Source organism: Pleuronectes platessa, chromosome 15 (assembly GCF_947347685.1).
Source record: "Pleuronectes platessa chromosome 15, fPlePla1.1, whole genome shotgun sequence".
Classification (NCBI taxonomy): domain Eukaryota; kingdom Metazoa; phylum Chordata; class Actinopteri; order Pleuronectiformes; family Pleuronectidae; genus Pleuronectes; species Pleuronectes platessa.
This window is the reverse complement of record NC_070640.1, coordinates 522,277-666,455: the sequence shown is the minus strand read 5'-3', so window position 1 is coordinate 666,455 and position 144,179 is coordinate 522,277. Positions and strand designations below refer to the sequence as shown.

At 43.9% G+C, this 144,179-nt stretch overlaps 9 protein-coding genes and 1 long non-coding RNA gene across 12 annotated transcripts; 8 read left to right on the top strand and 2 right to left on the bottom strand.

The window, feature by feature from the left end:
- Positions 1-39,245: 39,245 nt before the first annotated feature.
- On the top strand, positions 39,246-54,160 carry LOC128457659 (uncharacterized). Of its 2 annotated transcripts, XR_008341955.1 has the most exons (4): positions 39,246-39,561; positions 40,445-40,498; positions 52,973-53,108; positions 53,669-54,160. It is a non-coding gene; the product is annotated as an uncharacterized LOC128457659 (long non-coding RNA). The 2 variants fall into 2 exon arrangements; XR_008341956.1 differs by lacking the exons at positions 39,246-39,561; positions 40,445-40,498 and adding an exon at positions 51,977-52,721.
- Positions 54,161-71,977: 17,817 nt separating this feature from the next.
- LOC128457255 (odorant receptor 131-2-like) lies at positions 71,978-72,925 on the top strand. The gene has a single exon (XM_053441883.1). It carries the CDS (start codon positions 71,978-71,980, stop codon positions 72,923-72,925), a length of 948 nt encoding a protein of 315 aa, XP_053297858.1.
- Positions 72,926-86,491: 13,566 nt separating this feature from the next.
- Positions 86,492-90,347, top strand: LOC128457286 (odorant receptor 131-2-like). The gene is made up of 3 exons (XM_053441920.1): positions 86,492-87,170; positions 88,649-88,934; positions 90,218-90,347. Exons 1-3 carry the CDS (start codon positions 86,492-86,494, stop codon positions 90,345-90,347), a joined length of 1,095 nt encoding a protein of 364 aa, XP_053297895.1.
- Positions 90,348-92,656: 2,309 nt separating this feature from the next.
- LOC128457257 (odorant receptor 131-2-like) lies at positions 92,657-93,604 on the top strand. The gene has a single exon (XM_053441885.1). The coding sequence runs from the start codon at positions 92,657-92,659 to the stop codon at positions 93,602-93,604; it is 948 nt and encodes a 315-aa protein (XP_053297860.1).
- A 13,498-nt stretch (positions 93,605-107,102) lies between these two features.
- LOC128457285 (odorant receptor 131-2-like) lies at positions 107,103-108,071 on the top strand. Its single transcript, XM_053441919.1, has one exon. It carries the CDS (start codon positions 107,103-107,105, stop codon positions 108,069-108,071), a length of 969 nt encoding a protein of 322 aa, XP_053297894.1.
- A 1,236-nt stretch (positions 108,072-109,307) lies between these two features.
- LOC128457260 (odorant receptor 131-2-like) lies at positions 109,308-110,255 on the top strand. The gene has a single exon (XM_053441888.1). It carries the CDS (start codon positions 109,308-109,310, stop codon positions 110,253-110,255), a length of 948 nt encoding a protein of 315 aa, XP_053297863.1.
- Positions 110,256-111,676: 1,421 nt separating this feature from the next.
- Positions 111,677-128,251, top strand: nup98 (nucleoporin 98 and 96 precursor). Its single transcript, XM_053441278.1, has 35 exons — positions 111,677-111,821; positions 113,370-113,484; positions 113,895-113,990; positions 114,259-114,444; positions 114,940-115,085; positions 115,439-115,546; positions 116,044-116,224; positions 116,385-116,548; positions 116,728-116,865; positions 117,107-117,239; positions 117,351-117,443; positions 117,882-118,025; positions 118,130-118,263; positions 118,357-118,544; positions 118,664-118,780; positions 119,105-119,285; positions 119,474-119,573; positions 120,047-120,160; positions 120,334-120,472; positions 120,570-120,747; positions 120,835-120,996; positions 122,590-122,823; positions 122,898-123,030; positions 123,121-123,362; positions 123,579-123,763; positions 123,842-124,101; positions 124,231-124,506; positions 124,605-124,762; positions 124,937-125,077; positions 125,186-125,340; positions 125,463-125,684; positions 125,905-126,146; positions 126,225-126,379; positions 126,598-126,709; positions 127,764-128,251. Exons 2-35 carry the CDS (start codon positions 113,406-113,408, stop codon positions 127,961-127,963), a joined length of 5,496 nt encoding a protein of 1,831 aa, XP_053297253.1. The 5' UTR covers positions 111,677-111,821; positions 113,370-113,405; the 3' UTR covers positions 127,964-128,251.
- Positions 128,252-128,964: 713 nt separating this feature from the next.
- On the bottom strand, positions 128,965-131,827 carry rnasekb (ribonuclease, RNase K b). The gene is made up of 3 exons (XM_053441277.1): positions 131,595-131,827; positions 129,564-129,646; positions 128,965-129,476 (listed from the first exon to the last, which is right to left on the bottom strand). Exons 1-3 carry the CDS (start codon positions 131,670-131,672, stop codon positions 129,332-129,334), a joined length of 306 nt encoding a protein of 101 aa, XP_053297252.1. The 5' UTR covers positions 131,673-131,827; the 3' UTR covers positions 128,965-129,331.
- A 12-nt stretch (positions 131,828-131,839) lies between these two features.
- c15h17orf49 (chromosome 15 C17orf49 homolog) lies at positions 131,840-134,543 on the top strand. Its single transcript, XM_053441276.1, is given in 7 exon segments — positions 131,840-132,156; positions 132,430-132,524; positions 132,604-132,705; positions 133,516-133,624; positions 133,626-133,746; positions 133,820-133,924; positions 134,062-134,543. Coding segments are annotated over 7 exon segments (618 nt in total). The 5' UTR covers positions 131,840-132,135; the 3' UTR covers positions 134,127-134,543.
- A 76-nt stretch (positions 134,544-134,619) lies between these two features.
- Positions 134,620-141,992, bottom strand: LOC128456873 (P2R1A-PPP2R2A-interacting phosphatase regulator 1). Of its 2 annotated transcripts, none has more exons than XM_053441274.1 (9): positions 141,883-141,992; positions 141,278-141,362; positions 140,861-140,917; positions 140,734-140,780; positions 140,536-140,593; positions 140,250-140,335; positions 140,111-140,166; positions 139,527-139,611; positions 134,620-138,729 (listed from the first exon to the last, which is right to left on the bottom strand). In XM_053441274.1, exons 1-9 carry the CDS (start codon positions 141,969-141,971, stop codon positions 138,606-138,608), a joined length of 687 nt encoding a protein of 228 aa, XP_053297249.1. In that variant the 5' UTR covers positions 141,972-141,992; the 3' UTR covers positions 134,620-138,605. The 2 variants fall into 2 exon arrangements, with proteins under 2 accessions (XP_053297249.1, XP_053297250.1); XM_053441275.1 differs by having other exon boundaries at positions 140,250-140,314.
- Positions 141,993-144,179: the final 2,187 nt, after the last annotated feature.

Here is a 144,179-nt window from a genome sequence, read left to right as displayed (position 1 = left end):
AAAATTCTTGCAAACAGACTGAATAAATGCATTGCAGATATAATCCATGAAGATCAGACTGGATTTATTCCAGGCAGATTTTCTTTTTTTAATGTAAGGCGTCTGTTGAATATTATGTACACTAGTTTTGGTAAAGATTCTAAAATAGCTGTCCTCGCTCTCGATGCCCAAAAGGCGTTTGATCAAGTTGAGTGGTCGTATACAGTGCCTTGCATAAGTATTCACCCCCTTTGGACTTTTCTACATTTTGTCATGGTATAACCACAGATTAAAATTTATTTCAGCGTGAGTTTATGTAATGGACCAACACAAAATAGTGCATCATTTGGAAGTGGGGGGAAATATTACATGGATTTCACAATTATTTACAAATAAAAATCTGAAAAGTGTTGAGTGCATATGTATTCACCCCCTTTACTGTGAAACCCCTAACAAAGATCTGGTGCGACCAATTGCATTCACAAGTCACATTTGCAAGTCACATAATTAGTAAATAGGGTCCACCTGTCTGCAATTTAATCTCAGTATAAATACACCTGTTCTGTGACGGACTCAGAGTTTGTTGGAGATCATTACTGAACAAACAGCATCATGAAGACCAAGGAGCTCACCAAACAGGTCAGGGATAAAGTTGTGGAGAAATATGAAGCAGGGTTAGGTTATAAAAAAATATCCAGAGCTTTGAACATCTCTCTGAGCACCATAAAATCCATCATAAGAAAATGGAAAGAATATGGCACAACCGCAAACCTACCAAGAGGAGGCCGTCCACCCAAACCGAAGAGTCGGACAAGGAGAAAATTAATCAGAGAAGCAACCAGGAGGCCCATGGTTACTCTGGAGGAGTTGCAGAGATCCACAGCTGAGGTGGGAGAATCTGTCCACAGGACAACTATTAGTCGTCTACTCCACAAATCTGGCCTTTATGGAAGAGTGGCAAGAAGAAAGCCATTGTTGAAAGGGATCCATAAAAAATCCCGTTTGGAGTTTGCCAGAAGCCATGTGGGAGACACAGCAAACATGTGGAAGAAGGTGCTCTGGTCAGATGAGACCAAAATTGAACTTTTTGGCCTCAATGCAAAACGCTATTTGTGGCGAAAACCCAACACTGCCCATCACCCTGAGCCCACCATCCCAACAGTGAAACATGGTGGTGGTAGCATCATGCTGTGGGGATGCTTCTCTTCATCAGGTACAGGGAAACTGGTCAGAATAGAGGGAAAGATGGATGGAGCCAAATACAGGGAAATCCTTGAAGAAAATCTGATGCAGTCTGCAAAAGACTTGAGACTGGGGCGGAGGTTCATCTTCCAGCAGGACAATGACCCTAAACATACAGCCAGAGATACAAAGGAATGGTTTGGATTAAAGAATGTTAATGTCTTAAAATGGCCCAGTCAAAGCCCAGACCTCAATCCAATAGAGAATCTATGGCAAGACTTGAAGATTGCGGTTCACAGACGTTCTCCATCCAATCTGACTGAGCTTCATCTTTTTTGCCAAGAAGAATGGACAAACCTTTCCATCTCTAGATGTGCAAAGCTGGTAGAGACATACCCCAAAAGACTTGCAGCTGTAATTGCAGCGAAAGGGGGTTCTACCAAGTATTGACACAGGGGGTTGAATACTTATGCACCCAACAGATGTCAACTTTTTTGTTCTCATTATTGTTTGTGTCACAATAAAATTTATTTTGCACCTCCAAAGTACTATGCATGTTTTGTTGATCAAACGGGAAAAAGTTTATTTAAGTCTATTTGAATTCCAGCTAGTAACAGTACATAATGGGAAAAAGTCCAAGGGGGGTGAATACTTATGCAAGGCACTGTATATTGGCTGCAATAAGGGAGTTCGGTCTGGGGGAGAGCTTTGCCTCCTGGGTCAAAATGCTATACGCTCGTCCTACCGCTTCAGTTATCACTAACAACAACAGATCTCTTACCTTCAAATTACAACGATCTTGCCGGCAGGGCTGCCCCCTCAGCCCATTATTATTCGCTATTGCAATGGAGCCCCTCGCTGTCAGTATCAGGAACCACCCTTCTATTGCCCCAGTAATCCTTGGGGGAGTCGACCACCGTATCTCGCTGTACGCGGATGATGTAGTTTTGTTTTTATCCCGCCCAGAAGACTCCCTCCCCCCTTTATTAAGACTCATTGAAAAATTTGGTGAAATATCTGGCTACACTGTAAATCTGGATAAAAGTGAATTCATGCCCCTTACAGGTGATCTGGACCCAATTTTCCTTAAAAACCTGCCATTTAAAATTGTAACAGACAAAATCAAATACTTAGGAACCACAATCCCTAAAGACCCCAAGTTAATTTATAAACTGAATTTCCTGGACATGATTGATAAATTAAAATCGAATATCGAATCCTGGAGACTGCTACCATTATCTCTGATAGGTCGTGTCAATGCAATCAAAATGGTAACTCTTCCCAGATTCCTCTATCTCTTCCAGAATCTACCTGTTTTCTTGCCCAAATCCTTTTTTAAATTATTAGACTCACTCATTCTACCTTTCGTGTGGGGTTTCAAAACGCATCGTATTGCTAAAAAACATTTAACCAAACCCAGATCAGCTGGTGGCCTCAGTTTACCAGACTTCTGCCACTACTACTGGGCAGCGAATTGCAGAGCGTTAATGTATTGGCAAAACGCACATCAGGGTAATGTTACTGCCCACACCCCATCTTGGCTCGCAATTGAACAAAGTCTCCCCGTCAGTTCTATGCCAGCCCTCCTCTTCTCCTCAGCTCAACCCTTAAAATCCATTGCTGGAAATAATTTCATAGTTACAAGCTCTTTAAAAATTTGGTATCAAATAAGGAAATCATTTAACCTGCCTGAGATCTCCTCTTACACCCCTCTCTACCGAAACCACGCTTTCCCACCTTCATTGTCTGATAACACTTTCCTTTTCTGGAGGGATAAAGGTATTGCCACCATTGGGGACCTTTATCTTAACAAGACTTTTGCCACCTTTGCTCAGCTGAAGGGGAAATATACACTGTCAGACACGCACTTCTTCCGCTACCTGCAGATTAGAGATTTCACCCGCAAAAATATTCCTTACTTTCAATCGTTGCCAGCTCCCATTGAATTATACACTCTTTTGACTCGACCTCCTGATTCTAAGAAACTCACTTCGCGATTTGTTGATCTTTTCACCTCACTTAACCCGACCTCATCCCAGCACTTAAAGGAGGCTTGGGAGAAAGACTTAGCCTTGTCGATAAGCGACAATGACTGGGAATCCTACCTCGGTGATATTCATAAATGTTCAATAAATTCAAGGCACCAACTTATTCAATTTAAGGTTGTCCACAGATTACATTATTCCTGTACCAAACTCCATTCTTTTTACCCCTCTGTATCCCCAATCTGCTCAAAATGCCAGTCAGCTGAGGGAACCTTAGGCCATCTCTTTTGGTTTTGTCCCAAATTGAACCAGTTTTGGTCTGATATTTTCAAATGCTTTTCTGAGGTATATGAGTGTAATATTTCTCCAGATCCATTCACTGCAATTTTAGGTGGCTCCCAGCACCTTTCTATGCTCACCAACGAACACCGTAGGACTATACAATACGGCATGGTCATAGCAAAAAGGAACATACTAACTTTATGGAAAAGTGGTGAGGCGCCTTCCTTTAAGGCCTGGCTTTCAGAAACTACCAGTCTGCTGCATATGGAAAGGATCCGACACAATGTCTCTCTCAGCTCTGCAGCCTTTGATAAGATTTGGCAACCTTTCTTTTTATATTTGTCAAGAATGACCCAACAGTGATAGTCATGCTCCACTCACATTCCTTTCTACCAACGTAACTTCATGTTTTTGACTTCTATATAATGACAGGTATGTTCTGTAGATAATTGTATGTACTGTTTCAGAGCAGGTCCCCTTTATTTATTTTTTTTTAATTTATTTATTTATTTATTTTTCTCTGTCTCTCTCTCTCTTTGTACTCTCTGTTGTTTTTTGTTTTTTTTGTTTTTTTTGCTGTCTGTACAATATGTGTTTGTCCATGAACACTTGTTCAATGTGTCTTTTTTCTGTCACAATATGCTTATTGCCTGTTTTATATATTGAAAATTTATAAATAAAATATTGAAAAAAAAAGAGCCTGAATAAGCACGAAACTCTTGAGACAATGAATAAATTTGATCCGGCTACTCCCGGGGCGGTTTCCTTCTTTTACAAAATTCTTCATAAGGGAGCTGTGCTGGGTACCGAGGAGCGTAGGCAGGCATGGGCAGATGAGTTAAATTTGGAACTGAGTGATGATATTTGGAATGAATGTTTGCGGAATGTGCACAGATGTTCAGTTAATGTTAGACACAATCTTATACAGTTTAAAACACTCCACAGACTTTATTATTCCCTGGAGAAGCTAAACAAATTTTACCCTAATGTCTCACCTGTCTGTAATCAATGTAAGTCCATGATAGGTAATTTAGCACACTCATTTTGGTTATGTAGCAAACTCCATTCATATTGGAAAAGTATTTTTCAATGCTTCTCTGAGGCTTTTGGGAAACGTTTGGAACCTGACCCACTTGTGGCAATTCTGGGAGCTACAAGTCCCTTGTCTTTTATTAATAAATACGAGAAGAAGGCTATTGAATTTGGGATGGTGCTTGCCAAGAAATTGATATTACGTGTGTGGAAGTTGGACTCTGTGCCTACATACGACCTGTGGTTAGGAGAAATGTCTGACACACTGCATTTGGAGCGACTGAGATACTATAACGATGATAGAGGAGATGTGTTTGATAAGATTTGGGACCCTGTACTAGGATTCTTTAATGGGTAGGCCGCTCTATAGTGCTTTACTATGCATATGTATGTGTATTTTTCTTTTTTATTGTACTCTGACATTCACTTGACAAAACTTCTGATCCTTTTACTTAATATTTATGTTTTGACCATGGACCGCGGCTACTAATTTTGATGTGCTTTGTTCTGTATGTTATATGTGTTTGTATGCACTGTCTGTTCTAAAAACTGAAAACTTCAATAAACATATTTAAGATAAAATTGGGCGACGCACGCAAGGGGCTCTTGCTTGTCCCTGAAAACGCAGAAGCATGCACCGGCCTTAAGAGCTAATCGACCTTTATTAAATGAACCAGAGAATCGTTTGCTTCCTTTATGAACTCTTTTGTCATTAGTGATATTTACGTGGTTTGTCCTTGTTGGTATCTCCATCTAAATTCTTTGGCCCTGATCCCGATTCAACTATCTACCAATCCCTTAACTCTATTTACCTAAATGTTGATGAAGGATAACTCCGGGTTCACACCGGGCTCGGTAGCGACGCCGAAGCGCCGCTGTTATCAGCCTGCAGTAAAAACGACATTTAATATTTTTTTTCAAGCATATACTTACTTGTTGCTCCAAAAGTAACTGCAACAATATCCCAACATGTGTCTTTCTTGGTGTTGTCTTTATACAACATGTTCCGAGGATCATACAACTCACTGTACTTCTCCACTTCAATTATTAATTTAATGTCATCCATGTTGAAGAACTTCGCTGTTTGCTCCGTTAAATGTCGGGTGTCGAGGGTAAATTACGTATTCTCCACTCAAACCTATGTGGAGAATACGTAGCCCCCCCAACCCTCTCTTTTTATCTTTATCACTGCTTGTGTGGGTGTAGTGGATGTGCAGAGGGGGACATTTAATAATGTGGTCGGTAAAAGTGGTAAAATTAAAACTCCTGGACAACAGAAGGTGAATACAAAGTATGGGATGCATATTTGATATTTAATCTCACATAAAATATGTCGTCAATATCGTTTAAAATCATTTTTCAGTGTGTTTCCTGTCGCGATACGCTCGCGTCAAGCGGAAAAAATAGACTCGACGCCGAAACGATCGCTGCACGGCGCTAGGCAGCCGCGGCACAACGCTACGCTTCAGCCTCCGGTGTGTTCAGCGCTGCGGTTTAACATAGGAGTGGATGGGAGCCAGAGGATTGGCGCTGCGCTTACGCCTCGCTTCGGCGTCGCTTCCGCGTCCGGTGTGAACCCGGCGTAAACTTTCTACGTTCAGTACAAATTATTTTTTAGTTCGTTCCAAGTAGTGGAACCACTTTAATGCTAATAATCTTAAATTGTTAATCTGATTTATGTTGTTGTCTGGGATCGAGCAGGTCGTCCATGAATCAGAACGTTTTATCATAATTATTATAATAATAATACATTTTATTTGTAGAGTGCTTCAAGAAAGTCAAATACACTTTACACAGAGTTCAGTAGAGAATCTAAAGTGTCTGCTCATTAAGGGACAAGTTTCCTCAGCTCACAGGTTGTAATGTTGTTTGTCAGCTGTAAACACTCAGGGGTGTCACACAGAGAAATCCCTTATAGACCTTTCCCCAGATATCTCATTTAGACACATTAAATATTCAAAACCTCATTCTTTCAGTAACTATTGACATGATTAATGATTCCTCTGGGTGATCATCAGAGGGGATCGAAGTTGAACAACCACAAACAAAGTCTTCAGCAAACAAAAACTTAACTTCAGTCTTCAAGGTCTGAATCCAAAACTTGTAAATTTGAGACGTTAAAAGTTTCATTAACTTATAAAGAATGAAAGTGTTTTTCTAAGTTTAAAGTTTGGCTGCAACAGAGAGGATCACCTGAGCGTTTCCTCCCTGGTGCATGAGGTGAAAAATACTTCACACAGCCGTGGTTCACTGAGGGGGGGCTCATGTAGAAAGTACACTACAGGAGTCAAACAGGAAAAGACTGATTTCATTTAGGAACTATTTCATCGATGGAACTATCAGGTTTAATGATGTCATCAACGTGTTTTAAAATTCTGTTTGGATCGAATGTGACACTGTTGTTTTCATACTGGATGCCGGGCGACTGAAAAGTATTATTAGGGCCCGAGCACCGAAAGGTGAGAGGCCCTATTGAAATTGTAAGGATTTTTATTATTAGGGCCCGAGCACCGAATGGTGAGAGGCCCTATTGAATCTGTAAGGATTTTTATTAGGGCCCGAGCACCGAATGGTGAGAGGCCCTATTGAATCTGTAAGGATTTTTATTAGGGCCCGAGCACCGAAATCGGTGAGAGGACCTATTGAAATTGAAATGATTATTATTATTCCTATTATTATTATTTTGCTGTGTCGTTAATGAATTGGCTTTTTGAGGGTTTTACCATGCTCAAAAAGTTGTAAAAGTTTGCAGTAAGTTAGAAAGTCGTGAAAATTTACGTATTCTGGGGTATTTGGAAATGGGCGTGGCAAAATGGCTCAACAGCGCCACCAACGGAGAGCCCCTCATTTACGGAGATGCACCTCATTTAGCATTCACTGATCCTCACGAAATTGAAGACAGTTGTGTATCATCACCAGATGTACAAAAAAGCCTCTTGGAGCATTATGAAAAACGCAACAGGAAGCCCGCCATTTTTGATTTAGTGACTATTTTGGTCATATTCCATAATTTTTTACTTTAATGCACTTCTCGTAGAGCTTTCATCAGATCAACTTAAAATTTAGACGACTGTCATCACAACAAAATGAAGATCTAAAGTTATCAAAGAAAAAACTTTTCACCACACCGTCTGACTGTGGCGGGGCGTCAAAGTGTGACGAAACGCCATCAAAACACGAGCTTCTATATCTCAGACATATTTGGTCCCATGGACTCCAAACTACACATGTAAGACAAGAGTCGCGACCTGAAGACAACAACATAAAAATCTTTACTTAAAATGACAGCGCCCCCTGGTGGCAGCAGGAAATGTCTTGTTTTTGGTACATGTTCTATTTTTATGTACTTCTCGGAGAGCTTTCATCAGATCAACAAAAAATTTAGATGAGTGTCATCACAACAATATGGAGATAAAAAGTTATCAAAGAAACAACTTTCTGACACACCGTCTGACCGTGGCGTGGCGGCAAAGTGTGATGAACGCCATGAAAACACAAGCTTCTATATCTTAGACATATTTGGTCCCATCGACTCCAAACTAGACATGTAAGACAAGAGTCGCGACCTGATGACATCTACAAAGACACCATGACTTAAAATCATAGCGCCACCTGCTGGCTACAGGAAGTGAAGCGTTTATTCTTGCTGCAGAGCTTAAAACGCACGCAAGGCAGAGACGTGCGCTTGGTCATCGATCGCTCTCTCTTCCCCGACCGCAACAGACTTGAAATTGCCTGTGCTCGGGCCCGTTAGTGCTACAACGTAGCCCTAGTTAGGGCCCGAGCACCGAAAGGTGAGAGGCCCTATTGAAATTGTAAGGATTTTTATTATTAGGGCCCGAGCACCGAAATCGGTGGGAGGCCCTATTGAAATTGAAATGATTATTATTATTATTATTATTATTATTTTTCTTAGCTTAAATGAATTGGCTTTTTGAGGGCTTTAATGTGCTCAAAAGTTGTAGGAGTTTGCAGTAAATTCGAAGGCGGCGAAAATTTACGTATTCTGGAGTATTTTGAAAAGGGCGTGGCAAAATGGCTCAAGAGCGCCACCTACGGAAAAGCCCCTCATTTAGCATTCACCGATCCTCAAAAAAAACAAAGACTATTGTGTATCATGACTAGATGCACAAAAAAGTCCATCAGTGCATTATGAATAACGCAACAGGAAGCCCGCCAGTTTGACTTTAGTGGTCATTTTGGTCATATTCGATATTTTTTGTTTTAAATACTCCTCCTACAGCTTTCATCAAATCAACTTACAATTTAGACGATCGTCATCACAACAAAATGGAGATCTAAAGTTATTGAAGGATTAAGTTTTAGCAAAACCGTCTGACCGTGGTGTGGCCTCAAAGTTTGATTAAACGCCATCAAAACACGGGCTCCTGTATCTTGGACATATTTTGTCCAATCGAGTCCAAACTATACACATAAGACAAGAGTCGCAACCTGAAGACATCGGTACAGAAATCGTGACTTAAAATCACAGCGTCCCCTGGTGGCAACAGCAAATGTCTTGTTTTTCTATGTGTTACAGTTTGATTCACTACTCGTAGGGCCTTCATTAAATCAACGTAAAAATTTGATGCATGTGTTCAAAACAAGATGAAGATCTAAAGTTAAAGAAATTGCAACTTTTCATAAAACTGTGTGACCGTGGTGTGGCTTCCAGTTTGAGGAATGAAAACATCTATATCTGGCAGATGTGCTGCAATATTTAGTCACTAGATGGCAGTGTCAGACCATGGATTGTGTTATCTATGCATTAACAGACTGTGTTTACAGGGTGGCCAACTTTAGAGGAGAATTAAACCTTTTACAGCATTGCTCAAACTTTGGTTTTAGTCTCAATCGCTAAGTTCTTCCTTCATGACAACTCTGAGGGGGGTGTATTTTATTTTAACTCCCTCGTTTAAGCGATATAGATGTTTGAAATTCACGTGACGTCACAGTGTAAGCTGTGCTGTGTGTTGTGAGTTCGGCTTTAACCAGCTACAAGTGAACGCCTCATGAAATGGCTTACACCCACATACCCGGTAAATTACACACTTTGATGTTCTGCTCCTTCTCCTGACGGTCACGGTAACGATGTCTGCGCCTCCGTTTCTGTGGTAAGTCACGTTAAGTATTTTATTTCGATGTGATTCGCAGGGTGCCTTTGAATCAGCCGTGATAGCTAAGGGACGCTAATCCGGGAGCTACATACCAGCTCAGTGTATATCAACGGGTTCGATGCGAATGCCAGCTGTTACCGAAACAACCGCCATGAACCCAGGTCCACCGAGCAGAGATAAGCGTTCGTTTATAAGGATGAATCTGAGACAGGAGACTGTGTGTCGGCTTGTTTTTCGCTAGCGCCGGAGGCTAACTAGCTCGCTAACAAGCAAGCTAACAATATCTTCGCATGGGTGCAGTAACTGTCCTTCGATTCGATTGGGGTTATTACCGACAAACACCGACATGAAACGACATGAGCGGGTCCACCCAGCAGATATAAGCGTTACTTTATGCGGATGACTCTGAGACGGGAGACTGTGTGTCGGCTTGTAAGTTAGCTTCGCTAGCGGGCTAGCGATGCTAACTGAAACCTGAGAAACCTGAGTGTTTAAAGTCACATCTGCATTGCAAGAGCAGCTGTTCAAAGGAGCATTACGTGTCCTAAAGCTCTTTCTTCAGAGTAGTGTTGTAACGTGTTACAGTGAAAAGTAACCGTGTCTCCCACCTTCAGTATTTAAATCGTTAATCTCAGACAGACTTCACTGAATTCTTTTGTTAAATATGAGTAAATCATAGCCTTGTAACTTTACTAGAACAGACAGTGTCATACAGAATTGTAGGCTAATATGCACTACCTATTTCCTAAGCTGAAATGATTATGATCTGATTAACTTTGAATTAATATTTTATTATTACCATGTGAAATCTGTTAAGCAGTTAACATGGCACATGTATGACTTAACATATCTGTGTATTTGTGTTCAATGTTCCTCTAGGATGTCCAGCGTGAGACACAACTTGAATCCAACCAGACTGAACACTGACTCCAGGTACGGACCTGTTTTCATTACTTACAAAGTATTGCACATAATACATAATGTGTTAAATTATAATGCAATACTTTTAATGTGAAATAGCTCCATACTAAACATTCATTGTCATGATAGTGCACGTTTTAATCCAAAAGCATATTCAAATACATAGTTGAATATCCACCGAAAATAAGAATACACACTTTGTTCATATGTAACTCTTTCTCTATAATTATGACATACTTTCATGTTTCCTATCATTTTATTAGGGATGGACGAGCCTGAAGGACACAGCTGTGATGACCATGTTCTGTCTCTTATGACAAAGCAGAAATATAAAACACTGGGTTCTTATCTAAAGTGTATCAAATCAGATCTCCACCATGTTGCTGCTGAGGACATCAGGTGCTGCAGTTATTCATCTATGAAGATGAAAAAACTCACTGTTAAAGAATGTTTTGTGTTGTGTATGAAGCACAACAGATTTCAGATAGAACCGTTGTACTGTGGTCTTGCTTTGTATCCTCATGGTTAAATGTACATATTTTAAGTCCCTTCTGATAAAAGTACTGAAAGAAATACAACATTGTACAAATAGATAAAATGTCTTTCTATCTCATCAGTAATATTCAAGGTGATAATCTCCCACAGAGCTATTGATAACAGTCCACATCAAGTCTCTCGACTTCTCTCAGTGTGAAAACATAATTATATCATTAATTTGAGAACTGTTTACAACACTGATGTTTGGAGATTAAAATCATATCTAAACTGTCTAATTCACTGTAAAACTCCATGACATTCACAGGCCATCTGTAGTTAAAAGACGAAGCTGGATTGATCTGTCCAAAAATTCAAAAGTCTCCCTACCCTCTCTAGTGCCCCTGAGCAAGGCACCTCACTCCCCAAACATCTGCTCCCCGTACATGGTCGCTCACTGCTCTGTGTGTCCTGCACCAGATGGGTAAAAAGCAGAGATTAAATTTCCCTACCTGCATGAGTGTGCCTTTGCATGTCTGTGCATTTGTTTGGGACGAATAAATGGATCTTAATCTTAATCTTTTAATCTTGATCAGTTGTCTTCCAGTTGACGAGCATGACGCTGCAGATCTCCACCATGTTGCTGCTGAGGACATCAGGAGCTGCATTAATGAGGAGCAGAAGCGCACTGTTATGAATGTTTTGTGTTGTGTATGAAGCACCACATATTTCAGATAGAACCAATGTACTGGGGTCTGGGTTTGTATCCTAATGGATAAATGCACATACTTTAAATCGCTTTTGATAAAACGTGAGAAAGAAATACAACATTGTACACATAGATAAAATGTCTTTCTACCTCATCTGTAATATTCAAGGTGATGATCTCCCACAGAGCTGTTGATAACAGTCCACATCAAGTCTCTCCACTTCCATCAGTGTGAAAACATAATTATATAATTAATGTGAGAACTGTTTACAACACTGATGTGTGGACATTATAATCTTATCTATACTGTCTAATTGACTCTACAACTCCATGACAGACTAAATAAACGATGTGAAAATAGTAATGGTGGATATACCAGCCTGTATCAGAATATTGGTGAAACATAGTTACTATCACATGCAACGTACACGTGTAGCGTATTGATAGTAACTTATTAAAAAAAAAAATAAAGTCACAACCAAAACAAGACTGTGGAGTTAACTTGCTTCAATCTGTTCATTAGACGTGATAAATAAACGGTAACTTTTATAACAATTACATATTACACAAAACTTGAGGCATGTAAGTTTCTTAGCTTAAATGAATTGGCTTTTTGAGGGCTTTAATGTGCTCAAAAAGTTGTAGGAGTTTGCAGTAAATTCGAAGGCGGCGAAAATTTACGTATTCTGGAGTATTTTGAAAAGGGCGTGGCAAAATGGCTCAAGAGCGCCACCTACGGAAAAGCCCCTCATTTAGCATTCACCGATCTTCAAAAAAAACAAAGACTATTGTGTATCATGACTAGATGCACAAAAAAGTCCATCAGTGCATTATGAATAACGCAACAGGAAGCCCGCCAGTTTGACTTTAGTGGCCATTTTGGTCATATTCGATATTTTTTGTTTTAAGTACTCCTCCTACAGCTTTCATCAAATCAACTTACAATTTAGACGATCGTCATCACAACAAAATGGAGATCTAAAGTTATTGAAGGATTACGTTTTAGCAAAACCGTCTGACCGTGGTGTGGCCTCAAAGTTTGATTAAACGCCATCAAAACACAGGCTCCTGTATCTTGGACATATTTTGTCCAATCGAGTCCAAACTATACACATAAGACAAGAGTCGCGACCTGAAGACATCGGTACAGAAATCGTGACTTAAAATCACAGCGTCCCCTGGTGGCAACAGCAAATGTCTTGTTTTTCTATGTGTTACAGTTTGATTCACTACTCGTAGGGCCTTCATTAAATCAACGTAAAAATTTGATGCATGTGTTCAAAACAAGATGAAGATCTAAAGTTAACGAAATTGCAACTTTTCATAATACTGTGTGACCGTGGTGTGGCTTCCAGTTTGAGGTATGAAAACATCTATATCTGGCAGATGTGCTGCAATATTTAGTCACTAGATGGCAGTGTCAGACCATAGTTTGTGTTATCTATGCATTAACAGACTATGTTTACAGGGTGGCCAACTTTAGAGGAGAATTAAACCTTTTACAGCATTGCTCAAACTTTGGTTTTAGTCTCAATCGCTAAGTTCTTCCTTCATGACAACTCTGAGGGGGGTAAATTTGTTTTTAACTTCCTTGTTTAAGCGATATAGATGTTTGAAATTCACGTGACGCCACAGTGTAAGCTGTGCTGTGTGTTGTGAGTTCGGCTTTAACCAGGTACAAGTGAACGCCTCATGAAATGGCTTACACCCACATACCCAGTAAATTACACACTTTGATGTTCTGCTCCTTCTCCTGACGGTCACGGTAACGATGTCTGCGCCTCCGTTTCTGTGGTAAGTCACGTTAAGTATTTTATTTCGATGTGATTCGCAGGGTGCCTTTGAATCAGCCATGATAGCTAAGGGACGCTAATCCGAGAGCTACATACCAGCTCAGTGTATATCAACGGGTTCGATGCGAATGCCAGCTGTTACCGAAACAACCGCCATGAACCCAGGTCCACCAAGCAGAGATAAGCGTTCGTTTATAAGGATGAATCTGAGACAGGAGACTGTGTGTCGGCTTCTTTTTCGCTAGCGCCGGAGGCTAACTAGCTCGCTAACAAGCAAGCTAACAATATCTTCGCATGGGTGCAGTAACTGTTCTTCGACTCGATTGGGGTTTTTACCGACAAACACCGACATGAAACGACATGAGCGGGTCCACCCAGCAGATATAAGCGTTACTTTATGCGGATGACTCTGAGACAGGAGACTGTGTGTCGGCTTGTAAGTTAGTTTCGCTAGCGGGCTAGCGATGCTAACTGAAACCTGAGAAACCTGAGTGTTTAAAGTCACATCTGCATTGCAAGAGCAGCTGTTCAAAGGAGCAGTACGTGTCCTAAAGCTCTTTCTTCAGAGTAGTGTTGTAACGTGTTACAGTGAAAAGTAACCGTGTCTCCCACCTTCAGTATTTAAATCGTTAATCTCAGACAGACTTCACTGAATTCTTTTGTTAAATATGAGTAAATCATAGCCTTGTAACTTTACTAGAACAGACAGTGTCATACAGAATTGTAGGCTAATATGCACTACCTATTTCCTAAGCTGAAATGATTATGATCTGATTAACTTTGAATTAATATTTTATTATTACCATGTAAAAGTCTGTTAAGCAGATAACATGGCACATGTATGACTTAACATATCTGTGTATTTGTGTTCAATGTTCCTCTAGGATGTCCAGCATGAGACACAACTTGAATCCAACCAGACTGAACACTGACTCCAGGTACAGACCTGTTTTCATTACTTACAAAGTATTGCACATAATACATAATGTGTTAAATTATAATGCAATACTTTTAATGTGAAATAGCTCCATACTAAACATTCATTGTCATGGTAGTGCACGTTTTAATCCAAAAGCATATTCAAATACATAGTTGAATATCCACCGAAAATAAGAATACAAACTTTGTTCATATGTAACTCTAATAAATACTGTATAAGTTATATTTTGCTCCGGAATTGAACTGTGTTAAAGCGGTTCACATGGAAAATATATGTTCAATTATGTGAAGGGTGATTTTCATTACTATTATACTAATGGAGATTTAGCACTTGCTACACATTGTAAGAGCAGCTGTGCAAAGGAGCACTACGTATCCTAAGGCTCTTTATTCAGAGTCACGGTGTTGATGTCCTGTCACGTGTTACAGTGAAAAATAATCGTGTCTACTAGTGTTTACATCGTTAATCTCAGGCAGACTTCCCTGAATTATTTTGTTAAATATAAATACATTATAGCCTTGTAACTTTACTAGAACAGACAGTGTTCATAGAGAATTTGAAAATGATGTACACTACCTATTTCCTAAGATGAAATGATTATGATCTGATTATTTTTATGTTTCCTCTCATTTTATTAGGGACGGACGAGCCTGAAGGACACAGCTGTGATGACCAATTGACCATGTTTTGTCTCTTATGGCAAAGCAGACATATTAAACACTGGGTTCTTATCTAAAGTGTATCAAATCAGAAAGCAAAAGATACACATTGTTGTTATAAGTTTTTATTATTTTAACCAACCATAATGAAGATAGAAATGAATTCTTATCCATGCCACTTAGCAATGACTGCCACCACCAAACAGTTGCAGGCCATCTTTATTTAAGGGAGGAATTTAGAAGTGTTGTGTAGCTTCTGATGATGATGCAGTCGTCCACGTGTTGACCACCATGTTGCTGCTGACGACGTCAGGTGCTGCAGTTCCTCATCTATGAAGAGAAGAAACGCACTGTTAAAGAATGTTTTGAGTTGTGTATGAAGCACAACAGATTTCAGATAGAACCGTTGTACTGTGGTCTGGGTTTGTATCCTAATGGTTAAATGCACATATTTTAAGTCGCTTTTGATAAAAGTACTGAAAGAAATACAACATTGTAAAAAAAGATAAAATGTCTTTCTACCTCATCTGTAATATTCAAGGTGATAATCTCCCACAGAGCTATTGATAACAGTCCACATCAAGTCTCTCCACTTCTCTCAGTGTGAAAACATAATTATATAATTAATTTGAGAACTGTTTACAACACTGATGTGTGGAGATTAAAATCATATCTAAACTGTCTAATTCACTGTAAAACTCCATGACATTCGCAGGCCATCTGTAGTTAAGGGAGCAACGTATGGAGTGATGTGTAGAGGGCAGAAACTTGGACTATGGGCAGAGAAGGTCTCTGGTTCGTCTCCGGTTCGACTCCACGGAGAGACAACAAAAGACAAACCTGGATTGATCTGTCCAAAAATCCAAGAGTCTCCCTACCCTCTCTAGTGCCCCTGAGCAAGGCACCTCACTCCCCCAACATCTGCTCCGTGAGCGCCGTACATGGTCGCTCACTGCTCTGTGTGTCCTGCACCAGATGGGTAAAAAGCAGAGATTAAATTTCCCTACCTGCATGAGTGTGCCTTTGCATGTCTGTGCATGTGTTTGGGACGAATAAATGGATCTTAATCTTAATCTTTTAATCTTAATCAGTTGTCTTCCAGTTGACCAGCATGAAGCTGCAAATCTCCACCATGTTGCTGCTGAGGACATCAGGAGCTGCATTAATGAGGAGCAGAAGCGCACTGTTATGAATGTTTTGTGTTGTGTATGAAGCACCACATATTTCAGATAGAACCGATGTACTGGGGTCTGGGTTTGTATACTAATGGTTAAATGCACATACTTTAAATCGCTTTTGATAAAACGTGAGAAAGAAATACAACATTGTACACAGATAAAATGTATTTCTACCTCATCTGTAATATTCAAGGTGATGATCTCCCACAGAGCTGTTGATAACAGTCCACATCAAGTCTCTCCACTTCCCTCAGTGTGAAAACATAATTATATAATTAACTGGAGAAGTGTTTACAACACTGATGTGTGGACATTATAATCTTATCTATACTGTCTAATTGACTCTACAACTCCATGACAGACTAAATTAACGATGTGAAAATAGTAATGGTGGATATATCAGCCTGTATCAGAATAATGGTGAAACAGTTATTATCACATGCAACTTACACATGTAGCGTATTGATATTAACTTATTAAAATAAAACAAAGTCACAGCCAAACATACGACTCTGCAGTTAACTTGCTTCAATGTGTTCATTAGACGTGTTAAATAAACTAACTTTTATAACAATTTTATATTAAAAAAGCCTTGAGGCATGTAAGTATATGGTGATAGTTAAAGCAATAGGTTTGGTTGTATGGTTTCAAGGTTACTTACCTCTAGTTAATAGAGCCTCCTGCTGGCTACAGGAAGTGAAGCAATAATCCTTGCCGCAGTGCACAAACGCATGCAACGCAGAGACGAGCGCTTGGTCATTGAACGTTCTCTCTTCACCGACCGCAACAGAATAGAAATTGCCTGTGCTCGGGCCCGTTAGTGCTACAACGTAGCCCTAGTTAGGGCCCGAGCACCGAATGGTGAGAGGCCCTATTGAATCTGTAAGGATTTTTATTATTATTATTATTATTATTATTATTATTATTATTATTAGGGCCCGAGCACCGAATGGTGAGAGGCCCTATTGAATCTGTAAGGATTTTTATTAGGGCCCGAGCACCGAATGGTGAGAGGCCCTATTGAATCTGTAAGGATTTTTATTATTAGGGCCCGAGCACCGAATGGTGAGAGGCCCTATTGAATCTGTAAGGATTTTTATTATTAGGGCCCGAGCACCGAATGGTGAGAGGCCCTATTGAATCTGTAAGGATTTTTATTATTATTAGGGCCCTAGCACCGAAAGGTGAGAGGCCCTATTGAAATTGTAAGGATTTTTATTATTAGGGCCCGAGCACCGAAATCGGTGAGAGGACCTATTGAAATTGAAAAGATTATTATTATTATTATTTTTCTTCGCTCAGTGAATTGGCTTTTTGAGGGCTTTAACGTGCTCAAAAAGTTTCTAAAGTGTACAGTAAATTAGAAATGTGCGCAAGTTTACGTATTCTGAAGTATTTGGGAACGGGTGTGTCAAAACCGCTCAATAGCGCCACCTACGGAAAAGCCCCTCATTTAGCATTCACCGATCATCAAAAAAAACAAAGACTATTGTGTATCATGACTAGATGCACAAAAAAGTCCATCAGTGCATTATGAATAACGCAACAGGAAGCCCGCCAGTTTGACTTTAGTGGCCATTTTGGTCATATTCGATATTTTTTCTTTTAAGTACTCCTCCTACAGCTTTCATCAAATCAACTTACAATTTAGACGATCGTCATCACAACAAAATGGAGATCTAAAGTTATTGAAGGATTAAGTTTTAGCAAAACCGTCTGACCGTGGTGTGGCCTCAAAGTTTGATTAAACGCCATCAAAACACAGGCTCCTGTATCTTGGACATATTTTGTCCAATCGAGTCCAAACTATACACATAAGACAAGAGTCGCGACCTGAAGACATCGGTACAGAAATCGTGACTTAAAATCACAGCGTCCCCTGGTGGCAACAGCAAATGTCTTGTTTTTCTATGTCTTACAGTTTGACTCACTTCTCGTAGGGCCTTCATCAAATCAACGTAAAAATTTGATGCATGTGTACAAAACAAGATGAAGATCTAAAGTTATCAAAATTTAAACTTTTCATCAATCTGTGTGACCGTGGTGAGGCTTATAAATTTGATAAACAAAATGAAAACACCATGTCTGTAGTTAATGGTCCAACACTGCTCTCTAGTGACTTAATATTGAATTACACCTGTAGTGCCAATATTAAGGCACCAGAGGTCAGTGTAACACCATGGTTTGATCAAGACACAAAATGTAACTATTGAAAAAGCCATTTCGTCCCCTCTTCCCCCAATTTAAATCTGTCTGGAGCCGCACAACATATTTGATAACACAGGTTATAAAGTTATATATATACATATATATATATATAGTTATACAATATATATAAAAACTATAGTTTGTTGCATTTATTAAATAACAGAACGACAATAAAGACAACTGTTGACATTTAACTGGTATTTTTACCTGCTACAAAATAGGAAAACACCATACTCTGACCATGGCGTGGAGTCAAAGTCTGATCACATGCCATCAAAACACGAGCGTCTGTATCTTGGACATATTTGGTCCAATCAACTCCAAACTAGACATGTAAGACAAGAGTCGCGATCTGATGACATCTACAAGGACACCATGACTTAAAATCCTAGCGCCACCTGCTGGCTACAGGAAGTGAAGCGTTTATTCTTGCTGCAGAGCTTAAAACGCACGCAAGGCAGAGACGTGCGCTTGGTCATCGATCGCTCTCTCTTCCCCGACCGCAACAGACTTGAAATTGCCTGTGCTCGGGCCCGTTAGTGCTACAACGTAGCCCTAGTTAGGGCCCGAGCACCGAATGGTGAGAGGCCCTATTGAATCTGTAAGGATTTTTATTATTATTATTATTAGGGCCCGAGCACCGAATGGTGAGAGGCCCTATTGAAATTGTAGGCATTATTCTTATTATTATTCTTATTATTCTCCGAACAATGAATTGGCTTTTTGAGGGCTTCAACGTGCTCAAAAAGTTTTTAAACTTTCCAGTAAATTAGAGAGTGGTGAAAATTTACGTATTCTGGAGTATTTGGAAATGGGCGTGGCAAAATGGCTCAACAGCGCCCCCTGGAACCAGCCCCTAGGTTTCCACATAAGCGATTTTCCCCAAAATCTAGACACTGGTGTAACGTGACTAATCATAGAAAAAAGTCTATTGGAGCATTATGAAAAATGCAACAGGAAGCCCGCCATTTTGGATTTAGTGGCCATTTTGGCCAAATTCCACATTTTTACTTTAATGTACTTGTCGTAGAGCTTTCATCAGATCAACTTAAAAATTAGACGGGTGTCATCACAACAAGATTGAGAAAAAAAATGATCAACGGAATTTTTTTCCGTCACTTCGTGTGACCGTGGCGTGTCGTCAAAGTTTGGTTCCACGCCATCAAAACACGGGCATCTGTATCTCGAACATACATGGTCCAATCAAGTCCAAACTAGACATGTAAGACAAGAGTCCCGGCCTGAGGACATCTACACAGAAATAATGACTTAAAATCACAGCGCCCCCTGGTGGCACCAGGAAATGTCTTGTTTTTTGCTTGTCTTACACTTGGATGTATTCCTCCTCATCCACTGATCTCAACCATGTCAAACTGTACCAAATGGGTCTCAAGACATTGATAATGAAGGCATAAGATAACTGTGACTTTTCGTCAAACGCCATATTAATGGCGTTGCATCAAAGTTCATCACCTCGCCGTGAAGCACGAAATTGCTTTAACTTCAGTGTTCATGGTTCTATCTCACTCAAACTACATGTGTGCAACAACATCCCCCCCCTGAAGATTTTCATATGGTTTTAAGGAATGGGCGTGGCAAAATAACTGACTAGCGCCCCCTAACGGGCAGCCCCGGCACTACGATTGGCCGACATGTACAAAATTCGATTTGGGCATGTGTCTTTTCATAACAAACAAATAAGTCTCTTGGATAGATATGCTAGACTAAACAGGAAGCCCGCCATTTTGGATTTAGTGGCCATTTTAGCCCTATTCCACATTTTTACTTTGATTTACTTGTCGTAGAGCTTTCATCAGATCAACTTCAAATTCAGATGAGTGTCATCACAACAAGATTGAGATAAAAACTGATTTAGGGATTTTTTTCCCTTCACACCGTGTGACCGTGGCGTGGCGTTAAAGTTTGGTTACACGCCATCAAAACACGAGCATCTGTATCTCGGACATACATGTTCCAATCAAGTCCAAACTAGACATGTAAGACAATAGTCCCCGCCTGATGACATCTACACAGAAATTATGACTTGAAATCACAGCGCCCTCTGGTGGCTACAGGAAGTGACATGTTTTATACTTTGATGAACTGCTGCTGGCTGATTTACAATATACAGCTCAAATCAGATCAGTCAAGTCATTAGATCATGGTCAGAATTGTGACGTTTCCTCAAACCGTGTAAACATTGATGTGCGGCGAAGGATTTTCCTTCGCCAAAGGACACGATGTTATCATAACTCCACTGTGCATTGTCCTATCACTACAAAACTTCTGTCACATGGTGAGAGTCCAAGCCTGAACAGCTCTATGTGTCAATATTTCCTCAGTGTCATAGCGCCACCTACTGATTCGCCAGGAAACAGGAAGTACTTTGTTAATCCACTCTGCATTATCCAACCGGCTCCAAACTACTGACCTATGATCACAATACTGATCTGATCAGCCCCACATATAAATATTAGTTCAGGGTCATAGCACCACCTACTGATCAGTGTGAATATTAAGTTGTGTTAACATTGTCCGATTGCCACAAAATTGCTCACGCTACATCAGAGCGCCTACATGAACAGATATATATGTCTGTGCGTAATAATAGTGATGGCGCCACCGACTGGCAAACCTACTGCCGCAGAGCGCAAAACGCATGCAACGTGGAGAAGTGCATGCTCGATCGATGATGTGCGCTTGGTCATCGATCGCTCTCTCCACCGACCGCAACAGGCTTCAACGTGCGGGTGCTCGGGCCCGCAAGTGCTACAACGTAGCCCTAGTTATTATTATTATTATTATTATTAGGGCCCGAGCACCGAATGGTGAGAGGCCCTATTGAAATTGTAGGCATTATTCTTATTATTATTATTAGGGCCCGAGCACCGAAATCGGTGAGAGGACCTATTGAAATTGAAATGATTATTATTATTATTATTATTATTATTTTTCTTAGCTTAAATGAATTGGCTTTTTGAGGGCTTTAATGTGCTCAAAAAGTTGTAGGAGTTTGCAGTAAATTCGAAGGCGGCGAAAATTTACGTATTCTGGAGTATTTTGAAAAGGGCGTGGCAAAATGGCTCAAGAGCGCCACCTACGGAAAAGCCCCTCATTTAGCATTCACCGATCCTCAAAAAAAACAAAGACTATTGTGTATCATGACTAGATGCACAAAAAAGTCCATCAGTGCATTATGAATAACGCAACAGGAAGCCCGCCAGTTTGACTTTAGTGGCCATTTTGGTCATATTCGATATTTTTTCTTTTAAGTACTCCTCCTACAGCTTTCATCAAATCAACTTACAATTTAGACGATCGTCATCACAACAAAATGGAGATCTAAAGTTATTGAAGGATTAAGTTTTAGCAAAACCGTCTGACCGTGGTGTGGCCTCAAAGTTTGATTAAACGCCATCAAAACACGGGCTCCTGTATCTTGGACATATTTTGTCCAATCGAGTCCAAACTATACACATAAGACAAGAGTCGCGACCTGAAGACATCGGTACAGAAATCGTGACTTAAAATCACAGCGTCCCCTGGTGGCAACAGCAAATGTCTTGTTTTTCTATGTGTTACAGTTTGATTCACTACTCGTAGGGCCTTCATTAAATCAACGTAAAAATTTGATGCATGTGTTCAAAACAAGATGAAGATCTAAAGTTAACGAAATTGCAACTTTTCATAATACTGTGTGACCGTGGTGTGGCTTCCAGTTTGAGGTATGAAAACATCTATATCTGGCAGATGTGCTGCAATATTTAGTCACTAGATGGCAGTGTCAGACCATAGTTTGTGTTATCTATGCATTAACAGACTGTGTTTACAGGGTGGCCAACTTTAGAGGAGAATTAAACCTTTTACAGCATTGCTCAAACTTTGGTTTTAGTCTCAATCGCTAAGTTCTTCCTTCATGACAACTCTGAGGGGGGTGTATTTTATTTTAACTCCCTCGTTTAAGCGATATAGATGTTTGAAATTCACGTGACGTCACAGTGTAAGCTGTGCTGTGTGTTGTGAGTTCGGCTTTAACCAGCTACAAGTGAACGCCTCATGAAATGGCTTACACCCACATACCCGGTAAATTACACACTTTGATGTTCTGCTCCTTCTCCTGACGGTCACGGTAACGATGTCTGCGCCTCCGTTTCTGTGGTAAGTCACGTTAAGTATTTTATTTCGATGTGATTCGCAGGGTGCCTTTGAATCAGCCGTGATAGCTAAGGGACGCTAATCCGGGAGCTACATACCAGCTCAGTGTATATCAACGGGTTCGATGCGAATGCCAGCTGTTACCGAAACAACCGCCATGAACCCAGGTCCACCGAGCAGAGATAAGCGTTCGTTTATAAGGATGAATCTGAGACAGGAGACTGTGTGTCGGCTTGTTTTTCGCTAGCGCCGGAGGCTAACTAGCTCGCTAACAAGCAAGCTAACAATATCTTCGCATGGGTGCAGTAACTGTCCTTCGATTCGATTGGGGTTATTACCGACAAACACCGACATGAAACGACATGAGCGGGTCCACCCAGCAGATATAAGCGTTACTTTATGCGGATGACTCTGAGACGGGAGACTGTGTGTCGGCTTGTAAGTTAGCTTCGCTAGCGGGCTAGCGATGCTAACTGAAACCTGAGAAACCTGAGTGTTTAAAGTCACATCTGCATTGCAAGAGCAGCTGTTCAAAGGAGCATTACGTGTCCTAAAGCTCTTTCTTCAGAGTAGTGTTGTAACGTGTTACAGTGAAAAGTAACCGTGTCTCCCACCTTCAGTATTTAAATCGTTAATCTCAGACAGACTTCACTGAATTCTTTTGTTAAATATGAGTAAATCATAGCCTTGTAACTTTACTAGAACAGACAGTGTCATACAGAATTGTAGGCTAATATGCACTACCTATTTCCTAAGCTGAAATGATTATGATCTGATTAACTTTGAATTAATATTTTATTATTACCATGTGAAATCTGTTAAGCAGTTAACATGGCACATGTATGACTTAACATATCTGTGTATTTGTGTTCAATGTTCCTCTAGGATGTCCAGCGTGAGACACAACTTGAATCCAACCAGACTGAACACTGACTCCAGGTACGGACCTGTTTTCATTACTTACAAAGTATTGCACATAATACATAATGTGTTAAATTATAATGCAATACTTTTAATGTGAAATAGCTCCATACTAAACATTCATTGTCATGATAGTGCACGTTTTAATCCAAAAGCATATTCAAATACATAGTTGAATATCCACCGAAAATAAGAATACACACTTTGTTCATATGTAACTCTTTCTCTATAATTATGACATACTTTCATGTTTCCTATCATTTTATTAGGGATGGACGAGCCTGAAGGACACAGCTGTGATGACCATGTTCTGTCTCTTATGACAAAGCAGAAATATAAAACACTGGGTTCTTATCTAAAGTGTATCAAATCAGATCTCCACCATGTTGCTGCTGAGGACATCAGGTGCTGCAGTTATTCATCTATGAAGATGAAAAAACTCACTGTTAAAGAATGTTTTGTGTTGTGTATGAAGCACAACAGATTTCAGATAGAACCGTTGTACTGTGGTCTTGCTTTGTATCCTCATGGTTAAATGTACATATTTTAAGTCCCTTCTGATAAAAGTACTGAAAGAAATACAACATTGTACAAATAGATAAAATGTCTTTCTATCTCATCAGTAATATTCAAGGTGATAATCTCCCACAGAGCTATTGATAACAGTCCACATCAAGTCTCTCGACTTCTCTCAGTGTGAAAACATAATTATATCATTAATTTGAGAACTGTTTACAACACTGATGTTTGGAGATTAAAATCATATCTAAACTGTCTAATTCACTGTAAAACTCCATGACATTCACAGGCCATCTGTAGTTAAAAGACGAAGCTGGATTGATCTGTCCAAAAATTCAAAAGTCTCCCTACCCTCTCTAGTGCCCCTGAGCAAGGCACCTCACTCCCCAAACATCTGCTCCCCGTACATGGTCGCTCACTGCTCTGTGTGTCCTGCACCAGATGGGTAAAAAGCAGAGATTAAATTTCCCTACCTGCATGAGTGTGCCTTTGCATGTCTGTGCATTTGTTTGGGACGAATAAATGGATCTTAATCTTAATCTTTTAATCTTGATCAGTTGTCTTCCAGTTGACGAGCATGACGCTGCAGATCTCCACCATGTTGCTGCTGAGGACATCAGGAGCTGCATTAATGAGGAGCAGAAGCGCACTGTTATGAATGTTTTGTGTTGTGTATGAAGCACCACATATTTCAGATAGAACCAATGTACTGGGGTCTGGGTTTGTATCCTAATGGATAAATGCACATACTTTAAATCGCTTTTGATAAAACGTGAGAAAGAAATACAACATTGTACACATAGATAAAATGTCTTTCTACCTCATCTGTAATATTCAAGGTGATGATCTCCCACAGAGCTGTTGATAACAGTCCACATCAAGTCTCTCCACTTCCATCAGTGTGAAAACATAATTATATAATTAATGTGAGAACTGTTTACAACACTGATGTGTGGACATTATAATCTTATCTATACTGTCTAATTGACTCTACAACTCCATGACAGACTAAATAAACGATGTGAAAATAGTAATGGTGGATATACCAGCCTGTATCAGAATATTGGTGAAACATAGTTACTATCACATGCAACGTACACGTGTAGCGTATTGATAGTAACTTATTAAAAAAAAAAATAAAGTCACAACCAAAACAAGACTGTGGAGTTAACTTGCTTCAATCTGTTCATTAGACGTGATAAATAAACGGTAACTTTTATAACAATTACATATTACACAAAACTTGAGGCATGTAAGTTTCTTAGCTTAAATGAATTGGCTTTTTGAGGGCTTTAATGTGCTCAAAAAGTTGTAGGAGTTTGCAGTAAATTCGAAGGCGGCGAAAATTTACGTATTCTGGAATATTTTGAAAAGGGCGTGGCAAAATGGCTCAAGAGCGCCACCTACGGAAAAGCCCCTCATTTAGCATTCACCGATCTTCAAAAAAAACAAAGACTATTGTGTATCATGACTAGATGCACAAAAAAGTCCATCAGTGCATTATGAATAACGCAACAGGAAGCCCGCCAGTTTGACTTTAGTGGCCATTTTGGTCATATTCGATATTTTTTGTTTTAAGTACTCCTCCTACAGCTTTCATCAAATCAACTTACAATTTAGACGATCGTCATCACAACAAAATGGAGATCTAAAGTTATTGAAGGATTACGTTTTAGCAAAACCGTCTGACCGTGGTGTGGCCTCAAAGTTTGATTAAACGCCATCAAAACACAGGCTCCTGTATCTTGGACATATTTTGTCCAATCGAGTCCAAACTATACACATAAGACAAGAGTCGCGACCTGAAGACATCGGTACAGAAATCGTGACTTAAAATCACAGCGTCCCCTGGTGGCAACAGCAAATGTCTTGTTTTTCTATGTGTTACAGTTTGATTCACTACTCGTAGGGCCTTCATTAAATCAACGTAAAAATTTGATGCATGTGTTCAAAACAAGATGAAGATCTAAAGTTAACGAAATTGCAACTTTTCATAATACTGTGTGACCGTGGTGTGGCTTCCAGTTTGAGGTATGAAAACATCTATATCTGGCAGATGTGCTGCAATATTTAGTCACTAGATGGCAGTGTCAGACCATAGTTTGTGTTATCTATGCATTAACAGACTATGTTTACAGGGTGGCCAACTTTAGAGGAGAATTAAACCTTTTACAGCATTGCTCAAACTTTGGTTTTAGTCTCAATCGCTAAGTTCTTCCTTCATGACAACTCTGAGGGGGGTAAATTTGTTTTTAACTTCCTTGTTTAAGCGATATAGATGTTTGAAATTCACGTGACGCCACAGTGTAAGCTGTGCTGTGTGTTGTGAGTTCGGCTTTAACCAGGTACAAGTGAACGCCTCATGAAATGGCTTACACCCACATACCCAGTAAATTACACACTTTGATGTTCTGCTCCTTCTCCTGACGGTCACGGTAACGATGTCTGCGCCTCCGTTTCTGTGGTAAGTCACGTTAAGTATTTTATTTCGATGTGATTCGCAGGGTGCCTTTGAATCAGCCATGATAGCTAAGGGACGCTAATCCGAGAGCTACATACCAGCTCAGTGTATATCAACGGGTTCGATGCGAATGCCAGCTGTTACCGAAACAACCGCCATGAACCCAGGTCCACCAAGCAGAGATAAGCGTTCGTTTATAAGGATGAATCTGAGACAGGAGACTGTGTGTCGGCTTCTTTTTCGCTAGCGCCGGAGGCTAACTAGCTCGCTAACAAGCAAGCTAACAATATCTTCGCATGGGTGCAGTAACTGTTCTTCGACTCGATTGGGGTTTTTACCGACAAACACCGACATGAAACGACATGAGCGGGTCCACCCAGCAGATATAAGCGTTACTTTATGCGGATGACTCTGAGACAGGAGACTGTGTGTCGGCTTGTAAGTTAGTTTCGCTAGCGGGCTAGCGATGCTAACTGAAACCTGAGAAACCTGAGTGTTTAAAGTCACATCTGCATTGCAAGAGCAGCTGTTCAAAGGAGCAGTACGTGTCCTAAAGCTCTTTCTTCAGAGTAGTGTTGTAACGTGTTACAGTGAAAAGTAACCGTGTCTCCCACCTTCAGTATTTAAATCGTTAATCTCAGACAGACTTCACTGAATTCTTTTGTTAAATATGAGTAAATCATAGCCTTGTAACTTTACTAGAACAGACAGTGTCATACAGAATTGTAGGCTAATATGCACTACCTATTTCCTAAGCTGAAATGATTATGATCTGATTAACTTTGAATTAATATTTTATTATTACCATGTAAAAGTCTGTTAAGCAGATAACATGGCACATGTATGACTTAACATATCTGTGTATTTGTGTTCAATGTTCCTCTAGGATGTCCAGCATGAGACACAACTTGAATCCAACCAGACTGAACACTGACTCCAGGTACAGACCTGTTTTCATTACTTACAAAGTATTGCACATAATACATAATGTGTTAAATTATAATGCAATACTTTTAATGTGAAATAGCTCCATACTAAACATTCATTGTCATGGTAGTGCACGTTTTAATCCAAAAGCATATTCAAATACATAGTTGAATATCCACCGAAAATAAGAATACACACTTTGTTCATATGTAACTCTAATAAATACTGTATAAGTTATATTTTGCTCCGGAATTGAACTGTGTTAAAGCGGTTCACATGGAAAATATATGTTCAATTATGTGAAGGGTGATTTTCATTACTATTATACTAATGGAGATTTAGCACTTGCTACACATTGTAAGAGCAGCTGTGCAAAGGAGCACTACGTATCCTAAGGCTCTTTATTCAGAGTCACGGTGTTGATGTCCTGTCACGTGTTACAGTGAAAAATAATCGTGTCTACTAGTGTTTACATCGTTAATCTCAGGCAGACTTCCCTGAATTATTTTGTTAAATATAAATACATTATAGCCTTGTAACTTTACTAGAACAGACAGTGTTCATAGAGAATTTGAAAATGATGTACACTACCTATTTCCTAAGATGAAATGATTATGATCTGATTATTTTTATGTTTCCTCTCATTTTATTAGGGACGGACGAGCCTGAAGGACACAGCTGTGATGACCAATTGACCATGTTTTGTCTCTTATGGCAAAGCAGACATATTAAACACTGGGTTCTTATCTAAAGTGTATCAAATCAGAAAGCAAAAGATACACATTGTTGTTATAAGTTTTTATTATTTTAACCAACCATAATGAAGATAGAAATGAATTCTTATCCATGCCACTTAGCAATGACTGCCACCACCAAACAGTTGCAGGCCATCTTTATTTAAGGGAGGAATTTAGAAGTGTTGTGTAGCTTCTGATGATGATGCAGTCGTCCACGTGTTGACCACCATGTTGCTGCTGACGACGTCAGGTGCTGCAGTTCCTCATCTATGAAGAGAAGAAACGCACTGTTAAAGAATGTTTTGAGTTGTGTATGAAGCACAACAGATTTCAGATAGAACCGTTGTACTGTGGTCTGGGTTTGTATCCTAATGGTTAAATGCACATATTTTAAGTCGCTTTTGATAAAAGTACTGAAAGAAATACAACATTGTAAAAAAAGATAAAATGTCTTTCTACCTCATCTGTAATATTCAAGGTGATAATCTCCCACAGAGCTATTGATAACAGTCCACATCAAGTCTCTCCACTTCTCTCAGTGTGAAAACATAATTATATAATTAATTTGAGAACTGTTTACAACACTGATGTGTGGAGATTAAAATCATATCTAAACTGTCTAATTCACTGTAAAACTCCATGACATTCGCAGGCCATCTGTAGTTAAGGGAGCAACGTATGGAGTGATGTGTAGAGGGCAGAAACTTGGACTATGGGCAGAGAAGGTCTCTGGTTCGTCTCCGGTTCGACTCCACGGAGAGACAACAAAAGACAAACCTGGATTGATCTGTCCAAAAATCCAAGAGTCTCCCTACCCTCTCTAGTGCCCCTGAGCAAGGCACCTCACTCCCCCAACATCTGCTCCGTGAGCGCCGTACATGGTCGCTCACTGCTCTGTGTGTCCTGCACCAGATGGGTAAAAAGCAGAGATTAAATTTCCCTACCTGCATGAGTGTGCCTTTGCATGTCTGTGCATGTGTTTGGGACGAATAAATGGATCTTAATCTTAATCTTTTAATCTTAATCAGTTGTCTTCCAGTTGACCAGCATGAAGCTGCAAATCTCCACCATGTTGCTGCTGAGGACATCAGGAGCTGCATTAATGAGGAGCAGAAGCGCACTGTTATGAATGTTTTGTGTTGTGTATGAAGCACCACATATTTCAGATAGAACCGATGTACTGGGGTCTGGGTTTGTATACTAATGGTTAAATGCACATACTTTAAATCGCTTTTGATAAAACGTGAGAAAGAAATACAACATTGTACACAGATAAAATGTATTTCTACCTCATCTGTAATATTCAAGGTGATGATCTCCCACAGAGCTGTTGATAACAGTCCACATCAAGTCTCTCCACTTCCCTCAGTGTGAAAACATAATTATATAATTAACTGGAGAAGTGTTTACAACACTGATGTGTGGACATTATAATCTTATCTATACTGTCTAATTGACTCTACAACTCCATGACAGACTAAATTAACGATGTGAAAATAGTAATGGTGGATATATCAGCCTGTATCAGAATAATGGTGAAACAGTTATTATCACATGCAACTTACACATGTAGCGTATTGATATTAACTTATTAAAATAAAACAAAGTCACAGCCAAACATACGACTCTGCAGTTAACTTGCTTCAATGTGTTCATTAGACGTGTTAAATAAACTAACTTTTATAACAATTTTATATTAAAAAAGCCTTGAGGCATGTAAGTATATGGTGATAGTTAAAGCAATAGGTTTGGTTGTATGGTTTCAAGGTTACTTACCTCTAGTTAATAGAGCCTCCTGCTGGCTACAGGAAGTGAAGCAATAATCCTTGCCGCAGTGCACAAACGCATGCAACGCAGAGACGAGCGCTTGGTCATTGAACGTTCTCTCTTCACCGACCGCAACAGAATAGAAATTGCCTGTGCTCGGGCCCGTTAGTGCTACAACGTAGCCCTAGTTAGGGCCCGAGCACCGAATGGTGAGAGGCCCTATTGAATCTGTAAGGATTTTTATTATTATTATTATTATTATTATTATTATTATTATTATTAGGGCCCGAGCACCGAATGGTGAGAGGCCCTATTGAATCTGTAAGGATTTTTATTAGGGCCCGAGCACCGAATGGTGAGAGGCCCTATTGAATCTGTAAGGATTTTTATTATTAGGGCCCGAGCACCGAATGGTGAGAGGCCCTATTGAATCTGTAAGGATTTTTATTATTAGGGCCCGAGCACCGAATGGTGAGAGGCCCTATTGAATCTGTAAGGATTTTTATTATTATTAGGGCCCTAGCACCGAAAGGTGAGAGGCCCTATTGAAATTGTAAGGATTTTTATTATTAGGGCCCGAGCACCGAAATCGGTGAGAGGACCTATTGAAATTGAAAAGATTATTATTATTATTATTTTTCTTCGCTCAGTGAATTGGCTTTTTGAGGGCTTTAACGTGCTCAAAAAGTTTCTAAAGTGTACAGTAAATTAGAAATGTGCGCAAGTTTACGTATTCTGAAGTATTTGGGAACGGGTGTGTCAAAACCGCTCAATAGCGCCACCTACGGAAAAGCCCCTCATTTAGCATTCACCGATCATCAAAAAAAACAAAGACTATTGTGTATCATGACTAGATGCACAAAAAAGTCCATCAGTGCATTATGAATAACGCAACAGGAAGCCCGCCAGTTTGACTTTAGTGGCCATTTTGGTCATATTCGATATTTTTTCTTTTAAGTACTCCTCCTACAGCTTTCATCAAATCAACTTACAATTTAGACGATCGTCATCACAACAAAATGGAGATCTAAAGTTATTGAAGGATTAAGTTTTAGCAAAACCGTCTGACCGTGGTGTGGCCTCAAAGTTTGATTAAACGCCATCAAAACACAGGCTCCTGTATCTTGGACATATTTTGTCCAATCGAGTCCAAACTATACACATAAGACAAGAGTCGCGACCTGAAGACATCGGTACAGAAATCGTGACTTAAAATCACAGCGTCCCCTGGTGGCAACAGCAAATGTCTTGTTTTTCTATGTCTTACAGTTTGACTCACTTCTCGTAGGGCCTTCATCAAATCAACGTAAAAATTTGATGCATGTGTACAAAACAAGATGAAGATCTAAAGTTATCAAAATTTAAACTTTTCATCAATCTGTGTGACCGTGGTGAGGCTTATAAATTTGATAAACAAAATGAAAACACCATGTCTGTAGTTAATGGTCCAACACTGCTCTCTAGTGACTTAATATTGAATTACACCTGTAGTGCCAATATTAAGGCACCAGAGGTCAGTGTAACACCATGGTTTGATCAAGACACAAAATGTAACTATTGAAAAAGCCATTTCGTCCCCTCTTCCCCCAATTTAAATCTGTCTGGAGCCGCACAACATATTTGATAACACAGGTTATAAAGTTATATATATACATATATATATATATAGTTATACAATATATATAAAAACTATAGTTTGTTGCATTTATTAAATAACAGAACGACAATAAAGACAACTGTTGACATTTAACTGGTATTTTTACCTGCTACAAAATAGGAAAACACCATACTCTGACCATGGCGTGGAGTCAAAGTCTGATCACATGCCATCAAAACACGAGCGTCTGTATCTTGGACATATTTGGTCCAATCAACTCCAAACTAGACATGTAAGACAAGAGTCGCGATCTGATGACATCTACAAGGACACCATGACTTAAAATCCTAGCGCCACCTGCTGGCTACAGGAAGTGAAGCGTTTATTCTTGCTGCAGAGCTTAAAACGCACGCAAGGCAGAGACGTGCGCTTGGTCATCGATCGCTCTCTCTTCCCCGACCGCAACAGACTTGAAATTGCCTGTGCTCGGGCCCGTTAGTGCTACAACGTAGCCCTAGTTAGGGCCCGAGCACCGAATGGTGAGAGGCCCTATTGAATCTGTAAGGATTTTTATTATTATTATTATTAGGGCCCGAGCACCGAATGGTGAGAGGCCCTATTGAAATTGTAGGCATTATTCTTATTATTATTCTTATTATTCTCCGAACAATGAATTGGCTTTTTGAGGGCTTCAACGTGCTCAAAAAGTTTTTAAACTTTCCAGTAAATTAGAGAGTGGTGAAAATTTACGTATTCTGGAGTATTTGGAAATGGGCGTGGCAAAATGGCTCAACAGCGCCCCCTGGAACCAGCCCCTAGGTTTCCACATAAGCGATTTTCCCCAAAATCTAGACACTGGTGTAACGTGACTAATCATAGAAAAAAGTCTATTGGAGCATTATGAAAAATGCAACAGGAAGCCCGCCATTTTGGATTTAGTGGCCATTTTGGCCAAATTCCACATTTTTACTTTAATGTACTTGTCGTAGAGCTTTCATCAGATCAACTTAAAAATTAGACGGGTGTCATCACAACAAGATTGAGAAAAAAAATGATCAACGGAATTTTTTTCCGTCACTTCGTGTGACCGTGGCGTGTCGTCAAAGTTTGGTTCCACGCCATCAAAACACGGGCATCTGTATCTCGAACATACATGGTCCAATCAAGTCCAAACTAGACATGTAAGACAAGAGTCCCGGCCTGAGGACATCTACACAGAAATAATGACTTAAAATCACAGCGCCCCCTGGTGGCACCAGGAAATGTCTTGTTTTTTGCTTGTCTTACACTTGGATGTATTCCTCCTCATCCACTGATCTCAACCATGTCAAACTGTACCAAATGGGTCTCAAGACATTGATAATGAAGGCATAAGATAACTGTGACTTTTCGTCAAACGCCATATTAATGGCGTTGCATCAAAGTTCATCACCTCGCCGTGAAGCACGAAATTGCTTTAACTTCAGTGTTCATGGCTCTATCTCACTCAAACTACATGTGTGCAACAACATCCCCCCCCTGAAGATTTTCATATGGTTTTAAGGAATGGGCGTGGCAAAATAACTGACTAGCGCCCCCTAACGGGCAGCCCCGGCACTACGATTGGCCGACATGTACAAAATTCGATTTGGGCATGTGTCTTTTCATAACAAACAAATAAGTCTCTTGGATAGATATGCTAGACTAAACAGGAAGCCCGCCATTTTGGATTTAGTGGCCATTTTAGCCCTATTCCACATTTTTACTTTGATTTACTTGTCGTAGAGCTTTCATCAGATCAACTTCAAATTCAGATGAGTGTCATCACAACAAGATTGAGATAAAAACTGATTTAGGGATTTTTTTCCCTTCACACCGTGTGACCGTGGCGTGGCGTTAAAGTTTGGTTACACGCCATCAAAACACGAGCATCTGTATCTCGGACATACATGTTCCAATCAAGTCCAAACTAGACATGTAAGACAATAGTCCCCGCCTGATGACATCTACACAGAAATTATGACTTGAAATCACAGCGCCCTCTGGTGGCTACAGGAAGTGACATGTTTTATACTTTGATGAACTGCTGCTGGCTGATTTACAATATACAGCTCAAATCAGATCAGTCAAGTCATTAGATCATGGTCAGAATTGTGACGTTTCCTCAAACCGTGTAAACATTGATGTGCGGCGAAGGATTTTCCTTCGCCAAAGGACACGATGTTATCATAACTCCACTGTGCATTGTCCTATCACTACAAAACTTCTGTCACATGGTGAGAGTCCAAGCCTGAACAGCTCTATGTGTCAATATTTCCTCAGTGTCATAGCGCCACCTACTGATTCGCCAGGAAACAGGAAGTACTTTGTTAATCCACTCTGCATTATCCAACCGGCTCCAAACTACTGACCTATGATCACAATACTATTCTGAACAGCTCCACATATAAATATTAGTTCAGGGTCATAGCACCACCTACTGATCAGTGTGAATATTAAGTTGTGTTAACATTGTCCGATTGCCACAAAATTGCTCACGCTACATCAGAGCGCCTACATGAACAGATATATATGTCTGTGCGTAATAATAGTGATGGCGCCACCGACTGGCAAACCTACTGCCGCAGAGCGCAAAACGCATGCAACGTGGAGAAGTGCATGCTCGATCGATGATGTGCGCTTGGTCATCGATCGCTCTCTCCACCGACCGCAACAGGCTTCAACGTGCGGGTGCTCGGGCCCGCAAGTGCTACAACGTAGCCCTAGTTATTATTATTATTATTATTATTAGGGCCCGAGCACCGAATGGTGAGAAGCCCTATTGAAATTGTAGGCATTATTCTTATTATTATTATTAGGGCCCGAGCACCGAAATCGGTGAGAGGACCTATTGAAATTGAAATGATTATTATTATTATTATTATTATTATTTTTCTTAGCTTAAATGAATTGGCTTTTTGAGGGCTTTAATGTGCTCAAAAAGTTGTAGGAGTTTGCAGTAAATTCGAAGGCGGCGAAAATTTACGTATTCTGGAGTATTTTGAAAAGGGCGTGGCAAAATGGCTCAAGAGCGCCACCTACGGAAAAGCCCCTCATTTAGCATTCACCGATCCTCAAAAAAAACAAAGACTATTGTGTATCATGACTAGATGCACAAAAAAGTCCATCAGTGCATTATGAATAACGCAACAGGAAGCCCGCCAGTTTGACTTTAGTGGCCATTTTGGTCATATTCGATATTTTTTCTTTTAAGTACTCCTCCTACAGCTTTCATCAAATCAACTTACAATTTAGACGATCGTCATCACAACAAAATGGAGATCTAAAGTTATTGAAGGATTAAGTTTTAGCAAAACCGTCTGACCGTGGTGTGGCCTCAAAGTTTGATTAAACGCCATCAAAACACGGGCTCCTGTATCTTGGACATATTTTGTCCAATCGAGTCCAAACTATACACATAAGACAAGAGTCGCGACCTGAAGACATCGGTACAGAAATCGTGACTTAAAATCACAGCGTCCCCTGGTGGCAACAGCAAATGTCTTGTTTTTCTATGTGTTACAGTTTGATTCACTACTCGTAGGGCCTTCATTAAATCAACGTAAAAATTTGATGCATGTGTTCAAAACAAGATGAAGATCTAAAGTTAACGAAATTGCAACTTTTCATAATACTGTGTGACCGTGGTGTGGCTTCCAGTTTGAGGTATGAAAACATCTATATCTGGCAGATGTGCTGCAATATTTAGTCACTAGATGGCAGTGTCAGACCATAGTTTGTGTTATCTATGCATTAACAGACTGTGTTTACAGGGTGGCCAACTTTAGAGGAGAATTAAACCTTTTACAGCATTGCTCAAACTTTGGTTTTAGTCTCAATCGCTAAGTTCTTCCTTCATGACAACTCTGAGGGGGGTGTATTTTATTTTAACTCCCTCGTTTAAGCGATATAGATGTTTGAAATTCACGTGACGTCACAGTGTAAGCTGTGCTGTGTGTTGTGAGTTCGGCTTTAACCAGCTACAAGTGAACGCCTCATGAAATGGCTTACACCCACATACCCGGTAAATTACACACTTTGATGTTCTGCTCCTTCTCCTGACGGTCACGGTAACGATGTCTGCGCCTCCGTTTCTGTGGTAAGTCACGTTAAGTATTTTATTTCGATGTGATTCGCAGGGTGCCTTTGAATCAGCCGTGATAGCTAAGGGACGCTAATCCGGGAGCTACATACCAGCTCAGTGTATATCAACGGGTTCGATGCGAATGCCAGCTGTTACCGAAACAACCGCCATGAACCCAGGTCCACCGAGCAGAGATAAGCGTTCGTTTATAAGGATGAATCTGAGACAGGAGACTGTGTGTCGGCTTGTTTTTCGCTAGCGCCGGAGGCTAACTAGCTCGCTAACAAGCAAGCTAACAATATCTTCGCATGGGTGCAGTAACTGTCCTTCGATTCGATTGGGGTTATTACCGACAAACACCGACATGAAACGACATGAGCGGGTCCACCCAGCAGATATAAGCGTTACTTTATGCGGATGACTCTGAGACGGGAGACTGTGTGTCGGCTTGTAAGTTAGCTTCGCTAGCGGGCTAGCGATGCTAACTGAAACCTGAGAAACCTGAGTGTTTAAAGTCACATCTGCATTGCAAGAGCAGCTGTTCAAAGGAGCATTACGTGTCCTAAAGCTCTTTCTTCAGAGTAGTGTTGTAACGTGTTACAGTGAAAAGTAACCGTGTCTCCCACCTTCAGTATTTAAATCGTTAATCTCAGACAGACTTCACTGAATTCTTTTGTTAAATATGAGTAAATCATAGCCTTGTAACTTTACTAGAACAGACAGTGTCATACAGAATTGTAGGCTAATATGCACTACCTATTTCCTAAGCTGAAATGATTATGATCTGATTAACTTTGAATTAATATTTTATTATTACCATGTGAAATCTGTTAAGCAGTTAACATGGCACATGTATGACTTAACATATCTGTGTATTTGTGTTCAATGTTCCTCTAGGATGTCCAGCGTGAGACACAACTTGAATCCAACCAGACTGAACACTGACTCCAGGTACGGACCTGTTTTCATTACTTACAAAGTATTGCACATAATACATAATGTGTTAAATTATAATGCAATACTTTTAATGTGAAATAGCTCCATACTAAACATTCATTGTCATGATAGTGCACGTTTTAATCCAAAAGCATATTCAAATACATAGTTGAATATCCACCGAAAATAAGAATACACACTTTGTTCATATGTAACTCTTTCTCTATAATTATGACATACTTTCATGTTTCCTATCATTTTATTAGGGATGGACGAGCCTGAAGGACACAGCTGTGATGACCATGTTCTGTCTCTTATGACAAAGCAGAAATATAAAACACTGGGTTCTTATCTAAAGTGTATCAAATCAGATCTCCACCATGTTGCTGCTGAGGACATCAGGTGCTGCAGTTATTCATCTATGAAGATGAAAAAACTCACTGTTAAAGAATGTTTTGTGTTGTGTATGAAGCACAACAGATTTCAGATAGAACCGTTGTACTGTGGTCTTGCTTTGTATCCTCATGGTTAAATGTACATATTTTAAGTCCCTTCTGATAAAAGTACTGAAAGAAATACAACATTGTACAAATAGATAAAATGTCTTTCTATCTCATCAGTAATATTCAAGGTGATAATCTCCCACAGAGCTATTGATAACAGTCCACATCAAGTCTCTCGACTTCTCTCAGTGTGAAAACATAATTATATCATTAATTTGAGAACTGTTTACAACACTGATGTTTGGAGATTAAAATCATATCTAAACTGTCTAATTCACTGTAAAACTCCATGACATTCACAGGCCATCTGTAGTTAAAAGACGAAGCTGGATTGATCTGTCCAAAAATTCAAAAGTCTCCCTACCCTCTCTAGTGCCCCTGAGCAAGGCACCTCACTCCCCAAACATCTGCTCCCCGTACATGGTCGCTCACTGCTCTGTGTGTCCTGCACCAGATGGGTAAAAAGCAGAGATTAAATTTCCCTACCTGCATGAGTGTGCCTTTGCATGTCTGTGCATTTGTTTGGGACGAATAAATGGATCTTAATCTTAATCTTTTAATCTTGATCAGTTGTCTTCCAGTTGACGAGCATGACGCTGCAGATCTCCACCATGTTGCTGCTGAGGACATCAGGAGCTGCATTAATGAGGAGCAGAAGCGCACTGTTATGAATGTTTTGTGTTGTGTATGAAGCACCACATATTTCAGATAGAACCAATGTACTGGGGTCTGGGTTTGTATCCTAATGGATAAATGCACATACTTTAAATCGCTTTTGATAAAACGTGAGAAAGAAATACAACATTGTACACATAGATAAAATGTCTTTCTACCTCATCTGTAATATTCAAGGTGATGATCTCCCACAGAGCTGTTGATAACAGTCCACATCAAGTCTCTCCACTTCCATCAGTGTGAAAACATAATTATATAATTAATGTGAGAACTGTTTACAACACTGATGTGTGGACATTATAATCTTATCTATACTGTCTAATTGACTCTACAACTCCATGACAGACTAAATAAACGATGTGAAAATAGTAATGGTGGATATACCAGCCTGTATCAGAATATTGGTGAAACATAGTTACTATCACATGCAACGTACACGTGTAGCGTATTGATAGTAACTTATTAAAAAAAAAAATAAAGTCACAACCAAAACAAGACTGTGGAGTTAACTTGCTTCAATCTGTTCATTAGACGTGATAAATAAACGGTAACTTTTATAACAATTACATATTACACAAAACTTGAGGCATGTAAGTTTCTTAGCTTAAATGAATTGGCTTTTTGAGGGCTTTAATGTGCTCAAAAAGTTGTAGGAGTTTGCAGTAAATTCGAAGGCGGCGAAAATTTACGTATTCTGGAGTATTTTGAAAAGGGCGTGGCAAAATGGCTCAAGAGCGCCACCTACGGAAAAGCCCCTCATTTAGCATTCACCGATCTTCAAAAAAAACAAAGACTATTGTGTATCATGACTAGATGCACAAAAAAGTCCATCAGTGCATTATGAATAACGCAACAGGAAGCCCGCCAGTTTGACTTTAGTGGCCATTTTGGTCATATTCGATATTTTTTGTTTTAAGTACTCCTCCTACAGCTTTCATCAAATCAACTTACAATTTAGACGATCGTCATCACAACAAAATGGAGATCTAAAGTTATTGAAGGATTACGTTTTAGCAAAACCGTCTGACCGTGGTGTGGCCTCAAAGTTTGATTAAACGCCATCAAAACACAGGCTCCTGTATCTTGGACATATTTTGTCCAATCGAGTCCAAACTATACACATAAGACAAGAGTCGCGACCTGAAGACATCGGTACAGAAATCGTGACTTAAAATCACAGCGTCCCCTGGTGGCAACAGCAAATGTCTTGTTTTTCTATGTGTTACAGTTTGATTCACTACTCGTAGGGCCTTCATTAAATCAACGTAAAAATTTGATGCATGTGTTCAAAACAAGATGAAGATCTAAAGTTAACGAAATTGCAACTTTTCATAATACTGTGTGACCGTGGTGTGGCTTCCAGTTTGAGGTATGAAAACATCTATATCTGGCAGATGTGCTGCAATATTTAGTCACTAGATGGCAGTGTCAGACCATAGTTTGTGTTATCTATGCATTAACAGACTATGTTTACAGGGTGGCCAACTTTAGAGGAGAATTAAACCTTTTACAGCATTGCTCAAACTTTGGTTTTAGTCTCAATCGCTAAGTTCTTCCTTCATGACAACTCTGAGGGGGGTAAATTTGTTTTTAACTTCCTTGTTTAAGCGATATAGATGTTTGAAATTCACGTGACGCCACAGTGTAAGCTGTGCTGTGTGTTGTGAGTTCGGCTTTAACCAGGTACAAGTGAACGCCTCATGAAATGGCTTACACCCACATACCCAGTAAATTACACACTTTGATGTTCTGCTCCTTCTCCTGACGGTCACGGTAACGATGTCTGCGCCTCCGTTTCTGTGGTAAGTCACGTTAAGTATTTTATTTCGATGTGATTCGCAGGGTGCCTTTGAATCAGCCATGATAGCTAAGGGACGCTAATCCGAGAGCTACATACCAGCTCAGTGTATATCAACGGGTTCGATGCGAATGCCAGCTGTTACCGAAACAACCGCCATGAACCCAGGTCCACCAAGCAGAGATAAGCGTTCGTTTATAAGGATGAATCTGAGACAGGAGACTGTGTGTCGGCTTCTTTTTCGCTAGCGCCGGAGGCTAACTAGCTCGCTAACAAGCAAGCTAACAATATCTTCGCATGGGTGCAGTAACTGTTCTTCGACTCGATTGGGGTTTTTACCGACAAACACCGACATGAAACGACATGAGCGGGTCCACCCAGCAGATATAAGCGTTACTTTATGCGGATGACTCTGAGACAGGAGACTGTGTGTCGGCTTGTAAGTTAGTTTCGCTAGCGGGCTAGCGATGCTAACTGAAACCTGAGAAACCTGAGTGTTTAAAGTCACATCTGCATTGCAAGAGCAGCTGTTCAAAGGAGCAGTACGTGTCCTAAAGCTCTTTCTTCAGAGTAGTGTTGTAACGTGTTACAGTGAAAAGTAACCGTGTCTCCCACCTTCAGTATTTAAATCGTTAATCTCAGACAGACTTCACTGAATTCTTTTGTTAAATATGAGTAAATCATAGCCTTGTAACTTTACTAGAACAGACAGTGTCATACAGAATTGTAGGCTAATATGCACTACCTATTTCCTAAGCTGAAATGATTATGATCTGATTAACTTTGAATTAATATTTTATTATTACCATGTAAAAGTCTGTTAAGCAGATAACATGGCACATGTATGACTTAACATATCTGTGTATTTGTGTTCAATGTTCCTCTAGGATGTCCAGCATGAGACACAACTTGAATCCAACCAGACTGAACACTGACTCCAGGTACAGACCTGTTTTCATTACTTACAAAGTATTGCACATAATACATAATGTGTTAAATTATAATGCAATACTTTTAATGTGAAATAGCTCCATACTAAACATTCATTGTCATGGTAGTGCACGTTTTAATCCAAAAGCATATTCAAATACATAGTTGAATATCCACCGAAAATAAGAATACACACTTTGTTCATATGTAACTCTAATAAATACTGTATAAGTTATATTTTGCTCCGGAATTGAACTGTGTTAAAGCGGTTCACATGGAAAATATATGTTCAATTATGTGAAGGGTGATTTTCATTACTATTATACTAATGGAGATTTAGCACTTGCTACACATTGTAAGAGCAGCTGTGCAAAGGAGCACTACGTATCCTAAGGCTCTTTATTCAGAGTCACGGTGTTGATGTCCTGTCACGTGTTACAGTGAAAAATAATCGTGTCTACTAGTGTTTACATCGTTAATCTCAGGCAGACTTCCCTGAATTATTTTGTTAAATATAAATACATTATAGCCTTGTAACTTTACTAGAACAGACAGTGTTCATAGAGAATTTGAAAATGATGTACACTACCTATTTCCTAAGATGAAATGATTATGATCTGATTATTTTTATGTTTCCTCTCATTTTATTAGGGACGGACGAGCCTGAAGGACACAGCTGTGATGACCAATTGACCATGTTTTGTCTCTTATGGCAAAGCAGACATATTAAACACTGGGTTCTTATCTAAAGTGTATCAAATCAGAAAGCAAAAGATACACATTGTTGTTATAAGTTTTTATTATTTTAACCAACCATAATGAAGATAGAAATGAATTCTTATCCATGCCACTTAGCAATGACTGCCACCACCAAACAGTTGCAGGCCATCTTTATTTAAGGGAGGAATTTAGAAGTGTTGTGTAGCTTCTGATGATGATGCAGTCGTCCACGTGTTGACCACCATGTTGCTGCTGACGACGTCAGGTGCTGCAGTTCCTCATCTATGAAGAGAAGAAACGCACTGTTAAAGAATGTTTTGAGTTGTGTATGAAGCACAACAGATTTCAGATAGAACCGTTGTACTGTGGTCTGGGTTTGTATCCTAATGGTTAAATGCACATATTTTAAGTCGCTTTTGATAAAAGTACTGAAAGAAATACAACATTGTAAAAAAAGATAAAATGTCTTTCTACCTCATCTGTAATATTCAAGGTGATAATCTCCCACAGAGCTATTGATAACAGTCCACATCAAGTCTCTCCACTTCTCTCAGTGTGAAAACATAATTATATAATTAATTTGAGAACTGTTTACAACACTGATGTGTGGAGATTAAAATCATATCTAAACTGTCTAATTCACTGTAAAACTCCATGACATTCGCAGGCCATCTGTAGTTAAGGGAGCAACGTATGGAGTGATGTGTAGAGGGCAGAAACTTGGACTATGGGCAGAGAAGGTCTCTGGTTCGTCTCCGGTTCGACTCCACGGAGAGACAACAAAAGACAAACCTGGATTGATCTGTCCAAAAATCCAAGAGTCTCCCTACCCTCTCTAGTGCCCCTGAGCAAGGCACCTCACTCCCCCAACATCTGCTCCGTGAGCGCCGTACATGGTCGCTCACTGCTCTGTGTGTCCTGCACCAGATGGGTAAAAAGCAGAGATTAAATTTCCCTACCTGCATGAGTGTGCCTTTGCATGTCTGTGCATGTGTTTGGGACGAATAAATGGATCTTAATCTTAATCTTTTAATCTTAATCAGTTGTCTTCCAGTTGACCAGCATGAAGCTGCAAATCTCCACCATGTTGCTGCTGAGGACATCAGGAGCTGCATTAATGAGGAGCAGAAGCGCACTGTTATGAATGTTTTGTGTTGTGTATGAAGCACCACATATTTCAGATAGAACCGATGTACTGGGGTCTGGGTTTGTATACTAATGGTTAAATGCACATACTTTAAATCGCTTTTGATAAAACGTGAGAAAGAAATACAACATTGTACACAGATAAAATGTATTTCTACCTCATCTGTAATATTCAAGGTGATGATCTCCCACAGAGCTGTTGATAACAGTCCACATCAAGTCTCTCCACTTCCCTCAGTGTGAAAACATAATTATATAATTAACTGGAGAAGTGTTTACAACACTGATGTGTGGACATTATAATCTTATCTATACTGTCTAATTGACTCTACAACTCCATGACAGACTAAATTAACGATGTGAAAATAGTAATGGTGGATATATCAGCCTGTATCAGAATAATGGTGAAACAGTTATTATCACATGCAACTTACACATGTAGCGTATTGATATTAACTTATTAAAATAAAACAAAGTCACAGCCAAACATACGACTCTGCAGTTAACTTGCTTCAATGTGTTCATTAGACGTGTTAAATAAACTAACTTTTATAACAATTTTATATTAAAAAAGCCTTGAGGCATGTAAGTATATGGTGATAGTTAAAGCAATAGGTTTGGTTGTATGGTTTCAAGGTTACTTACCTCTAGTTAATAGAGCCTCCTGCTGGCTACAGGAAGTGAAGCAATAATCCTTGCCGCAGTGCACAAACGCATGCAACGCAGAGACGAGCGCTTGGTCATTGAACGTTCTCTCTTCACCGACCGCAACAGAATAGAAATTGCCTGTGCTCGGGCCCGTTAGTGCTACAACGTAGCCCTAGTTAGGGCCCGAGCACCGAATGGTGAGAGGCCCTATTGAATCTGTAAGGATTTTTATTATTATTATTATTATTATTATTATTATTATTATTATTAGGGCCCGAGCACCGAATGGTGAGAGGCCCTATTGAATCTGTAAGGATTTTTATTAGGGCCCGAGCACCGAATGGTGAGAGGCCCTATTGAATCTGTAAGGATTTTTATTATTAGGGCCCGAGCACCGAATGGTGAGAGGCCCTATTGAATCTGTAAGGATTTTTATTATTAGGGCCCGAGCACCGAATGGTGAGAGGCCCTATTGAATCTGTAAGGATTTTTATTATTATTAGGGCCCTAGCACCGAAAGGTGAGAGGCCCTATTGAAATTGTAAGGATTTTTATTATTAGGGCCCGAGCACCGAAATCGGTGAGAGGACCTATTGAAATTGAAAAGATTATTATTATTATTATTTTTCTTCGCTCAGTGAATTGGCTTTTTGAGGGCTTTAACGTGCTCAAAAAGTTTCTAAAGTGTACAGTAAATTAGAAATGTGCGCAAGTTTACGTATTCTGAAGTATTTGGGAACGGGTGTGTCAAAACCGCTCAATAGCGCCACCTACGGAAAAGCCCCTCATTTAGCATTCACCGATCATCAAAAAAAACAAAGACTATTGTGTATCATGACTAGATGCACAAAAAAGTCCATCAGTGCATTATGAATAACGCAACAGGAAGCCCGCCAGTTTGACTTTAGTGGCCATTTTGGTCATATTCGATATTTTTTCTTTTAAGTACTCCTCCTACAGCTTTCATCAAATCAACTTACAATTTAGACGATCGTCATCACAACAAAATGGAGATCTAAAGTTATTGAAGGATTAAGTTTTAGCAAAACCGTCTGACCGTGGTGTGGCCTCAAAGTTTGATTAAACGCCATCAAAACACAGGCTCCTGTATCTTGGACATATTTTGTCCAATCGAGTCCAAACTATACACATAAGACAAGAGTCGCGACCTGAAGACATCGGTACAGAAATCGTGACTTAAAATCACAGCGTCCCCTGGTGGCAACAGCAAATGTCTTGTTTTTCTATGTCTTACAGTTTGACTCACTTCTCGTAGGGCCTTCATCAAATCAACGTAAAAATTTGATGCATGTGTACAAAACAAGATGAAGATCTAAAGTTATCAAAATTTAAACTTTTCATCAATCTGTGTGACCGTGGTGAGGCTTATAAATTTGATAAACAAAATGAAAACACCATGTCTGTAGTTAATGGTCCAACACTGCTCTCTAGTGACTTAATATTGAATTACACCTGTAGTGCCAATATTAAGGCACCAGAGGTCAGTGTAACACCATGGTTTGATCAAGACACAAAATGTAACTATTGAAAAAGCCATTTCGTCCCCTCTTCCCCCAATTTAAATCTGTCTGGAGCCGCACAACATATTTGATAACACAGGTTATAAAGTTATATATATACATATATATATATATAGTTATACAATATATATAAAAACTATAGTTTGTTGCATTTATTAAATAACAGAACGACAATAAAGACAACTGTTGACATTTAACTGGTATTTTTACCTGCTACAAAATAGGAAAACACCATACTCTGACCATGGCGTGGAGTCAAAGTCTGATCACATGCCATCAAAACACGAGCGTCTGTATCTTGGACATATTTGGTCCAATCAACTCCAAACTAGACATGTAAGACAAGAGTCGCGATCTGATGACATCTACAAGGACACCATGACTTAAAATCCTAGCGCCACCTGCTGGCTACAGGAAGTGAAGCGTTTATTCTTGCTGCAGAGCTTAAAACGCACGCAAGGCAGAGACGTGCGCTTGGTCATCGATCGCTCTCTCTTCCCCGACCGCAACAGACTTGAAATTGCCTGTGCTCGGGCCCGTTAGTGCTACAACGTAGCCCTAGTTAGGGCCCGAGCACCGAATGGTGAGAGGCCCTATTGAATCTGTAAGGATTTTTATTATTATTATTATTAGGGCCCGAGCACCGAATGGTGAGAGGCCCTATTGAAATTGTAGGCATTATTCTTATTATTATTCTTATTATTCTCCGAACAATGAATTGGCTTTTTGAGGGCTTCAACGTGCTCAAAAAGTTTTTAAACTTTCCAGTAAATTAGAGAGTGGTGAAAATTTACGTATTCTGGAGTATTTGGAAATGGGCGTGGCAAAATGGCTCAACAGCGCCCCCTGGAACCAGCCCCTAGGTTTCCACATAAGCGATTTTCCCCAAAATCTAGACACTGGTGTAACGTGACTAATCATAGAAAAAAGTCTATTGGAGCATTATGAAAAATGCAACAGGAAGCCCGCCATTTTGGATTTAGTGGCCATTTTGGCCAAATTCCACATTTTTACTTTAATGTACTTGTCGTAGAGCTTTCATCAGATCAACTTAAAAATTAGACGGGTGTCATCACAACAAGATTGAGAAAAAAAATGATCAACGGAATTTTTTTCCGTCACTTCGTGTGACCGTGGCGTGTCGTCAAAGTTTGGTTCCACGCCATCAAAACACGGGCATCTGTATCTCGAACATACATGGTCCAATCAAGTCCAAACTAGACATGTAAGACAAGAGTCCCGGCCTGAGGACATCTACACAGAAATAATGACTTAAAATCACAGCGCCCCCTGGTGGCACCAGGAAATGTCTTGTTTTTTGCTTGTCTTACACTTGGATGTATTCCTCCTCATCCACTGATCTCAACCATGTCAAACTGTACCAAATGGGTCTCAAGACATTGATAATGAAGGCATAAGATAACTGTGACTTTTCGTCAAACGCCATATTAATGGCGTTGCATCAAAGTTCATCACCTCGCCGTGAAGCACGAAATTGCTTTAACTTCAGTGTTCATGGTTCTATCTCACTCAAACTACATGTGTGCAACAACATCCCCCCCCTGAAGATTTTCATATGGTTTTAAGGAATGGGCGTGGCAAAATAACTGACTAGCGCCCCCTAACGGGCAGCCCCGGCACTACGATTGGCCGACATGTACAAAATTCGATTTGGGCATGTGTCTTTTCATAACAAACAAATAAGTCTCTTGGATAGATATGCTAGACTAAACAGGAAGCCCGCCATTTTGGATTTAGTGGCCATTTTAGCCCTATTCCACATTTTTACTTTGATTTACTTGTCGTAGAGCTTTCATCAGATCAACTTCAAATTCAGATGAGTGTCATCACAACAAGATTGAGATAAAAACTGATTTAGGGATTTTTTTCCCTTCACACCGTGTGACCGTGGCGTGGCGTTAAAGTTTGGTTACACGCCATCAAAACACGAGCATCTGTATCTCGGACATACATGTTCCAATCAAGTCCAAACTAGACATGTAAGACAATAGTCCCCGCCTGATGACATCTACACAGAAATTATGACTTGAAATCACAGCGCCCTCTGGTGGCTACAGGAAGTGACATGTTTTATACTTTGATGAACTGCTGCTGGCTGATTTACAATATACAGCTCAAATCAGATCAGTCAAGTCATTAGATCATGGTCAGAATTGTGACGTTTCCTCAAACCGTGTAAACATTGATGTGCGGCGAAGGATTTTCCTTCGCCAAAGGACACGATGTTATCATAACTCCACTGTGCATTGTCCTATCACTACAAAACTTCTGTCACATGGTGAGAGTCCAAGCCTGAACAGCTCTATGTGTCAATATTTCCTCAGTGTCATAGCGCCACCTACTGATTCGCCAGGAAACAGGAAGTACTTTGTTAATCCACTCTGCATTATCCAACCGGCTCCAAACTACTGACCTATGATCACAATACTGATCTGATCAGCCCCACATATAAATATTAGTTCAGGGTCATAGCGCCACCTACTGATCAGTGTGAATATTAAGTTGTGTTAACATTGTCCGATTGCCACAAAATTGCTCACGCTACATCAGAGCGCCTACATGAACAGATATATATGTCTGTGCGTAATAATAGTGATGGCGCCACCGACTGGCAAACCTACTGCCGCAGAGCGCAAAACGCATGCAACGTGGAGAAGTGCATGCTCGATCGATGATGTGCGCTTGGTCATCGATCGCTCTCTCCACCGACCGCAACAGGCTTCAACGTGCGGGTGCTCGGGCCCGCAAGTGCTACAACGTAGCCCTAGTTATTATTATTATTATTATTATTAGGGCCCGAGCACCGAATGGTGAGAGGCCCTATTGAAATTGTAGGCATTATTAGGGCCCGAGCACCGAAATCGGTGGGAGGCCCTATTGAAATTGAAATGATTATTATTATTATTATTATTATTATTTTTCTTAGCTTAAATGAATTGGCTTTTTGAGGGCTTTAATGTGCTCAAAAAGTTGTAGGAGTTTGCAGTAAATTCGAAGGCGGCGAAAATTTACGTATTCTGGAGTATTTTGAAAAGGGCGTGGCAAAATGGCTCAAGAGCGCCACCTACGGAAAAGCCCCTCATTTAGCATTCACCGATCTTCAAAAAAAACAAAGACTATTTTGTATCATGACTAGATGCACAAAAAAGTCCATCAGTGCATTATGAATAACGCAACAGGAAGCCCGCCAGTTTGACTTTAGTGGCCATTTTGGTCATATTCCATATTTTTTCTTTGATGTACTTGTCGTACAGCTTTCATCAGATCAACTTCAAATTTAGACGATCGTCATCACAACAAATTGGAGATCTAAAGTTATTGAAGGATTACGTTTTAGCAAAACCGTCTGACCGTGGTGTGGCGTTAAAGTTTGATGAAACGCCATCAAAACACAAGCTTCCATATTTCAGACATAGTTTGTCCAATTGAGTCCAAACTAGACACATACGACAAGAGTCGCGACCAGAAGACATCACTGCAGAAATTGTGACTTACAATCACAGCGCCCCCTGGTGGCAACAGGAAATGTCTTGTTTTTAAGACGTGTTATGTTTTTATGTACTACTCGGAGAGCTTTCATCAGATCAACTTAAAAATTAGATGAGACTCTACAAAACAAGATGAAGATCTAAAGTTATCAAAATTTAAACTTTTCATCAATCCGTGTGACCGTGGTGAGGCTTAAAATCTTGATGTGCAAAATGAAAAGACCTGTTTTCATTTCAACCATGTATGTGTTTCATGGTCTTATACTGACCTCTAGTGGCTTTATATTGCCGGCACAACCTACTTGTACCGCAATATTAAGTCACTAGAGGGCAGTGTAGGATCATGGTTTGACCAAGGCACAAATTGTGTCACCTAAGGCAGGGGTAGGCAACCTTTACTATTTCCTCCACTCTTCCCCCAATTTAAAGCTGTCTGTTGCCGCACAACATATTTGATAACACAGGTTATAAAGTTATATATATATATATATATATATATAGTCATGCAATATATATAAAAACTATAGTTTGTTGCATTTATTAAATAATAGAACGACAATAAAGACAACTGTTGACATTTAACTGCTATTTTTACCTGTTACAAAATAGGAAAACACCAAACTCTGACCATGGCGTGGAGTCAAAGTCTGATCACACGCCATCAAAACACGAGTGTCTGTATCTTGGACATATTTGGTCCAATCAACTCCAAACTAGACATGTAAGACAAGGGTCGCGACCTGATGACATCTACAAAGACATCATGACTTAAAATCCTAGCGCCACTGGCTACAGGAAGTGAAGCGTTTATTGTTGCTGCAGAGCTTACAACGCACGCAAGGCAGAGACATGCGCTTGGTCATCGATCGTTCTCTCTCCCCCGACCGCAACAGACTTGAAATTGCCTGTGCTCGACCACTCTTCCCCCAATTTAAAGCTGTCTGGTGCCACACAACATATTTGATAACACAGGTTATAAAGTTATATATATATATATATATATAGTCATACAATATATATAAAAACTATAGTTTGTTGCATTTATTAAATAATAGAACGACAATAAAGACAACTGTTGACATTTAACTGCTATTTTTACCTGTTACAAAATAGGAAAACACCAAACTCTAACCATGGCGTGGAGTCAAAGTCTGATCACACGCCATCAAAACACGAGTGTCTGTATCTTGGACATATTTGGTCCAATCAACTCCAAACTAGACATGTAAGACAAGGGTCGCGACCTGATGACATCTACAAAGACATCATGACTTAAAATCCTAGCGCCACCTGCTGGCTACAGGAAGTGAAGCGTTTATTGTTGCTGCAGAGCTTAAAACGCACGCAAGGCAGAGACATGCGCTTGGTCATCGATCGTTCTCTCTTCCCCGACCGCAACAGACTTGAAATTGCCTGTGCTTGACCACTCTTCCCCCAATTTAAAGCTGTCTGGTGCCGCACAACATTATTGATAACACAGGTTATAAAGTTATATATATATATATAAAAACTATAGTTTGTTGCATTTATTAAATAATAGAACGACAATAAAGACAACTGTTGACATTTAACTGCTATTTTTACCTGTTACAAAATAGGAAAACACCAAACTCTGACCATGGCGTGGAGTCAAAGTCTGATCACACGCCATCAAAACACGAGTGTCTGTATCTTGGACATATTTGGTCCAATCAACTCCAAACTAGACATGTAAGACAAGGGTCGCGACCTGATGACATCTACACAGACATCATGACTTAAAATCCTAGCGCCACTGGCTACAGGAAGTGAAGCGTTCATTGTTGCTGCAGAGCTTAAAACGCACGCAAGGCAGAGACATGCGCTTGGTCATCGATCGTTCTCTCTCCCCCGACCGCAACAGACTTGAAATTGCCTGTGCTCGACCACTCTTCCCCCAATTTAAAGCTGTCTGGTGCCGCACAACATATTTGATAACACAGGTTATAAAGTTATATATATATATATAGACATACAATATATATAAAAACTATAGTTTGTTGCATTTATTAAATAATAGAACGACAATAAAGACAACTGTTGACATTTAACTGCTATTTTTACCTGTTACAAAATAGGAAAACACTAAACTCTTACCATGGCGTGGAGTCAAAGTCTGATCACACGCCATCAAAACACGAGCGTCTGTATCTTGGACATATTTGGTCCAATCAACTCCAAACTAGACATGTAAGACAAGAGTCGCGACCTGATGACATCTACAAAGACACCATGACTTAAAATCCTAGCGCCACCTGCTGGCTACAGGAAGTGAAGCGTTTATTCTTGCTGCAGAGCTTAAAACGCAAGCAAGGCAGAGACGTGCGCTTGGTCATCGATCGCTCTCTCTTCCCCGACCGCAACAGACTTGAAATTGCCTGTGCTCGGGCCCGTTAGTGCTACAACGTAGCCCTAGTTCTTATTATTATTATTAGGGCCCGAGCACCGAAATCGGTGAGAGGACCTATTGAAATTGAAATGATTATTATTATTATTATTATTATTATTTTTCTTAGCTTAAATGAATTGGCTTTTTGAGGGCTTTAATGTGCTCAAAAAGTTGTAGGAGTTTGCAGTAAATTCGAAGGCGGCGAAAATTTACGTATTCTGGAGTATTTTGAAAAGGGCGTGGCAAAATGGCTCAAGAGCGCCACCTACGGAAAAGCCCCTCATTTAGCATTCACCGATCCTCAAAAAAAACAAAGACTATTGTGTATCATGACTAGATGCACAAAAAAGTCCATCAGTGCATTATGAATAACGCAACAGGAAGCCCGCCAGTTTGACTTTAGTGGCCATTTTGGTCATATTCGATATTTTTTCTTTTAAGTACTCCTCCTACAGCTTTCATCAAATCAACTTACAATTTAGACGATCGTCATCACAACAAAATGGAGATCTAAAGTTATTGAAGGATTAAGTTTTAGCAAAACCGTCTGACCGTGGTGTGGCCTCAAAGTTGGATTAAACGCCATCAAAACACGGGCTCCTGTATCTTGGACATATTTTGTCCAATCGAGTCCAAACTATACACATAAGACAAGAGTCGCGACCTGAAGACATCGGTACAGAAATCGTGACTTAAAATCACAGCGTCCCCTGGTGGCAACAGCAAATGTCTTGTTTTTCTATGTGTTACAGTTTGATTCACTACTCGTAGGGCCTTCATTAAATCAACGTAAAAATTTGATGCATGTGTTCAAAACAAGATGAAGATCTAAAGTTAACGAAATTGCAACTTTTCATAATACTGTGTGACCGTGGTGTGGCTTCCAGTTTGAGGTATGAAAACATCTATATCTGGCAGATGTGCTGCAATATTTAGTCACTAGATGGCAGTGTCAGACCATAGTTTGTGTTATCTATGCATTAACAGACTGTGTTTACAGGGTGGCCAACTTTAGAGGAGAATTAAACCTTTTACAGCATTGCTCAAACTTTGGTTTTAGTCTCAATCGCTAAGTTCTTCCTTCATGACAACTCTGAGGGGGGTGTATTTTATTTTAACTCCCTCGTTTAAGCGATATAGATGTTTGAAATTCACGTGACGTCACAGTGTAAGCTGTGCTGTGTGTTGTGAGTTCGGCTTTAACCAGCTACAAGTGAACGCCTCATGAAATGGCTTACACCCACATACCCGGTAAATTACACACTTTGATGTTCTGCTCCTTCTCCTGACGGTCACGGTAACGATGTCTGCGCCTCCGTTTCTGTGGTAAGTCACGTTAAGTATTTTATTTCGATGTGATTCGCAGGGTGCCTTTGAATCAGCCGTGATAGCTAAGGGACGCTAATCCGGGAGCTACATACCAGCTCAGTGTATATCAACGGGTTCGATGCGAATGCCAGCTGTTACCGAAACAACCGCCATGAACCCAGGTCCACCGAGCAGAGATAAGCGTTCGTTTATAAGGATGAATCTGAGACAGGAGACTGTGTGTCGGCTTGTTTTTCGCTAGCGCCGGAGGCTAACTAGCTCGCTAACAAGCAAGCTAACAATATCTTCGCATGGGTGCAGTAACTGTCCTTCGATTCGATTGGGGTTATTACCGACAAACACCGACATGAAACGACATGAGCGGGTCCACCCAGCAGATATAAGCGTTACTTTATGCGGATGACTCTGAGACAGGAGACTGTGTGTCGGCTTGTAAGTTAGTTTCGCTAGCGGGCTAGCGATGCTAACTGAAACCTGAGAAACCTGAGTGTTTAAAGTCACATCTGCATTGCAAGAGCAGCTGTTCAAAGGAGCAGTACGTGTCCTAAAGCTCTTTCTTCAGAGTAGTGTTGTAACGTGTTACAGTGAAAAGTAACCGTGTCTCCCACCTTCAGTATTTAAATCGTTAATCTCAGACAGACTTCACTGAATTCTTTTGTTAAATATGAGTAAATCATAGCCTTGTAACTTTACTAGAACAGACAGTGTCATACAGAATTGTAGGCTAATATGCACTACCTATTTCCTAAGCTGAAATGATTATGATCTGATTAACTTTGAATTCATATTTTATTATTACCATGTAAAAGTCTGTTAAGCAGATAACATGGCACATGTATGACTTAACATATCTGTGTATTTGTGTTCAATGTTCCTCTAGGATGTCCAGCGTGAGACACAACTTGAATCCAACCAGACTGAACACTGACTCCAGGTACAGACCTGTTTTCATTACTTAGAAAGTATTGCACATAATACATAATGTGTTAAATTATAATGCAATACTTTTAATGTGAAATAGCGCCATACTAAACATTCATTGTCATGGTAGTGCACGTTTTAATCCAAAAGCATATTCAAATACATAGTTGAATATCCACCGAAAATAAGAATACACACTTTGTTCATATGTAACTCTTTCTCTATAATTATGACATACTTTCATGTTTCCTATCATTTCATTAGGGACGGACGAGCCTGAAGGACACAGCTGTGATGACCATGTTCTGTCTCTTATGACAAAGCAGAAATATAAAACACTGGGTTCTTATCTAAAGTGTATCAAATCAGATCTCCACCATGTTGCTGCTGAGGACATCAGGTGCTGCAGTTCTTCATCTATGAAGATGAAAAAACTCACTGTTAAAGAATGTTTTGTGTTGTGTATGAAGCACAGCAGATTTCAGATAGAACCGTTGTACTGTGGTCTGGGTTTGTATCCTAATGGTTAAATGCACATATTTTAAGTCGCTTTTGATAAAAGTACTGAAAGAAATACAACATTGTAAAAATAGATAAAATGTCTTTCTACCTCATTTGTAATATTCAAGGTGATAATCTCCCACAGAGCTATTGATAACAGTCCACATCAAGTCTCTCCACTTCCCTCGGTGTGAAAACATAATTATATAATTAATTTGAGAACTGTTTACAACACTTATGTGTGGAGATTATACTCATATCTAAACTGTCATATTCACTGTAAAACTCCATGACAGGCTAAATAAACGCGGTGGGAATAGTAATGGTGGATATAATATATTGTAACTTTACTAGAACAGACAGTGTTCATAGAGAATTTGAAAATGATGTACACTACCTATTTCCTAAGATGAAATGATTATGATCTGATTATTTTTATGTTTCCTCTCATTTTATTAGGGACGGACGAGCCTGAAGGACACAGCTGTGATGACCAATTGACCATGTTTTGTCTCTTATGGCAAAGCAGAAATATTAAACACTGGGTTCTTATCTAAAGTGTATCAAATCAGAAAGCAAAAGATACACATTGTTGTAATAAGTTTCTATTATTTTAACCAACCATAATAAAGATAGAAATGAATTGTTATCCATGACAATGAGCAATGACTGTTACCACTAAACAGTTGCAGGCCATCTTTATTTAAGGGAGGAATTTAGAAGTGTTGTGTAGCTTCTGATGATGATGCAGTCGTCCACGTGTTGACCACCATGTTGCTGCTGACGACGTCAGGTGCTGCAGTTCCTCATCTATAAAGAGAAGAAACGCACTGTTAAAGAATGTTTTGAGTTGTGTATGAAGCACAACAGATTTCAGATAGAACCGTTGTACTGTGGTCTGGGTTTGTATCCTAATGGTTAAATGCACATATTTTAAGTCGCTTTTGATAAAAGTACTGAACGAAATACAACATTGTAAAAATAGATAAAATGTCTTTCTACCTCATCTGTAATATTCAAGGTGATAATCTCCCACAGAGCTATTGATAACAGTCCACATCAAGTCTCTCCACTTCCCTCGGTTTGAAAACATAATTATATAATTAATTTGAGAACTGTTTACAACACTGATGTGTGGAGATTATAATCATATCTAAACTGTCATATTCACTTTAAAACTCCATGACAGGCTAAATAAACGCGGTGGGAATAGTAATGGTAGATATACCAGCCTTCAACAGAATAATGGTGAAACATAGTTACTATCACATGCAACTTACACGTGTAGCATATTGATATTAACTTATTATAATAAAACATAAAGTCTCAACCAAACATACGACCCTGCAGCTAACTTGCTTCAATCTGTTCATTAGACGTGTTAAATAAACGGTAACATTTATAACAGTTTTATATTAAAAAAGCCTTGCGGCATGTAAGCATATGATGATAGATAAAGCAATAGGTTTTGTTGTAGTATAGTTTCAAGGTTACTTACCTCTAGTTCATAGAGCCTCCTGCTGGCTACAGTAAGTGAAGCGATAGTCCTTGCCGCAGTGCCCAAACGCATGCAACGCAGAGACGAGCGCTTCTCATTGAACGTTCTCTCTTCACCGACCGCAACAGACTTGAAATTGCCTGTGCTCGGGCCCGTTAGTGCTACAACGTAGCCCTAGTTCTTATTATTCTCCGAACAATGAATTGGCTTTTTGAGGGCTTCAACGTGCTCAAAAAGTTTTTAAACTTTCCAGTAAATTAGAGAGTGGTGAAAATTTACGTAATCTGGAGTATTTGGAAATGGGCGTGGCAAAACGGCTCAACAGCGCCCCCTGGAACCAGCCCTTAGGTTTCCACATAAGCGATTTTCACCAAAATCTAGACACTGGTGTAACGTGAATAATCATAGAAAAAAGTCTCTTGGAGCATTATGAAAAACGCAACAGGAAGCCCGCCATTTTGGATTTAGTGGCCATTTTGGCCAAATTCCACATTTTTAGTTTAATGTACTTGTCGTAGAGCTTTCATCAGATCAACTTAAAAATTAGACGCGTGTCATCACAACAAGATTGAGAAAAAAAATGATCAACGGAATTTTTTTCCGTCACTTCGTGTGACCGTGGCGTGTTGTCAAAGTTTGGTTCCACGCCATCAAAACACGAGCATCTGTATCTCAAACATACAAGGTCCAATCAAGTCCAAACTAGACATGTAAGAGAAGAGTCCCGGCCTGATGACATCTACACAGAAATAATGACTTAAAATCACAGCGCCCCCTGGTGGCACCAGGAAATGTCTTGTTTTTTGCTTGTCTTACACTTGGATGTATTCCTCCTCATCCACTGACCTCAACCATGTCAAACTGTATCAAATGGGTCTCAAGACATTGATAATGAAGGCATAAGATAACTGTGCCTTTTCGTCAAACGCCATATTAATGGCGTGGCATCAAAGTTCATCAACTCGCCGCGAAACACGAAATTGCTGTAACTTCAGTGTTCATGGTTCTATCTCACTCAAACTACATGTGTGCAACAACATCCCCCCCCTGAAGATTTTCATATGGTTTTAAGGAATGGGCGTGTCAAAATAACTGACTAGCGCCCCCTAACGGGCAGCCCCGGCACTAAGATTGGCCGACATGTACAAAAATCGATTTGGGCATGTGTCTTTTCATAACAAACAAATAAGTCTCTTGGATAGATATACTAGACTAAACAGGAAGCCCACCATTTTGGATTTAGTGGCCATTTTAGCCCTATTCCACATTTTTACTTTGATTTACTTGTCGTAGAGCTTTCATCAGATCAACTTCAAATTCAGATGAGTGTCATCACAACAAGATTGAGATAAAGACTGATTAAGGGATATTTTTCCCTTCACACCGTGTGACCGTGGCGTGGCATTAAAGTTTGGTTACACGCCATCAAAACACGAGCATCTGTATCTCGAACATACATGGTCCAATCAAGTCCAAACTAGACATGTAAGACAAGAGTTTTGGCCTGATGACATCTACACAGAAATTATGACTTGAAATCACAGCGCCCCCTGGTGGCAACATGAATTGACATGTTTTATTCTTTGATGAACTGCTCCTGGCTGCTTTAAGATATACAGCTCAAATGAGCTCAGTCAAGTCATTGAATCAAGGTCAGAATTGTGACATTTCCTCAAACCATTTAAACATTGAGGTGCGGCGAAGGATCATCCTTCGCCAAAGGACATGATGTTTTCATAAGTCCACTGTGCATTGTCCTATCACTACCAAACTTCTGTCACATGATAAGAGTACAAGCCTGAACAGCTCTATTTGTCAATATTTCCTCAGTGTCATAGCGCCACCTACTGATTATCCATGAAACAGGAAGTACTTTGTTAATCCACACTGCCTTATCCAACCGGCTCCAAACTTCTGACCTATGATCACAATCCTGATCTGAACAGCTCCATATATAAACATTAGTTCAGGGTCATAGCGCCACCTACTGATCAGTGTGAAAATTACATTGTGGTAAAATTTTCCAATTGACACGAAACTGCTCACGCTACATCAGAGCGGCTACTTGAACAGATCTATAAGTCTGTGTATAATAATAGTGATGGCGCCACCTACTGGCAAACCTACTGCTGCAGAGCGCAAAACGCATGCAACGTGGAGAAGTGCATGCTCGATCGATGATGTGCGCTTAGTCATCGATCGCTCTCTCCACCGACCGCAACAGGCTTCAACGTGCGGGTGCTCGGGCCCGCAAGTGCTACAACGTAGCCCTAGTTATTAGGGCCCGAGCACCGAATGGTGAGAGGCCCTATTGAAATTGTAGGCATTATTCTTATTATTATTCTTATTATTCTCCGAACAATGAATTGGCTTTTTGAGGGCTTCAACGTGCTCGAAAAGTTTTTAAACTTTCCAGTAAATTAGAGAGTGGTGAAAATTTACGTAATCTGGAGTATTTGGAAATGGGCGTGGCAAAACGGCTCAACAGCGCCCCCTGGAACCAGCCCTTAGGTTTCCACATAAGCGATTTTCACCAAAATCTAGACACTGGTGTAGCGTGAATAATCATAGAAAAAAGTCTCTTGGAGCATTATGAAAAACGCAACAGGAAGCCCGCCATTTTGGATTTAGTGGCCATTTTGGCCAAATTCCACATTTTTAGTTTAATGTACTTGTCGTAGAGCTTTCATCAGATCAACTTAAAAATTAGACGCGTGTCATCACAACAAGATTGAGAAAAAAAATGATCAACGGAATTTTTTTCCGTCACTTCGTGTGACCGTGGCGTGTCGTCAAAGTTTGGTTCCACGCCATCAAAACACGGGCATCTGTATCTCGAACATACATGGTCCAATCAAGTCCAAACTAGACATGTAAGACAAGAGTCCCGGCCTGATGACATCTACACAGAAATAATGACTTAAAATCACAGCGCCCCCTGGTGGCTACAGGAAGTGACATGTTTTATACTTTGATGAACTGCTCCTGGCTGCTTTAAGATATACAGCTCAAATGAGCTCAGTCAAGTCATTGAATCAAGGTCAGAATTGTGACATTTCCTCAAACCATGTAAACATTGATGTTTGGCGAAGGATCATCCTTCGCCAAAGGACACGATGTTTTCATAAGTCCACTGTGCATTGTCCTATCACTACCAAACTTCTGTCACATGATAAGAGTACAAGCCTGAACAGCTCTATGTGTCAATATTTCCTCAGTGTCATAGCGCCACCTACTGATTATCCATGAAACAGGAAGTACTTTGTTAATCCACACTGCCTTATCCAACCGGCTCCAAACTTCTGACCTATGATCACAATCCTGATCTGAACAGCTCCATATATAAACATTAGTTCACGGTCATAGCGCCACCTACTGATCAGTGTGAAAATTACATTGTGGTAAAATTTTCCAATTGACACGAAACTGCTCACGCTACATCAGAGCGGCTACTTGAACAGATCTATAAGTCTGTGTGTAATAATAGTGATGGCGCCACCTACTGGCAAACCTACTGCCGCAGAGCGCAAAACGCATGCAACGTGGAGAAGTGCATGCTCGATCGATGATGTGCGCTTGGTCATCGATCGCTCTCTCCACCGACCGCAACAGGCTTCAACGTGCGGGTGCTCGGGCCCGCAAGTGCTACAACGTAGCCCTAGTTCTTATTATTCTCCGAACAATGAATTGGCTTTTTGAGGGCTTCAACGTGCTCAAAAAGTTTTTAAACTTTCCAGTAAATTAGAGAGTGGTGAAAATTTACGTAATCTGGAGTATTTGGAAATAGGCGTGGCAAAACGGCTCAACAGCGCCCCCTGGAACCAGCCCTTAGGTTTCCACATAAGCGATTTTCACCAAAATCTAGACACTGGTGTAACGTGAATAATCATAGAAAAAAGTCTCTTGGAGCATTATGAAAAACGCAACAGGAAGCCCGCCATTTTGGATTTAGTGGCCATTTTGGCCAAATTCCACATTTTTAGTTTAATGTACTTGTCGTAGAGCTTTCATCAGATCAACTTAAAAATTAGACGCGTGTCATCACAACAAGATTGAGAAAAAAAATGATCAACGGAATTTTTTTCCGTCACTTCGTGTGACCGTGGCGTGTCGTCAAAGTTTGGTTCCACGCCATCAAAACACGGGCATCTGTATCTCGAACATACATGGTCCAATCAAGTCCAAACTAGACATGTAAGAGAAGAGTCTTGGCCTGATGACATCTACACAGAAATAATGACTTAAAATCACAGCGCCCCCTGGTGGCACCAGGAAATGTCTTGTTTTTTGCTTGTCTTACACTTGGATGTATTCCTCCTCATCCACTGACCTCAACCATGTCAAACTGTACCAAATGGGTCTCAAGACATTGATAATGAAGGCATAAGATAACTGTGCCTTTTCGTCAAACGCCATATTAATGGCGTGGCATCAAAGTTCATCAACTCGCCGCGAAACACGAAATTGCTCTAACTTCAGTGTTCATGGCTCTATCTCACTCAAACTACATGTGTGCAACAACATCCCCCCCCTGAAGATTTTCATATGGTTTTAAGGAATGGGCGTGGCAAAATAACTGACTAGCGCCCCCTAACGGGCAGCCCCGGCACTAAGATTGGCCAACATGTACAAAAATCGATTTGGGCATGTGTCTTTTCATAACAAACAAATAAGTCTCTTGGATAGATATACTAGACTAAACAGGAAGCCCACCATTTTGGATTTAGTGGCCATTTTAGCCCTATTCCACATTTTTACTTTGATTTACTTGTCGTAGAGCTTTCATCAGATCAACTTCAAATTCAGATGAGTGTCATCACAACAAGATTGAGATAAAGACTGATTAAGGGATTTTTTTCCCTTCACACCGTGTGACCGTGGCGTGGCGTTACAATTTGGTTACACGCCATCAAAACACGAGCATCTGTATCTCGAACATACATGGTCCAATCAAGTCCAAACTAGACATGCAAGACAAGAGTTCCGGCTTGATGACATCTACACAGAAATTATGACTTGAAATCACAGCGCCCCCTGGTGGCAACATGAAGTGACATGTTTTATTCTTTGATGAACTGCTCCTTGCTGCTTTAAGATATACAGCTCAAATGAGCTCAGTCAAGTCATTGAATCAAGGTCAGAATTGTGACATTTCCTCAAACCATTTAAACGTTGAGGTGGGGCGAAGGATCATCCTTCGCCAAAGGACACGATGTTTTCATAAGTCCACTGTGCATTGTCCTATCACTACCAAACTTCTGTCACATGATAAGAGTACAAGCCTGAACAGCTCTATGTGTCAATATTTCCTCAGTGTCATAGCGCCACCTACTGATTCGCCAGGAAACAGGAAGTACTTTGTTAATTCACTCTGCATTATCCAACCGGCTCCAAACTACTGACCTATGATCACAATACTGATCTGAACAGCTCCACATATAAATATTAGTTCAGGGTCAGAGCGCCACCTACTGATCAGTGTGAAAATGAAGTTGTGTTAACATTGTCCGATTGACACAAAATTGCTCACGCTACATCAGAGCGCCTACATGAACAGATATATATGTCTGTGCGTAATAATAGTGATGGCGCCACCTACTGGCAAACCTACTGCCGCAGAGCGCAAAACGCATTTAACGTGGAGAAGTGCATGCTCGATCGATGATGTGCGCTTGGTCATCGATCGCTCTCTCCACCGACCGCAACAGGCTTCAACGTGCGGGTGCTCGGGCCCGCAAGTGCTACAACGTAGCCCTAGTTAGGGCCCGAGCACCGAAATCGGTGAGAGGACCTATTGAAATTGAAAAGATTATTATTATTATTATTTTTCTTCGCTCAGTGAATTGGCTTTTTGAGGGCTTTAACGTGCTCAAAAAGTTTCTAAAGTGTACAGTAAATTAGAAATGTGCGCAAGTTTACGTATTCTGAAGTATTTGGGAACGGGTGTGTCAAAACCGCTCAATAGCGCCACCTACGGAAAAGCCCCTCATTTAGCATTCACCGATCATCAAAAAAAACAAAGACTATTGTGTATCATGACTAGATGCACAAAAAAGTCCATCAGTGCATTATGAATAACGCAACAGGAAGCCCGCCAGTTTGACTTTAGTGGCCATTTTGGTCATATTCGATATTTTTTCTTTTAAGTACTCCTCCTACAGCTTTCATCAAATCAACTTACAATTTAGACGATCGTCATCACAACAAAATGGAGATCTAAAGTTATTGAAAGATTAAGTTTTAGCAAAACCGTCTGACCGTGGTGTGGCCTCAAAGTTTGATTAAACGCCATCAAAACACAGGCTCCTGTATCTTGGACATATTTTGTCCAATCGAGTCCAAACTATACACATAAGACAAGAGTCGCGACCTGAAGACATCGGTACAGAAATCGTGACTTAAAATCACAGCGTCCCCTGGTGGCAACAGCAAATGCCTTGTTTTTCTATGTCTTACAGTTTGACTCACTTCTCGTAGGGCCTTCATCAAATCAACGTAAAAATTTGATGCATGTGTACAAAACAAGATGAAGATCTAAAGTTATCAAAATTTAAACTTTTCATCAATCTGTGTGACCGTGGTGAGGCTTATAAATTTGATAAACAAAATGAAAACACCATGTCTGTAGTTAATGGTCCAACACTGCTCTCTAGTGACTTAATATTGAATTACACCTGTAGTGCCAATATTAAGGCACCAGAGGTCAGTGTAACACCATGGTTTGATCAAGACACAAAATGTAACTATTGAAAAAGCCATTTCGTCCCCTCTTCCCCCAATTTAAATCTGTCTGGAGCCGCACAACATATTTGATAACACAGGTTATAAAGTTATATATATACATATATATATATATAGTTATACAATATATATAAAAACTATAGTTTGTTGCATTTATTAAATAACAGAACGACAATAAAGACAACTGTTGACATTTAACTGGTATTTTTACCTGCTAAAAAATAGGAAAACACCATACTCTGACCATGGCGTGGAGTCAAAGTCTGATCACATGCCATCAAAACACGAGCGTCTTTATCTTGGACATATTTGGTCCAATCAACTCCAAACTAGACATGTAAGACAAGAGTCGCGATCTGATGACATCTACAAGGACACCATGACTTAAAATCCTAGCGCCACCTGCTGGCTACAGGAAGTGAAGCGTTTATTCTTGCTGCAGAGCTTAAAACGCACGCAAGGCAGAGACGTGCGCTTGGTCATCGATCGCTCTCTCTTCCCCGACCGCAACAGACTTGAAATTGCCTGTGCTCGGGCCCGTTAGTGCTACAACGTAGCCCTAGTTAGGGCCCGAGCACCGAATGGTGAGAGGCCCTATTGAATCTGTAAGGATTTTTATTATTATTATTATTATTAGGGCCCGAGCACCGAATGGTGAGAGGCCCTATTGAATCTGTAAGGATTTTTATTATTATTAGGGCCCGAGCACCGAATGGTGAGAGGCCCTATTGAATCTGTAAGGATTTTTATTATTAGGGCCCGAGCACCGAATGGTGAGAGGCCCTATTGAATCTGTAAGGATTTTTATTATTAGGGCCCGAGCACCGAATGGTGAGAGGCCCTATTGAATCTGTAAGGATTTTTATTATTATTATTATTATTATTATTATTATTATTATTATTATTTCCCTTTGGGGGGCTTTTTCAGGGTCTAGACATGCTCAAAAAGTTATGAAACTTTGCAGGAAATTCAAGGTCTGCGGATATTTTAGTATTCTGGAGTAATTGGAATTGGGCGTGGCAAAATGGCTCTACAGCGCCCCCTGGAACCAGCCCCTAGGTTTCCACATAACGGATTTTCATCAAAATCTGGATATAGGTGTATCGTGACCAGTCATGAAAAAAAGTCTCATGGAGCATTATGAAAAACGCAACAGGAAGTCCGCCATTTTGCTTTTAGTGGCCATTTTGGCAATATCCCACATTTTTACTTTTACGTACTTGTCCCAGGGCTTTCATCAGATCAACTTCAAATTCAGATGAGTGTCATCACAACAAGATGGAGATAAAAAATGATTGAGGGATTTTTTTTTTATCACACCGTGTGACCGTGGCATGGCGTTAAAAATTGGTTACACGCCATCAAAACACGGGCATCTGTATCTCGGACATACATGTTCCAATCAAGTCCAAACTAGACATGTAAGACAATAGTCCCCGCCTGATGACATCTATGCATAAATGATGACTTAAAACCGCAGCGCCCCCTGGTGGCAACAGGAAATGTCTTGTTTTTTGCTTGTCTTACACTTGGATGAATTTCTCCTCATCCACTGACCTCAACCATGTCAAACTGTATCAAATGGGTCCCAAGACATTGACAATGAAGACATAAGATTACCGTGACTTTTCGTCAAACGCCATATGAATGGCGTGGCATTAAAGTTCATCAACTCGCCGTGAAACACGAAATTGCTGTAACTTCAGTGTTCATGATTCTATCTCTCTCAAACTACATGTGTGTAACAACAGCCCCCCCCTGAAGATATTCATATGGTTTTAAGAAATGGGCGTGGCAAAAAAACTGACCAGCGCCCCCTATAGGGCAACCCCGGCACTACGATGGCCGACATTTATACAAATCTATCGGGACATGTGTCGTTTCATAACAAACAAAAAAATATCTTGGATAGGTATGCTTGACCAAACAGGGAGGCCGCCATTTTGGATTAAGTGGCCATTTTTTTTCCATATTCCACATTTTTACTTGATGCACTTGTCCCAGGGCTTTCATCAGATTAACTTCAAATTAAGATCAGTGCCATCACAACAAGATGGAGATAAAAAGTGATTAAGAGATTGACCTTTCGTCACACCGTGTGACCGTGGCGTGGCGTCTTGAGTTTGATTAAACGCCATCAAAACACGAGGTTCTGTATCTCGGACATACATTGTCCAATCGAGTCCAAACTAGACATGTAAGACAAGGGTGCCATCCTGATGACATCTACACAGAAATTATGACTTGAAATTACAGCGCCCCCTGGTGGCTACAGGAAGTGACATGTTTTATACTTTGATGAACTGCTCCTGGCTGATTTACAATATACAGCTCAAATCAGATCAGTCAAGTCATTAGATCATGGTCAGAATTGTGACGTTTCCTCAAACCGTGTAAACATTGATGTGCGGCGAAGGATTTTCCTTCGCCAAAGGACACGATGTTATCATAACTCCACTGTGCATTGTCCTATCACTACAAAACTTCTGTCACATGGTCAGAGTCCAAGCCTGAACAGCTCTATGTGTCAATATTTCCTCAGTGTCATAGCGCCACCTACTGATTCGCCAGGAAACAGGAAGTACTTTGTTAATCCACTCTGCATTATCCAACCGGCTCCAAACTACTGACCTATGATCACAATACTGATCTGAACAGCTCCACATATAAATATTAGTTCAGGGTCATAGCGCCACCTACTGATCAGTGTGAAAATTAAGTTGTGTTAACATTGTCCGATTGACACAAAATTGCTCACGCTACATCAGAGCGCCTACATGAACAGATATATTTATTATTAGGGCCCGAGCACCGAATGGTGAGAGGCCCTATTGAATCTGTAAGGATTTTTATTATTATTATTATTATTATTATTATTATTATTATTATTATTATTATTATTATTATTATTATTATTTCCCTTTGGGGGGCTTTTTCAGGGTCTAGACATGCTCAAAAAGTTATGAAACTTTGCAGGAAATTCAAGGTCTGCGGATATTTTAGTATTCTGGAGTAATTGGAATTGGGCGTGGCAAAATGGCTCTACAGCGCCCCCTGGAACCAGCCCCTAGGTTTCCACATAACGGATTTTCATCAAAATCTGGATATAGTTGTATCGTGACCAGTCATGAAAAAAGTCTCATGGAGCATTATGAAAAACGCAACAGGAAGTCCGCCATTTTGCTTTTAGTGGCCATTTTGGCAATATCCCACATTTTTACTTTTACGTACTTGTCCCAGGGCTTTCAGCAGATCAACTTCAAATTCAGATGAGTGTCATCACAACAAGATGGAGATAAAAAATGATTGAGGGATTTTTTTTTTATCACACCGTGTGACCGTGGCATGGCGTTAAAAATTGGTTACACGCCATCAAAACACGGGCATCTGTATCTCGGACATACATGTTCCAATCAAGTCCAAACTAGACATGTAAGACAATAGTCCCCGCCTGATGACATCTATGCATAAATGATGACTTAAAACCGCAGCGCCCCCTGGTGGCAACAGGAAATGTCTTGTTTTTTGCTTGTCTTACACTTGGATGAATTTCTCCTCATCCACTGACCTCAACCATGTCAAACTGTATCAAATGGGTCCCAAGACATTGACAATGAAGACATAAGATTACCGTGACTTTTCGTCAAACGCCATATGAATGGCGTGGCATTAAAGTTCATCAACTCGCCGTGAAACACGAAATTGCTGTAACTTCAGTGTTCATGATTCTATCTCTCTCAAACTACATGTGTGTAACAACAGCCCCCCCCTGAAGATATTCATATGGTTTTAAGAAATGGGCGTGGCAAAAAAACTGACCAGCGCCCCCTATAGGGCAACCCCGGCACTACGATGGCCGACATTTATACAAATCTATCGGGACATGTGTCGTTTCATAACAAACAAAAAAATATCTTGGATAGGTATGCTTGACCAAACAGGGAGGCCGCCATTTTGGATTAAGTGGCCATTTTTTTTCCATATTCCACATTTTTACTTGATGCACTTGTCCCAGGGCTTTCATCAGATTAACTTCAAATTAAGATCAGTGCCATCACAACAAGATGGAGATAAAAAGTGATTAAGAGATTGACCTTTCGTCACACCGTGTGACCGTGGCGTGGCGTCTTGAGTTTGATTAAACGCCATCAAAACACGAGGTTCTGTATCTCGGACATACATTGTCCAATCGAGTCCAAACTAGACATGTAAGACAAGGGTGCCATCCTGATGACATCTACACAGAAATTATGACTTGAAATCACAGCGCCCCCTGGTGGCTACAGGAAGTGTCATGTTTTATACTTTGATGAACTGCTCTTGGCTGCTTTAAGATATACAGCTCAAATGAGCTCAGTCAAGTCATTGAATCAAGGTCAGAATTGTGACATTTCCTCAAACCATTTAAACGTTGAGGTGCGGCGAAGGATCATCCTTCGCCAAAGGACACGATGTTTTCATAAGTCCACTGTGCATTGTCCTATCACTACCAAACTTCTGTCACATGATAAGAGTACAAGCCTGAACAGCTCTATGTGTCAATATTTCCTCAGTGTCATAGCGCCACCTACTGATTCGCCAGGAAACAGGAAGTACTTTGTTAATCCACTCTGCATTATCCAACCGGCTCCAAACTACTGACCTATGATCACAATACTGATCTGAACAGCTCCACATATAAATATTAGTTCAGGGTCAGAGCGCCACCTACTGATCAGTGTGAAAATTAAGTTGTGTTAACATTGTCCGATTGACACAAAATTGCTCACGCTACATCAGAGCGCCTACATGAACAGATATATATGTCTGTGCGTAATAATAGTGATGGCGCCACCTACTGGCAAACCTACTGCCGCAGAGCGCAAAACGCATTTAACGTGGAGAGGTGCATGCTCGATCGATGATGTGCGCTTGGTCATCGATCGCTCTCTCCACCGACCGCAACAGGCTTCAACGTGCGGGTGCTCGGGCCCGCAAGTGCTACAACGTAGCCCTAGTTATTATTATTTCCCTTTGGGGGGCTTTTTCAGGGTCTAGACATGCTCAAAAAGTTATGAAACTTTGCAGGAAATTCAAGGTCTGCGGATATTTTAGTATTCTGGAGTAATTGGAATTGGGCGTGGCAAAATGGCTCTACAGCGCCCCCTGGAACCAGCCCCTAGGTTTCCACATAACGGATTTTCATCAAAATCTGGATATAGGTGTATCGTGACCAGTCATGAAAAAAAGTCTCATGGAGCATTATGAAAAACGCAACAGGAAGTCCGCCATTTTGCTTTTAGTGGCCATTTTGGCAATATCCCACATTTTTACTTTTACGTACTTGTCCCAGGGCTTTCATCAGATCAACTTCAAATTCAGATGAGTGTCATCACAACAAGATGGAGATAAAAAATGATTGAGGGATTTTTTTTTTATCACACCGTGTGACCGTGGCATGGCGTTAAAAATTGGTTACACGCCATCAAAACACGGGCATCTGTATCTCGGACATACATGTTCCAATCAAGTCCAAACTAGACATGTAAGACAATAGTCCCCGCCTGATGACATCTATGCATAAATGATGACTTAAAACCGCAGCGCCCCCTGGTGGCAACAGGAAATGTCTTGTTTTTTGCTTGTCTTACACTTGGATGAATTTCTCCTCATCCACTGACCTCAACCATGTCAAACTGTATCAAATGGGTCCCAAGACATTGACAATGAAGACATAAGATTACCGTGACTTTTCGTCAAACGCCATATGAATGGCGTGGCATTAAAGTTCATCAACTCGCCGTGAAACACGAAATTGCTGTAACTTCAGTGTTCATGATTCTATCTCTCTCAAACTACATGTGTGTAACAACAGCCCCCCCCTGAAGATATTCATATGGTTTTAAGAAATGGGCGTGGCAAAAAAAATGACCAGCGCCCCCTATAGGGCAACCCCGGCACTACGATGGCCGACATTTATACAAATCTATCGGGACATGTGTCGTTTCATAACAAACAAAAAAATATCTTGGATAGGTATGCTTGACCAAACAGGGAGGCCGCCATTTTGGATTAAGTGGCCATTTTTTTCCCATATTCCACATTTTTACTTGATGCACTTGTCCCAGGGCTTTCATCAGATTAACTTCAAATTAAGATCAGTGCCATCACAACAAGATGGAGATAAAAAGTGATTAAGAGATTGACCTTTCGTCACACCGTGTGACCGTGGCGTGGCGTCTTGAGTTTGATTAAACGCCATCAAAACACGAGGTTCTGTATCTCGGACATACATTGTCCAATCGAGTCCAAACTAGACATGTAAGACAAGGGTGCCATCCTGATGACATCTACACAGAAATTATGACTTGAAATTACAGCGCCCCCTGGTGGCTACAGGAAGTGACATGTTTTATACTTTGATGAACTGCTCCTGGCTGATTTACAATATACAGCTCAAATCAGATCAGTCAAGTCATTAGATCATGGTCAGAATTGTGACGTTTCCTCAAACCGTGTAAACATTGATGTGCGGCGAAGGATTTTCCTTCGCCAAAGGACACGATGTTATCATAACTCCACTGTGCATTGTCCTATCACTACAAAACTTCTGTCACATGGTCAGAGTCCAAGCCTGAACAGCTCTATGTGTCAATATATCCTCAGTGTCATAGCGCCACCTACTGATTCGCCAGGAAACAGGAAGTACTTTGTTAATCCACTCTGCATTATCCAACCGGCTCCAAACTACTGACCTATGATCACAAAACTGATCTGAACAGCTCCACATATAAATATTAGTTCAGGGACATAGCGCCACCTACTGATCAGTGTGAAAATTAAGTTGTGTTAACATTGTCCGATTGACACAAAATTGCTCAAGCTACATCAGAGCGCCTACATGAACAGATATATATGTCTGTGCGTAATAATAGTGATGGCGCCACCTACTGGCAAACCTACTGCCGCAGAGCGCAAAACGCATTTAACGTGGAGAAGTGCATGCTCGATCGATGATGTGCGCTTGGTCATCGATCGCTCTCTCCACCGACCGCAACAGGCTTCAACTTGCGGGTGCTCGGGCCCGCAAGTGCTACAACGTAGCCCTAGTTGGGAATGTGTCTTGTGTTGATGTTTGAAGTGAAGCTCCATTCTAAATTAGATTTTGTTGCATATTGCTTGATGGGGGATAAGAGATATTAAGGTGAAGAAAAGTACTAAAGGTACAGTAAATAATTTAATATAGCTTAATTGTAATGATAAGGTGATTAAATGACATTGTGCAAGTTTGAGAAAATAGGCCCTCAATTTCTTAACGGTAAGACCTGTGTGTATTAATCACTGCATTACAGTTTGCTAGGCAAAGTCAGGAATTGATTTAAAGACTCATCGTATGCCCAACAGTTGATATGATTCCTTTGGATCTTAATGAAATGTCTGTTACATACTTTTGTCAAAATACCACAAGGATCATTTAAAACAGCAGCTTTTTACCCTGTCTAAAACAGCCCTCCTCAGATTGACCTGTTTTGAGTGACCCGCTCCCCTATCGCTCCCCTATCCCTCCTCAGCATGACTGTGGGGCTGTGGAGCTGCTGCAGTGGCGCTGGTGTCCCTGCACTGGCTGACTATGCTACACCGGGGAAGCTGTGGTGGAACGGTGCGATGCGGGGACGTCCCAGGCAGTGGTCGATCTGCTGATGCGTTGACATAGCAGCTGGGATCAGCTTACGTCGCCGCCTTGGACAGCCAGTATCCCACGTGTCACCGCCGTTCCCCACGTGTTAACTCGCTGATTACCTTGAGCTCTCAGTGAGCGGCCCAGCGTTAGCTCGCTGCTGCTACCCCTCAGACATCCAAGTGGCCGCATAAACATGCCGATTGTCGAGGCGGAGACCCCCGGGACACTTAACGCTTTCCGCAGGATCCAATCTTCACCCTAATGCACAGTGTCGGCAGTGTCAGCCCGGGCTCCGTCTGCGCCGTCTCCCCGGGGAGAGGTCGAAGCGCGTTAGCTCGTGAGCTAACGCGTTCTTCATTGAAGCTATAATTTTTAAACTACTACATCTTCTGATAAAGATGTACATTATTTAAATACATGCATTAGATATGTGTGTATACACATTTAAAATATGCGCTACTGTACTTTCAAGCCCCGATGAGAGACCAGTTAGCAGCTGAGAGCTAGTTCGATTTGACGGTTCTCAACGTCTCAGTCCGGTTTTTGTTACGCCCTCACTCCCGGAACCCCTCACACAGACCCGGGTCTGTCCGGGTTCCCCTCCGCGGGGACTGACGGTCCGTGTGCGGACATGAAGCCGAGCGGGCAGTGGAGGCTTACATGTCACCGTCAATTACCTAAACAAAACAACAGCTTTTCTAGTTGCAGACACTCACTGCGACACGAGACACGCGCTGTCAATATATATATATATATATATGTTTATCAAATTTATGTCCTAAATGTCAAGTCTCGTCCGGTCCGATAAGTTGTTTCACATGATTTATGTTCTGTGTTGTGTGTCCCTACTCATCTCTCCTCTCGTTTCAGACTCCTCACTCCCTCCCTCGTGTGTGTGTTCCACCCTGGTGATTGTCAGCTCCTCCCCGATTGGTTGCACCTGTTCCTAATTACCCGGTGTATTTAGTCTCTGTGTTCCTGTGTCGCGTTGCCAGTTCGTCTTTGTATCTTCATGTTCTTAGCGTCCCAGCATTTCCCTCTGATAGCTCTCTTGTTGCCGACCACTGCCTGTTTAACGTTTCTCGTCTCTGCCTTTTCCCTGCCGGATACTCTGCACCTTCGCCGACTGCCTGCCCGTGTACCGACCTTGGACCTTAACAATTACCAACTCTGCTTCTGCCTGCTCCCTATTGGATTTACGTTCTCGTGTTTGGACTGCCTTTACGTGTACCATATACAAGAAGTAAAGTTTGTTAACTGCTCCTACCTGTGCCTCCGTGTTCTGATATTGGATCCTCACACCATACTGCATCCCTCACACTAAATGCTTTTCTGTGCCTCAGTCACATTGTATTCCATTAAAGTTCTTTCAGAAATGACAACAAATTTTGTATTTGTCAGGACCCACACTTTTTCATGTCCTCTTACACATAGAAGAAGTTATTATAGTGTAACGGACTGGGTTTATGTTTATGTTTGGTTTTGATGTTTGTTCAGTAGAACACTGTGTTGAAGGAGCGTTCTGATATCCTGAGGATCAGTGAAGGGGTCGGGGTGGGACATGTGACTGTTTGGACCAATAGGGTTGGGTTGTTTGGGGATGTCAGGTTCTCATTGGCTGGGTTTTGTTGGGGATCGGGGGCCAATGAGGAAGTGAAGAGTTGTTGGGGGTGAAGTGACGCAGTAAGAATTTGTAGTTGACGTGTTTGTGTGAACTATAATAAAAGTTCCGAAACAAAGAAGAAGTTCCGTGTTGTCGTAAGCGGGGACGCTACAATATGTTATGTTAAAAAATGGGAAGCTAGAGGTCGATGATGTTATAGAAGTTGTTGATGATGAAGGAATCTCAGCGGACCCTGTTCTTGTTTGTATAATATGTTTATACACAGAAGAATCACAGGCCAGACGGGCACCATGGTATACCCGGAGAAATCACACAGGCCAAATAGTGAAATCTGACTCGCAGGGGTCGAGCACACAATATTTAGGGAGGTTTGTTCCGCCCATGACTTGAGGTAACATGCCGTCCCACATGGGGCCTTCTGCCTAAAGAAGGTTTTTGTACCTGAAGATGAAAACACATTGGTCAAGAACATTCCTTCTACACCCATCCATTAGCTGGTCAGAGGTCATTCCCTAAGTCAAGGGTCCTTCCAAAAAGGTAGAGAACTTCTAGAACATCTGGAGGACTCTCTGAGAATGTCTGAGAGTCCAGAAGGCAGGCATCATAAATGTAAGCCTGTCCTGTTTTAAACACATGTCAAAATGTTTTACTCTACCAAATATACGACATTAACTTACTAGAACAAAGCTGTTTGGAACTCAGCAACTTCCACGTGAACCAAGAGTTGGGATCACATTGTTTGAGCGTGTTTACACGGACGCCTCCAAGCGTCTCTCTTCATTCAAGTTGTGACTGTTCCATGTCGGACTCAGCAGCTTGCATCATGAGATCCTTCGTTGAGCCAGTTCTCTGTCTCAGACCCGGCAGAGACCTCAAGGGGACAGTTATCGTATTATTACGATGTAATATTCCCACAGCGTCTTCAGTTGTGTACAGTCCTGTTTATGACCACTTACAGCGTGGTCACGTGTCAGAGTCATGTGAACTCCTGTGCAGCTGATATACAGACGGTGGGAACATGTTCCCTCAGCAGAGCTGCTCACACTCAGACACACACTGACCTGCTAATGATCTGCACAGGGAAATGTGAATGCTTTTGGGTTTTTGATGCAACTCGACGAGCCTCTTTGTGTTTTTTCAACTGTTCTCAGAATACAGGGGACAGATGAAGAGATTTATTGTGCTGTTGTTTTTCAGCTGCATCAACCGGCTCTAGCTCTTCATGTGGTTAATGCTTCTTTGAGATGTCAGGTACAGCTCAAACCAACATTACTACTTCTTCTCGAGTGGCGTTTCGGGAGCGAGTGATACTAGGTACTGTGACCTCTGTGCCCTGCTGCATCTTCCTCTTCATTAATGTCACCATGTTGTTCACCCTGAGGAGCAAAGCAGTGTTTCGTGATTCCTCTCGTTACATCCTCCTGTTCAACCTCCTGCTGGCCGACACCATACAGATGACACTGAGTCAGTTATTGTACATTTTGTCTGTCTGTAACGAACGGCTGATGTATCCTGTGTGTGGCCTTCTGGTCATGCTCTCTGTTATCACAAATGAAATCTCCCCTCTCACTCTGGTGGTGATGTCTCTGGAGAGATATGTGGCTGTGTGCCACCCGCTGCGACACACCTCCATCATCACCATCAGAAACACAGCACTGGCCATCATGGTGGTTTGGGCCATTAGTTCACTGAACGTCCTCGTCCACATTGTGTTGCTGTTAGATTTCCCGTTTGAAGACCTGGACACTCTGTTAATGAAAGACTTTTGTGGAAGCCTTGTCATGTTTCTTGGGTCGATGTCTGAAGATTATGACAGAGCTTTCACTTGTTTTGTGTTTGTATCAGCGGCTGCAGTGATCACGTCCACCTACATCGGTGTGATGGTGGCAGCCAAGTCAGCGTCTACAGACAAAGCTTCAGCTCGTAAAGCTCGTAACACGCTGCTGCTGCATATGGCGCAGCTGGGCCTCAGCCTCTTATCAACTATACACAACTCTGTCGTTGGATCCATTGCAAGGGTTGTGACAAGGCCAGTACTTATAATCATCCTGAATACTTTATATGTGCTCGTCATCATGCTCCCCAGATGTCTGAGTTCTCTCATCTATGGGCTCAGAGATAAGACCATCAGACCTTTGCTCTTCTACCATCTGTGCTGTGGACTGAAACTCAAACCTCGGGTCTCACCCTGACACATGTATTCACTTGTTAAACTCATGCTGCTTGTCAAATGCCAACATTTCCAGCATTTGACTTTAATGTAAAGTTCAGGCCGAAAGTCTGAGCTTCATCAGTTTGTCTCTTTTTATTTAGTGAATAGAATCCTGTCAAAATTATGATTGTTTCAATCAGACCAGTCTACAGCGACCTGTCATTGAAAGGTGTTAATGGAAGTGGATGTCTTGAACATTGAGGGGAGGTGAAGGTTAAAGATGTCATCTGTCTGTTTCCCACCAGAGTCAGGACAGAACCTTTGAGATGATATCGGCGTCAGGTTGGTTCAGACCCGCTGGCTGGGCTGCTGGATGTTTTGCCTGTAATTGGGGGAATCATCAGGCTCAGGTTTCTCTCTTGCTCAGTCGGGTTCAGACAGAAAATGGACCCGAGCTGATCAGAGGCCTCAGATGGTACAGAGAATGAGAATAGGTGTGCACCAGACTGAATACGAGTAGGAAAGGACGAGTGAAGGAGGAAAAAAGCTGAACGAGGATGAAGGGAGGTGGGATGTGATGAGAGAGGAAGAAGAATGGAGAGAGGGGAGAAAAAAGGCTGAGTCAGACGGATGTATTGTGGAGGTGTGGTTCAGATATGACCCTGATCCTATGTTTACTAGTTCACTTCATTAGGCATTAACATTTCAAAAGGATAGATTTCAAGTTGCATCATCCTGGTCTAATGTGCGGCTGAAGCTTCTGTCTTCTTCCGTTCCTCCAGAAACGTTTCAGATTGTCTTTAAAGAAAGGTTCTGTGCTGTATCACCACAACATGAAATAAAATGATTCATATCACCTTTGTGTTGGTCTTCATGGAGTCACGTGTTTTCAGTGCATTTAAAATTGAGTTGTTAAATCTGGATTATTTTCATGTTCAGACCCGAGCATTGACCCCCCATGGGGGGGGGGGGGGTCAATGCTCGGGTCTGAACATCTCCGGTGCATGCCAGAACAGGATGCACCGGATCCGGCCCTAGATAGTTCCAGGAGCAAAATCCTTTAATACACTTGTTTTCAGTTTTGATGAAAAGCAAAATTTCAAAGTAAAATGTTAACATTATTGATAGGAATGATGAGAACCGAGAATGTCCCATTCCTCTGCCACGGCCCGACAGACTCCTTTTAAAACCACATTTACATTCACTAGCTAAATTGTATTCAGATCTGCACCAGATTACACAAACATAAATATCATCGCCATAAATATGATTTGTTCTCAGAGAAATCTGTGAAAATGTTGAACTCTTTTCTCACTTTGTTAAGGAAAGAAAGAAACAATCGTTGATGTGGACTCAAAGTTTACCAAGTACCCTGTGCCGTGCCCCACTCCGGGCTTTTTATGTAATCCTGTTTTTGAACATTTGATGTATCATCATCTCCATAATATCAACACAATGACATGTAGTGACCACAGGAGGGCGCCGATACCAACATTTTGTCTCAGTGTTGTCTTTAGCTCGTTGACGAGGAAAAGTCCACCCTGCAGAAAGACGCTATGCCAACCTCACTGGACTGGTGGCTGAGCAGAGGACAGATAAGGACATGAGACACAAACTTATGTGATTTCAGACGTGAGAAGTGGCTAATTTAAATTTAAACATCATTTAAATAATAATCTCGCTTCCGATGGACCTGTCGGTGTTTGTTTAAGGTTAGCAGCAGCCGCCTGACTGATCTCCCCACGGACAGGGGAGCGTTGACAGTGCGTGTCTCGTGTCGCAGTGAGTGTCTTCAACTAGAAAAGCTGTTGTTTTGTTTCGGTAATTAACGGTGGCGTGTAAGCTAGTGGCGCTAGCCTCATAGCAATCAGTGCCCGGCTTGCCGGCCTGCGGCAGCGGACAGCTGGCTGCTCTGTGGCGGGTTGGTCCCCGTCTGTACCCGGGCGGCTCACCGCGAGGCTGGCGATGCTCCCGCTTCACACACCTGAGAGACGGACACGTCTCACCGGCTCAGGGTTCCCCACGTCTGCAGGGTATGTCTCATTTTCATCATTGATCATTATCGATCTGTGACAAATCTCCAGCCTGTGTGTCCCCAGTGTGTGTCCCGCTACGGTTTAAAGCTGCAGCACTTTCTGGAATGACTGCTTGTGAACGTTTTTACAGCTACCGGGTAGCATGTGGAACCCTACCCGGTAAGGATCGGACTGGGATTTGGGGGGAGAGATCCCATTTCGGGTCCGGAGTGGAGGAACAATGCTCTCGGAGTCGTAGCTTGTGTGTGTGTGTGTGTTTCGCCATGGTAGACTCAGCACCTATTAATAGAAAACAATGCACTCGGAGGCTAACCCGAGTCGAAGCTTCTGTGTGTGTCGCCTCGGTTGAAACAGCAGGTATAACTTAAAACAGCTGTTTGTGGAGCTTTGTTAGAAAATAGCACCGGAACGTGTTCCAGGACCCCCCCGGTCTCCGGCTGCATTGTACCCGTTATAAGGCGCTCGCTCAGCGGACAGCCTCTCCTGCGATGCCTGGCGGCGAAGCGGAGGTGGAGGAGGGGGGGAGAGAGCTCAAAACAGGTCAATCTGAGGAGGGCTGTTTTAGACATGGTAATAAGGTGCTGTTTTAAATGATCCTTGTGGTATTTTGACCAAAACATGTTACAGACATTTCATTAAGACCCCAAGGAACCATATCAACTGTGGTGAAATGGGCATAATATGTCCCCTTTAATATTAGATCAAAACTTTAGTTGGTTAAAGTTCTCGCGGGTCACCACCCTTCAAGGGAAAAGATAGCCAATTTATTGATTAAGATCAGTGTCATTCAGATCTAGTTCAATTTTAAATCTCAATATTTTACCATTAAAGATTATATAATGAACAATGAAGGTTATGGAGTTCTTAACAGTGTAACGGTTTGCAAAATTCACTTATGCAATATTAATGACAGAACATTTGTGAAAGAAAAACATTTATTATGAACATAATAAAATATAAAAGCACAAATTACCAAACAAACGTTCTAACTAACATTGATGTGTATGTGAGTTAGTGTGTGTGTGTATTTAAATTAAGGGGGGGGCGTCTCAAAATGGTGGTTGACCAAGAGAGTAACACTTTCCTATGGGCTTTGAATATGCCCCCTAATATAGCAGCCCCCCCCCCCCCTTCCTCTGAAGTGAGGGAGGAGATGAGTAAGGTGAAAACAATGCGTGTCTGTATATATGTTAATCAGAGCATGCAAGAGTCAGAGAGACCTACAAAGGAAGCCTCTGAAGGGCCTATATAACATTAGCTGCTTCTACCAGGGCGACACACACACACAGAAGCTACGACTCGGGTTAGCCTCCGAGAGCATTCTTTCTCCACACCAGACCCAAAATGGGATCTCCCCCCTACTTTCCAGTCCGATGCTTCCCGGGTGGGCAGCCACATATCCCTGCAATACTGCTGTAAATACATGCACAAGCAACCATTCCAGAAAGTGCTGCAACTTTAAACACAAACTAGCAGCAAGCTAGCGTTAGCTCCCCATAAACAGCTGTTTTCTATTTATACCTGCTGCTTCTACCGGGGCGACACACACACACAGAAGCTAGCGTTAGCTCACTGCTGTTACCCGTAAACAAACACCGACAGGTCCCCGGAACAAACGCTCGTAACTTACCCCGACCGCAGGTTCTGCTTCTCAGCCAGACCTCCGCCTCTCAACCCGCTCCCTGGCTGGTTAGCGTCCCCCCTCGGCTAGCTTCCCAGCTAACACCCGCCGCCCCGAGCTGAGGAGGGGGCTGTGGCTCGTAACATACCCCGGTCTCCTCCTCTGCCAGATCTCCGCCTCCAGGAGGAGGGGGGGGGGGGGGGGGCTATGCCATGTAGACTGACTGTGACGTCAATTCTGGTCGTAATCCCATTCGACGCACTCTAGCGTATAGTTTCTGACATAGAGGAACCACAACAAATCGCGGGAGTTGTTTTATTCCAGAGTTTTTGGGACGGTAGACATGCCAGATACCCAAATTAACGTGAAGAAGCAATACAAAAGTGGATTTTTCATAATATGTCCCATTTAAGGAATCAAAATTTAGGAATTACAAGAGGTGGTTTCAACTGGAAATATTATACTGGAGAGGGTTTTCCAATTGTCTCTTAAAAAAGTGTGTTTGAGATTGGTTGAAGGTATAAGGTTATACTATAAATGTAACACAAATGTTGATGATTTGATATGAGTGGCTGTACAAGAAACATGTAAGATTTGATGAGACTAATCTGAGAATTACAGCTGACAGTAAAAGAAAAAGTGAGGAGACAGAGGATTTCTTGGAATTCTCAGCACTGGAACAAGGTGAGTATACTTTTTAAGTATATTTGGGGTATAATAAGGCTTTTTTTAAAGGCTAATAGTAAAAGGAAAAAGGAAATAACCAAAAACAATTTGAAATAGACGTTTTTTAAGAAATAAGGAAATAATCAGTTTTAAAAATAAATTAAGGAGCTTTTAAGGTCATTTTCCATTACAGTAGAACTTTATTCCCCGAAGTTTCGCATTTTACTAAAAAAATTAGAGTTTAAATTGATAAACAAGCTAGAGTTAAGAAGTAACTATTAAAACAAACCATTAGAGAGATGAATTCACCACAGATTTCTTCTCCTACGGTACAAGATATGGTACTGAAGTATGGTCATTATAGTGTTAAACAGTTTAGCGTGTGGGTGAGAGACCTTGATTTTCCTATCACAGGAATGATAAGTTTAAATCATTTGCAGCAACTTAAGATTAAATTGCTTGTGGAACAAGAACGAAGCAAACAGGATAAAGGAACAGGGAGAGATGTGGAGATATTTGTGCCAGACTGGAGAGCATTTGAATGTTGGTTGACTGAAGTGAATATAAGGGACAGAATACATGATGTGTTAACTGAAATAATCTAAAAGTCCCCAAATCTCCGAATAGGTTCTGATCTGGATGCATCTCCACTGAGAGGGAGACCACTGCAGACAGAGCATGCGTCAGCTTCAACCGTCCCAATCCACACTTCCAGTATTCAACTTTGTTGTGGTGGAAAAGGTAGGCAGGCTTTCAGCTTCCACCATTTCACATGTGGAAGATGTGCTCAGTTTACAGAGAAGCTGAAGATGGCACAGCCAACAGCTTGGAAAAGCCAAGCCCGTGGAAGAGGGAGACAAAGAGGACCAGGAAGAGCTGAAGCTTGTTTCATATGCGCTGAAGCAGGACATTGGGCGGGAAATTGTCCTGATAATCCACACAACAATTATGATGACAACAGACCCAAGCTCGTTTACAAGATTCAACTCATTGTGTGTGCGAGATAAGAGTTCCACAGTGTGAGTGTCTCCACAAGAAAGGGTTTGGAGGGCTCGTCCCACGGGGGGGGGGGGCTCTGTGAGGAACACACACACACAGATGAGTTGGCTCTGAGTGTTAGAAGATTAGCATCTTTGACGGGGAGCTGGGTTTTCGACTTTTTCCTTGTCATTTGTCAAGGACATTAGGAATTGGAACTTTGGATCTTCAGGATGGCTCTGAAACGAGATGTTCATCAGCATACGAAGTGTGGCAGAGTGAACATTTTGATAATATGGTGCATATCGTTTAAAATGTACAAATTTTAATTAACGCACAGATTAACTTCCAGCGGGTCTTCGCAAACTGCTGTGTGCTGGCGTTTACGGAGACCTGGATGGATCCCATGGTGCCTGACTCCGCCGTTACTCCGGCCGGTTTTTCTATCTACCGGCAGGACAGAACCTCCGAGTTAGGTAAGAGCAGAGGTGGAGTGGTGTGCTTGTTGGTTAACTCTCGCTGGGGCTCGGATGTTGTTGTGCTTTCTACACGCTGTTCACCAGACCTGGAGTTGCTAGCGATAAAAGTGTGCCCTTTTTACCTTCCCCGTGAATTCAGCTCCGTCATCATCACAGCTGTTTACATTCCACCGCAGGCAGACAAAACGTGCGCGTTAGACGATCTGTGCGGAGTTATTAATGCACTAGAGGATGCTCACCCCGAGGCAGTCTCTATTGTTGTTGGTGACTTCAACAGGGCTAATATGAGGAAAGTTTTGCCTAAATATAATCAGCATATTAACTTTCCCACCCGGGGTGACCCGACTCTTGACCATTGTTACTCACAAATACGGAACAGCTACAAACCCCTCCCCCACCCCGCCTTGGGAAGTCGGATCACGCTTCCATCATGCTCATCCCAACCTACAGACAGCGCCTAAAACAGGAAAAAACGTTTTTTCGGGCAGTTCAACGCTGGAGTGCTGAATCCATTAGCACTCTCCAGGACTGCTTTGAAACAACACATTGGCAGATGTTCTGTGTTGCAGCTGATGGGGACATTAACGAGTACACAGATACTGTCTCTTCATATATCTCCAAATGCATAGATGATGTCGTCCCTAGGGTCAGTGTCAGGACTTTCCCTAAAAGCCCTGGGTAAATGGTAATGTCCGTGCTAAGCTCAGAGCACGGTCCTCTGCCTATAACTCTGGTGAACGGAGGCCTTGAGGAAGTCCAGATGTGACCTGCGGAGGGCCATCAGAGATGGAAAAGAGACTACAGGGACAAGCTGGAATCCAACTACCTCAGCTCTGACCCCTGACGCTTGTGGGGTGGCCTGCAACACATCACTGGCTATAAAGGGAGAAGTAGCAGTGATGATCAGCATGCCGCCTCCCTACCTGATGACCTCAACATCTTCTACGCACGGTTTGAGGCAGCCAACACCCTTCCATCCGCGAGACTGGCCGAGGACCGAGACGATGACTGCACTCTGTCCCTGACCGGGGCTAACGTGAGGTTCAAAGAGTGAACCCTCGGAAGTCATCTGGGCCCGATGGAGTTCCAGGCTGCGTCCTCAGGGGGTGCGCCGACCAGCTAGCAGAGGTCTTCACCTCCATATTCAACCTCTCCCTACATCTGTCAACAGTCCCCACCTGCTTCAAGCAGGCCACCATCATCCCCATACCTAAGAAATCATCCATCACCTGCTTAAATGACTACCGCCCTTTAGCACTGACCTCCAACATCATCAAGTGCTTCGAGCGGCTGGTCAAAACCCGAATCTGCTCGACCCTGTCGAGCACCCTTGACCCCTCCCAGTTTGCATACCGCCCCAACCGATCCACGGATGATGCCATCGCCCTGACAACGCACACCACCCTCTCCCACCTGGCAAGGGCCAACACATATGTGAGGATGCTGTTCGTGGACTACATCTCTGCGTTCAACATGATTGTGCCTGCCAAACTCGTCCCCAAGCTCAGGAGCCTGGGTCTTAAAACCCCCCTGTGTAACTGGATCTTGGACTTCCTGACGAGCAGACCCCAGGTGGTGAGAATGGGCAACCACACCTCCTCTTCACTGACCCTGAGTACCAGGGCCCCTCAGGGCTGCGTACTCAGCCCCCTCCTGTACTCCCTTTACACACACACAGTTCCAACATCATCCTGTAATTTGCAGACGACACCACCATCCGCGGTCTCATCTCCAACAACGACGACACCGCCTATAGAGATGAGGACAGAGGCTTGGAAACATGGTGCTAAGAGAACAACCTGTCTCTCAACGTCTGCAAGACCAAGGAGATGATCGTGGACTTCAGTAAGCTGCAGAGGGGGGGGGGGGGGGGGGGGGGGTCAACATATCGTTGGAGCTGTATTGCAGAGAGTCTCCGAGTTCAAGTTCCTTGGTGTGTTCATCACAGATGACCTGACCTGGTCCAACAAGCGGACTCTGTGGTCAAAACTGCACAAAAGCACCTTTACTTCCTAAGGAGACTCAAGAAGTTTGGCATGGCTGCAAAAACTTAACAAACTTTTACAGGTGCACCATCGAGAGCATCCTGTCAGGCTGCATCACTGGAAGTTGTTGAAAGTTGAGTTAGCTTTAGAGCTAGCTCACTTTTATGATCAGATGGTTCTGTTCATTTTTTGTTCTGAAGACGTCATTTAACAGAAAAATAGAAAAAGAGTAGATACATCTATCATTTACATATTTCACATCTGCAGTTGTCAGTTTATTAGGAACACCTAGTTTAAACAAAGTGAGCACACATCCTCCTGCAGGAAGGCTCCATGAACCGGCTGTGGTTCAATGGGAAGTTACTGAACTCTGCAGCTCTGGTGATGGAACTTCACAAAACATTGAACCACAGCCGGTTCATCACTTCCCTGGATTCATTGCTATTTACAGCACGTTGTGTTGTGAGTTGTTTTCTTCATTTGCAGTTTGTTGAGCTCTCAACTAACATCAGTTGTTTATTCTTCTTTTACAAGTACATAAATAAACGTTATCTGTAGTAACTGAGGTACAAAGTACAAACAGTAGCAGCAAGTTAAGTCTAGTGCTCCAGTTAGTTCCATAACTTTATTTAGCTTATGTTTTTAGGCTTTGTTAGCTAATGTTAGACCCAGAGTAAAGGCCGGCGCATGGTTCTGCAGCTGTGGCTTTTGTCCCTGATCTTCCTCCACAGCTTCGTACACTCGTTGACCTGCGAACCGACGTTAGGCCGAGATCTCCTTCCAGGAGTCACAGGCCATCTGCGTGTCCTTCCGTATTCCGTCAATGACGGGTTATACAGGTGGTCATACTTTCGGACCTCTTCTGTCAAACGCTCTTCTATTTGGTCCATATTTGTTTTTTTAAAGGGGAAATATTATGAAAAATCCACTTTTGTAGTGCTTCTACACGTTAATGTGGGTATCTGGCATGTCTACCGTCCCAAAAACTTGATCTGGTGAAGGAGGAGACCGGGTTACGTTACGAGCCACAGCACCCTCCTCAGCTCGAGGCGGCGGGTGTTAGCTGGGAAGCTAGCCAAGGGGGGACGCTAACCAGCCGGTGAGCGGGGATCTGGCCGAGAAGCAGAGCCTGCGGTCGGGGTAAGTCACGAGCCCAAGCCCCCCCCTCAGCTCGGGCTCGCTGGGTGATGTCGTCGGGATGCTGGCTCCATGTCTGCGGCTCGCTTCTGCTGGACCTGTCGGTGTTTGTTTACGGTTAGCAGCAGGGAGCTAACGCTAGCTTGCTGTAAGTTTGTGTTTAAAGTTGCTTCAAATGGCTGCTTGTGCACGTTTTTACAGCAGTATTGCATGTGGCAGCCCAGCCGGGAAGCAGCGGAGATCTGGCCGAGAAGCAGAGCCTGCGGTCGGGGTAAGACACATGCCAAAGCCCCCTCCTCAGCTCGGGCTCGTTAGGTGATGTTGGGCTGTGGCTCCATGTCTGCGGCTCGCTTCTGGTGGACCTGTCGGTGTTTGTTTACGGTTAGCAGCAGCCGCCTGACTGATCTCCCCACGGACAGGGGAGCGTTGATGGTGCGCGTCTCGTGTCGCAGTGTCTTCAACTAGAAAAGCTGTTGTTTTGTTTTGGTAATTGACGGTGACATGTAAGCTAGGTGGCGTTAGCCTCATAGCAATCAGTGCCCGGCATCAGTGCCTGCGGCAGCGGCAGCCGGCTGCTCTGTGACGGGTTGGATCCCGGCTGTACCCGGGCGGCTCACTGCGAGGCTGGCGATGCTCCCGCTGACTTCACACAACTGAGAGCCGGACACGTCTCACCGGCTCAGGGTTCCCCACGTCTGCAGGGTATGTCTCATTTTCATCATTGATCATTATCGATCTGTGACAAATCTCCAGCCTGTGTGTCCCCTATGTGTGTCCCGCTACGGTTAGCAGCAGGGAGCTAACGCTAGTTGGCTGTTAGTTTGTGTTTAAAGTTGCATCACTTTCTGGAATGGCTGCTTGTGAACGTATTTACAGCAGTATTGCATGTGGGACCCCGGCCGGGAGGCTAACCCGAGTCGTTGCTTCTGTGTGTGTCGCCCGGTTGAAACAGCAGGTATAACTTAAAACAGCTGTTTGTGGAGCTTTGTGAGAAAATAGCACCGGAACGTGTTCCAGGACCCCCCCCCCCCCCCCCCCCCCGGTCTCCGGCTGCAGCCGACAGCCTCTCCTGCGATGCCCGGGCGGCGAAGCGGAGGAGGAGGAGGGGGGGAGAGAGCTGCGCCTTATAACTTTTGTGGCCCGTACAGATTTGCTCCACGCACCCCGAGCTGCACGAACCAGTGCCGGTCACCAGCAGCTCGTTGCCGCCTCCATCGCTCGCTATAAAATAGACTCATACCCGGGGTTTTAAGTGCATTTCGCCTAAAAAGTTGCAGCAGTGTTAGCCTCCAACGCTGTAGCCCCTCCACGATCCCTTTGTCTGTGTGTGTGTGTGTGTGTGTGTGTGACTGTGTGTATGTTCCTCGATGAAAACTATTTCATGTTTGGTATGTTGCAGGAGGTCGGGATATCCGAGTTACCCTGAACGCAGCACAGCGATGTTGTTAGCAGCCCGGAGCTAAGCCTCCGCTATTTGCTCGGCTTCATGTCCGCACACGGACCGTCAGTCCACGCGGAGGGGAACCCGGACAGACCCGGGTCTGGGTGAGGGGTTCCGGGAGTGAGGGCGTGACAACAACCGGACTGAGACGTCGAGAACCGTCAAATCGACCAGCTAACTCTCAGCGGCTAGCTGGTCTCTCATCGGGGCTTGAGAGTACAGCAGCGCATATTTTAAGTGTAGATATGTGTGTATACACACATATCTAATGCATGTATTTAAATAATGTACATCTTTATCAAAAGGTGTAGTACTTTGAAAATTGTAGCTTCAATGAAGAAACACAACAAACGGATACAGAAATATATGTGTAGGACAGTGACTTAAAATGATTTTAACAACCTTAAATATGCTAAGGGGAGATTTAAGATGTGTGTGCGTGTGTGTCTGTGTGTCTGTGTGTGTGTGTGTGTGTCGGGGGCGGGGCGGTGAAATGGGGGGTGGGTTGTTGGTGAGAGGGGGCGGGGCGGTGAGGGGGGGGGGGGGGGGGGGCACTTAAAACAGGTAAATCTGAGGAAGGCTGCTGTTTTAAATGATCCTTGTGGTATTTTGACCAAAAAATGTTACAGACATTTCATTAAGACCCCAAGGAGCCATATCAACTGTGGTGAAATGGGCATAATATGTCCCCTTTAAATCTTCCTTGGTTTCTGCCGGTATTATGGAGCATGAAACCGGAAATGTGACTCCAGAAAGGATGTAGTTAGCAGACCAATCACAGCCTTGCTGGCTGCGTGAGGCTTACGTAGCATTGTCGTACAGTTACAAAAATTTGAACGCAAGCATGCAAGGAGCTCTTGCGTGTCCCTTGCGTGTCCCTGAAAACGCAGAAGCATGCACCGGCCTTAAGAGCTAATCGACCTTTATTAAATGAACCAGAGAATTGTTTGCTTCCTTTATGAAATCCTTTGTCAGTAGTGATATTTACATGGTTTGTCCTTGTTGGTATCTCCATCTACTTTCTTTGGCCCTGATCCTGATTCAACTATCTACCAATCCCTTAACTCTATTTACCTAAATGTTGATGAAGGATAAGCTTTCTACGTTCAGTACAAATTATTTTTTAGTTCGTTCCAAGTAGTGGAACCACTTTAATGCTAATAATCTTAAATTGTTAATCTGATTTATGTTGTTGTCTGGGATCGAGCAGGTCGTCCATGAATCAGAACGTTTTATCATAATTATTATAATAATAATACATTTTATTTGTAGAGTGCTTCAAGAAAGTCAAATACACTTTACACAGAGTTCAGTAGAGAATCTAAAGTGTCTGCTCATTAAGGGACAAGTTTCCTCAGCTCACAGGTTGTAATGTTGTTTGTCAGCTGTAAACACTCAGGGGTGTCACACAGAGAAATCCCTTATAGACCTTTCCCCAGATATCTCATTTAGACACATTAAATATTCAAAACCTCATTCTTTCAGTAACTATTGACATGATTAATGATTCCTCTGGGTGATCATCAGAGGGGATCGAAGTTGAACAAGCACAAACAAAGTCTTCAGCAAACAGAGAAAACTTAACTTCAGTCTTCAAGGTCTGAATCCAAAACTTGTAAATTTGAGACGTTAAAAGTTTCATTAAATTATAAAGAATGAAAGGGTTTTTCTAAGTTTAAAGTTTGGTTGCAACAGAGAGGATCACCTGAGCGTTTCCTCCCTGGTGCATGAGGTGAAAAATACTTCACACAGCCGTGGTTCACTGAGGGGGACTCATGTAGAAAGAACACTACAGGAGTCAAACAGGAAAAGACTGATTTCATTTAGGAACTATTTCATCGATGGAACTATCAGGTTTAATGATGTCATCAACGTGTTTTAAAATTCTGTTTGGATCGAATGTGACACTGTTGTTTTCATACTGGATGCCGGGCGACTGAAAAGTATTATTTCTGTTGTATTTGAATTTACCTGAAGGAAGTTCGATGACATCATTTCTCTGATGGCAGTTCCATCACAGGTCATTAAGCCGTTTTAGGGGTTGAGTATCTTGCCAAAGGGCACTTCGGCAGGCCGATGGGGAAGACTGAGGATCGGACCATCGAACCTCTGGTTGGAGGACGACCGCTCTACCCCCTCAGCCACAGCCGCACCACAGTTACACACTGAGCAGCTGACATTGTCGGTTACTGAAATCATTGGCATCGCAATGATACGATATCCCATTAAAATGGCCGATGACGTTTTCTATTGGGAGCAGGTACAGGGAAATTAAAATGGGACCAGGAATCGAACCTCTCTCTGTCTGAGAGACTCTAAGGGCAGCTCCAGATCTGCCCACTCTCCGATAAAGCTGCTCGGACAGAGGCTCGATGCTTCTCTAGCTGAGCTACGAGGCTGAGGAAGGGGATGCTAGCAGGAGAAGCTAACTGACTGTAGCTCAGTGGTGAGACCTGATGCTCGATCATCTCAGCAGTCAAGTGTTGGAATGTAATCTGGATTGTATATAATCATCAAGTTAAGGCAAGGTATGCTATGCTATGCTATGCTATGCTATGCTATGCTATGCTATGCTATGCTATGAATCGACCCAAAGGCTCCTTGTATGTGTGACTTGTTCCAGAAGGCACCCCTGGTGATGCCTGAGTTTAGGTTTATATCATCTGTGGAATAACTTTGACCTGACAGCCAGGAGGACTCAGCCAATGAGAGGCGCTCATAGCTGAACACACGGGTTTGGACACTCTTAACTTTATACACACCAGTGAGTGTCTGAAGATACGTGGCGCGTTGTGGTTTGTGAGTCTGATGTGTTGATCCAGATGCTTCTCACGTTTGGAAGCTGTCCTGTAGTCCATCTTTATTTGAAGTCATTGGCACAGAGACCTTGAGGACTGACTGGATGTCCATGTCTTTGTGATCTAAAGGGACATGCTCATTGTGAATTGAATGCCCTCTTCCATCATTCACCAGAGAGATAGACTTTCCTCTAAGACATCACATGACCATGATGCTGGAGAACAGTGCAGAGATGATGCAGAAGGTGTCAGCCAGCTGCTGGTGTCACGTGATGTGAGGGTTCATATACAGTGTGAGGACAGAAGGACGCTGCAGACAAGCTCTGCTCACATGGAAACCAGAGGAGCCTCCACCAGGCGTCTCCGCTGACAGCCCCTCGGTACTGTTGTGGGAATACGAGCGAGAAGAAATCTGTGTTACTGCTTCATTGATTAACAGGTTCATGTCTGTGATGCTGGAGTAAAATGTTGAGTGCAAATCTCTCTCTGACCAATGTCACAGCTGGAGACCAGTATCAGAGTTTACTGGAGAGACTTCTGTTCTCCACTGTGACCTCTGTGCCCTGCTGCATCTTCCTCTTCATTAATGTCACCATGTTGTTCACCCTGAGGAGCAAAGCAGTGTTTTGTGATTCCTCTCGTTACATCCTCCTGTTCAACCTCCTGCTGGCCGACACCATACAGATGACACTGAGTCAGTCAATGTATATAATCGCTGTCTGTAGAACACGGCTGTTGTATCCTGTGTGTGGTCTTCTGGTCATGCTCACTAAGCTCACAAACGAAGTCTCCCCTCTCACTCTGGTGGTGATGTCTCTGGAGAGATATGTAGCTGTGTGCCACCCGCTGCGACACACTACCATCATCACCTCCTCAAACACAGCACTGGCCATCATGGTGGTTTGGGCCATTAGTTCACTGAACGTCCTCGTCCGGGTTGTGTTGCTGTTAGATTTCCCGTTTGAAGACCTGGACACTCTGCTGATGAAAGACTTTTGCTCGGACATTGCTATGTTACTCAGGCCCGTGTCTGATGATTATGACAGAGCTTACACTTGTTTTGTGTTTGTATCAGCGGCTGCAGTGATCACGTCCACCTACATCGGTGTGATGGTGGCAGCCAGGTCAGCAGTCTACAGAAAATTGCGGGATGACCCGCAATTTTCTCTTATTAAACTCACAAAACAGAAGTTGTAATACTTGGCCCCAAACACCTTGATACATTATCTAATGATATAGCTGCGCTAGACGACATTGCCCTTGCTTCCAATGAAACATCCGGAACTTGGGAGTGATCTTCGATCCTGATTTATCCTTTAATAGTCACATAAAACAAATTTCTAGAACTGCCTTTTTCCACTTGTGTAATATCTCAAAAATCAGACATGTCCTTTCACAAAAAGATGCAGAAAAACTAGTCCACGCCTTTGTTACATCGAGACTGGACTATTGTAGTTCATTATTATCAGGATCCAGCAGTAAGTCGTTAAAGACTCTACAGCTTGTCCAAAATGCTGCAGCACGTGTCCTGAAGACAACCAGGACCAGAGACCACATGTCTCCTGTGTTACCATCGCTACACTGGCTTCCAGTTAAATCTAGAATAGCATTTAAAATTCTCCTCCTCACCTTCAAGGCCCTTAATAATATAGCGCCTTTTTACCTTAAAGAGCTGTTAGTACCTTATAAACCCGCTAGAGCACTCCGCTCCCAGAATTCAAGCCTACTTGTCGTCCCTAAAGTCTCTAAAAGTAGAGGAGGAGCCCGAGCTTTCAGCCATCAAGCCCCTCGGCTGTGGAATAATCTACCACTTTCAGTTCGGGAGGCAGTCACCATCTGTTCGTTTAAGAGTAGGCTCAAAACCTTCCTTTTTGATAAAGCTTATAGTTAGAGCTAATTAGTACGCCAGAACGTTACTTGTTCTATTTTATGACACATGACACACGGAGCTTCTCTTTCCAGCTTCTCCTTCCTGTTCTCCATCCCTATCCCCCTTCCCCGGAATCCCTTTGCTTTATCACCCGCAGATCCAGGGCCTCTGTGGCCGCACCATGGATTGCGGTTTGTGGATCGTGCACCGGGGGTCGCGGTGGTGGATCCATTGTGGCGGATTCTGAGTCATGTGGGCTGATCGTGGTGCTGGTGGCGGACCCTGTGTCGCGTGTCATTGGGCACGGGCGGTGGACCAGGACCGCGGTGGTGGCTCGTGATGGGTCCTGGTGGTCGGCGGTGGACGGTGACTGAGGACTGGAGTGGCGTCTGGTCTGGATGGTGGATCGTGGTCTGGATGGTTGCTGAGCATGGACTGTGCTTGCAGCGGGACTGCTTGGCATGTCATGTTGGGGTTGTCCTTCAGGATGTCTACCCTCATCAAATGCTGCTAGAGACTTTGATTATTGATGATGTTCTCCTGCACGTGGCATCTATTGCACATCTGTCCGTCCTGGGAGAGGGATCCCTCACATGTGGCTCTCTCTGAGGTTTCTACATATTTTTACCTGTTAAAAGGGTTTTTAGTAGTTTTTCCTTACTCTTGTTGAGGGTTAAGGACAGAGGATGTCACACCCTGTTACAGCCCTATGGGCTATACAAATCAAATTTGATTGATTGATTGATTGAAAACTTCAGCTCGTAAAGCTCGTAACACGCTGCTGCTGCATCTGGTGCAGCTGGGCCTCAGCCTCTCCTCCACCGTCTACAACCCAATCCTCACAGCTGTTTCTAGAAGTGTAAAAAGATTAGTATTTGTGCGCCTGCAAAATGTTTTTTATGTTTGCATTTTTATTTTCCCCAGATGTCTGAGTTCTCTCATTTATGGCATCAGAGATCAGACCATCAGACCTGCTCTCATGTTGTATCTCTGCTGTCGACTGAAAGTCCTTCGGACCAACACGAAGGTCTCAGCCTCGTAAAGTGGCCTTATTCACTGTTTTGCTGTGTTTTAGCATCTGATAGAAAGAAACTGACTAAAACAAGCTTGTACTTTATTTCATGTCTCACCACAGCTCCACCAACAAACCCCTTGTTGTAACACCTCGTGCTGTTTGACTGTAATATGTACGTTTGAATGGACAACATTCACAACAGACTCTGGGCATCCACACAAATGTTAATATAATGTCATGTATTTTGTTACTTAATACAATGTAGTATATTCAGCTAATGGATCTTTCTAGCGTAGTTATGAACCACAATGACGTGTTCATATTCTAAGGAGTCTTGATTCTTATGGTCAGACCTTTAAAAACAATTCCAGATGTGTTGAACCGCTTATGGAATGGTAAGAAAAGGGAGGTTCTTCAACAGGTCCTTAAATCTTAAGGTACGACACATTCCCAAATTTTGTCAGAGACTCTATGGGTGACGTCATTTTATCTCTAAACTCCCCTATAAGAGTCCTTGTCTTGCAGAGACAAGGCAGACTTTCACTATTGGCTTGTCATGTCTCCAGGTATACCATGGTGGCCGTCTGACCTGTGAAACTTCTGTGTAATAAACTCTGTTATATTGCAAGTTCTGGGTCCGCGGTTTCCTTCCTCAAACATCGACTTTGACAAGACTCTGCTGCTTGAAAGACACACCAAATTGGCGTCACGAACTTGGACGAGCTATGGCTGCTACACTCCAACAAGCTTCACACGCCGAGCATTTCTCATTTTGACTGGACGCTGGTCGTTCATTGTGGCTGTTGTGTGTCTGCTGTGTATCCACACCGTTAAAAAAACTGTTATTGGGAATGTGTCTTGTGTTGATGTTTGAAGTGAAGCTCCATTCTAAATTAGATTTTGTTGCATATTGCTTGATGGGGGATAAGAGATATTAAGGTGAAGAAAAGTACTAAAGGTACAGTAAATAATTTAATATAGCTTAATTGTAATGATAAGGTGATTAAATGACATTGTGCAAGTTTGAGAAAATAGGCCCTCAATTTCTTAACGGTAAGACCTGTGTGTATTAATCACTGCATTACAGTTTGCTAGGCAAAGTCAGGAATTGATTTAAAGACTCATCGTATGCCCAACAGTTGATATGATTCCTTTGGATCTTAATGAAATGTCTGTTACATACTTTTGTCAAAATACCACAAGGATCATTTAAAACAGCAGCTTTTTACCCTGTCTAAAACAGCCCTCCTCAGATTGACCTGTTTTGAGTGACCCGCTCCCCTATCGCTCCCCTATCCCTCCTCAGCATGACTGTGGGGCTGTGGAGCTGCTGCAGTGGCGCTGGTGTCCCTGCACTGGCTGACTATGCTACACCAGGGAAGCTGTGGTGGAACGGTGCGATGCGGGGACGTCCCAGGCAGTGGTGGATCTGCTGATGCGTTGACATAGCAGCTGGGATCAGCTTACGTCGCCGCCTTGGACAGCCAGTATCCCACGTGTCACCGCCGCTCCCCACGTGTTAACTCGCTGATTACCTTGAGCTCTCAGTGAGCGGCCCAGCGTTAGCTCGCTGCTGCTACCCCTCAGACATCCAAGTGGCCGCATAAACATGCCGATTGTCGAGGCGGAGACCCCCGGGACACTTAACGCTTTCCGCAGGATCCAATCTTCACCCTAATGCACAGTGTCGGCAGTGTCAGCCCGGGCTCCGTCTGCGCCGTCTCCCCGGGGAGAGGTCAGAGCGCGTTAGCTCACGAGCTAACGCGTTCTTCATTGAAGCTATAATTTTTAAACTACTACATCTTCTGATAAAGATGTACATTAATTAAATACATGCATTAGATATGTGTGTATACACATTTAAAATATGCGCTACTGTACTTTCAAGCCCCGATGAGAGACCAGTTAGCAGCTGAGAGCTAGTTCGATTTGACGGTTCTCAACGTCTCAGTCCGGTTTTTGTTACGCCCTCACTCCCGGAACCCCTCACACAGACCCGGGTCTGTCCGGGTTCCCCTCCGCGGGGACTGACGGTCCGTGTGCGGACATGAAGCCGAGCGGGCAGTGGAGGCTTACATGTCACCGTCAATTACCTAAACAAAACAACAGCTTTTCTAGTTGCAGACACTCACTGCGACACGAGACACGCGCTGTCAATATATATATATATATATATGTTTATCAAATTTATGTCCTAAATGCTTTTCTGTGCCTCAGTCACATTGTATTCCATTAAAGTTCTTTCAGAAATGACAACAAATTTTGTATTTGTCAGGACCCACACTTTTTCATGTCCTCTTACACATAGAAGAAGTTATTATAGTGTAACGGACTGGGTTTATGTTTATGTTTGGTTTTGATGTTTGTTCAGTAGAACACTGTGTTGAAGGAGCGTTCTGATATCCTGAGGATCAGTGAAGGGGTCGGGGTGGGACATGTGACTGTTTGGACCAATAGGGTTGGGTTGTTTGGGGATGTCAGGTTCTCATTGGCTGGGTTTTGTTGGGGATCGGGGGCCAATGAGGAAGTGAAGAGTTGTTGGGGGTGAAGTGACGCAGTAAGAATTTGTAGTTGACGTGTTTGTGTGAACTATAATAAAAGTTCCGAAACAAAGAAGAAGTTCCGTGTTGTCGTAAGCGGGGACGCTACAATATGTTATGTTAAAAAATGGGAAGCTAGAGGTCGATGATGTTATAGAAGTTGTTGATGATGAAGGAATCTCAGCGGACCCTGTTCTTGTTTGTATAATATGTTTATAAACAGAAGAATCACAGGCCAGACAGGCACCATGGTATACCCGGAGAAATCACACAGGCCAAATAGTGAAATCTGACTCGCAGGGGTCGAGCACACAATATTTAGGGAGGTTTGTTCCGCCCATGACTTGAGGTAACATGCCGTCCCACATGGGGCCTTCTGCCTAAAGAAGGTTTTTGTACCTGAAGATGAAAACACATTGGTCAAGAACATTCCTTCTACACCCATCCATTAGCCGGTCAGAGGTCATTCCCTAAGTCAAGGGTCCTTCCAAAAAGGTAGAGAACTTCTAGAACATCTGGAGGACTCTCTGAGAATGTCTGAGAGTCCAGAAGGCAGGCATCATAAATGTAAGCCTGTCATTATGTTTTAAACACATGTCAAAATGTTTTACTCTACCAAATATACGACATTAACTTACTAGAACAAAGCTGTTTGGAACTCAGCAACTTCCATGTGAACCAAGAGTTGGGATCACATTGTTTGAGCGTGTTTACACGGACGCCTCCAAGCCTCTCTCTTCATTCAAGTTGTGACTGTTCCATGTCGGACTCAGCAGCTTGCATCATGAGATCCTCCGTGGAGCCAGTTCTCTGTCTCAGACCCGGCAGAGACCTCAAGGGGACAGTTATCGTATTATTACGATGTAATATTCCCACAGCGTCTTCAGTTGTGTACAGTCCTGTTTATGACCACTTACAGCGTGGTCACGTGTCAGAGTCATGTGAACTCCTGTGCAGCTGATATACAGACGGTGGGAACATGTTCCCTCAGCAGAGCTGCTCACACTCAGACACACACTGACCTGCTAATGATCTGCAAAGGGAAATGTGAATGCTTTTGGGTTTTTGATGCAACTCGACGAGCCTCTTTGTGTTTTTTCAACTGTTCTCAGAATACAGGGGACAGATGAAGAGATTTATTGTGCTGTTGTTTTCCAGCTGCATCAACCGGCTCTAGCTCTTCATGTGGTTAGTGCTTCTTTGAGATGTCAGGTACAGCTCAAACCAACATTACTACTTCTTCTCGAGTGGCGTTTCGGGAGCGAGTGATACTAGGCACTGTGACCTCTGTGCCCTGCTGCATCTTCCTCTTCATTAATGTCACCATGTTGTTCACCCTGAGGAGCAAAGCAGTGTTTCGTGATTCCTCTCGTTACATCCTCTTGTTCAACCTCCTGCTGGCCGACACCATACAGATGACACTGAGTCAGTTATTGTACATTTTGTCTGTCTGTAACGAATGGCTGATGTATCCTGTGTGTGGTCTTCTGGTCATGCTCTCTGTTATCACAAATGAAATCTCCCCTCTCACTCTGGTGGTGATGTCTCTGGAGAGATATGTGGCTGTTTGCCACCCACTGCGACACACCTCCATCGTCACCTCCTCAAACACAGCACTGGCCATCATGGTGGTTTGGGCCATTAGTTCACTGAACGTCCTCGTCCACATTGTGTTGCTGTTAGATTTCCCGTTTGAAGACCTGGACACTCTGTTAATGAAAGACTTTTGTGGAACCCTTGTCATGTTTCTTGGGTCGATGTCTGAAGATTATGACAGAGCTTTCGTTTCTTTTGTGTTTGTATCAGCGGCTGCAGTGATCACGTCCACCTACATCGGTGTGATGGTGGCAGCCAAGTCAGCGTCTACAGACAAAGCTTCAGCTCGTAAAGCTCGTAACACGCTGCTGCTGCATCTGGCGCAGCTGGGCCTCAGCCTCTTATCAACTATACACAACTCTGTCGTTGGATCCATTGCAAGGGTTGTGACAAGGCCAGTACTTATAATCATCCTGAATACTTTATATGTGCTCGTCATCATGCTCCCCAGATGTCTGAGTTCTCTCATCTATGGGCTCAGAGATAAGACCATCAGACCTTTGCTCTTCTACCATCTGTGCTGTGGACTGAAACTCAAACCTCGGGTCTCACCCTGACACATGTATTCACTTGTTAAACTCATGCTGCTTGTCAAATGCCAACATTTCCAGCATTTGACTTTAATGTAAAGTTCAGGCCGAAAGTCTGAGCTTCATCAGTTTGTCTCTTTTTATTTAGTGAATAGAATCCTGTCAAAATTATGATTGTTTCAATCAGACCAGTCTACAGCGACCTGTCATTGAAAGGTGTTAATGGAAGTGGATGTCTTGAACATTGAGGGGAGATGAAGGTTAAAGATGTCATCTGTCTGTTTCCCACCAGAGTCAGGACGGAACCTTTGAGATGATATCGGCGTCAGGTTGGTTCAGACCCGCTGGCTGGGCTGCTGGATGTTTTGCCTGTAATTGGGGGAATCATCAGGCTCAGGTTTCTCTCTGGCTCAGTCGGGTTCAGACAGAAAATGGACCCGAGCTGATCACAGGCTTCAGATGGTACAGAGAATGAGAATAAGTGTGCACCAGACTGAATACGAGTAGGAAAGGACGAGTGAAGGAGGAAAAAAGCTGAATGAGGATGAAGGGAGGTGGGGTGTGATGAGAGAGGAAGAAGAATGGAGAGAGGGGAGAAAAAAGGCTGAGTCAGACGGATGTATTGTGGAGGTGTGGTTCAGATATGACCCTGATCCTATGTTAACTAGTTCACTTCATTATTCAAAAGGATAGATTTCAAGTTGCATCATCCTGGTCTAATGTGCGGCTGAAGCTTCTGTCTTCTTCCGTTCCTCCAGAAACGTTTCAGATTGTCTTTAAAGAAAGGTTCTGTGCTGTATCACCACAACATGAAATAAAATGATTCATATCACCTTTGTGTTGGTCTTCATGGAGTCACATGTTTTCAGTGCATTTAAAATTGAGTTGTTAAATCTGGATTATTTTCATGTTCAGACCCGAGCATTGACCCCCCCCCCCCCCCCCCCCCCCCAATGCTCGGGTCTGAACATCTCCGGTGCATGCCAGAACAGGATGCACCGGATCCGGCCCTAGATAGTTCCAGGAGCAAAATCCTTTAATACACTTGTTTTCAGTTTTGATGAAAAGCAAAATTTCAAAGTAAAATGTTAACATTATTGATTATTGAATGATGAGAACCGAGAATGTCCCATTCCTCTGCCACGGCCCGACAGACTCCTTTTAAAACCACATTTACATTCACTAGCTAAATTGTATTCAGATCTGCACCAGATTACACAAACATAAATATCATCGCCATAAATATGAATTGTTCTCAGAGAAATCTGTGAAAATGTTGAACTCTTTTCTCACTTTGTTAAGGAAAGTAAGAAACAATCGTTGATGTGGACTCAAAGTTTACCAAGTACCCTGTGCCGTGCCCCACTCCGGGCTTTTTATGTAATCCTGTTTTTGAACATTTGATGTATCATCATCTCCATAATATCAACACAATGACATGTAGTGACCACAGGAGGGCGCCGATACCAACGTTTTGTCTCAGTGTTGTCTTTAGCTCGTTGACGATGAAAAGTCCACCCTGCAGAAAGACGCTATGCCAACCTCACTGGACTGGTGGCTGAGCAGAGGACAGATAAGGACATGAGACACAAACTTATGTGATTTCAGACGTGAGAAGTGGCTAATTTAAATTTAAACATCATTTAAATAATAATCTCGCTTCCGATGGACCTGTCGGTGTTTGTTTACGGTTAGCAGCAGCCGCCTGACTGATCTCCCCCCGGACAGGGGAGCGTTGACAGTGCGCGTCTCGTGTCGCAGTGAGTGTCTTCAACTAGAAAAGCTGTTGTTTTGTTTCTGTAATTAACGGTGGCGTGTAAGCTAGTGGCGCTAGCCTCATAGCAATCAGTGCCCGGCTTGCCGGCCTGCGGCAGCGGACAGCTGGCTGCTCTGTGGCGGGTTGGTCCCCGTCTGTACCCGGGCGGCTCACCGCGAGGCTGGCGATGCTCCCGCTTCACACACCTGAGAGACGGACACGTCTCACCGGCTCAGGGTTCCCCACGTCTGCAGGGTATGTCTCATTTTCATCATTGATCATTATCGATCTGTGACAAATCTCCAGCCTGTGTGTCCCCAGTGTGTGTCCCGCTACGGTTTAAAGCTGCAGCACTTTCTGGAATGGCTGCTTGTGAACGTTTTTACAGCAGTATTGCATGTGGAACCCTACCCGGTAAGGATCGGACTGGGAGGTGGGGGGAGAGATCCCATTTCGGGTCCGGAGTGGAGGAACAATGCTCTCGGAGTCGTAGCTTGTGTGTGTGTGTGTGTGTTTCGCCACGGTAGACTCAGCACCTATTAATAGAAAACAATGCACTCGGAGGCTAACCTGAGTCGAAGCTTCTGTGTGTGTCGCCTCGGTTGAAACAGCAGGTATAACTTAAAACAGCTGTTTGTGGAGCTTTGTTAGAAAATAGCACCGGAACGTGTTCCAGGACCCCCGGTCTCCGGCTGCATTGTACCCGTTATAAGGCGCTCGCTCAGCGGACAGCCTCTCCTGCGATGCCCGGCGGCGAAGCGGAGGTGGAGGAGGGGGGAGAGAGCTCAAAACAGGTCAATCTGAGGAGGGCTGTTTTAGACATGGTAATAAGGTGCTCTTTTAAATGATCCTTGTGGTATTTTGACCAAAACATGTTACAGACATTTCATTAAGACCCCAAGGAACCATATCAACTGTGGTGAAATGGGCATAATATGTCCCCTTTAATATTAGATCAAAACTTTAGTTGGTTAAAGTTCTCGCGGGTCACCACCCTTCAAGGGAAAAGATAGCCAATTTATTGATTAAGATCAGTGTCATTCAGATCTAGTTCAATTTTAAATCTCAATATTTTACCATTAAAGATTATATAATGAACAATGAAGGTTATGGAGTTCTTAACAGTGTAACGGTTTGCAAAATTCACTTATGCAATATTAATGACAGAACATTTGTGAAAGAAAACATTTATTATGAACATAATAAAATATAAAAGCACAAATTACCAAACAAACGTTCTAACTAACATTGATGTGTATGTGAGTTAGTGTGTATGTGTATTTAAATTAAGGGGGGGGGGCGTCTCAAAATGGTGGTTGACCAAGAGAGTAACACTTTCCTATGGGCTTTGAATATGCCCCCTAATATAGCAGCCCCCCCCCCCTTCCTCTGAAGTGAGGGAGGAGATGAGTAAGGTGAAAACAATGCGTGTCTGTATATATGTTAATCAGAGCATGCAAGAGTCAGAGAGACCTACAAAGGAAGCCTCTGAAGAGCCTATATAACATTAGCTGCTTCTACCAGGGCGACACACACACACAGAAGCTACGACTCGGGTTAGCCTCCGAGAGCATTCTTTCTCCACACCAGACCCAAAATGGGATCTCCCCCCTACTTTCCAGTCCGATGCTTCCCGGGTGGGCAGCCACATATCCCTGCAATACTGCTGCAAATACATGCACAAGCAACCATTCCAGAAAGTGCTGCAACTTTAAACACAAACTAGCAGCAAGCTAGCGTTAGCTCCCCATAAACAGCTGTTTTCTATTTATACCTGCTGCTTCTACCGGGGCGACACACACACACAGAAGCTAGCGTTAGCTCACTGCTGTTACCCGTAAACAAACACCGACAGGTCCCCGGAACAAACGCTCGTAACTTACCCCGACCGCAGGTTCTGCTTCTCAGCCAGACCTCCGCCTCTCAACCCGCTCCCTGGCTGGTTAGCGTCCCCCCTCGGCTAGCTTCCCAGCTAACACCCGCCGCCCCGAGCTGAGGAGGGGGCTGTGGCTCGTAACATACCCCGGTCTCCTCCTCTGCCAGATCTCCGCCTCCAGGAGGTCAGTCATGTAGACTGACTGTGACGTCAATTCTGGTCATAATCCCATTCGACGCACTCTAGCGTATAGTTTCTGACATAGAGGAACCACAACAAATCGCGTAAGTTGTTTTATTCCAGAGTTTTTGGGACGGTAGACATGCCAGATACCCAAATTAACGTGTAGAAGCAATACCAAAGTGGATTTTTCATAATATGTCCCATTTAAGGAATCAAAATTTAGGAATTACAAGAGGTGGTTTCAACTGGAAATATTATACTGGAGAGGGTTTTCCAATTGTCTCTTAAAAAAGTGTGTTTGAGATTGGTTGAAGGTATAAGGTTATACTATAAATGTAACACAAATGTTGATGATTTGATATGAGTGGCTGTACAAGAAACATGTAAGATTTGATGAGACTAATCTGAGAATTACAGCTGACAGTAAAAGAAAAAGTGAGGAGACAGAGGATTTCTTGGAATTCTCAGCACTGGAACAAGGTGAGTATACTTTTTAAGTATATTTGGGGTATAATAAGGCTTTTTTAAAAGGCTAATAGTAAAAGGAAAAAGGAAATAACCAAAAACAATTTGAAATAGACGTTTTTTAAGAAATAAGGAAATAATCAATTTTAAAAATAAATTAAGGAGCTTTTAAGGTCATTTTCCATTACAGTAGAACTTTATTCCCCGAAGTTTCGCATTTTACTAAAAAAATTAGAGTTTAAATTGATAAACAAGCTAGAGTTAAGAAGTAACTATTAAAACAAACCATTAGAGAGATGAATTCACCACAGATTTCTTCTCCTACGGTACAAGATATGGTACTGAAGTATGGTCATTATAGTGTTAAACAGTTTAGCGTGTGGGTGAGAGACCTTGATTTTCCTATCACAGGAATGATAAGTTTAAATCATTTGCAGCAACTTAAGATTAAATTGCTTGTGGAACAAGAACGAAGCAAACAGGATAAAGGAACAGGGAGAGATGTGGAGATATTTGTGCCAGACTGGAGAGCATTTGAATGTTGGTTGACTGAAGTGAATATCAGGGACAGAATACATGATGTGTTAACTGAAATAATCTAAAAGTCCCCAAATCTAGAATAGGTTCTGATCTGGATGCATCTCCACTGAGAGGGAGACCACTGCAGACAGAGCATGCGTCAGCTTCAACCGTCCCAATCCACACTTCCAGAAAAGGTAGGCAGGCTTTCAGCTTCCACCATTTCACATGTGGAAGATGTGCTCAGTTTACAGAGAAGCTGAAGATGGCACAGCCAACAGCTTGGAAAAGCCAAGCCTGTGGAAGAGGGAGACAAAGAGGACCAGGAAGAGCTGAAGCTTGTTTCATATGCGCTGAAGCAGGACATTGGGCGGGAAATTGTCCTGATAATCCACACAACAATTATGATGACAACAGACCCAAGCTCGTTTACAAGATTCAACTCATTGTGTGTGCGAGATAAGACTTCCACAGTGTGAGTGTCTCCACAAGAAAGGGTTTGGAGGGCTCGTCCCACGGGGGGGGGGGGGGGGGGGGGGGGGGCTCTGTGAGGAACACACACACACAGATGAGTGTTAGAAGATTAGCATCTTTGACGGGGAGCTGGGTTTTCGACTTTTTCCTTGTCATTTGTTGAGGACATTAGGAATTGGAACTTTGGATCTTCAGGATGGCTCTGAAACGAGATGTTCATCAGCATACGAAGTGTGGCAGAGTGAACATTTTGATAATATGGTGCATATCGTTTAAAATGTAAAAATTTTAATTAACGCACAGATTAACTTCCAGCGGGTCTTCGCAAACTGCTGTGTGCTGGCGTTTACGGAGACCTGGATGGATCCCATGGTGCCTGACTCCGCCGTTACTCCGGCCGGTTTTTCTATCTACCGGCAGGACAGAACCTCCGAGTTAGGTAAGAGCAGAGGTGGAGTGGTGTGCTTGTTGGTTAACTCTCGCTGGGGCTCGGATGTTGTTGTGCTTTCTACACGCTGTTCACCAGACCTGGAGTTGCTAGCGATAAAAGTGCGCCCTTTTTACCTTCCCCGTGAATTCAGCTCCGTCATCATCACAGCTGTTTACATTCCACCGCAGGCAGACAAAACGTGCGCGTTAGACGATCTGTGCGGAGTTATTAATGCACTAGAGGATGCTCACCCCGAGGCAGTCTCTATTGTTGTTGGTGACTTCAACAGGGCTAATATGAGGAAAGTTTTGCCTAAATATAATCAGCATATTAACTTTCCCACCCGGGGTGACCCGACTCTTGACCATTTTTACTCACAAATACGGAACAGCTACAAACCCCTCCCCCATCCCGCCTTGGGAAGTCGGATCACGCTTCCATCATGCTCATCCCAACCTACAGACAGCGCCTAAAACAGGAAAAAACGTTTTTTCGGGCAGTTCAACGCTGGAGTGCTGAATCCATTAGCACTCTCCAGGACTGCTTTGAAACAACACATTGGCAGATGTTCTGTGTTGCAGCTGATGGGGACATTAACGAGTACACAGATACTGTCTCTTCATATATCTCCAAATGCATAGATGATGTCGTCCCTAAAAGCCCTGGGTAAATGGTAATGTCCGTGCTAAGCTCAGAGCACGGTCCTCTGCCTATAACTCTGGTGAACGGAGGCCTTGAGGAAGTCCAGATGTGACCTGCGGAGGGCCATCAGAGATGGAAAAGAGACTACAGGGACAAGCTGGAATCCAACTACCTCAGCTCTGACCCCTGACGCTTGTGGGGTGGCCTGCAACACATCACTGGCTATAAAGGGAGAAGTAGCAGTGATGATCAGCATGCCGCCTCCCTACCTGATGACCTCAACATCTTCTACGCACGGTTTGAGGCAGCCAACACCCTTCCATCCGCGAGACTGGCCGAGGACCGAGACGATGACTGCACTCTGTCCCTGACCGGGGCTAACGTGAGGTGAGAGCTTCAAAGAGTGAACCCTCGGAAGTCATCTGGGCCCGATGGAGTTCCAGGCTGCGTCCTCAGGGGGTGCGCCGACCAGCTAGCAGAGGTCTTCACCTCCATATTCAACCTCTCCCTACATCTGTCAACAGTCCCCACCTGCTTCAAGCAGGCCACCATCATCCCCATACCTAAGAAATCATCCATCACCTGCTTAAATGACTACCGCCCTTTAGCACTGACCTCCAACATCATCAAGTGCTTCGAGCGGCTGGTCAAAACCCGAATCTGCTCGACCCTGTCGAGCACCCTTGACCCCTCCCAGTTTGCATACCGCCCCAACCGATCCACGGATGATGCCATCGCCCTGACAACGCACACCACCCTCTCCCACCTGGCAAGGGCCAACACATATGTGAGGATGCTGTTCGTGGACTACATCTCTGCGTTCAACATGATTGTGCCTGCCAAACTCGTCCCCAAGCTCAGGAGCCTGGGTCTTAAAACCCCCCTGTGTAACTGGATCTTGGACTTCCTGACGAGCAGACCTCAGGTGGTGAGAATGGGCAACCACACCTCCTCTTCACTGACCCTGAGTACCAGGGCCCCTCAGGGCTGCGTACTCAGCCCCCTCCTGTACTCCCTTTACACACACACAGTTCCAACATCATCCTGTAATTTGCAGACGACACCACCATCCGCGGTCTCATCTCCAACAACGACGACACCGCCTATAGAGATGAGGACAGAGGCTTGGAAACATGGTGCTAAGAGAACAACCTGTCTCTCAACGTCTGCAAGACCAAGGAGATGATCGTGGACTTCAGTAAGCTGCAGGGGGGGGGGTCAACATATCGTTGGAGCTGTATTGCAGAGAGTCTCCGAGTTCAAGATCCTCGGTGTGTTCATCACAGATGACCTGACCTGGTCCAACAAGCGGACTCTGTGGTCAAAACTGCACAAAAGCTCCTTTACTTCCTAAGGAGACTCATGAAGTTTGGCATGGCTGCAAAAACTTTAACAAACTTTTACAGGTGCACCATCGAGAGCATCCTGTCAGGCTGCATCACTGGAAGTTGTTGAAAGTTGAGTTAGCTTTAGAGCTAGCTCACTTTTATGATCAGATGGTTCTGTTCATTTTTTGTTCTGAAGACGTCATTTAACAGAAAAATAGAAAAAGAGTAGATACATCTATCATTTATATATTTCACATCTGCAGTTGTCAGTTTATTAGGAACACCTAGTTTAAACAAAGTGAGCACACATCCTCCTGCAGGAAGGCTCCATGAACCGGCTGTGGTTCAATGGGAAGTTACTGAACTCTGCAGCTCTGGTGATGGAACTTCACAAAACATTGAACCACAGCCGGTTCATCACTTCCCTGGATTCATTGCTATTTACAGCACGTTGTGTTGTGAGTTGTTTTCTTCATTTGCAGTTTGTTGAGCTCTCAACTAACATCAGTTGTTTATTCTTCTTTTACATGTACAAAAATAAACGTTATCTGTAGTAACTGAGGTACAAAGTACAAACAGTAGTAGCAAGTTAAGTCTAGTGCTCCAGTTAGTTCCATAACTTTATTTAGCTTATGTTTTTAGGCTTTGTTAGCTAATGTTAGACCCAGAGTAAAGGCCGGCGCATGGTTCTGCAGCTGTGGCTTTTGTCCCTGATCTTCCTCCACAGCTTCGTACACTCGTCGACCTGCGAACCGACGTTAGCCGAGATCTCCTTCCAGGAGTCACAGGCCATCTGCGTGTCCTTCCGTATTCCGTCAATGACGGGTTATACAGGTGGTCATACTTTCGGACCTCTTCTGTCAAACGCTCTTCTATTTGGTCCATATTTGTTTTTTTAAAGGGGAAATATTATGAAAAATCCACTTTTGTAGTGCTTCTACACGTTAATGTGGGTATCTGGCATGTCTACCGTCCCAAAAACTTGATCTGGTGGAGGAGGAGACCGGGTTACGTTACGAGCCACAGCACCCTCCTCAGCTCGAGGCGGCGGGTGTTAGCTGGGAAGCTAGCCAAGGGGGGACGCTAACCAGCCGGTGAGCGGGGATCTGGCCGAGAAGCAGAGCCTGCGGTCGGGGTAAGTCACGAGCCCAAGCCCCCTCCTCAGCTCGGGCTCGCTGGGTGATGTCGTCGGGATGCTGGCTCCATGTCTGCGGCTCGCTTCTGCTGGACCTGTCGGTGTTTGTTTACGGTTAGCAGCAGGGAGCTAACGCTAGCTTGCTGTATGTTTGTGTTTAAAGTTGCTTCAAATGGCTGCTTGTGCACGTTTTTACAGCAGTATTGCATGTGGCAGCCCAGCCGGGAAGCAGCGGAGATCTGGCCGAGAAGCAGAGCCTGCGGTCGGGGTAAGTCACGAACAAAAGCCCCCTCCTCAGCTCGGGCTCGTTAGGTGATGTTGGGCTGTGGCTCCATGTCTGCGGCTCGCTTCTGGTGGACCTGTCGGTGTTTGTTTACGGTTAGCAGCAGCCGCCTGACTGATCTCCCCACGGACAGGGGAGCGTTGATGGTGCGCGTCTCGTGTCGCAGTGTCTTCAACTAGAAAAGCTGTTGTTTTGTTTTGGTAATTGACGGTGACATGTAAGCTAGGTGGCGTTAGCCTCATAGCAATCAGTGCCCGGCTTGCCGGCCTGCGGCAGTGGCAGCCGGCTGCTCGGTGGCGGGTTGGATCCCGGCTGTACCCGGGCGGCTCACTGCGAGGCTGGCGATGCTCCCGCTGACTTCACACACCTGAGAGCCGGACACGTCTCACCGGCTCAGGGTTCCCCACGTCTGCAGGGTATGTCTCATTTTCATCATTGATCATTATCGATCTGTGACAAATCTCCAGCCTGTGTGTCCCCTATGTGTGTCCCGCTACGGTTAGCAGCAGGGAGCTAACGCTAGTTGGCTGTTAGTTTGTGTTTAAAGTTGCATCACTTTCTGGAATGGCTGCTTGTGAACGTTTTCACAGCAGTATTGCATGTGGAACCCCGGCCGGGAGGCTAACCCGAGTCGTTGCTTCTGTGTGTGTCGCCCGGTTGAAACAGCAGGTATAACTTAAAACAGCTGTTTGTGGAGCTTTGTTAGAAAATAGCACCGGAACGTGTTCCAGGACCCCCCCCCCCCCCCGGTCTCCGGCTGCAGCCGACAGCCTCTCCTGCGATGCCCGGGCGGCGAAGCGGAGGAGGAGGAGGGGGGGAGAGAGCTGCGCCTTATAACTTTTGTGGCCCGTACAGATTTGCTCCACGCACCCCGAGCTGCACGAACCGGTGCCGGTCACCAGCAGCTCGTTGCCGCCTCCATCGCTCGCTATAAAATAGACTCATACCCGGGGTTTTAAGTGCATTTCGCCTAAAAAGTTGCAGCAGTGTTAGCCTCCAACGCTGTAGCCCCTCCACGATCCCTTTGTCTGTGTGTGTGTGTGTGTGTGTGTGTGTGTGACTGTGTGTATGTTCCTCGAAGAAAACTATTCCATGTTCGGTATGTTGCAGGAGGTCGGGATATCCGAGTTACCCTGAACGCAGCACAGCGATGTTGTTAGCAGCCCGGAGCTAAGCCTCCGCTATTTGCTCGGCTTCATGTCCGCACACGGACCGTCAGTCCACGCGGAGGGGAACCCGGACAGACCCGGGTCTGGGTGAGGGGTTCCGGGAGTGAGGGCGTGACAACAACCGGACTGAGACGTCGAGAACCGTCAAATCGACCAGCTAACTCTCAGCGGCTAGCTGGTCTCTCATCGGGGCTTGAGAGTACAGTAGCGCATATTTTAAGTGTAGATATGTGTGTATACACACATGTACACACGTGTATACACACATATCTAATGCATGTATTTAAATAATGTACATCTTTATCAGAATGTGTAGTACTTTGAAAATTGTAGCTTCAATGAAGAAACACAACAAACGGATACAGAAATATATGTGTAGGACAGTGACTTAAAATGATTTTAACAACCTTAAATATGCTAAGGGGAGATTTAAGATGTGTGTGCGTGTGTGTCTGTGTGTCTGTGTGTGTGTGTGTGTCTGTGTGTGTGTGTGTGTGTGTCGGGGGCGGGGCGGTGAAATGGGGGGTGGGTTGTTGGTGAGAGGGGGCAGGGCGGTGAGAGGGGGGGGGGGCGGGGCACTTAAAACAGGTAAATCTGAGGAAGGCTGTTTTAGGCTGTTTTAGGTAATAAGGTGCTGTTTTAAATGATCCTTGTGGTATTTTGACCAAAAAATGTTACAGACATTTCATTAAGACCCCAAGGAACCATATCAACTGTGGTGAAATGGGCATAATATGTCCCCTTTAAATCTTCCTTGGTTTCTGCCGGTATTATGGAGCATGAAACCGGAAATGTGACTCCAGAAAGGATGTATTTAGCAGACCAATCACAGCCTTGTTGGCTGCGTGAGGCTTACGTAGCATTGTCGTACAGTTACAAAAAATTTTAACGCAAGCATGCAAGGAGCTCTTGCGTGTCCCTTGCGTGTCCCTGAAAACGCAGAAGCATGCACCGGCCTTAAGAGCTAATCGACCTTTATTAAATGAACCAGAGAATTGTTTGCTTCCTTTATGAAATCCTTTGTCAGTAGTGATATTTACATGGTTTGTCCTTGTTGGTATCTCCATCTACTTTCTTTGGCCCTGATCCTGATTCAACTATCTACCAATCCCTTAACTCTATTTACCTAAATGTTGATGAAGGATAAGCTTTCTACGTACAGTACAAATTATTTTCCATTAGTTTGTTCCAAGTAGTGGAACCACTTTAATGCTAATAATCTTAAATTGTTAATCTGATTTATGTTGTTGTCTGGGATCGAGCAGGTCGGAACGTTTTATCATAATTATTATAATAATAATACATTTTATTTGTAGAGTGCTTCAAGAAAATCAAATACACTTTACACAGAGTTCAGTAGAGAATCTAAAGTGTCTGCTCATTAAGGGACAAGTTTCCTCAGCTCACAGGTTGTAATGTTGTTTGTCAGCTGTAAACACTCAGGGGTGTCACACAGAGAAATCCCTTATAGACCTTTCCCAAGATATCTCATTTAGACACATTAAATATTCAAAACCTCATTCTTTCAGTAACTATTGACATGATTAATGATTCCTCTGGGTGATCATCAGAGGGGATCGAAGTTGAACAACCACAAACAAAGTCTTCAGCAAACAGAGAAAACTTAACTTCAGTCTTCAACGTCTGAATCCAAAACTTGTAAATTTGAGACGTTAAAAGTTTCATTAACTTATAAAGAATGAAAGTGTTTTTCTAAGTTTAAAGTTTGGTTGCAACAGAGAGGATCACCTGAGCGTTTCCTCCCTGGTGCATGAGGTGAAAAATACTTCACACAGCCGTGGTTCACTGAGGGGGGGCTCATGTAGAAAGAACACTACAGGAGTCAAACAGGAAAAGACTGATTTCATTTAGGAACTATTTCATCGATGGAACTATCAGGTTTAATGATGTCATCAACGTGATTTAAAATTCTGTTTGGATCGAATGTGACACTGTTGTTTTCATACTGGATGCCGGGCGACTGAAAAGTATTATTTCTGTTGTATTTGAATTTACCTGAAGGAAGTTCAATGACATCATTTCTCTGATGGCAGTTCCATCACAGGTCATTAAGCCGTTTTAGGGGTTGAGTATCTTGCCAAAGGGCACTTCGGCAGGCCGATGGGGAAGACTGAGGACAACTTCTGGTTGGATGACGACCGCTCTACCCCCTCAGACACAGCCGCACCACAGTTACACACTGAGCAGCTGACATTGTCGGTTACTGAAATCATCGGCATCGCAATGATACGATATATCCCATTAAAATGGCCGATGACGTTTTCTATTGGGATCAGGTACAGGGAAATTAAAATGGGACCAGGAATCGAACCTCTCTCTGTCTGAGAGACTCTAAGGGCAGCTCCAGATCTGCCCACTCTCCGATAAAGCTGCTCGGACAGAGGCTCGATGCTTCTCTAGCTGAGCTACGAGGCTGAGGAAGGGGATGCTAGCAGGAGAAGCTAACTGACTGTAGCTCAGTGGTGAGACCTGATGCTCGATCATCTCAGCAGTCAAGTGTTGGAATGTAATGTGGATTGTATATAATCATCAAGTTAAGGCAAGGTATGCTATGCTATGCTATGAATCGACCCAAAGGCTCCTTGTATGTGTGACTTGTTCCAGAAGGCACCCCTGGTGATGCCTGAGTTTAGGTTTATATCATCTGTGGAATAACTTTGACCTGACAGCCAGGAGGACTCAGCCAATGAGAGGCGCTCATAGCTGAACACACGGGTTTGGACACTCTTAACTTTATACACACCAGTGAGTGTCTGAAGATACGTGGCGCGTTGTGGTTTGTGAGTCTGATGTGTTGATCCAGATGCTTCTCACGTTTGGAAGCTGTCCTGTAGTCCATCTTTATTTGAAGTCATTGGCACAGAGACCTTGAGGACTGACTGGATGTCCATGTCTTTGTGATCTAAAGGGACATGCTCATTGTGAATTGAATGCCCTCTTCCATCATTCACCAGAGAGATAGACTTTCCTCTAAGACATCACATGACCATGATGCTGGAGAACAGTGCAGAGATGATGCAGAAGGTGTCAGCCAGCTGCTGGTGTCACGTGATGTGAGGGTTCATATACAGTGTGAGGACAGAAGGACGCTGCAGACAAGCTCTGCTCACATGGAAACCAGAGGAGCCTCCACCAGGCGTCTCCGCTGACAGCCCCTCGGTACTGTTGTGGGAATACGAGCGAGAAGAAATCTGTGTTACTGCTTCATTGATTAACAGGTTCATGTCTGTGATGCTGGAGTAAAATGTTGAGTGCAAATCTCTCTCTGACCAATGTCACAGCTGGAGACCAGTATCAGAGTTTACTGGAGAGACTTCTGTTCTCCACTGTGACCTCTGTGCCCTGCTGCATCTTCCTCTTCATTAATGTCACCATGTTGTTCACCCTGAGGAGCAAAGCAGTGTTTTGTGATTCCTCTCGTTACATCCTCCTGTTCAACCTCCTGCTGGCCGACACCATACAGATGACACTGAGTCAGTCAATGTATATAATCGCTGTCTGTAGAACACGGCTGTTGTATCCTGTGTGTGGTCTTCTGGTCATGCTCACTAAGCTCACAAACGAAGTCTCCCCTCTCACTCTGGTGGTGATGTCTCTGGAGAGATATGTAGCTGTGTGCCACCCGCTGCGACACACTACCATCATCACCTCCACAAACACAGCACTGGCCATCATGGTGGTTTGGGCCATTAGTTCACTGAACGTCCTCGTCCGGGTTGTGTTGCTGTTAGATTTCCCGTTTGAAGACCTGGACACTCTGCTGATGAAAGACTTTTGCTCGGACATTGCTATGTTGATCGGGCTCGTGTCTGATGATTATGAAAGAGCTTTCGTTTCTTTTGTGTTTGTATCAGCGGCTGCAGTGATCACGTCCACCTACATCGGTGTGATGGTGGCAGCCAGGTCAGCGTCTACAGACAAAGCTTCAGCTCGTAAAGCTCGTAACACGCTGCTGCTGCATCTGGTGCAGCTGGGCCTCAGCCTCTCCTCCACCGTCTACAACCCAATCCTCACAGCTGTTTCTAGAAGTGTAGAAAGATTAGTATTTGTGCGCCTGCAAAATGTTTTTTATGTTTGCATTTTTATTTTCCCCAGATGTCTGAGTTCTCTAATCTATGGCATCAGAGATCAGACCATCAGACCTGCTCTCATGTTTTATCTCTGCTGTCGACTGAAAGTCCTTCGGACCAGCACCAAGGTCTCAGCCTCATGAAGTCGCCTTACTCACTGTTTGCTGTGTTTTAGCATCTGATAGAAAGAAACTGACTAAAACACACTTGTACTTTATTTCATGTCTCACCACAGCTCCACCAACAAACCCCTTGTTGTAACACCTCGCGCTGTTTGACTGTTTGACTGTAATATGTACGTTTGAATGGACAACATTCACAACAGACTCTGTGCATCCACACAAATGTTATTATAATGTCATGTATTTTATTACTTAATACAAACACCGTATAAATAAAACCAAATAGCCGCTGAGTTTGAGTGAGTTATGGTTTGTGATTGTCTCGTCCTCCAAAGAGAGTTGTTGTGGTAAATTACATGTGATATGTCCTGAAAACAGGTTAATATTATATTATATATATATATGTTTATCATATTTATGTTCTAAATGCTTTCTAAATATTAACTTTTAATTCTAATGATTTTGCAACTTTTTTTGCTTGAAATGCTCCGTAAATAGATATTATAATAATAATTCACAGCATAGTGTCACATGCTGTCCTTCTCTTATTTCTTTCACCGCTTATGAGGGTTTACTGGGGGGAAAATCCTAATGCAAAAATTATCAAATTCGATAGTTGAATGTCTTTAAATTTAAATTGATATAGATGCAGCATGAATTCAGAAAAATGCAGATATTATATTCAGATCACTGCGACAGTTTTCTGAAAGGTGCAGGTCTCCCAGGAGGGAACAAAGGAAACAGGGGAAAGGGAACAAACGTAAAATATTACAAAGTGAAATGAGTTTGTACAAAACAATAACAGTGACATGCCATTTCATCATAAATAATAATTATATTCATATTTATAATATTATTATTAATAATAATAATAATAGAAATAATAATAATAATAGTACTTTTTAATATTATTATTAACATTGTAATATTCCCACAGCATCTTCAGTTGTGTACAGTCCTGTTTATGACCACGTGGTCACGTGTCAGAGTCATGTGAACTCCTGTGCAGCTGATATACAGACGGTGGGAACATGTTCCCTCAGCAGAGCTGCTCACACTCAGACACACACTGACCTGCTAATGATCTGCACAGGGAAATGTGAATGCTTTTGGGTTTTTGATGCAACTCGACGAGCCTCTTTGTGTTTTTTCAACTGTTCTCAGAATACAGGGGACAGATGAAGAGATTTATTGTGCTGTTGTTTTCCAGCTGCATCAACCGGCTCTAGCTGTTTATGTGGTTGATGCTTCTTTGAGATGTCAGGTACAGCTCAAGCCAACATTACTATTTCTTCTCGTGTGGCGTTTCGGGAGAGAGTGATGATGGGCACTGTGACCTCTGTGCCCTGCTGCATCTTCCTCTTCATTAATGTCACCATGTTGTTCACCCTGAGGAGCAAAGCAGTGTTTCGTGATTCCTCTCGTTACATCCTCCTGTTCAACCTCCTGCTGGCCGACACCATACAGATGACACTGGGCCAGTTAATGTACATTTTGTCTGTCTGTAACGAACGGCTGATGTATCCTGTGTGTGGCCTTCTGGTCATGCTCACTATTTTCACAAATGAAGTCTCCCCTCTCACTCTGGTGGTGATGTCTCTGGAGAGATATGTGGCTGTTTGCCACCCACTGCGACACACCTCCATCGTCACCTCCTCAAACACAGCACTGGCCATCATGGTGGTTTGGGCCATTAGTTCACTGAACATTCTCGTCCACATTGTGTTGCTGTTAGATTTCCCGTTTGAAGACCTGGACACTCTGGTAATGAAAGACTTTTGTGGAGTCCGTGTCATGTTTCTTGGGTCGATGTCTGAAGATTATGACAGAGCTTTCGTTTCTTTTGTGTTTGTATCAGCGGCTGCAGTGATCACGTCCACCTACATCGGTGTGATGGTGGCAGCCAAGTCAGCGTCTACAGACAAAGCTTCAGCTCGTAAAGCTCGTAACACGCTGCTGCTGCATCTGGCGCAGCTGGGCCTCAGCCTCTTATCAACTATACACAACTCTGTCGTTGGATCCATTGCAAGGGTTGTGACAAGGCCAGTACTTATAATCATCCTGAATACTTTATATGTGCTCGTCATCATGCTCCCCAGATGTCTGAGTTCTCTCATCTATGGGCTCAGAGATAAGACCATCAGACCTTTGCTCTTCTACCATCTGTGCTGTGGACTGAAACTCAAACCTCGGGTCTCACCCTGACACATGTATTCACTTGTTAAACTCATGCTGCTTGTCAAATGCCAACATTTCCAGCATTTGACTTTAATGTAAAGTTCAGGCCGAAAGTCTGAGCTTCATCAGTTTGTCTCTTTTTATTTAGTGAATAGAATCCTGTCAAAATTATGATTGTTTCAATCAGACCAGGCTACAGCGACCTGTCATTGAAAGGTGTTAATGGAAGTGGATGTGTTGAACATTGAAGGAGGTGAAACATTTCAGATTGTCTTTAAAGAAAGGTTCTGTGCTGTATCACCACAACATGAAATAAAATGGTTTCATATCACCTTTGTGTTGGTCGTCATGGTGTCACATGTTTTCAGTCCATTTAAAATTGAGTTGTTCAATTTGGAATATTTTCATGTTCAGACCCGAGCATTGACCCCCCCGCCCCCCCCCCCCCTCCGTGACCTCCACGCTTATCAAATAAGTGTTTCATCCATAAACTGTTTATAAAAAGGTTTTATCCCTCTATGTCCATTCATTCTCCACCACTTACACTGTTCAGTGATTTCTTTCATTCTATTGGTCAAGATAATATTTAACTCATCTTAAGGTTGAGATTTTTGTGAATAAGATGCAGCTAAAGTAAATAAACTCAATCAGTCATAAGTCTAATGAATCAAAGCAAAAGCTTGTGTCCACAGTGAACGTGCACAGCCAAGGGGAACAGGATGCACCGGATCCGGCCCTGGATAGTTCCAGGAGCAAAATCCTTTAATACACTTGTTTTCAGTTTTGATGAAAAGCAAAATTTCAAAGTAAAATGTTAACATTATTGATAGGAATGATGAGAACCGAGAATGTCCCATTCCTCTGCCACGGCCCGACAGACTCCTTTTAAAACCACATTTAAATTCACTAGCTAAAGGTTTGTATTCAGATCTGCACCAGATTACACAAACATAAATATCATCGCCATAAATATGATTTGTTCTCAGAGAAATCTGTGAAAATGTTGAACTCTTTTCTCACTTTGTTAAGGAAAGTGAGAAACAATCCTTGATGTGGACTCAAAGTTTACCAAGTACCCTGTGCCGTGCCCCACTCCGGGCTTTTTATGTAATCCTGTTTTTAAACTTTTTATGTATCATCATCTCCGTAATAAAATACACGGAGTAAATTAATGAGCTTTTGACATTTTGAGAATTAGTTGTGAGAGAAGTGAGAAGAAAGAATTAGGCTCTATTACAGTTGGTACTTGTTAATTTTTTATGCACATACAGTCTTTTAGTTTAGTTTTTTTAACCTTGTTCGTGTTTTTTACTTTTAGATTTTGTTCCAAAATGAAGTACAATGTGAATAAAGTTTATAAAATAAAGGTGTGATCAAGAGTGTCGGACGCTGTGACATCCAGGAGGTGGCAGTAGTGAGTCTCAGTGGACACCAGCTGCTTTGAAACGTAGAAGAAGAGGCAGTGTGACGTCAGACAGTGCGCAGACGGTTTTCCCTCGTTGACTCGAAGCTTCAGATGATCCCGATGTTCCGTTAAAACGCGTCAGTGTTTGAAGTTTCAGCGCAGACACCGCGTCGCGTTCACCGCTGGAGGTAAAGGAGCGAGGCAGCAGCTGTGGTTCGTTACGTGTGCGCTGCTCGTCCGCCGAGCTGTGCTACCTAGCTAGCGGCGGAGCTAGCAGGCTAACGTTAGCCTGACAGCGGGTAACTTTGAACAGTGTCAGAGCGGCGGTGAGTGTCCGATAATAGGCTCATTGTGTGCGTGCGTGCCTGCGTGTATATACATGTTCACTGTGTGTGTGAGAGGCAGGAGTTGTGTGACTAATGGCTCGGGTTGTGAGTTGTGTTTGCGGAGCTAACGTTTTGTTAGCAGGAGCGGAAATGGTTTTGCTGCCGGAGTTCCACTTTAACTGGTGATGTCTTTATTCCAAACGTTGATGGTCGCTCGCTGATTCGTCCTCTTCACAAACTGTGTGTGCGGTGCGGTGATCTGCTGAAGGTCTCGTTTGATCAAGCGAACCCCCATCACGTGTTAATGTGACGTGTCCGCGTCACATTAAAACAACAATATCTAATAATCGTATAAAAAACGTGACCCGGAACGGAGAGGACGTGATGAAGGGAATTAGCTTCTGGCCTGTGACCTCATGATGACCTCATGATGACCTCAGCTGGATGTTCTCCAGGATGAGCTCCAGTTCTCTGGTGACCTGTCTGTCGTGGTTTGTGTAATGCTAGTGATTGTGTGTAATCAACAGATGCTCTGTCTGAAGTGTGTTGTCAACATGACGTGTGTGACGAGGCGAATCTGAAGCTAATTCACTTCATCACGTCGTTTCCAATCCTTTTCAAGTTTTTTATTAGAGATCGATTATTTGATATTGTTGTGTCAACGTGACGCAGACACGTCACAGTAACTCGTGATGGAGTTTTGTGTGAAGTTTATTTCACACACACACGGTTTGTGAAAAGGACGAATCTGCAGCCGACCATCAACATCTGTGATTAAGACAACATATCACCAGTTAAAGTGGACCACCCGTTTGTGTGTATATTGTGACACAGCTCGCTACACGTGGAGTCCGGTAACGACTCAGATCCGAACTTCTCCTTTGATCTGAGACGTGTTCAAACTTCACGTGTCTGATTTCCTCTTGATTCGGTGACGATGATCCCGGTGCTCCGACACGTTATTAACACACTTGCCTTTGTTCAGGTCTGAGGTATTTGTACTTTACTCAAGTACTTCCATGTTACTTCTACTTCAATGCAAACAAATTCCTTAAAGACTTGTTTATTTAAAAGTGAAGGGCGCATTGAGATTATTTAGTTTATGAGATCAGAAGAGTTTGAGTTTTGGTTTTTGATGCAAATATCTTTTGAAACTGTTCAAAGCTAAACAAACTAGTTCAGTGTATTTAATTTAAACTTTAAAAAAAGTATTTTTTGTGCATTATGGTCTGATATATCTTTGTCCGTTTTTCATTTTAAACTGTAACAAGTGTTTGGAGAACGCGTCCACTCGCTCACTGGGAAGCTTCCACACCTTGTCCGGCTGTTTTCTCACCTGGACTCACTCTGACCTCTCACAGACATTTTACCAGGAGGCTGCAGGAGAATAAAGTTCATGTTTGTCTCCAGGCAGAAGACTTCGTGCCGTCCTGTTAACCGGGCAAGATGTTCAACAAGTCATTCGGGACTCCCTTCGGTGGAGGAACGGGGGGATTCGGCAACTCTTCCACCTTCGGACAACAAAGTAAGTTTGCTTATTTCTAATAACTTGATTTAATTCCAACCCACAGCAGCCTTAGGTGGAGCGCTTTCTCACAGGCCATCTAAATGATGGTTTCCACATGAAGCTGTTAAGCATAGGTACCAAAAACACCAAATCGACCAAACCAAAAACGCACGTTGCTTACAAAATCAGATAATTGTCTGAATAACTGTAATTATAAAATATGTGGGATTAACGGAGGTGGGTGTTTATTTCAATCAGGGAAGTCTGATTCACAAACAGAAAAACCCCAACAAACAAGTCATGGTGATGTGAATTTGCTCTCAGCTCTACCTGTGGGAACAGTGGGAGAAAGCTTCTGTTTTATTTCCGGTGATTTAAAGCGTCACTCAGTGTCGTGTCAAACCGTCGCGTGAACTGTTTATCTGCAGACACAGGCTTTGGGGCGGCAGGAGGATTTGGGGCTTCTACGTTCGGGACGACCACCAACACTGGAGGACTGTTTGGTTCCACACAGAATAAACCTGGTTTGTCAGCTCTTGTCTCATTTTCTCCACGTTTCAGTTACATTTCTTTATGTAAAGTGCTTTGTGTTGCCTCGTTGAAGTTTATCTGAAGATTCCCAGTTTGGTCTGAACTGAGTTAAACTCAACTGGGCCCAGTTGTGGATTTACACTTGAACAACTCCTGAAGACTATTTGTTGAAATGTTCTGCACAAAAAAGTTTTAAAGTGTAGAACTTCGTTTAAAGACGTGTAGATGAACTTGAATCTGCTCCTGTCTCCCCCCCCCCAGGCGGTCTGTTTGGATCCAGTACGTTCACTCAACCAGCGACTTCCGCGCCGAGCACCGGCTTCGGCTTCGGTGCCGCGAGCGGAACCTCCACCAGCTTGTTTGGCAACACGGGAACCGGCACCAGCACCGGACTCTTCTCCCAGCAGAGTAATGCCTTCAGTGCCAACAAACCCACCTCTTTTGGAAGTGAGTCACTGCGGTGAACGATTCACACCTTTTTTCTTAAAGGGAGATTTTATTTATTAAGATGAAAACGTCATGACAACCTGCTCACTCGACAGATGAAATTCAGAAACTAAAAAGCAACAGAGATTCTTGCTGTTTAAAAGTTTGACCTTTTTAAATAGTTCAATTCATCCAATGTTTCCTGTTCCTTTATACCCATGGTGCATTTCATGATTAATTAGTATTTTACCTGAATAAAACCAGACCAGTTTCTCTGTTCAGTCTGAACTGAAGAAGACGAGAGGTAAAGTCTTCAGGAGCCTCAAGCGAGTCCAGTTTCCGTTGTGCTGCTCAGGAACACAGGGTTTTCACAGACTGACGCACTAATGCAGCGTCTACCTGCCTGAAGTGTTGCAGATAAAAGATTCTGCTAATAAATCATCAGAGAACAGCCGACGGGTTTAATGTCCAGTTGACTTGTGGATAAGTTAATCTGGCCTCTCTTCTGTCGTCCAGGCTTCGGGACCAGCACCAGCAGCGGCGCCGGGCTCTTCGGATCCACCAACACCGCCTCCAACCCGTTCGGTGGAACGAGCTCTCTGTTCGGAGGAGGCGCCGGGTTCCCCGCGGCACAGCAGCCGGGAACAACCGTGAAATTCAATGTGAGTAAATCTGATGCGACAAGAAGGAACCTGCTCTGGTCCTGTGACTCTGGTTTGTAGCACAAACTTAATCGTTTGTGTTCACGTTGGAAAAACAAGGCAAGAATTTATGAGACAGTCCAGAATGAATGAGGGCCCGAATAAATGTAAAGATGATTGAGAAACATTTCCAGGATCTGACTTTTTTTTATACTATGAATTAACAAAAGTATTTAACTTGTAGCTTCAAATGGAATCTGCAGTTACAGATGTTAATTTCCTCACAATGAAATACAAGTTTAACAGTTTACAATCTGTGTTTCTTGTTTTTAAAAGAGTGAACAGAGCGTTAACAGGTCTTTGTTCTCATTCAGCCTCCAATAGGAAATGACACGATGGTGAAAGCTGGTGTGACCACGAGCATCAACACCAAACACCAGTGCATCACGGCCATGAAGGAGTACGAGAACAAATCCCTGGAGGTGAGTCTGAAGGTCGACACCACTCGCTTGGTTTGACAGGTTTGATTTGACGGAACTCTCCTGTTAATGTCCATGGAGGATTCAGAGAATACCATCAAATGGATAATCTGTTAATTGGTTCAAGCGATTTGTTTGAGTAACTATTTGTGCCGATATTGATATTAGGGGCTAATAACTTTCATAATACCAATATTTATGCATTTAAAATGTATTCATGATTCCTGAGATGACGTTCTCAAACACAAAAAGTGTAATTGGGGTTTGATATTTTACTTTTTACCCATAAACTGTATTATAAATAAAATACAAATGCAACCAAATATAGAACTTGAATGTAGAAAATACAAATCTTTAACATAAGACATCAACATGAATTCCCTTCTTTCCAGGCCTTGTTTACACTGTCAAACAAGTTTTCATATCCGCAAACATCCACACACATTTTGATAAATGTCTGAACCCGTTGATCTGATTTGTTGTCTCCTGTTTCTCTGCAGGAGTTGAGGTTTGAGGATTACACAGCGGGCAGGAAAGGACCGACCACTCAGATGGCTGCAGCGACAGGCAGCTTGTTCAGTGCGACCGCGGCCGCGCCCAGTGCCACCACTGGGCTGTTTGGTGCCACGGCCCCCAACACCAGCTTCTCCTTCGGACAGAACAAAGGCACCTTCGGAGCAGGTGAGTGATGACCGCAGACGCTGCGTCTCAGCACATGGATCAGAACCCTTCGTGTCTGCTTCTATTTTATTTGTAGAAAAGATTTAAAGTGTCACCAAAGAAGCTTAGTGTAGATGAGAGCAGGTGAAATGACGCTCTGTGTTTGTCTTGTCTTTAGCAGCGCCCGCCGGGTTCGGTGCGCCCACAAGCGGCCTGTTCACACAGCCGGCACAGCAACCAGCCGCCAGCCTCTTCAAGCCGTTCGGTCAGACGACCACCGCGCCGAACACCGGCTTCTCCTTCGGTAACACCAACACCATGGGACAGGCCAACACCAGCACCATGGTGAGTCATTCAGTTTCTTTACGCAGCTTCTCTCATACTTTAACGTCCATCCGGCAATCATTTAAAAACAAGCAAATCACTTTAATAATGATATTTCAAGCATCAGCTGTTGCTTCACCCTCAAACTGTTCTGTCTGAGGGAACGTGTGAACATGTCTGGTGTCTCTGCCGCACTGCAGGGTTTGTTTGGGAGCACGGCACAGCCTCAGACGGGCGGGTTGTTCGGCGCCGCTCAGACCAGCACGGCTGCAGGCTTCGGGGCGGGCACTGGGCTGTTTGGACAAACCAACACCGGGTTTGGAAACGTTGGCACACAGGTACAAAGTAAACCAGGGATTATTGTCAGTGTCAGAACAGAAAGAGACAATAACGCATGTTTCTTTGTCTGGGTCAGAATCAACGGTTTCTGTTGAACTGACAGTTATGTCAATAACTTCTGGGTCGGCCACTTGAGCGACTCACTTCCTGTGACTTGTCAGGTCCCTGATAGTCTCAGGATGTGGAGCACAAAGAGAGAGATGTTTGTTTTCACTCTTCCTGTCTCGTCTCCATCAGCAGAGTTTATTCGGTAATAAAACGGCCGGATTCGGCACCACCACCACCAGCGCTCCCTCCTTCGGCACCGGCACTGGACTCTTTGGCAACAAGCCGGCTCTCACGCTGGGAACCGGAACCAACACCTCTACCTTTGGTGAGTGAGGTCTTTGTTGACAACACAGCAAGATAAGAAGCATTGACGTTCATCTGAGGGTGACCATGGCTGCAACACCAATCAACTCTGATCTCTTGTTTGTTGGTGGAGGTTTCGGAGCGAATCCGGCTGCAGGGAGTCTGTTTGGAAACAAACCGGCCACTGGGGGACTGGGCACTGGAATGGGAACCAGCTTTGGAGCAGGTAAGACACAAACCGTGAAGTCAACATGAAACGAAGAACAAGGATCTTACTCATAGAATGTGTATTGAAATAATATCTTAAATTTAGTCTTAAAACAGACTAACTGCCTGTGAGAGATTATTGTTTGCACAATTATCTTTAAATCGTTCTAAAGAAGTCTTCTACCTCATCATGATGGAAGTTGGTGATATGAGTTGATAACGTGTGGTGGCAGGAGAGGAGCAGAGAAAGATGTTTTATATGTATAATAACTTACTGAGTTAAGTGATTTACTTTATGTTTCTATATTTAGAAATCTTTGTTCATGAATGAAAAACATTTCAGATGTCTTATTTTCTTAATTTCTTTATAACACAATCTACTTTTATCATTTATCTTGAAACAAAGTGCAGGTTTCAGACTCACAAACGTTATTGTAACACATCTGTGTGTGTTCAGCAGTAGGACCAGGACAGACGTCTCTGTTCGGAAACAACCAGAACAAACTGGGAACCACGCTGGGAACCATGGGATCATTCGGAACGACAGCGTTCAACAGTGGAACCAGCACGATGGGATTCGGAGCTCCACAGCAACCAGTCGGTGAGACAGACTAAATACATTCTGACTCTTACTCTGGTGTTTATACTGAGTTCTTACTGTTGGTGATGGTGGTGTGTGATCTGGTTGTTTTTTCTTTTCTGCAGCGCTCACTGATCCCAGCGCAGCGGCGGCTCAGCAGGCCATGCTGCAGCAGCAGCTCAGCGTTCTGGCGTATTCACCGTACGGAGACTCGCCGCTGTTCAGGAACCCGCTGTCCGACCCCAAGAAGAAAGAGGAGGTGAGCTTCTCCTGAAGTTACACAAGCTGCTGCTCTTTTGTCGCTCTGCGGATTGAAACAAATTCACATCATCTCCTCTTTTTCTTTTCATAGCGTCTGAAACCAACCAATCCCACGGCCCAGAAGGCTCTGACCACACCCACCCACTACAAGCTGACCCCTCGACCTGCGACCAGGGTCCGCCCTAAATCGCTGACGTCAGCCGGCTCCTCCAAGTCGCAGCTCTTCGACGGCCTTGATGATGACGAGCCCTCGCTCACCAACGGAGCCTTCGTGCCCAGGTACCCTGTTCTGATGCCTTGGTCACATGTGAGAATGTGGTCCTTACTGGTGGGAGGCTACAGGTGTTTGGATCAGCGTGGAGCCTCACTACAAACCTGTGTGTGTGTGTTGTCCACAGAAAGAGTATAAAGAAACTTGTGTTGAAGAACCTGAACAGCAGTCAGTACAGCAGTCAGCCGGAGACGGAGACAGACGACCTCGCTTCCCCCCCCGAGTATCCACAGAACGGACACAGGTGATCACGCATCAGTTACAGCTGCTTCAGGAGCTTGTGGTTATCAAAGACCTTCGTCTGATTCAATATGAAACCGTCAATCAGGGTGAAAACTTCCTTAAAGTCTCATAGAGAAGTTGTTGGTTCAGAGGATGAATCAAGTGATAGGTCCAGATATAAATATGGTGCTACGGGTGGTATGAAATAATCTGTCACTTTAGATATGCTCAATGATAGCAGGTAGTTGAAATGGTTCCATCTCAAATTGCCCACAAGCTTGAGACTTTATCTTTATTAACTCTTGAGCTTGTTGTTGTATTTAATCTCCTGTGGTTCTGTCTGTAGCCTCATGGAGGAGGAGGAGGAGCTGGGGGGCACTGGCAGCCAGGCAGACGATGACCCGGAGGTCACCCAGTTCTACGTTAACCCCATCGCCAAGCCCATCCCACAGGGCCGCGCCCAGACCAGCCTGCAGGACACCATCAGTGACCTGAACATGCACAAAGCGGCGAGGAACGGCCTGGAGGTCAGCGGCTTCACTCCTGGAAGCTTACACATTATCATTACTGATTTTAACATTTCTAACACAGACCAACTAACTTAGTTAATAAAAATCATTTTCTTTCAGTTTGAATTTAACTGTCACAGATTAAATATTTGTTCATTGTGTTGAAAGTCAAATGATAACATATGTTCCTGTGTGTGGATACTCAGCTGAGCAGTGAGGACGTGTTGGCGTCTCTGGGGGAGGAGTCTCTGCAGGAGGAGAGAGAGGACGAGCAACAGGAAATTCAACAGTCTCCTCATCCAGCAGGTTAGACGCACCACAGACTACCAGCAGGGGGCAGCTCCACCGGTAGTTTCTATAGATGTCTGAGAAAAGTGCTTCTCTCTTTATGAGTAGGATCTATTTCATTAGTTTGATATATTGTGATTCGGGATGGAGGCCTAACGGGTTTGAATCCCAGCCCGTGACAAAGTGTCGTTGGGAAAGATGTTAAACTTTGAATGGCCCCTCATTGGTCAGCCTCCGCTAAATGACATGTAATGTGCTGCTTTTTCAAATAAGCAACTTCCTGCTATTAAGGATATTAATTGCATTTATATTATTAGACACTAGGGGGCACTAAGCAGGTAGCAGCTGTGTTAATGAGCTGAAGCAGAGCATGAGGGAAACAAATCTACCCAACCGTGAATTCAGTGTGGACCATTGTCCTGAGTACAAACCAGTGGGACGTGATCACTGGGGGAACTCCTCTCAGACAGATTCTGTTTCCTGTTGTTCAGGCATCGTCCTCAACCGTGTGGGTTACTACACCATCCCCTCCATGAAGGACCTGGCTGACATGACGGACGAGCACGGAGAGTGTTTGGTGGAAAACTTTACCATCGGCAGGAAAGGTAAAGTTAACACTGGATGAACTGAGCTCAGCTAATGTTAAAGATAAAATCTCCTCATGTCATTGTTTGATTTCATTTGACACGCTAACACGCTTCAGTCAAACTCAGCCACTTGTATCACACGGCCTCTTATTGGCCCGGCGTCTCACCACCCTGCTGATTGGCCCTCACAGGTTATGGCTCCATCTTCTTCCCCGGTGAGGTGAACGTGAGTGGGCTGAGCCTCGACGAGATCGTCCACTTCAGACGCAAGGAGGTCATCGTGTACCCGGATGACAAAAACAAGCCGCTGGAGGGGGAGGGGCTCAACAGGTTAGTCTAAAATCCTTCTGCTGTGTGGGGTGGTGTCTGGCGGGGGGAGGGGTCATTGAGCTCAAGTCCTCATCTCATGTCGTCACTTTGTGCGTAGACGAGCCGAGGTCACCCTGGATGGCGTTTGGCCAAATGACAAAACGACCTGTACTCAGATCAGGAGCCCCGAGCGTCTGGCCGACATGAACTACGAGGGTCGGCTGGAGAAAGCCTCGCGCAAACAGGGAGCGCGTTTCCTGGAGTACAGAACTGAGACGGGGTCCTGGGTGTTCGAGGTCAGTGCCTGTCTGGAGGTCATCAGAGCGAATCACATGATTCAGGTGATTCTCAGGTGTAACAGACTCCTCCCCCTCCTCTCTCAGGTGGCCCACTTCTCCAAGTACGGCCTCCAGGATTCTGACGAGGACGAGGACGTCCCTCTGAAAACCGACCCCAAAAAGTTGAAGACCATGATGTCACCTCCTCCATCCAAGCTGCAGCAGCAACCTCCGCCCTCCCAGCACCAGGTGGCGCCACAGGCTCAGGTAGAGCAGCCTGCGCCCATCCACACAGTTCATCCTTTGTCGTCGCCATCCGCAGTGATAAAAGGAACATTTCACTAAAACTATGATTTCATTCAGAATCGGAAGTTCTCTGGATGTTTTTTTTGTTGTTACCCGCTCCTCTCGGGTCACATGACTGCTGCCACTTGACACTGGACATCGTGCAGTAGTGATTGGGAAGCCGTGGTATCAAGGTCCCGTCCATAGATGCACTCAACCAATCCTCATTCAGTGTCAGCTGTCAATCATAACGTCTCAGTCTGTTATATCATAATAATAATATCATAAAATTAGCCATTCAAACCAAACTGATTAGAAACACTTGAACAAACATCGAGATAAGAACGACCTGAAATGAAAGAGACATCTTTACAAACATTTATTTATCGACTTGGATTATTTTAGATTGGTCCCAACTGTTAACATGGAGGAGTTTATGAACACTACTGCAGCCGGCCATCAGGGGGCGATCCAGAAGAGTAGTCTTTATTTTTCGGGAGCTGTCACGTCTCGATTTGGTCTAAGGTTGAATTCTTGTTCGTGTTGGGTTCATTTGAGGTCACGAGCAGCGATCGATCAGTTTCACATATTAATCTATTAAGCTGGATTTTATGCTATAAAAATGCTTTATAAATAAATGTTATTATATTATAATGATCAGTTTGAGAACACGACGTCATCTCACTTAGCAGGAAACAACAGTTCTGTTATTTCACGACTCCTTGAAATCATAAACATTTTAGGGATTTGAGTAAAAAATCTTTATAGACAGACAAATTTTATACGAAATATAAAATAAGGTTATTTTTACTATGGTCTCTGTAACGCAACATGCATTCAAGCCTCTTCTCTTAAAGCTCGGGCTGAAACCAATCTCCTAATCCTCATTCTTTCTTTTTGAGGGGGGGGGGGGGGCTGTAGTGGGTGTTTCAGAAGAAGCGGGGGGGGGGAAGAAGAGAGATTTGTGGGTTTTATTAAATCTTGGACATTTGGAGCCGCAGATGTTTGGACTGTGATTTCAGTGTCTGTTGGAGAATCGTTACAGCCGCAGTCAAACCTGATGATTGTCATGACGAAAACTAAACGTGATCCAGGAACTGAACTGGTTCTGGACAGTGTTGGTTTGATATGAGGAAACTGGTTTCCAGGTCAATTGTAAAAACAAACACTGCAATAAGCAAAATGAACAAACCACCCTGAGAGTCTTTGATGTTTTTATTGTGATGTATTAAAATGAGCTCATGGTTTGAAATGATTTTATAAGAACTTCTTCAGCAGGAATCTCAAACCTGCTTCAAGTCAAGTGACAAACTGTTTTTCATCTAACAGGAAATAAAGTGATCGAAAATGATTTTGAATCTTTGGTTTGTAAAGTTTGTTTGAAGAACAACAAACGATGATAAAAATCTGATGTGGTCAAATTTCTTTAAACCTAAAAACTTCCAGTTTGGTTTTTAATAAATTTTCAGAGGAGGAACTCCTTCAGTGTTTTGATTTGGTTCATGCGATTTATCCTCTCACTCTCCGGAGCCACGAGTCGGCTCCATCATGATCAATGTTTGCCTCTTTCTTCAGTCCACTGTGGTGGATCCTCCCAGTGGCGTGGCGGAGCTGGACAGCGACATGGCCGACATCACCCAGAGCTTCCCGACAGAGAGCATGCTGGGAGTGGAGGAGGACAGCGACCTGCCCGGGGAGACGGACACGACATGCAGGAAGCTCGGAGGTTTGACCTCTGCTGAGCTCGATGGTATCTCTGCCTCCAGCCACATCGCGTCAACGTTGGGCATCAACCCGCACACGCTCCAGGTAGAGACCACAGTCCACGGACAGGAAGTCCATCACGTCACCAGAATGAACGTGGAGCTTTGTTCTCTCTGCAGATCATGAAGGCCTCCCTGTTCGCTGAGGACGAGGAGGAGAGCGATTTGTTCCAGGGCCGAGCAGCGATGAAAGTTTCCACTGAGGTCTCGTCCCCTCGCATCGTTCTGCCCGGAGCTCAGAGCCGGACCTCTGGTACAGAACTGTCCGGGGTCGATAAACTTATTGGTTCACTGCAAGTTGTTATTTCATGAGGGTAAAACAATGTTGATCTCTCTCTCCCAGTGGGGGGTCTTCTTCAGGCTCGTTTTACCTCCGGCCTCCTCTCTCAGCTCTCAGACTCTCCTCAGCCTCCTCGGTCCCGGGCGTCCTCGACGTTGGGCGACAACCCCCGCTCATTACACTGGGCAGCACAGGGTCCCTCCTTCCTACTGCCCCCCCGAACTCCAGAGCCGTCCATCAGGACGGTTGGCGTGCGGCGCCTGGGCGGCCCCGTCCCTCTCGAAGAGTCGGTCACTTTGGGGAAGGTTGGTGTGTTTTATTAATCTGTTCACACTACACAACTTCCTGTCAGATGTCGGGAGTCTTGCAGTTGTGAGTTCATACTACACAACTGTTGACAGAGGGTCAAGCCTCCTCCCGGCTCGTAAAGCTGAACGTTACTGCCTCCAGTGGTGACACTGAAAAACAATACAACATATAAAGAGAACACTGTAACACTAATGAGTGGGTTCGTTTCCCAGGGAGCTTTGCTGATGGATGTCGGGCTGTTCAAGGGCCGGTCCTTTCGTGTGGGTTGGGGTCCTGGCTGGATGCTGGCGCACTGTGGAGCACGGCTCAGCTCACCGGGCTCTAAACAGCTCGACCACAGAGACCTGAGCTCCAAGACCGACTTCAGCTTCCTACCCAAACCTGCCAGGAATAAACCGTAAGACAGAAAACAAATACAATTTATGATGTTTTTCTCTAAAGGAAAATTGAACGTGGTTCTTATGGTCTCCTGCAGACTCGTGGAAAGCCCCTACAAAGTGACGCTGGAGCAGCTGGTCGGTCTGGAGCCTCAGGTGACGAAGACCGGGGAGGGAGAGGATGAAGAGAGCCAGACAGTGCTGCAGCGCCCCCTGGAGATCTGCCTGGAGCACAGCACCATCAGCACCACAGACTCCTCCCCCTGCCCTCTGGTGCGACCACAGACTGGAGTGGCAGCGCTGCACGAATACGCCAAGTGGATCACAGAGCTGAAGGACACGCAGGGGGACGCAGACCGTAAGACAAACAGTCACTTTGTGTTTAGACAGAATTTCAAAATAAGAGTGGAGCTGTGTTTGATTGGAAAAGATCCAGTTCTGATGATGTCGCTTCTCCACATTTGACCCTCTGACCTCTGACCTCCAGCTCTCCTGGGCCACTGGGCCGAGGTGTGGACCCTGTGTGAGGCTCTTTGGGGCCGGCTGGGCCCCGCCGACCAAGAGCCAGACATCGAGACGCAAAGTGACTACGAGCAGCAGTTGGAGAGACGGCGGACCTTCTCTGCCTGGCTGTCCCGTGGCGCCACCTGCAGGGTGGAGGAGGAGGTGGCTCTGGCCGGGAAGGGTCGCCACACGGAGGCCATCTTCAGCTACCTGACGGGCAACCGCATCAGTGAGGCGTGTCGAGTCGCACAGCGGGAGGGTGAGGAGCAAACCAGACATTTAGCTCTGTTAACTCTTCTCTCTCGGGAGACTTGAGATCAAATTCAACACGATGTCCGTTGTGCTCTTGGTCTTCAGGCGACCATCGGTTGTCCCTGCTGCTGTCTCAGGCCCTGGGCTCTCAGTACTGTCGTGAGCTGCTGGCTCTTCAGCTCGCCGACTGGAACCGCATGCAGACCGACAGCTACCTGCCAGAGGAACGACTTCGCATCTTCACGCTTCTGGCAGGGAAACCTGTACGACACCTTCTGAGTTTGATCGTGTTAGAACAGAAATAGTAGCTTTACTGAACTAGTGGCATGTTTCAGATTAGAGCAAAGCGATGAGGACATGGAGCCAGTTGGTGATTGTTTGACCTTCAGCGTGTGGTTCAGTCTGGTGTGTGAAGCTGTTTCCTGTTGTCCCTGCAGGTGTGGCAGTCGTCGGACTCCGTGGTGAACGTCTGCTCCCAGTTGGACTGGAAACGCTGCGTGGCCGTCCACCTCTGGTTCATGTTGCCTCCGACTGCCTCCATGGCCGATGCCCTCGCTAAATATGAAGCTGCCTTCCAGGTCAGCTGCTGTTTCTTTACATTTTATACGTAGTTAAGTTAAACACTTAAAGAACCAGACTTCCTGCTCCTTCCTCCACTGATCATCATTTCTTCATTCCTGCTGCAGGGCTCATGTGAGGGGGGTAAGTACGCCTGTGCCCCCCTGCCTCCCTACCTGGAGGTGGAGAAGATGGACATGGAGGAGGAGGAGGAGGAGGAGGAGGAGTCCAAACGACCTCTGTACGACCTCTGTTTCCACCTGCTCAAACTCTACAGTGACAGGTAAACACGTCCTGATGCACAAACGCTTGCTCATAAAACCCTGAGAGTGAGTTAATGAATCCACAGGTTGATGTGAGTAAAACGTCCTTTAGACCCTGAGTGTCCTGTGTGTCCTCCTGCAGACACTACAGTCTGCAGCAGCTGCTGGATCCTCTCACCGTCACCTGGGAGCGTCTGGATTACCGTCTGAGCTGGCACCTGTGGGGCGTCCTGCAGGCGCTGCACTACAGCCACCTGAGCGCCTCACGCCAGGGACTCCTCCACGCCAGCTACGCCGCACAGCTGGAGAGCGCCGGCCTCTGGCACATGGCCGTCTTCATCCTCCTGCACATCCCCGACCACGCGTACGTTCTCAGCTCCTTAAACCACGTCCACACAATGTCAGGTGTTTCAGTTTGTTCCTTTTGATTCCTGTGAAGAGCTGCTTCACTGTTTGTGTCACGTGACTGAAGCTGATGCTCTTCCTGCAGGAGCCTCAGTGTTCTGCAGAGTGAGACGTGTTTCTCTGAACCTCCTCGTCCCTGAAGACTAATAACTCATATCTCTGATTCTCTGCATCTCCAGTCAGCGGGAACGAGCCGTCAGAGGGATGTTGACCCTCCACTGCCCCCTGCAGGAGACCGACGAGTCTGTCCGGAGGGAGCGCTTCCTAACGGAGAGACTGCTGATCCCAGAGCAGTGGATCCACGAGGCCAAGGCCACACGAGCACACCGAGACGCAAACCGACACCAGGAGGCGCTGCATCTGTACCGGGCCGGATTCTGGAACCAGTGTCACCGGCTGCTGATCCAACACCTGGCTTCAGGTCGGACTTCAAGACCCCAATGAGTTTTTAAGTTATTTAATTTATGTTTTTTTTAAATGCTGATTCTTTTTCCTGTAGACTGCATCATCAACGACAACCACGACTACCTGCTGGAGTTCCTGGAGGGGCTGGCGGTCCCTGAACACAGCACCAGCATCCAGGACTGGGACACTGCGGGGAGGGTTTACCTGGACTACATCAGGGTCATCAAGACTCTGCAGGACATCCAGCAGGTTTTTTCCAGGGAGTTTGTCACTTAAGAGAAGTTAAAAATATATAATAAAAGATGTAAATCAAATATCAAAGTAAATCATAAATATAAATACAGTAGGACTTTTATTGTGACGTGCAGGAAGTGTTGACTGTAACACTGACAGTCTATTAATGAGTAAAGTAACTAGTTTAATAAAGTAACTGAGTAGAGGCACTAAAGTAGTGTCCTGGTCCTCAGATGGAACACGCTGGTTACGAGCTCGAGCGGCTGTACACCGACGTGACGTCGCTCTGCGGCAGAATCGAACTCCTGCCCTGCCGGACGGCCAGAGACCGGCTCGCCCAATCAGGTGAGGGCTCCACAATGATTCAGTTTAGACGAGGCAGCAGCTCTCACTCCAAATCAACATCTGTCCCCTGATTGGCTGAAGTTAGATGAACAGGTGGAAGAAGTTTGAAGTTATGTTGTTGATTCAGTGTGACATCACTTCCTGGTGATGACATCAGAGCAGAACCTCATGAGCTGATCAGTCGAACATGTGACGTCGACATTTCTACCACGGAGAGGCTGCTGCTCGGACTGATCCTCCCTCTCTCTCCCTCCTCCTCCCTCCCTCCTCTCTCCCTCTCTCTCCTTCCTCCTCTCCCTCCCTCTCCCTCCCTCCTCCTCCCTCCTCCCTCTCTCCCTCCCTTCTCCTCGCTGCTCCCTCTCTCTCCTTCCTCCCTCTCTCCCTCCCTTCTCCTCCCTCCTCGCTGCTCCCTCTCTCTCCCTCCTCCTCCCTCCCTCCTCTCTCCCTCTCTCTCCTTCCTCCTCTCCCTCCCTCTCCCTCCCTCCTCCTCCCTCCTCCCTCTCTCCCTCCCTTCTCCTCGCTGCTCCCTCTCTCTCCTTCCTCCTCTCTCCCTCCTCTCTCCTCCCTCCTCGCTGCTCCCTTTCTCTCCTTCCTCCTCTCTCCCTCCCTCTCCCTCCCTTCTCCTCCCTCCTCGCTGCTCCCTCTCCCTCCCTTCTCCTTCCTCCTTCCTCCTCTCTCCCTCCTCCTCCCTCCCTTCTCCTCCCTCCTCGCTGCTCCCTCTCCCTCCCTTCTCCTTCCTCCTTCCTCCTCTCTCCCTCCTCCTCCCTCCCTTCTCCTCCCTCCTCGCTGCTCCCTTTCTCTCCTTCCTCCTCTCTCCCTCCCTCTCCCTCCCTTCTCCTCCCTCCTCGCTGCTCCCTCTCCCTCCCTTCTCCTTCCTCCTTCCTCCTCTCTCCCTCCCTCTCCCTCCTCCTCATCCCTCCCTCCTCGCTGCTCCCTCTCTCTCCTTCCTCCTCTCTCCCTCCCTCTCCCTCCCTCCTCCCTCCTCTCTCCCTCCCTCTCCCTCCCTCCCTCCCTTCTCCTCCCTCCTCGCTGCTCCCTCTCTCTCCCTGTGCAGAAATGGCGAAGCGTGTGTCCAACATCCTGCGTGCGGTGCTGAGTCTGCAGCAGGGCGACTCGGCGTCCGACTCCCTCGGCATCCCGCTCGCCCAGCTGGCGCCACACATCACCCGCCTGCCGATGCCGGAGGACTACACGCTGGAGGAGCTGCGAGGCCTCACGCAGTCCTACCTTCGGCAGCTCATCATCAGCCAATGAGAGCGCAGAACGAGAGCAGAGACTGTCATGGCCGACGTCCTGACGACGCAGAGACAATCGGTTCATCGGTTCCTCGACGTCGTCTGTTTGAGCTGCTTCAGTTTCTCTAGCAGGAAAAAAACTAAGCTCCGCTGATTGGTCACGAAACAGGAAGTGTTTGAAACAACAACAGGAAATGAGTCTGAGCTTTTTCACATTTTAATCGGTGGAAACTTCCTATTTGGTTTCAAATTTCTGGTTAAATGTCCACTTCTCAGTCTTCATTTGTGGAACTAAAGATATTTTCCAACGATTTGTGTGACGTTAATCAGAAACTTGGTAACAAACTGACCAGTGAAGACGAGGTGAACCTCGATTGGCTCGTTTGATCAGCTGATCTTTGTTTCCAGGAACACGTGGTAGCTCTGAATCACTCGTTTGACCTCTGACCCAAACAGGCTCCGCCTCACAGATCATCTTTCAAAGATGTGGTTTTATAAGTGACAGCAGCTGTTAGCTTAGCATCGAGGCAGCAGCGTCTGTTTGTGTTGATATGTGAATAAAGATGGTGGACGAGCGGCGACGTCCACGTGTGGAGTGAAAAATGTCTGACATCTATTTTTGTAGATCTTTGCGTTTTCAGTGTGAAAGTGAAAAACAATTTATTCAGTGAAGAGTTTTGCTCAATAGCAGACTGAGTTTAAATACACTTTTTATATTTTTGGAGAATCAAACTGGAGGCAACTCTTCACTGATCAATATGATTGTTTCTTTTCTGTTGCCAATTGTTTCTTTTTTTCCAAAGTAAAAATCAATTTCCCTGTTTCTCGTTCTCTAGAAAATGTGTGTGCATGTTTACCGATTGTTTATTTTTTAATAAAGTTGAGTAGAATCAAAGATGGTTTGTTCATTTTTAATCTAAGTGTATTTTTGCTTCATTAAATGTACTTAAAGTATCAGAAATAAAATTACAGACTTGAATATTAAACCGGTTCAAAGCAACTTCATGTAAATCCAACAACTCAAATGTTTAAACACAAACTTTATTGCAGATTATTTGACATACAAATTTACCATCTACAGTTTTTACATCTGGAGGAAAACGCTGCTCTCACTTTGGATGTGGTGACGTCATCGTATTGATGGTTAACATGACAGGTTTGCACAAAGGACACGCCCACATCGAGCGCTAACACAACGTGAGTCCAGCTGTTTGATCCGTTCACTTCAGACGAACCAGGAATTAAACGTGTTGGACTCGTTCATCGATTACGTTTGGTCACTTTAATAAAGAATCTTTACAGGAATCACAACAAACACAGAAGATTTTACTTTATAAATAAATAACTGACGCCATGGAGAGGTCAGGCTCGGCTCCTCGCTGCCGCTCTATGTGACCATGTACTCCTGGCGCTTGTTGAGTCGCACCTGGCAGAGCGACACGGCGCCCACAGCCACGTAGATGGCAGCGGCGATGAAGCAGTTGATGCCGACCTGGTTATAGAGAGCGTAGACGTTCTGAGGAGGGAATTTACTGCAGGAGAGAAAATTGTTCACCATTAGATAATCCACCGTCTGTGGTGTTTTAATATCTGATCATTATTTCTCATGTCGGACTCACTCGTTACGAATGTCGTCTTCAGTAAACGGGACGTCCTCGATCAACACTGCCGACTTCGCAGAGAAGAAGATTCCCAGCATGGCCTGAAACACACAGAGCAGAGAGGGTCAAAGCTGGGCCCAGGGGTCACAGAGAGGGTCAACGCTAGGCCCCGGGGTCACAGAGAGGGCCAACGCTAGGCCCCGGGGTCACAGAGAGGGTCAACGCTGGGCCTAGGGGTCACAGAGAGGGTCAACGCTAGGCCCCGGGGTCACAGAGAGGGTCAACGCTAGGCCCCGGGGTCACAGAGAGGGTCAACGCTGGGCTCCGGGGTCACAGAGAGGGCCAACGCTAGGCCCCGGGGTCACAGAGAGGGTCAACGCTGGGCTCCGGGGTCACAGAGAGGGTCAACGCTAAGCCCCGGGGTCACAGAGAGGGTCAACGCTAGGCCCCGGGGTCACAGAGAGGGTCTACGCTGGGCCCCGGGGTCACAGAGAGGGTCAACGCTAAGCCCCGGGGTCACAGAGAGGGTCAACGCTGGGCTCCGGGGTCACAGAGAGGGTCAACGCTAAGCCCCGGGGTCACAGAGAGGGTCTACGCTGGGCCCCGGGGTCACAGAGAGGGTCAACGCTGGGCTCCGGGGTCACAGAGAGGGTCTACGCTGGGCCCCGGGGTCACAGAGAGGGTCAACGCTGGGCCCCGGGGTCACAGAGAGGGTCAACGCTGGGCTCCGGGGTCACAGAGAGGGTCAACGCTAGGCCCCGGGGTCACAGAGAGGGTCAACGCTGGGCTCCGGGGTCACAGAGAGGGTCTACGCTGGGCCCCGGGGTCACAGAGAGGGTCAACGCTGGGCTCCGGGGTCACAGAGAGGGTCAACGCTGGGCCCCGGGGTCACAGAGAGGGTCAACGCTGGGCTCCGGGGTCACAGAGAGGGTCAACGCTGGTCACAGAGAGGGTCAACGCTGGGCCCCGGGGTCACAGAGAGGGTCAACGCTAGGCTCCGGGGTCACAGAGAGGGTCAACGCTGGGCTCCGGGGTCACAGAGAGGGTCAACGCTGGGCTCCGGGGTCACAGAGAGGGTCAACGCTTGGCCCCGGGGTCACAGAGAGGGTCAACGCTGGGCCTAGGGGTCACAGAGAGGGTCAACGCTAGGCCCCGGGGTCACAGAGAGGGTCAACGCTAGGCCCCGGGGTCACAGAGAGGGTCAACGCTGGGCTCCGGGGTCACAGAGAGGGCCAACGCTAGGCCCCGGGGTCACAGAGAGGGTCAACACTGGGCTCCGGGGTCACAGAGAGGGTCTACGCTGGGCCCCGGGGTCACAGAGAGGGTCAACGCTGGTCACAGAGAGGGTCAACGCTGGGCTCCGGGGTCACAGAGAGGGTCAACGCTTGGCCCCGGGGTCACAGAGGGTCAACGCTGGGCCCTGATACTTGGATCGGATTATGTTCTGGTTGAGTTACAAGTTAAATAGTTTTATAGAGAAGGTGGAGATCGGCCAATGAGAAGAGAGACACTCACAAGGTCAGTGAGGTCACAGTTGTTCCTTTTTTCTGACTCTGTGGAAAAAGCCACTTCCTGTTTTTAGCAGTCACATGACTTAACGAGAATGAGTCACGTGATTCATGTGAAACCGAATCAAAATGTCACCAGCGGATGATCCCGGTCTAATCAATGATCAGCAGAGAAACATATATATTATTATATATTCATCGGCTGCTTACTTTCTGATGACTGGTCATCACTTGTATGATGTCACTGAAACGGTTAATCGAGTATACGTCACTAAGAGATTTCCTGATGATCGACAGAAAACAAGCTGCAGCTGATGTTGGTCACGAGACGTGAGCCGGGCCTGCGCGGGCTCCGTCTATCACCCGGAGACGGGTCGGTGTTCGGGGCCGGGTGTCTCGCTCCGGGTCATAGACGGAGTCACGAGCTGTGATGGAAACACACACACACGTTTCACGTTCTACATCAAATCGATCGTGTCGAGATCCGCCCGCTGAGCGTCTGACTCCAGGAGTTAGTCGGCCCCTGCTCCGCGGCTCTTACCAGCATGATGACCCCCCAGATGCTGATCACGATCCCGCAGGCGGCCACCTTCGGCCCGCAGAACAGGAGCGACGGCATGTCGGTGTCGGTGGTCGATCACAGACTGGTTTGATTCCGATTCATTCGAACCGAGGAACGTTGAGATCGAAGCAGCTCGCGATCAGCTGATCTGCGGCACTCGGTTCCGCTCGGAGGAGGTCGGCCACTGTCGTGACTCACAAAGAGGCGACCAATGAGATGGCTCAGACCACAGGCCCCGCCTCTTCCGCTGAGACGGACCAATCGTAGCTTTAGCTGCTTCCTGTTCTTCTTCTTTGTTTTTCATATTTTCGACATTTTCTCCGAACATGAGATATATTCACGATTTGAAACAACTTTAACGTTGAATCTGCGTTTTTCTGACGAAGCTTAGTTTTAAAATCTCGTTGGAAGCGCGCTACTGAGCTAGCTAACGTTACAGCCGCTAACTGTGGCTAGCAGCTAGCTGAGCTCGTAATTTAGATTCAAGAATAATTTAAAGTTGTATCCTCGTAACTTAAATATGACGTCAGCGTCCGCAAAGGTGAGTTCATCCTGACGCGTCGTGACGTGTTGCTTCTGTTCAGCTCGTGAGCAGGTGTTGGTGGAGCGCTCGGAACAAACACGTTTATCACATGTCCTGTTGTTACTGTGTTAGTGGATCTCCTGAGGTCCACGAGCAGCAGCAGAAGAAGAAGAAGAAGAAGAAGTCTTTGCGCTTGTTCTATATTCTAAAGAACCGTGAAACAGACAGGAACCAAACATTGGTGCTCATGTTTCCAGGGACCACAGTGAGTGAACTCCTTGTGTCCAACAGGTCGGAGAGATCTTCTCTGCAGCTGGAGCCGCCTTCACCAAACTGGGAGAACTGACGATGCAGCTCCACCCGGTGTCTGACTCCAGTCCTGCAGGGTCAGAGCCAGACTTCTCCTCTTCAGGACATCTGCTGTGTGACCTTCTGTGACCTTCATCCCTCTCTTCTGCTCCTCAGAGCCAAGTGGACGGAGACGGAGATCGAGATGCTGCGTTTGGCCGTGCGTCGCTTCGGAGACGATCTGAACAACATCAGCTCTGTGATCAAAGAGCGAACTGTGTGAGTGGGATGAAGATCTCACTGCTCGTCATCCTCACTCAGAGGAAGCAGAGGGACACAGCTCATTATCTCAAGATCATTAAAAAATCTAAATCACAGAAAGATACAAAACACAGCTTAGCATAAAGACTGGGATCAGATGGAAAGTGTTAGCATCACGTCCAGCTCCCGTGAAGCTGGTGATCACATCTGATCTTCTTCTTGTCCTCCTCCTCCTCCTCCTCTCTTCACCTCCTCCTCATCCTCCTCTCTTCACCTCCTCCTCCTCCTCTCTCACCTCCTCCTCATCCTCACCTCCTCCTCTCTTCACCTCCTCCTCATCCTCCTCTCTTCACCTCCTCCTCCTCCTCCTCTCTTCACCTCCTCCTCATCCTCATCCTCTCTTCTCCTCCTCTCTTCACCTCCTCCTCCTCCTCTCTTCTCCTCCTCCCCCTCTCTTCACTTCCTCCCCCTCTCTTTACCTCCTCCCCCTCTCTTCACCTCCTCCTCTTCCTCCTCCCCCCCTCCTCTTCATCTCTCTTCACCTCCTCCTCCCCCTCTCTTCACCTCCTCCTCCTCCTCTCTTCTCCTCCTCCCCCTCTCTTCACCTCCTCCTCCTCCTCCTCTCTTCACTTCCTCCCCCTCTCTTTACCTCCTCCCCCTCTCTTCCTCCTCCTCCTCTTCATCTCTCTTCACCTCCTCCTCCCCCTCTCTTCACCTCCTCCTCCTCTCTTCTCCTCCTCCTCCTCCTCTCTTCACCTCCTCTTCCTCCCCCTCTCTTCACCTCCTCCCCCTCTTCATCTCCTCCTCCTCTCCCCCCCCCCCCCCCAGCGCTCAGATAAAGAGCACGGTGAAGAGGAAGTTGTATGAAGACAGCCGAGTTCCCATTTCCTCTGAATCTCCGAAGAAGAACATCAAGAAATCCACGGTTGCCATGGCGCCGGCCCCCCGCCCCCTCAGCTGCCGCCATGATTGCCGTGCCGACCCAGCAAGTTGTCGTGGCGACAGGGATGCAGAACAGCCCCTCCCTGGCCCCGCCCCTCAAGAAGCAGAAGACGGCAGGTGAGAAATAACAGGAAGTGACTCCTGTCCAATCAGATCTAGACGTGATGCTGACACATGGCTCCGCCCACAGATGTGACGCTCAGCGCTCTGAACGACTCGGACGTGAACAGCGACCTCGTGGACATCGAGGGACTCGGGGACGGATCGTCCAACAAGAAGCTCAACTTCGACCAAGGTCAGCTCCACACTCACTAAACACACAACTTGAACATACACAACACAACAGCAGCACATCAGTACCGGTAACGACAACTTGGTAACGACACCTTTTCCTCGTCTGATAAGTGGAACGTGTGTTTGCTCGTGTTTCAGAGAATCTGAACCTGGACTCCAGCCTCATCATGAACTCCAGTGACCTCCCGCTTCTCTCCCGCTGACCTTTGACCTCCAGTCATTCTCTCAAACACACGATTCTCTTCATTAGCGTTCATTTTAAAATTCAAAAGTTTTTGTTAAATGTTTTATTCTGGATCCAAAGGAAACAGGTTTTATTTAAGTTTCTTCTTTTTGAAAATATTACCGGAGTTTGTTTTTCTCTTTGAAGCAGAATTATATTTCACTTAGTTTTTAAAATCAAACGAGAGAGTTTTTTTCATCCTGTTGTTAAATCGAGAAGAAACACGTTGAACATCACATTTCATCTTAAGAAGCGTGGAGACTAAATCATACAAAAAAGAAAGAAAAGAAAAATGAACAAAGACAAAGTTAGAAAATCTCGTGTTTGAACTGTTTGTTATTGAACTGATGTAAAAACATTGTTTTTTAGTATGTTAATAAAAAATGAGAAGAATTTCCATCTTTTCTAAAAAAGACTTTTGTAACTTTCTCCGCTCACTGTAGTGACGTTCCAACAAATGACACAGGTCCTGGTTGGTTTCAGATTTTCTTTAATTGATAGATTTCATATACATTATATTTATTTATAATGTGAACATGTTTCCATTCAAACTAAAAGTCATCCTGAATCATGTTTACAGCTGAGAGGATGAACACATGAATATACACTTTAATTATTCTGTTGCATAAAAATACATCTCCTCCGTCTTACGTAGAGAATTTGTCTAAAAGAAAGAAAAAATATTTACACTTTAAAAATACTTTGTGTTTTCATGATGTGCTTTTCGTTCCCTTATTCGCGTTGAATAAAACGTCGCAGCCCTTTTTAAAGTCGGATCTCACTCTGGATGATTTTTGTCATTTTTCAGCACTTTTATTTGAACTCAAAGACGAAGCGTTGGCTGTAATTCTTCGGTTTGAATCAAACGACACAACGCTGCTCAGTCATATCGAGACAATCAACCATCAGCTGGTGAAGATGGAGTAAAGAAAAACCTCGAGACACAAGCACTTTGTATGTTTTCACTTAAAAGTGATGAACAGTTCAGAGGTTGATAAAACTCATCTGTTTAATACCAGGCTAGCTAGTTAGCTTAGCACAAATGTTTTGATCGTATCAGTGCTGAGAAATAATTTTGTTCTGCTAGAGTGAAACTTAAATACTGAAGATCCAGTGACTGTCTGGAGGACAGCAAACAGAAAGATAACGCCCCCCCCCCCCCCCCCCCACTCACTCACTTCCTGATCAGCACATGGACGAAACAAAACCTGTCGACGGTTTCAACTTAAATCACAAGTTTGTTTTCGTGAAGAACAAGAAAATTAAACGACATCCATCTTGTGTTCGGACAAGAACCTTCAAATTCTAGAAAGAACATTCTTTAAGTACTAACACGATCCTTTTCATGTCATTAGAAATGTTTGAAATCAAGTTATTAGAAATATATATATATATATATATATAGAAACATTTTGGAAACTTTGTAAATGAAACTGAAAGAAAAACTGAAGTTGATTTAAAACAATACTTCTTGAAGATTTGTGAAGAAATGTGACAGATAAAAACACATGAAAACCGTCACTTTATGGCTGTTTTTATAAAACTTATATTTTGGTGTGAAAACTTAAAGCAGAAATGTGAAAACAGTTTGACTGTCGAGGAGTTAAAGCTTCAGTCGTCCATCCGGCTTCTCACCAAAAACCTCCTGTTAGAAAAACCTTCTCATAGACAGATTGTTGAAAAGTCCTGTAGGTTGATGTTAAATTACACGATCTAGGCACAGACTATGTAGTGAGATATGCAGCCTATAGGGGGCGATATTAACTAAATTAATGAATTGCCTTTACAATGTAAAAAATAATCCAGATATTCGCTATCGTAACGAGCTTCACATTTTAAAGCCCTAATTTGATAAAGATCTGAGGCCGACGTCTGAACGACGACTCCGAGCTAACGAGGAATATTTAGTGTTTTTAGAAGCAGGATAAACTCACTGAGATGAAGCGGAAAAACTTAAACATCTGACATGACATGTTATCTATCATGTGACAGAAAGAAAACAGTCTCTAGAACTGCAAAGCTGTGATCACAGAAAACGTCTGATCCGTCTCAAAACCTCAGGAGCGGGAACAAGCAGCGATAAAGACTCGATTTACAAACTCGTCACAGGCGACAGGTCCGATCATCTGAACACAGGAAGTCAAGTGTCAGATCTCACGTGGAAGATGGCTGCATGTTGAGGAACAACCACGAGCGACAGCGGAAACACTGAAGCTGCTGCAGCTCGGCTCCCAAACTCTAATTAAACTTTACAATCTCTTTTTTGGGAACAAAAAAAACGAATTTACAGCTAATGTCAAAAATCCACCACCATGTGAATCACAGATTATGAATAAAGATGGATGTGGTAAGTTTGGTTTGGATTGTTGTTTGATTTTCAACACATCATAAACCAAACGAGGACGAAGCAGATCATTTTGTTGAGGATTGTTTTTTGGTCACAAACGTGATCGTGTCTGTAGATGTTGGAATGAAACGACATCTTTATATGAATATGGAGATTTACTGACTGTATAACAGTGCAGGAGATATGTGCATAATCAAAGTCCCCAACAGTGAACTGTTTCACTTAATTAGAATTATCGTCAGTTCTGAATAATTTGGCCAACATGAGTTCATATCATCAGAATATGATTAAAGCATCAAAGCATAAACGTTTCTACCTGAAAGCAGCAGCTGGATGAAGTGAGTCTGATGTGTGAGTGTGAACAAGAGAAAGTTTCCTCCTTCTCTCCCTGAGCGTCTGTTCTCTGTGACTCTGCTGAGTGGGTTCCATCTCCTGAGAGAACAACTGACTGAGAGTCACAGACACAACCAGCTGCAGCTGAAGAGTGAAGCTGAACTCAGATCAGTTCAAACACTCTGAAGTTATTAACAACCAGAGTTTATCTCCAGTATTCAGCAGGAAACTGTGAAACATGAAGAGTTCTGAACAGTTTGGTGGATTAGTTACAGCAGCAGCTCTTCAGGTTCAGGAAGCAGAGGATCATGGGTAATAACCACGACACGGTCAACACATTGATTCACTTTGTTTGTAACAGTAAAACACGACAACAAGTCGGCTTCTGATCCAAAAATAGGGTCGTTTCTGCAGATTCAATATTTACAATCAAACTGCAGCTGAAGAACGAATCAGCTGCTCTCGGTCAATATTCACATAAAGATAATCTATAACCCACCGAGCGTCTTCTGCTGAGCAGGAGTCATGAACGTCCCTCAACTTTCTTCTGTTACAGGAGAAGCTGCAGTCGAGTCCGACAACCAAACCTTTTGTTAAAACTCGAAAGAAGTTTCTCTGGTAACAAAAACTTTGTAGTTTCTTGTTTCATTGGATTTTTATACAATAATCCGTGTCGTGATCTTCAGAGACGACGTGTAAATAACGTGAAATATAACCCTGGTGTGTAACCCTGGTTCTCTGAGTTGACGAAGTGCTGGTGTATAAACATCTCGGCTGATCAGTGGATAAAGATGGACGACGTTTAGGCTCCCAGAAGTGAATCCAAATCACCTGGTCGCCCCCTGGTGGCTGGCTGCAGTAAAGCTCGTTCTTATCTCTGATCAGTTTTGTTCAATCAGTTATTTAATGATATAAAAACAGGCTGAGATGCCATGATTGACAGCTGACACTGACTCAGGATTGGTTGAGTGTGTCTGGGCGGGACCTTGATACCACACTGACTGTAAATGACGTCATCACCACAAGATGGCAGCGTTCATACGGGAGATATTTCTGGCTGCAGATGAATCACGAACCCTCACGATGCCGGATTCCGGATCTTTTCTGGATTAATCTTGATAAAAGTTTGACTACGTGAAGCTTCTGTTCTGTTAGTTTCCTGATTTCTGTGGAACCTGAAGTGCTTCTGATCAACTTCTTTCAGTTGCTGCGTTTTTGTCTTGATAATAACACAAGACTTTATTGTAGCTTCTGAGGAAACATCCAGTTATGGATCAGAGGAGATCTGTGCCTTCATGAAAGGACAGAGCGACGAGCCGGATCAGTCTCGTCTCTTTCGTCTTCTCTGAGCTGAACGTCAGGTCCTGAGCTTCTCCACGTGTGAACCTTACTTCCTCTTCGTGTCTGAATGCGACACGTTGATTCTCGGGTTCAGCAGCTCGACAACAAACCAACTGTAGGTGTGCGTCTTCACAGACACACACTTCCAGCCGGTGTCTTCATGTTGTTGTCATGATGCCGATGAGCGTCAGTGGACTGATCTGAGGTCGGGGCTCTGGAACCACAGGTGTTGGTCCAACATGAGATTAACTGACGAGTGAAACTGGGATTATGTTTTCAACAGATGATTCAGTCTCCATGACAACGAGCAGAGATGAAAGACTGTCCCTTCTGAACTTCCTGTGGTTCTTCTGTCCGTCAAATGTGTGGACAGGAAGAGGCGGAACTTACAGCAACACTGGACAAGGTGCGATGAGGGTGGGTGTAGGGGGGCGGGGTTTAGTGTCCAGGCTGCTGCTGGGAGCTGAAGTGGGTGAAGGAGGGGGGAGGGGAGAGGGACAGAGGGCTGGACTGAGGACTGACGCCCCCTGCTGGTGGAGGCTCTGCCGTCGACTGAGAGACACTGAGGAGGAGGAGGAGGAGGAGGGGGAGGAGGAGGAGGAGGAGGGGACATTTCAGGAGGAGCACAGGACACAAGGTTACTTTATATCTGTGTCATTTATATATGGTTATATTATAGCCTACCAAGATATGAATGAATGAACCAATGAAATGTAATGGCTTATTGTATATGTGACGTTCTGAACCTGAAAGATCCTCCCTGCTCACGAGGCTCTAGTGGGAGGAGCCACATGTCCCATTCATTTATAATGCAGTACAAAGTTAGGGTTAGGTATGGTGGGGGGGCTTTTAGGTATGTAGATAATTCCTGTCCACCAGGTACTCAGTGGAGGACGAAGGATGCCCCCCCCCCTCCATCTTCTGTCCACTCGAAGCACAAACGTAAGTAATGAAACGTTCCAGTCACATGATCGACCCTCAGCACCATGAGCCCTCTGTCCACACACAACTCAATATTACTCCTACCATAACTGTGGATATGTTTTTTGCACATATCATATTCCTATTTATTTATTTTAGACATGTTCAAAAGACTACTATGTGCAGTGACCTGCCGATGGGACACAATCATTTCCCAAACTGGGATCGATGGTGTTCATCTATCTACTGGCTGCTCGAGCTGTCTGTGGGAACATGGAGGGGAGGAGTTCTATCCACGCTCGACATGTCACAGATTTCTATCGAGGAAAAGATATATCGCGATAATCATCTTTATCTTTAGCGTTTTATCGCCCAGCCCGAGGTCAGGGGTCAGGCAGTGTGTGACCAGTGAGTGTGTGCGTCAGGTGACATCCTCACCTGACCGTGTAGCTGCTGCGGTGGGCGGGGTCTGTTATCCCTGCAACAAAGAGCTTCTTCGGGGGTCCGTCCGACTCGACTCCACCTGATCAACCAGAGCTCACAGATTAGAAACAACATGTTCATACGTTACACACGTATGACACATGTAGCGTCCCTGTTGGTCTGTGAGCTTCTGCTCTGAAGCCTCAGTTTGTTCAGCGCCATCTTGGTTTTTTGAAACTAGAAGTGACCATATTTGGAGGAGCGTGGGGGTGGAGCCTGACTGAGTATTTAAGGACACGCCCACACACACCCATTGGACAGTACTATCTGTCAATCACACTGTGGTATCCACCCCCCAACACATCCGGTGCTTTATGGTCTGTTTGACTCTAAATGATCATAATTCACTAAATGAACATCAGCTGTTTGAAGAAGACTTGAAACTAGAGACTGAGACTCCTGAATGTTACTGACACCACAACATGGCAGGGTTCATGTTCTGCTATTCGAGCTTCCCCTTTGTACAGGGGCAGGAAGTGGCTGCTGATGGTCTTTATATACACTCATTCGTTGTGTTAATATATAAAGAGATTAGTTACCTTTCCTCTTCAGTGGAGTCAGCACAGGAACCCTGACTGAGGTGTTGACTGTTGGTCTGTTGAACAGTGAAAACACGAGTCATCATGGAACAGAAGAATAATGAGCTCCTGTGTTTTAACGTGTTTATCTGTGACGCACCTGAAGCGCCGGGTGGGACTGGGGGAGGAGTTTGGTGTGACGCCGCTGTCCTGCGACTGAAACCACTGATGAGAAGAAAGAAACATCTGGATTCAGTCTGAAACCTCTGATCTGGATTAACCCTGAAAGCTCGAAACCGGATCGATCTGAACAGTCTGATCTGGATTCACTGTTTCTAAAGTGGATTCAGTTTAAATGGTCCGACCTGGATCAGGAAATGAAGTGAACGTCCTAACAGGAACCAGAACTAAACTCTGCCACAATAAGAGTCTGAAGAGATACTCACGGTTGAAGTGTGTTCATGCCACTGACTGACGGGAGGGACCGGAATCAGACTGGAAGCACTGTGGGAGGAGGGGAGGTGGCTAGTTACAGCTGGTTAAAGTTGGTTACAGCTGGTTTTGTTCAGTAACAGCTGGTTAATGGTTAGTCAGTTGGGTTACAGTCATTAACCAGGTGAACAGTGATGATGTCAGTTTCAAACCTGAGTCTGTGCAGACTTCCTCTAAGCATTGTCTCCATGTTCTCCTCCTGTGACCAACACAATCAGCTGTTATTAACATGGTGACCTCAGGTATGATGAAGGTTTGTATCAGTGTCTCCGTCCTCACCTGTCTCTTCTGGTCGAGTCGGTCTCCGCTTTGAGAGAACGGAGAGAGAGGGATGAGCTGAAAGACGACAAGAGACAGAAAAGATTCATCCACACGCCTGACGACACATGGAAGAGCTGCTGCTGTTCTTCAGAATAAAAGAAGCTGAACTGTGTGGAAGCAGCATCACCACCACACACTGTGTTGGTGCACCGCTCCTGGAGGTACTGGATACCAGCTCGACTACCCACCATGCTCTTCCAAAATAAAAGCAGCTGCCCTGACTGTTACCAACTCTTTTTCTTTCAAAATAAAAGCAGTAGAGTGATCTCTTTCAGTGTTTCTACATTGAAACATGACCTAAGATATTTTTCACAGTTTCTGTGGACTTAATTTAATATTTGTCTTTGATAGACCTTGTTCAGCTCAGACACCGACCTGTGACGGACAGCTGGGGTTGATGGAGACGCTGCTGCGTCGGTATCGAGCTGAGGACATGGGACTAAAGACTGTCATCCCATCACTGAGACAGAGACATTAACAAACAGAGAGAGACACGGTAAAGACAAACACAACAGGGGAGTCAACAACAGTTTGATTTGAAGGAGCCTTTGTCACGACACACACATGGAGCGCACATTTCAAATGACCAGTTGATCCATTTACTCACTTGAAATCAATTGTTAAGATAAATTTACACAAAAAAGACTTTGAGGTGAAATGTAAATGAAACCACAGCAGCTCACTATAATAAAATAAGCCTTTTCTTCAGATGTGAATCCAGTTCTCGAAAGATAAATAGTTAGAGAACAATTGTTTAAAAACTCTTAAAGCACGGTACTTGTAGCAGAAGTCGAAGTATGCATTCCATGTACAGGAGTGTATAAGTCAAATAAACACTGAACTATGAGAACCAGCTTGTTGGATTAAGAAGCAGCCGAATGAAGCTGAGACCTGGTTTCTACAGAGACCTGGTTTCTACAGAGACCTGGTTTCTACAGAGACCTGGTTCGGTGCTGCACGTTGGGTGTAGTACCACTGACCTGACACTGGTGATCATGGGGGCGCTGTTGGATCTGCGGAGCGCCCCGCCCCCTGCGCCTGCGCACTGATCCACCTCCATCCTCTCCATGACCTGGTGCGCGGGCCCGGCAGCGGCAGCGCCCCCAGCCGGCCTTCGACCCTCTGAAGGCGGCGTCGGGCTCTACTCGAGCCCGGTAGAAGCCTGACCCGCAGGCCTCAGAGCCGCGGACCTGGAGTGTCAGAGTCAGCGGGCAGAGGAGCGGAGCCTCCCGCCCTCTACCGCATCTCCCCCCGCTAGCAGCACCTGAAGCGAGCTTCCCCGCGGCTCACGCACATTTAGGACCCGCGGCTGAGCGTCGGTCGCTGGCTTCTCGAACGCAAATTTAACGGCTGCGTAAAAGCGACTAAAATCCGAAGCCGAGGTGAAGAGTTCCGCTCGAAGTTTCCCTCCAGCTGCGAGGGGAACGTCCCGCGAGGCCTCACCGTCTCCGGCGGAACTTTTCATTCGGGTCCGCACAGCTGACGCGACTTTTGGGATTAGCTGTTGAGCTAACTTGGTAGAAACCTCCAGTCAGAGCAGAAACCCTCGGAGCCGCTGCCCGGAACTGTCCCACCCGGGGCGGCCGCAGTCCGCAGGAGGAGCCGCGCTCACGGGCCCGGGGCGCACCGAGCAGAGAACCGGGAGAAGAACCGAGGCTCCGAACATTAACAGTTTGAAAGATTTTTACAACATAGTCCTTCACCTAATACACGGAGTTCAGCATCTGCGGAAACAGCGCCACCGCCCGGCCACACGGAGAGCTGCAGCCTCAACACAGCTCTGACTGTCAACATTAACACTTCAACATTATTATACATAATTATAATTTAAACATATGTTCAATATAGATTCAGATGATTGATGGTGTTAATTTGAGGTTTGGGCTCATTGGGGTGAAAAGAATGTTCACGTTGATAAATGAGGATTTAAATATACAGATGATCAATAAACGTCCGACTCAGGAAGAGACAAAGATCAACAGATAAATGATCAACTGCTCACAGAGGTTGTGTAGAAGTTTCTCTCTTAGTTACAACAACAAAGTGTAGGAGGTCCAGAGTGCATGTTATAGAAATTCACATTAAATTCATATTTTGTTGGAGCTGGATTTGCGTCGCCTCATTTATTAAAAACTTCAACAAAACAAAATGATCAGAGCTGAATTTAGTTTGAATGTTTCCTGAGATGAAGAACATCTTCATCAGTTCAGAGGATGTCTCCTTGTGGAAGCCTACCAGACGAGCTGTGTTTTGTGAATATGGGCTCTACAGATCGAATATGATTGATGATTGATTGATGTCGGGTTTGAGGAAGTTCCAGGAGAACCAGGATTTGATTTCCTGTTGCCATCACAGAGGGAGGATGGAGGGAGGATGGAGGGAGGGCTGGTGGACAGGTAGAAGATGGGGGACACCAGCAGAGAACGGGACTTGAACGATTTGAGTTGGATGATCATTTAATCACTTTATATAAATATAAGTATATGAATAAATAAAATCATACACCTACAACACCCAAAAAATGTCAAAGAAACAAAATAAAGAACAACACAAACATGAATAATTCCATGTATTTATTTAATAAATCTGTATTAATTAAGCTCTAACCTACAGACACAGGTGGCTCAAAGGAAGATGATGAAACAGAACCACACAGTGTTTGAATGTTGTTGTGTTGTTGTGATGTTAGAGGTTGTGTATACATGCTCTGTTGAATCTCTCGCTTTGAGTCGTCGTCTCATGAAAATGGTGAAACAGGACACCAGGCTTTAACCTGTCCACTGAGTCCACACAGAGGGACAGACGGGGACAGACGGACCAGGTCCTCACCGAAGACAAAGCTTAAAGGGACAGTTCCATGAAACCCCCCGGGTGGGGGGGGGGGGGGGGGGGGGGGGGGTCATCTTAGACTTGTTTACGTTCTTGGATTTCACATCTTTATATCTGTGGCGGGAAGCCAGCTCCTCTGACGTCATGTCTACGTCACAGAACTAACTACTTTCACTCTTGAACTAACTTTGACTAACTAGTCCCGGGCTGCTGGTTACCGAGCGTCCCGGTGTCCCGGAGCTCCGTGCTCCTCCAGGAGGGGGACAGGAAGGGCTGAGGACCGGGGAGCAGAGGGCGGGGGACGGCTTCTTGAATCCGGTTAAACTCAGCGGTCAGTCCCGCTGTGTGCACCCGGAGGACGAGAGGGAGCCGCGGGGGGAAGGACAGCGACATGTCGGCCAGCTCCGGGGGCCGCGAGGACGTGACTGGAAGGTGGGGGGAAGACCTC

What these genes read in the sequence shown, in the direction of transcription:
- LOC128457255 (XM_053441883.1), top strand. Translation starts at nt 71,978, where the DNA reads ATGTCAGGTACAGCTCAAACCAACATTACTACTTCTTCTCGAGTGGCG.
- LOC128457260 (XM_053441888.1), top strand. Translation starts at nt 109,308, where the DNA reads ATGTCAGGTACAGCTCAAGCCAACATTACTATTTCTTCTCGTGTGGCG.
- LOC128457286 (XM_053441920.1), top strand. Translation starts at nt 86,492, where the DNA reads ATGTTGAGTGCAAATCTCTCTCTGACCAATGTCACAGCTGGAGACCAG. An exon ending in GTCAGCAGTCTACAGAAAAT is followed by an intron (nt 87,171 to 88,648) that starts TGCGGGATGACC and finishes ATTGATTGAAAA; the next exon opens with CTTCAGCTCGTAAAGCTCGT. An exon ending in AACACGAAGGTCTCAGCCTC is followed by an intron (nt 88,935 to 90,217) that starts GTAAAGTGGCCT and finishes ATCCCTCCTCAG; the next exon opens with CATGACTGTGGGGCTGTGGA.
- LOC128457257 (XM_053441885.1), top strand. Translation starts at nt 92,657, where the DNA reads ATGTCAGGTACAGCTCAAACCAACATTACTACTTCTTCTCGAGTGGCG.
- LOC128456873 (XM_053441274.1), bottom strand. Translation starts at nt 141,971, where the DNA reads ATGGAGAGGATGGAGGTGGATCAGTGCGCAGGCGCAGGGGGCGGGGCG. An exon ending in ACCCCAGCTGTCCGTCACAG is followed by an intron (nt 140,918 to 141,277) that starts GTCGGTGTCTGA and finishes GTCGTCTTTCAG; the next exon opens with CTCATCCCTCTCTCTCCGTT. An exon ending in GACTCCACTGAAGAGGAAAG is followed by an intron (nt 139,612 to 140,110) that starts GTAACTAATCTC and finishes CTGGTTGATCAG; the next exon opens with GTGGAGTCGAGTCGGACGGA.
- LOC128457285 (XM_053441919.1), top strand. Translation starts at nt 107,103, where the DNA reads ATGTTGAGTGCAAATCTCTCTCTGACCAATGTCACAGCTGGAGACCAG.
- nup98 (XM_053441278.1), top strand. Translation starts at nt 113,406, where the DNA reads ATGTTCAACAAGTCATTCGGGACTCCCTTCGGTGGAGGAACGGGGGGA. An exon ending in GAACAACCGTGAAATTCAAT is followed by an intron (nt 115,086 to 115,438) that starts GTGAGTAAATCT and finishes GTTCTCATTCAG; the next exon opens with CCTCCAATAGGAAATGACAC. An exon ending in CGGCGAGGAACGGCCTGGAG is followed by an intron (nt 119,286 to 119,473) that starts GTCAGCGGCTTC and finishes GTGGATACTCAG; the next exon opens with CTGAGCAGTGAGGACGTGTT.
- rnasekb (XM_053441277.1), bottom strand. Translation starts at nt 131,672, where the DNA reads ATGCCGTCGCTCCTGTTCTGCGGGCCGAAGGTGGCCGCCTGCGGGATC. An exon ending in TCTGGGGGGTCATCATGCTG is followed by an intron (nt 129,647 to 131,594) that starts GTAAGAGCCGCG and finishes TGTGTGTTTCAG; the next exon opens with GCCATGCTGGGAATCTTCTT. An exon ending in GAAGACGACATTCGTAACGA is followed by an intron (nt 129,477 to 129,563) that starts GTGAGTCCGACA and finishes TCTCTCCTGCAG; the next exon opens with TAAATTCCCTCCTCAGAACG.